This window comes from Chionomys nivalis, chromosome 18 (genome assembly GCF_950005125.1).
Source record: "Chionomys nivalis chromosome 18, mChiNiv1.1, whole genome shotgun sequence".
Lineage (NCBI taxonomy): Eukaryota > Metazoa > Chordata > Mammalia > Rodentia > Cricetidae > Chionomys > Chionomys nivalis.
Genome location: NC_080103.1, coordinates 8846596 through 8990774, shown reverse-complemented (window position 1 = coordinate 8990774; position 144179 = coordinate 8846596). Strand labels below are relative to the sequence as shown.

The 144179-nt window shown below is 45.0% G+C and overlaps 2 protein-coding genes and 1 pseudogene across 3 annotated transcripts; 1 reads left to right on the top strand and 2 right to left on the bottom strand.

Moving 5' to 3' along the window:
• The first annotated feature begins 33097 nt into the window (after positions 1-33097).
• Positions 33098-35847, top strand: Psmb4 (proteasome 20S subunit beta 4). The gene is made up of 7 exons (XM_057793618.1): positions 33098-33284; positions 33406-33612; positions 33797-33943; positions 34442-34523; positions 35098-35214; positions 35509-35597; positions 35737-35847. The coding sequence occupies exons 1-7, from the start codon at positions 33145-33147 to the stop codon at positions 35747-35749; spliced, it is 795 nt and encodes a 264-aa protein (XP_057649601.1). The 5' UTR covers positions 33098-33144; the 3' UTR covers positions 35750-35847.
• A 1693-nt stretch (positions 35848-37540) lies between these two features.
• Pogz (pogo transposable element derived with ZNF domain) lies at positions 37541-94478 on the bottom strand. 2 transcript variants are annotated; one of them, XM_057793252.1, is made up of 22 exons: positions 94408-94478; positions 82332-82470; positions 82108-82234; positions 81106-81567; positions 66893-67017; positions 64632-64790; positions 60125-60300; positions 58518-58626; positions 56319-56609; positions 56032-56241; positions 51008-51114; positions 50038-50375; positions 48882-49036; positions 46610-46710; positions 46044-46190; positions 43033-43167; positions 42748-42917; positions 42485-42625; positions 41728-41784; positions 41443-41555; positions 41192-41216; positions 37541-41068 (listed from the first exon to the last, which is right to left on the bottom strand). In XM_057793252.1, the coding sequence occupies exons 5-22, from the start codon at positions 67014-67016 to the stop codon at positions 39397-39399; spliced, it is 4230 nt and encodes a 1409-aa protein (XP_057649235.1). In that variant the 5' UTR covers position 67017; positions 81106-81567; positions 82108-82234; positions 82332-82470; positions 94408-94478; the 3' UTR covers positions 37541-39396. The 2 variants fall into 2 exon arrangements, with proteins under 2 accessions (XP_057649235.1, XP_057649236.1); XM_057793253.1 differs by lacking the exons at positions 81106-81567; positions 82108-82234; positions 82332-82470; positions 94408-94478 and adding an exon at positions 80436-80636.
• Positions 94479-139836: 45358 nt separating this feature from the next.
• On the bottom strand, positions 139837-140713 carry LOC130889923 (40S ribosomal protein S2-like; annotated as a pseudogene).
• Between the last annotated feature and the right edge of the window lie 3466 nt (positions 140714-144179).

The following is a 144179-nucleotide window of genomic DNA, read 5'->3' as shown; positions in this document are numbered from 1 at the left end:
AAACATACAATTTTAAACAGATTTAATTTTTTTAAATTTACATTTCTAACTTATTTTTGTGTGCATTTGGGGGCCATGTGTGTCTTGTGGTGTGCATGAGGAAGTCACAGGACAACTTTTGGGAGGAGTTCTCTCCTTCTACTATGTGGGTTCTGGGGACTGAGCTTGGTGTTGCCTTTACTTGCAAAATCATTCTGCCAGCCACGTACAAAAAATTTATAATTCAGATATTCACTTTCAAGAATTAGTACCCTTGGCCTACACACATACACATACATGTGCACGCGTGATTTGCACAAGGTCTCACATATACACATACAGGAACACAATAAACAGAATGTAATTTAAGGTAATTTAAAAGGTATTTTCACACCTAGAAAATCAGTGGTCTTTTCATTAAATTGCAAATAATGAGTAAGTGCCCCTTTACTAAAAAAATAAATAAATAGGGGACGAGAGGGATGGCTCCGGGTTAGGAGTACTTGCTGTTCTTTCTCGTAGAGGACCTGGGTTCAGCTCCCAGAATCCTTACTGAATGGTTTATAGCTCACCTGTGATCGCGCTCTAGAGAATCTGATGTCCTCCTCTGGCGCATGCACACACACAGAGACACATAGACAAAAATAAAATAGATACATTCTCTGAGGGATGGTCTGGGAAGTTAGTGGAGAAGGAAAACCCTCAGGGGGCAAACAGAAGTCTGAGCGTCTTCACCGGGGCTGTGGGCCCTGTGGGTGCCACAGGCAGAGCAAAGGCTTCGGCCAGGTCCAAAGACTGGGTAGGCAAGATCAGAGGGGCGGGGAAGAGGGTCTGGGAAGGGCCTCTAAACGGACTCCCGGGAAATCACAGGCTAGGGAGCCTATTCCCATCAGCCCTTCTCCCAGAAGTGACTGCTGATGAGCAGGCCAGACACAGCCTCTCAAGGATGCCTTTCGTTTCCTTCCCAGACTTCCACGCCGCAGATACCCCCTTTACGGCATGGACCACCCTGTACCAAGTCAGACCCGGCCGGGGCTGAAGGTCCGCTTGGCACACAGAAACCACCAAACCAGCTTGCCACCTCTGAAGGGCTGCTTACACTGGCCCTCTTCCAGCAGGGAGGGTGCAGAAATGTGTTCTCTCTACAAGGAATTCAAGGGTTTGGTTTCTTTGCTTGCTCCATGCACCTGCCACCGCTACCACCTGCGGGCACCTGGGGTGTTTCACACGCAACTATGGTGCCCACACTCGAGAGGGGTTCTCGTTCAGATGCTGGCTTAGTTTGATTTCTATTGCTGTGGTAAAACCGTATTACCGAAAGCAGCCTGGGGAGGAAAGGGTTTATTTGGCTTGCAGGTTCCAGTCCATCTTCAGGGCAAGTGAAGACAGGAAGTGAAGCAGAGGCCATGGAGGAGTGCTGACTGCTGGCTGCTCAGTCTGCTTTCTTACACCACCCAGGACCACTGGGGGCTGAAGGCGGTGACACCGCCCACAGTGGGTCCCCCACATCAATCATCCATCAAGAAAGTGCTGCTCTGATCGCCTGTAGAAGCTTTTTCTCACTTGGGGTTCCTCTTCCCAGACAGCTCTAGCTGGTCTCAAGTTGACAAGCAAACCAGTCAGGACAGACGTCCAGCGCACAGAGCACTCTGCAAGTGTGGCTCTTCTGTGCTCACAGCGACAGTCAGAGCTATACGCTGCATTTCAGAGACAGACTTGAGTCACAGACAGGCTTTCCTAAGTTGTCCAAAGGCAATGGCAGGTAAGTGAATAGTGATAACCATTTTTCAAACCCAGCCGTTTAGGCTCTGGGATACATTGTAACTAGTCTATGAAGATCCATAGGGTGGATTCAAGACTCAGAAGAGGCTGGCCTTGTAGAAACCGGCTACAGCAAACCTTCCGAGGCTGGAGTGCCTGCCACAGAACACAGGGCCTGAACCATGATCCTTCTATCTCTCTGATGAGGCCAGGCCCTCAGATGGAGGAGGGGAGCCTGGAGTGGAGCCTCCTGTTATTACATTGATGACAGCCTGGTTTGTGCGCCATGACTCAGGAGCCTACTGGTTGGTAACTGCCATGGGGAGTTTTCTTGGTCAAGTCATCTGGGAAGAGGGAGCCTCAGCTGAGAAAATGCCTTCATCATATGGGCCTGTGGGCATTTTCTTGATAATGATTGACGTGGAAAGGCCCAGATCACTGTGGGCAGCTCCACCCTTGGGCAAGCGATCCTGGGAGGAATAAGTTAGTCGAATGTGAGTCTGGAGAGCAGGTCAGGGAGCAGCATCCCCCATGGTCTCTGCTTGAGTTCCTCTCTCCATGCTCCGGCCCTGCTTGAGCTCCGGCCTTGGCTTCCCTCAGTGCTGGACTGTGATTTGACTGGATCCTTCCCAAGTTGTTTCTGGCCATGGTGTTGATCACAGCAATAGAAAGCAGACGAGAATAGCCCTCCAAAAAGACTGGCTTCGTATCAGTGTCTCAGTGGGACAGCTGCCTGGCTTTGTGAGCTCTTTAAGCCATTTGATTGCCAGGTAGAAAGGGAACAGATGCTAAATGAAGGGACTTAAGACTCTGAGGAAATGGTGTTGCCATTACGTAATGGGTCAGGGAGGAGAGCGGATACTGTGCAGGGCAACGCTCAGGGCACCTTGGACCACTGTGTCCAGTAGTTAAAGTTAACAGAAGCCACAGCAGCAGAGACAAACATCTACAAGTGTAGATCCTCCAGGATCCTCCATAGCAAAGAGCCTGGGCCGACTGTAGTCTGGCTGTGGAACAGACGGTGAGGTGGTAACCCCGGCTCAAAGCCGACCACTCATGTGCGCTGACTGTGTGCCTCTCTCATCGTGATTCCCACATCTGCGCTGTGGGGAAGACAGTAACGCATACCTGACATAGTAATTGTGAGAATTAAATGAGGCCTGTAAAGTCCTTAGAACAGGGCCCGGCATGTAACAGACACCATAAATGTGGGCGCCTAACAAAGTAAAGGAGTAAGACACAAAAAGGCAGCCATAAATACCATTTTAGCCTCGGGACCACGTGTAAAACTGAGACCAGCGCACATAAAATTCTGTGCAGAGATGCTTATGAGTTTTATCTGGAATAGGAAAAAACTGGAAAGGAAACAAACATAGATGCCCTTGAAGCTAATGGATGGTTATACAAGCTGTAGCAATCCACAGCACCGCGTGTTTACTACTCAGCTGTAAACAGAACTCTTGATGCGCACGACAACCTCAGGGAATCTTCAGAAAACCACGCCCAGTGACAAAAGACAGTTGTAAAAGGTTACACAGGGCCTGACCACGTACAGAACATTCCTGAACTGACAGCCTCATAGGGATAAGCTAACTGGTTGATGCCAAGAGTTAAGAGGATGTGGTGGAGGGGAGAACGTGAGCCTGGCACCTGGGGACCTTGGTGGTGACGGAAATGTTCGGTATGTTTACATGGTGGCACATGACTGTCATCCAGCACTTGGGAGGATGATGGTGAGTTTGAAGCCAGCATAGGGCGGGGGATGACGAAAAGAAAAATCTTCTTCTTCATATTGGCGGTATCGATGTCTCCTCCCTGGCTGCAGTATTGTGCTAGAACTCTGCGGGTGTTGCTATTGAGGACGTGTGAGAAGGGGACCTGCTGCTGTCTTGTTTCTCACAACTATGGTTACAACAATGAACAAAGTTTAATTAAAATATGGTACCCAGGTGTGGTGGCACACGCCTGCAATCCTGGCGCCTGGCAGGCAGAGGCAAGCAGATCTCTGGGAGTTTGAGGCTGGCCTGCTCTACATAGTGAGTTCCAGGCCAGCCAGGGCTGCATAGTGAGACCCCGTATCAGGGTGCGGGGGATGGCAGGAGTTTAGCTGGGTGGTAAAGTCAATTATGTATGAGTACTTGATTCAATACTCAGTACTCTGACCCCTTCAGAATGGTGGGGTACAAGGTGAGGGTGTTGCTCGGGTGACAGACTCCTTGGCTGGCAGGTCCAGAGTCCTGGCTTTGACCCTCAGCACTACTCAAACAGTGTGGCGGTGCATGCTTGTGACCTCAGAGCTCTGGAGGCAGAGGCAGGGGGATCTGTAGTGTGTCACGCTTTGGTTGTATGACATAGAGAAACCAAGTTGGAACTGGCCTGGAAATTTCTTTCCTAGTGGTTAACTTTTGTAGCCAAAAGGTACCGCGCAGTCCCCCCGGGGGAGAAGACTCAAGGGTGGACTCGTCCAGTGGTGAATGTCATAGCCGCAGTACCAAGCTGCCTGGCCAGATGCGCCCACAGGCATAATAGTGGTGCGGCTGGTCTGGGTTAACCAGCCGCTCTTTGATTGGATGTGAGGCCTGCGCCACAGGAGTGAATTCATGCCTGCATGGCTCACAACCACCTGTAATGAGATCTGGGGCCCTCATGAGGAAGAGACCTGGTCAGTCATCCTCATCAACTTAGACCATGAAACCCAGCATGGAAGAGTTCAACACAACCAGCATTATACGGGCTGCCCATGTATGCTTCAGCATTGCAGAGACCTGGTCAGTCATCCTCATCAACTTAGACCATGAAACCCAGCATGGAAGAGTTCAACACAACCGCCATTATACGGGCTGTCCATATATGCTTCAGCATTGCAGGGCACACATTTCATTTCATTCACTTTAAACCTGGTTAAAAACCCATGCCTGGAGAGGTCATGGGGTGGTCATGGAGCTGGAGAGTGTGTGTGTGGGGGGACTGTTGTTTTGCTAAATGGACATGCTAAATGTCTTCTAAATATTGCTGTTTATGTTCATAGATTAATGCTGTTTTCAGCATTGGTCAGAAAAAAAAATGTTTTGCAGTGGGCAGCAGTCAATACAGAGACTTATAACTTCCAAAGATCTCAGAGTAAGTGGCTGCTGCATGCTCAGCTCAAAACAGAGCTTCTGTGTCAGCCTGTAAGGAAGTAGGGAAGATCACGGAGGAGGTGGATGGATGAGCCAGAAGACTGGAGCGTGCTGGGAAATGCCGCAGACCTGTTCTGGCTGTCGCGCCCACTCTTCAGAGTGCTAAAGTGGCTCTGTGAGTGGCAGCAAAGCCCTGTGGAGAATGGAATGTTTTAACCATGCCTGTTTCCTGAAGGCCATTGCTCCTATTGAGAGAGCTTGGGGCAGGACTGGAGAGATGGCTCAGTGTTTAAGAGCTCTGGCTGCTCTTCCAGAAGACGAGGGTTTGCTTCTTAGCACACATGTGACAACTAACCACTGTCTGTATCTACAACCCAGGGAATGCAACACTCTCTTCTGTGCATGGGCACACACATGGTGACAGACATGCTGTAGGCAACAGACACATAGAATTTAAAAAGAAAGAAAGCTTGGGGTCGGGGAGTGGGCTGCAGAGATGGCCCAGAGGTTAAGAGCACTCCCTGCTCTTCCAGAGAACCAGAGTTTGGTTGTCTGCACCCCCATCAGGCAGCTCACAGTTGCCTGTAACTGCAGCTCTAGGGGATCACACACCCTCTTCTGGCCTCTCTGGGCATCCACACACATGGCATATGCACACACACACACACACACACGGCATATGCACACACAGATACACATTGTCTTAGTTGGGGTTTCTATTTCTGTGAAGAGACTCCATGACTATGGCAACTCTTATAAAGGAAAATATTTGATTGGGGTGGCTTACAGTTCAGAGTTTCAGTCCATGACCATCATGGTGGAACACGACTGTTTGCAGTCAGACATGTAATGAAGAAGGAGCCAAGTGTCCTACATTTTGACACACAGGCAACAGGAAGTGAACTGAAGTACTTGGTGTGGCTCGGGCATATATGCGACCTCAAAGCCCACCTGGGGTGACAGACTTCCTTCAACAAGGCCACACCTACTCCAGCAAAGCCACACCTCATAATAGTAGCATACCCTATGAGCCATCCATAAGAACATTCACTAAATGCCCAAGTGTCTGCGGGCAGAGCTGAGCAGGATATGACCGTGGGGAGGGTCTAGGTTGTTAGTCTCACAGTATCCGGAACTTACTGACCCAAGCTGAGACGTCCAGGCTCATGAACTGAATAACTGCTGGGTTCTTGGACCTCCTATTGGTAGACAGCCATTGTCTGATTAGATGTACCACAGCCTGAAAAATAATCTAATAAATCCCATATATACATACATACATATATATATGTGTGCATATTCATATACATATATGTATGTGTATCTCTTTGTGTGTACTCATTTTATAAGTTCTGTTTCTCTACAGAACCCTGACTCACTAATACAAATTTTGGCACCAGAAGTGATTCTAGACAACAGAAATATAAGAATGAATCTTTTAAATATCTGGAATAGGATGCCCAATTTGTACCTATAGTTTCTGAAGCCCTCCAGTTACTGAAGCTTCTCCTAGAAGCTCAGAGAGTCCTGAGGCCTATGGTGTGAACTGAATGCCTGTGGTGTAGACACTGAGTGCCTATGGTATAAACACTGAATGCCTGTGGTGTGGACACTGAATGCCTATGGTGTGAACACTGAATGCCTATGGTGTGGACACTGAATGCCTATGGTGTGAACATCCAATGCCTATGGTGTGGACACTGAACACCTGTGGTGTGAACATCCAATGCCTGTGGTATGAACTCCAAATGCCTGTGGTGTGAACACCGAATGCCTGTGGTGTGAACATCCAATGCCTGTGGTGTGAACATCCAATGCCTGTGGTGTGAACACCAAATGCCTTTGGTGGGAACATCCAATGCCTGTGGTGTGAACTATTTTACAAAGCAAAGAAGACAAATGCTTTTGATTATCCTGATTCACCAACTGTGAGAGGTAGTGAATTTGATAGAAATAAGGAAAGTGATGCTGCTGGTTGGTTGTTCCTAGCCTCTGAATAAATTGTAAAAGGAAGAGCCAGGCAGTGGTGGTGTGTGCTTTTAATCCTGGCAGTTGGGAGGCAGAGACTGGAGAATCTCTGAGTTCGAGACCAGCCTGTTCTACAGAGTAAGTTCCAGGACAGCCAGGGCTATTGCTCCCCTCCCGCAAAAGTCCAAAGTTTCTTCCAAGGCTCATGACAATCTCTTAATTGTAACCCCTATAAATTCGAAAGAAAATGATTACATATTTCCAATATTCAAGACATGGTATATACATTACTGTTCCAAAAGGGAGGATAGTAAGGAAATACTGGACCAAAACAAGACTGAAAACCAGCTGGGCAAACTCCAGTCTCTGTATCTCCATGATATCAAAGGCCTCTTCAGATCTCCAACTCCTTTCAGATTTGTTGACTGTCAGGGTCCAGCCTCGACAGGGTTAGCATGTCCCAGGGTAGGACATGTAGATTAGAAATCCTAGGCAGATAGAACAGACATACAAAAGAAAATGACAGATACAGAATTAGAACCAGGAGGGAAATCCAGTAGTACTGAATTCACCCACATTTATTTTCCATGCTTATATACCCCAATCCAAAAAGGGGGGAGGAGAAGGCAAAAAACTGCTTTAACATGATATAAAGAATAACATGATAAAGATAAAGAGCAATTACCTCTTTAATATCTAAAGTATACCCTGAGTTAAGTATTCTGTTTGTTTAGGCAGGACATATATCCTGTAGGCAAGCATCCTGTAGGCAGCCACTCCCTAGGTCAAACCTCCTGTCTTATCCTTGTAGGAGCAGGAATAGCCTGAACTCTCTGACCTTTGATCAAGGTGGAACAGACCCACATCTGTGGGCTCCCACAGTTGACTGCAACACACTTCTCTTTCTCTGGGGCTGGTTCCACTCCCTGTTAGCTTTTCTTGGCAGGTATCCCATGACTCTGGCATCTCCAACATCTTAGGACCTCTGAGGTAATCTAGGCTACGTCTTCACAGCTTCACACAATGGCCTCTTGACTGCACGTAGGAATCTCCTTGGCACATGCGTGGCTTCAGCAGCTTTCCTTAGTCATGGAGCAAAATTCTGTAGCCCCTTTCTTGTATTCTAAAGCCAGAACCACATGGCCAAAGCTTCCAGGTTCTGTGGTTTGCTGGGGCTGAACATGGCCCCTCCTTCAATCACGTCTTCACCAGCTTTCTCTTTTCAGTGGTTTCCTTCACTGTCTAAGCTTGGCTGTCCTGGAACACTCTTTGTAGACCAGGCTGCCTTGAACTCAGAGACCCATCAAATTCTGCTTTCTGAGTGCTGGGAGTAAAGGTGTGCACCACTACACCTGGCTCCAAGCTTTTCTTTAATTCTTTTTCGGAAGTTGGAAGCGTAGCTGGGAGGGGTCTTGATCTGAGGCCACCACTCCTTTCATTCCATGAGGCATCAGGCTTGGTTTTGATCTCTTTATACTTCCTGGTTCCACTTTCTTCCTCAAACAGTTCATTTTGTAATTCTTTTGCTCAGTTTGCTCCATTTCGTTATAAATCTGCATAAGTATCACCACTGATAGCCAAGCAACACAGTCAATACTAGGCTGTCTTGAAATCTCCTCTGCTAAAGCTGTTAATTTAAAACACCTCAATTTAGCCTCAGGCAGATTTTTTGGAAAAGAGCAGAAAAGAGCTACATTCTTCATCAAGATATCACAAAAGAGTCTCTAGGCTGCATATTAATATTCTTCTACTAGGAAAGCTCTTGAGCCAGGCCCCACAGTTCTTTAAATTATACTCAGCACTGCTGTCTTCCATGCTCCTACTGGTATGGCCCATTAAATTGTACTTAAAACATTTCACTGCCTTCCTAATCCAAAGTCCCAAAGTCCACATTCCTCCAAACAAAAACATTGCAGCAATACCCCAATACCCCAATCCCTGGTACCAACTCTGTCTGTTTGTATTGCTATGAAGCAACACCAAGACCATGGAAACTCTTATAAAGGAAAGCATTTAATTGGGGCTGGCTTATAGTACAGAGGTTTATTCCATTATTATCATGGTGGGAAACATGGCAGTATGCAGGCAGACATGGTGCTGGAGAAGTACCTGGGAGTTCTACATCTGGATCAACAAAGAGATAGATCAGGAGGCAGAGGCAGGCGGATCTCTGTGAGTTTGAGACCAGCCTGATCTACAACAGCTAGTTCCAGGACAGGCTCCAAAACCACAGAGAAACCCTGCCTCGAAAAACAAAAACAAAAACAAAACAAAACAAAAAAAACCACAAAGAGATAGAGTTACTAGGCCTGTCTCAAGCATCTGAAACCTCAGACACCCCCCCACCACCACCCCATGACACACTTCCAACAGGGCTACACCTCCAATAGTGCCACTCCCTATGAGTCAATGGGGGCCATTTTTATTCAAACCACCACAGAAGGTCTCTAAGTGTACCCTGGAAGAGCATCTCCTCTCCAGGAGCCACAGAGCTCAAACTGCAGAAAATCAAACTCAAGTCTTCATTATAAGGTTGGCTGAATCACAGCAAAAATTCAAGTCCCTGCCTTGGAGGTTGTTGGTAGTTGAAGCACAGGCATTCATTGGTAAAGAATGTCATCGTGTAAGTTGGGGTGGAGATGTACGGGAGGACCCCACTGGAGCTGAGAACTTTGAGCCCTCAGATTCTTAAGGGTTTATCTCACCTGGTGAGGAAGTCTCTCCATCCTCAGCAGAAGATGTACTCACACTCCCACCCCATGAAATATTGCCCCATTCCCCTTTTACTGATGAAATCAGTGCTTCATGGCCTGCTCACCAAGCAGTGATTTCTGTGAAGGAAATGCCAGACAGGACAGCACAGATGCCCCTCGGGAGCCACCAAGAGTTGGCTCTAGACAAATAGTTAGACTTAAGGCTAAGCAAGCTCCTGGAGGGAGAGAGAAAGAGCAGTTCATGAGGAGATGAGCTACACTAATAAGGAGCTTAAGGAGTTTGCTGATTCATTCAAGCAGAAGTCTGGGGACTCTGTGAGGAAATGGATTTTAAGAGTGGGGGGGATAATGGCGGAAGGAACATTAAACTGAAAAGACCGAATTTATTGATATGGGCCCCCTGAATGGAGATTTGGGGTTTAACATGGAAGCTTGCACAGTTAAAATGTATCAAAAGTTTTTATAAAGCATTTGTCAAAAGACGGTCTACTGAAAAGGGGCTGGAGATGCTGATGTCCCTTCATTTGGTGCTGATGAAGGAGTCTTAAGGTCCAGGGAAATTGCAAGGCTGGACTGGGTACGTTGTGTCATACCGAATCCTCCACAGTGGGAAGGCCCAGATTTATCCTTTATTAATCCTGTAAGACGCAAAATTGTGAGGGGGCACATTTGTATTTCTCCTAGAACCCATGACTGAGAGAGCTCTTGGCTCCTTTAACAGTGCTGGGTATGGGTTCAACCATATGAATCTGGGCTTAAAGACCATGATTGGTTATTCCCATAAGATTTATTCCGCTATTGCACCAGTGGGCATATCTTGTCAGGCCAGTTACAATGTGCAAGGTTCACATCTGGGTGAGATTAAGGATTACTGTTCTCTGGCAACATGTGTAGCACCTTCCAATGACATAAAAGCTTCCCCAGTGAAGCTTCCAGGTCAGTTACAGCTTGATTTCTCCATGTTCTGTGAGCCAAGTACGTACTGTGTTTATTAAACACAGAGATTCCCCCACACACACCCACACACACATAAATTGGTCAGTGGCAGAGATTAAAAGACTGTAGTGACCGGCCCTAAATGAGACAAACATATCACACCCAACCCCACAAGGCTCAGGGATCCTAGAGGAAGAGGAGGATAAAAGATTGTAAGAGCCAGAGGTGATCAATAGCGTCATAGAATCAGCATTTTTCAGATACCACGTTGTACGTATGAACTCACAGAGAGTGTGACAGCATTCATAAGACCCACAGACGCTCCAGACAGACAAAATCCAGCATAGAGGGGAAAGGTGGTCATGAAATCTCCCCTCAGCTGAGGAGCTATTGGCTTTTGATGCCACTGTCAGAGGGAGCGTCAGTCTTCTTAGTGCTGTGGACCCCTGGTTAGTTGACTTTGTACCAGAGCTGGCACCCTTGCAAGGACTGGGTGAACGACACAAACTGGATTTGATGGGGAAAGAAGAAGAAAAGAAGAACTCTGAAACTTGGGTAGGAAGGGGTAGGAAGGGGCAGGAGGGTTATTGAGAGAGTTTGAGGTGTGGTGAATAGGTTCAGGGTACACTGTATGAAGTTCTCAGGGAATCAGTAAAATATCATTTTTCAAAGCATTATAAATAAATTTAAGTAGTTTTTCTAGTGTAAAAGAGAGAGGGAGAGAGAGAGAGAGAGAGAGAGAGAGCTGGGTATGATGGCAAACATCATTAACCCCAGCACTCAGGAGGCAGAGGCAGGCAGGTCTCTGAGAATTTGAGGAGAGCCTGGTCTACAAAGAGAGTTACAGAATAGCTAGGGCAACACAGAGAAGCTCTGTCTCAAAAAAAACCAAAAAGGGAAAAAAGAAAAAAAAAAGAGAAAGAAAAGAAATTACATGTGGGGACTGGTAAGATGTCCCATGGTTAAAAGCACTTCAACGTCCCCACAGCCCATCCACTGAGTGCAGTCCCCAAAACTCCTGAGTCCTGTCGCGTTTCCATTGCTATGAAGAAACACCATGACCAAAAGCAAGCTGGAGAGGAAAGGGTTTGTTTGCCTTTCACTTCTCCATCATAATCACTGAAGGGAGTCGGGACAGGAACTCAAACAGGGTAGGAAACTGGAGGCAGGAGCTGATGCAGAGGCCATGGAGGAGTGCTGCCTACCGCCTTGCTCCTCTTGGTTTGCTCAGCCTGCTTTCTTTTTTTTTCTTTTTTCTTTTTTTTTTTTTTTTTTTTTTTTTTTTTTTTTTTTTTTTTGGTTTTTCGAGACAGGGTTTCTCTGTAGTTTTGGAGCCTGTCCTGGAACTAGCTCTGTAGACCAGGCTGGTCTCGAACTCACAGAGATCCACCTGCCTCTGCCTCCCGAGTGCTGGGATTAAAGGCGTGCACCACCATTGCCCGGCTCAGCCTGCTTTCTTATAGACTGCAGGACCATCAGCCCAGGGATGGCACCATCCACAGTGGGCTCAGCCTTCCCTCATCATTCACTAATTAAGAAAATGCCCCAAGGCTTCCCTACAGCCCAATTCTATTTAGGCAAGAGGTATCTCTGATGTCTCTAGCTTGTGTCAAGTTGACATAAAACCAGCTGGCTAGCACACCACATAAAGATGGGAGGAGAGAACCAACTCTACAAAGTTGATCTCTGACCTCCATGGCATGTGTGCATTCATACATGCACACACACACACACACACACTAATTAAACTTTTTAAAAATAAGTTATGTATGTGGGCCGGGGTATTTAGTTCAGTAATAGGGTGCTTGCCTAGCATACCTTGGGCCTGCATCAATCCTCAGCACTGTAACAAATAAATAATCAAATAAACAAAAATGAGCTGGGCATGGTCACATACATCTTTAACCCCAGCCCTTGAGAGGCAGAAGCAGGCTGATCTACGTGAGTTCAAGACAAACCTGGTCTACACTGTGAGTTCCATGACAGCCAGAGCTACATAGTGAGACCCTGTCTCAAAACCAAAATTGATTGAATGAATCAATAAATCAAACAAGCAACAAAATAAAACAAAACAGAAGTAACTTATATTCCTGGATAGAAAATGTTTAAAGATTTACTCAATTTTATGCATATGGGCATTTTGTGTACCACCCCTGTGCTAGTGCCCTTGAAGGCCAGAAAAGGGTGTTGGAGCCCATGGAACTGGAGTTACAGACAGTTGCAAGATGCCATGTAGAAGCTAAGACTCAAACCCAGGTCCTCTGGAAGAGCAATCAGTGCTTTTAACCACCGAGCATCTCTGCAGCCCCGTGCACAGAAAATTGTAATACAAAAATGTCCCTTTCCCCTCAGCCTCCTCTCATCCCTGCTCCCCTGCCCTGACTCCCCTGCACCAGCTTCCCTGCCCTGGCAGGTGACCTTCCCTGAGTGGTTCCTTCCCAAGCATCTGACAAGCAGTTTCTTTGCCCATGGACCTCTCCTCGGATCTTACATGCAGCTCCCTGTATCTGCTTCCACATCAAGTCCTACTCCACCCCACACATCCCTGGCAGTGAGACCCTGTCTTTGTGGCCCTGCCTCCCAACAGTGGCCAGCAGCAGTCTGTCCCCTTTGGACCTTCTGCAAATGATGCTACCATCTTCCCTGATGGTAAGGGGCACACATTCTCTGTCTCCTTCAAAGCCTTTGTCCCTTCTCTGCAGATGGCAAATGGTGCCAAACTTAAGACTCAGCTTCAGATCAAAGACTATTTGCAGGATGGGGCTTGAAATTCTGAGGCAGTGCACCGGAAAAATCTCTCGGGCAAAATCAAAGGCTTCTAAAACTCTTAAACCTGCACCTATTAAAACTCTGTTCTGACATGGCTTTGGGGCTGTTAAACAAGCTTGTGGCTTTCCCAGAGTCCAGAATCCAAACCCCAGAACTCATGTTGGTCAGCTCACAGACACCTGTATGTAATCTTGGCTCTCTATTACCCTCTTCCATCCTGTGGTTATCTAAATGCACACGTGCAAACATGCAAACATGCATATACACAAATAAAAATAACACACGATTTTGAAGCTAGGTGTAGGTGTTTTACTTTTGTTAGCCCAGCACTGAGGCAGGAGGATCACTATGACTTCAAGGCCAGCTTGGGCTACACAATGAGACCTAAGGAGAATCTGCCTCAAAATCAGATCCCTCCCCAAACACCAGGGGCTTTGTAGGAGCCTGATGACATTCATGTTGAGGATGGACAGTATAAAAGCTGTTAAGGTTAAAATGGTAAACTCATAAACATTGGGGTGAAAACCAGGACTGCAGCTGCGTTTGCAATATCCAAGCTGGTCGTGTACGGCCGGCTAAGGGTTTCTGTGCGTCCTCGCCTTGAAGAACTTACAGCATGGTTGCCCTTCCCATGGACTTGCTTCTTGGGCTCTTATTTGGAGCAGTCTGGACCAAGGGTAAGGACAGCCTCTAACAGGCTCCTACCTGTCCCAGGCTAGGGTCCTCTCCAGACAGCTAGCCTTAGTTTTATTTCTGTTGCTGTTTGATAAAACACCTGGACCCAAAGCAACTTAGATGTGGAAGGGTTCATTTTAGTTCGTAGTTCCAGGATCCAGTCCATCATAGTAAGGACGTCAAGGCAGCCGAACCCTGAAACAGCTAGCCACATCACCCCATCCAAAGCAGAGGGAAAGGAATGGCGCATGCGTTTGGCTCATCCTCTCTACTCTTACACAGGCCAAGAACCAGGTTAAAGAAACCAGTGCCTGCCTTGACGTGAATGTTTTGGGGATTGACTTGGCTGGGGCAAAGGGAATCAAGAAATGGCAGGCGTGAGTGCAGAAAAGCTGGGGTTGGGTGGGCCCTGAGCACTGACGGAGACATGGCAGCCGCCAAGACCCTCAGTGCGCTTATTCTACACAGCTCTTGTCCGCGTGAGGGTTTTCTATTGCTGTGATGGAACACATGACCAAAAGCAAGCTGGGGAGGAGAGGGTTTATTTGGCTGACACTTCCACCCTGTAGTCCATCGTGAAGGAGTCAGGACAGAAAGTCAAGGAGGGCAGAGACCTGAGGTGGGAGCTGATGTAGAGGACTTGGGGTACTACCTTGATCCTCATGGCTTGCTCAACTTGCTTTCATATTGAATCCAGGACCACCAGCCCAGGGATGGCACCACCCACAATGGGCTGGGCCCTTCGACATCAATCACTAATTAAGAAAATGCCCTACAGCTGAATCTTATGGAAACATTTTCTCAACTGAGGTTCCCTCCTTGCAATTAATGATAGCTTGGGCCAAGTTGACAGAAAACTCGCCAGCACAGCTTTGTGGGGATCCCTGAGTAAATGAAGTCCTGAGCGAACATGTCTTGCTGACACAGGTGTGACCATGCCAAAGACTCCGATGCTTCGGCCCATGGGAGTGGCAAAGCCTTTCCCTGGTGAGACTCAGGTCGATGGCAATGCTTTCTGCGGTGGGGGGGGTGGTGTGTGTGTGTCCAAATTCCAGGTCTGAGCAGTGCGTGCAAACACTAAAACTGCAATGTGCTTTCTGGAAGGCCCAGCCTGGGACTGCCTAGCTGCAGAGCCTCCTACGGGAACTCACCACTGTCCCCTACTGTCGTTAACTGGGTGAAGTTCCAGATTGTTGCGGCTGAGAGTGTGCCTGCCCCACCCGACCTTAGCTTTTATATATGTGTGTCTGCCCTTCCTTATTTCTTCTCCACAGGTCCCAGGAGCCAAACTTGGGGCTTGATACAGTTGAATGAAGTGGGTCTGTCATATACAGCTTACTGAGATGTTATCAGGAGGAGGACCCTATGCTTGGTACTTCCTGCACTCAGTGATAACATTCACACTCAGAGCAAAGAAAGGCCTTGCCATTTCCCCGAGTTTGTCCTGTGTAAATGCAGCCTGGCCATTCCTGTGTGTTTGCAGGACTGGGCTCGTTGACACACGCTCATGTTTGTATCAACACCACACATCCAGCTCTCCATAGTGCCACCCACATTCTGAGTGGGGTCTTCCCACACACTCCAGAGAGACCCTCACTGAGACGCTTCCCAAGTATGGCAAGTTGACAGTATGGGGCTGGTAGACGGGAAGCTAGATACGGGGACTCGAGGAAAACTGCAGCTGCCTCCTAGTGGCTGAGACGGAGTTAGCTCTCGCCACGGTGAAACTGTAAGCTGGGCGTGTAAATGCGCAAAGGAAGAGAACACAGTCAATTAATAGCCCAGACCCTACCAAGGTCAAAGACTAGTGTGTCAGTCAGAGTTTCTATTGCTGTGATAAAACACCATGACCAAAAGCAGATTAGGGATGAAAGGGCTGACTTCACCTTACACTCCACATCACACTCCATTGCTAAGCCAAGTCCAAGCAGGAACTTAAACAGGGCAGGAACCTGGAGGCAGGAACTGATGCAGAGGCCATGGAGGAGTGCGGCTTACTGGCTTGCTCCCCAAACTTGATCAGCCTGTTTTCTTATAGCACCCAGGATCCCCAGCTCAGGGGCAGTACCACCCACAGTGAGCTGGGCCCACCCCCATCAATCCAGTCCAGAAAATACATCCGTAGCCTTGCCCACAGGCCATTCTGGGGTGGGGGACATTTTCTCAGTTGTGATTTCCTTGTCTCATTGACTCCACGTGTCTCAAGCTGATATAAAAAGTAGCTAGCCCAGGCAGCAGTTATCGCAGTCAGCTAACGGCCAGGAGGCTCTCAAGAGCTAACAAAGCACAAGTCAGAGATGGACAAGGTGAGGGCCTGCCACCACCACCCAGTCCTGTAGCTGAACAAGGAGTGTGGGAACAGCGCATTGATTGATCCCCTGGTGGGTCAGGGGACAGGTACAGAGCATGTGGTCTGATGCTTGAGAATTAACCCATCTCAATAGAAATGACCCCAGAAAAGCCAGGAAATTATCCAGTTCCTGCCGTAAGTCCCCCAGTATCCCCTACACGGAAGCTGCACGGTGCCCGCCTCTTGCGGCCTCCAGGGCATTGCTTTCTATGGTCCTGCTTCCCACCATCGACCCTTAAGCTTTCTCAATAATAACGACTCTTTACTAAACTCATTCTTCTTATCTATGAAATTTATTCTCGGGGTGGTGCAACGAGGTCCCAGGGCTGTGGGAGTTTAGTGTGGCCATGTGAGTCTGGGCAGCAACCTAGCTCCTAACTCCTGAGTTTCACACTTCTGAGGGGAAGAGTCCCTCTCGTTCGCTTTCTCTGTCTTTTTTTTTCCCACAGGGTCTCAAGAACTGGGTATCTCTGGGTGACTGGAACACTCTACACTGACCAGACATCTGCCTTCCTCTCTCTCTCCAAATGCTGGATTGAAGGTGAGTGTCTCTACACCTGTCCCTGTGTTTTGTGGTCTCCTCCTCCTCTCCCTTCTCCTTTTCCTCCTCCTCCCCTCCTCCTTCTTTTCTGTTTGTTTGGTTTTGAAGACAGGGTGACCTCAAGTTCACTAGTAACTGAAGCTGGCTTTGAATTTCTGATAGTCCTGCTTCTACCTCCTGGGTGCTGGAATCACTGGTGTGCGCCACCTGGTGGAGGAAGTAAGCATAGGAATAACTTGTCCACCTGGAGCTCCACATGGCTTGGGCCAAAATGCGGGAAACCTAGGAACCTTATCTGTATGTACTGGGCACACAACACCCTCTCCAAGCAATGCAGCAAACAGCCTGTCAGCAACCTGGGGCCCTCACCTACACTGAGCTGCATACATACTCGCCCCATCTCAACAAGGGAACAAGTTTTCCTCCCTAGAGTCTATTTAACCATACTGTGGTTGTGTGTGAGTATAAGGGTGGGAATTAGGCCCAGACTGGTTTAGGACACGTTTGTTACTTTTTGTTGCTGATAAAACACCATGCCCTAAAGCAACTTATGGGGAAAAATTTATTTTTTGCTTGTGGTTCTAGAGAGAGTCCATATGGCAGATGCGGCATAGCGACAGGCCCTGTGTCAAGAAGCTGAACGCTCACTTCTTTGGCAACCTGCGGAAAGCAGAGGAGAAGGAAGCTGCAGTGGAATGGGGCTAATGCTCTCAGTGCCTTCCCCGAATCATGCACTTCTCCCAGCAAGACTGCACCTCCCCAAACAGTGCCTGTGGGTGACATTTCTCATTGGGCCCACCACAGAGTACACATACAGGAAGGACACTGTCCTCGGGATGGACTTGCAGGGAAAACCTTCATTTACTCCCTTACCTCTCTGCATAATCGGGTGTGCGTGCTATTAAAACTCAGATGCATCACGCACAGTGAGCACGCCTGCCAATAAGCATCTGTGCCTACAGCTTGGAAGAGGACCCAGGTTCAGTTCCCAGCACCTACGTGGTGACTCGTGACTGCTGTTCCTTTGGAGACAAGGCCACACATGCGCAGAAAATACAGTCTCCAAGTGGACTACAAACCCCAAAATGCCCAGAGCCCTTTAAAAATGGGCGTTCCAACCCGCCCTCTCTCTCTTCTCTCGCGCTCCCCCCTCCTCTTCTCCTTTCGTCTCTTCACTCCCGTTCCTTGTATGTTACCCTCCCCCATTAAAGTTTACCCACGTGGGACCCCGCGTGTCTTGTCTCTCCTTCCCCAACCCCGCGCGTCTCGTGTCTCCCCCTCCCGAACAACACCCCCCACATTTAAAAAATAGTAACATTGGTGCCGTCTGCTCGGGGACCTTCGCGCCCCGGGGCCCTCACCTGAGGCCTCGGCTCTGGGTTTTGGCGCCTCCTGGAGCTCGGGGCCTCCCCCGGGACAAGGTCAGAACCGGACGACCTGCGACCACTCCACGTGTTCCAGCCATCTCGACACGGCCCTCCCTCTCCAACCATCAGCGGCTAATTCGTGAGTTTACCTGGGCTGGCTAACCATCCCCTCTCACCTGGAGGAGGCCGGCCGAGCTCCCGGCTTCCTCTGGCGTGTCCTGGGTGTGGTTGCTAACCCCCCCTCTTCCCCCGACCTTCCGCCCTAGGCTAGACCTGTTTTTATCCGCGCCCAAAAGCCCGGGGCTTTTGGTTCTCTGTCCTCTGTTTCATTCCTTTTCTTTCTTCTTCTTCATCGTGCCCGCCGCTACGGTGCGGCCCGACCTTGGCTGAATTCGACTCAGCCAAGGTCCTACCACCCCCCCTGTGAAATCGGACGCCTTTTCACAGGGCCTGGGTGTTCGTTTCGGCTGCAACGGGCAGCCTTCGGGCTTAACTGTCCCCTCCTAGCCGAGACCCCCGTCTCCCGTCGAAAACTAGGACTGGGTCAGCTAGCCCATAGCACGGTCCCCTGGGTACTCTGACGCCTGTGTCCAGAGCAACTGTGTTCGGAGCATCTTCGGGTGCCTTCTGCGGATATTTTCACGGTTCTAGCCATGGGCGCTAAGTCTTCAAAACCAATTCCCCCTTCCTCTCCTCTGGGACAGCTGTTGGAAGCCTTATTTTCCTCACCAAACTCCACCTCTCAATTGTATATTTAAAAATATCTTTCTCACCCACTCATTCCTAGTTTTACCAACCTGCCCGGTCCCACTCTTGGGAAGGGATCTCCTAACCAAGTTGGGGGCCTTCATTTCTTTCGCACCCCCCACCCGCTTTGTTCCAGATTCGTCGGTGACGCAGCTGCTTCTTCTCCTGGCCCCACGATCTCCTGATACTAACACGCCCTTTCCTCTTCCAGCTTCCCAGGTGGACCCCCTCGTGTGGGACACCCAGAATCCTGCCGTCGCTAAACACCACTCCCCCATCGTTATTCAGTTAAAAAATCCCACCAAGTATATTACTCAAGCTCAATACCCCCTTTCTTCCCAGAGCCTCAGAGGACTAAAACCCATAATTTCTGACCTTCTAAGGAAAAAGCTGCTCCGCCCCACCTCTTCTCCCTTTAATACTCCTATACTGGCTGTTAAGAAATCTAATGGAACTTATCGTTTGGTTCAGGACCTCCGACGTATTAATTCTGCTGTTGTCCCGCTACACCCAGTTGTCCCTAACCCCCTCACCCTTCTGTCTAACATTCCTTCAGGAACCTCCCACTTCTCAGTTTTAGACCTAAAAGATGCCTTTTTCTCTATCCCTCTCAGCCCTCAATCTCAAAATATCTTCGCCTTCACCTGGACAGATCCTGATACTAACTTCTCCACACAACTAACTTGGACCGTCCTCCCTCAGGGATTCCGGGACAGCCCACATCTCTTTGGCCAGGCCCTGGCCTCTGATCTGCTCTCACTGTCCCTCCTTAAATCAAAACTGCTACTCTATGTCGATGACATTCTGCTGTGTAGCCCATCTCTGGAGACTAGTAGGACTGATACCGCCGCCTTATTAAATTTCTTATCCAAAAAGGGCTACAGAGTTTCCCCCTCTAAGGCTCAATTGTCCACCACTCAGGTAACGTATTTGGGATTAACCATAACCCCAACCCAAAAGGCCATCACTCTGGACAGAAAAAAACTAATTCAATCTCTTACAGTTCCTTCCACCAAAGAAGAGGTTTTATCATTCCTAGGAGTGGCTGGTTTCCTGCGTTCCTGGATTCCCTCCTTCTCCCTCCTTGCCCGCCCTCTATACGAAGCAGCTCTGGGCTCTCTGCATGAGCCCCTTCTCCACCCCATCACCAAGCCCTTCCGGAGACTCCAGCAGGCCCTTATCCAGGCCCCAGCACTCCATCTTCCAGATTTAACCCGCCCCTTTTCTCTCTACGTAGCAGAAAAGGAAGGTTACGCTCTGGGAGTCCTAGGTCATCAACTGGGACCCTCCTTCGCACCTGTAGCCTACCTGTCAAAGAAAATGGACCTCACCACTCAGGGCTGGGCATCCTGCATACGTGCCTTGGCGGCCGCTGAACTTCTTATTCGTGAGTCAAAAAAACTAACCTTCGGAGCACCCACTACAGTCTTCTCTCATCATAACTTGTCCAACCTCTTAACTTATAAAGGTCTACAGACCCTACCCCCTTCTCGAGTTCTTTCCCTTCAGGTGGCACTGGTGGAAGATGCCAGTCTCACATTTCAATGCTGCCCACCCCTTAATATTTCAAATCTTCTACCTCAACCTAATGTAAATGATTCCCCATCTCACTCCTGCGTCGAGGTCCTGGAAGACCTACTGCCTCACCCCTCACATGTTCAGGAGGGCAGTCTGTCCCAGGCTACTCATACCTGGTACACGGATGGCAGCTCCTTTCTATGTGATGGGACTCGCAGAGCAGGTTATGCCATAGTATCAGACACGGAGATAGTTGAGGCAAAGGCACTCCCTGCTCATACTACTAACCAGCAGGCTGAGCTGATAGCTCTCACCCGTGCCTTTCAGTTGGCCGAGGGGCAATCTTTAAATGTTTACACAGATTCTAAATATGCGTTTCATATCCTGCTGTCTCATGCGGCCATCTGGAAGGAGCGCGGGCTTCTCACAACAAAGGGAGGCTCTATTACCAACTCAGAGTATATCATGAACTTACTAAAAGCTTCCCATCTCCCTAAAGCTATAGGAATTATTCACTGCCGGTCTCATCAGTCTGACAGCTCTATTGTCTCCAAGGGAAACAATCGAGCTGACAGAGCCGCTAAGACAGCAGCACTCCAGAGCCCAGGTCTGCCTCAGCTACCTCAGGGAGTACTAACAGCACAGCCCATGGCCTCGCAGACACCTCCTGACACCAAACAGATCCTGTCCTACCTGCACCAGCTATTTCATCCCAATGAAAGAGCTTTACTTAATTTCATAAAAATATATATTAAACCAACACCTGAGGACATCAGGTTCCTAAAGGCTACCACTGCCTCCTGTGAGATCTGCCAAAAGTCAGATCCCAGGACCAAATATCGTAGCTTTCCTTTCCCTACTCACCAAGCCAGGGGCTCCCTTCCGGGAACTGACTGGCAGCTGGATTTTACTCATATGCCCACAGTTAAAAAAATTAAATATCTCCTGGTGTTGGTGGATACAATGTCTGGGTGGGTTGAAGCCTTCCCCACCTCTAACAAGAGAGCCCAGACAGTTTCTGATATCCTCCTCCGAGAAATTGTTCCGCGGTTCGGGCTCCCAACTTCTCTTCAGTCAGATAACGGCCCAGAGTTTACTTCCCAGATTTCTCAAAATCTGTCTAGGGCACTTGGAATCCCCTGGAATTTTCATATACCATACCACCCCCAGTCTTCAGGTAAGGTAGAACGGACTAACCGCTCTTTAAAGGATGCCCTCGTTAAGATGTCACAAGAACTACACCTCGACTGGGTAAGACTTTTGCCTCTGGCCCTTCTCAGGCTCCGGGCTCTCCCAAAGGGCCCTCTTTTCATTTCACCCTTTGAACTCATGTATGGGCGGCCAGTTTTAACCCCTGGCCTCCCATCGGGAACCTCTCCCCTTCCTGATCACCTGCTCACTCCCCTCCTTTTCCACCTACGTTCACTGCTGTGGGACTTCACGGATCACTCACTACCTCAACCATGTGCCAACGCATGCCCACCGCCGGTTAAAATAGGAGATAAGGTTTTATTCTCACCTCCAGGTCAACGTCCCTTACCCCTTTCCCCTAAATGGCAGGGTCCTCTCAGGGTAATTCTTCTAACTCCCACAGCTGCCAAGCTCGAGGGAATTCCTCACTGGATTCACCTGTCACATCTGAAACCGTTCATCCCTACAGCTCAGAACAATCCTCCTTACACGGTAACTCAGACGGGACCATGTTCCCTCAAGTTCCAAAGGACAACAGGTCCAACCCCCTCTACTCCAGCCTAAGGAAAACAACGGTCTCATTTTTCATTTTTTCCTCCTGTGCTAATACACCCTCCCTTTTCTAAATTCCTAAATAACCATCCAGTCGTCTCTACAGGAATCATCATCAAACACAGAGCCAAGAGGTTCAGGTGATAAGCAAATGCTTAACCAAGTTCCTGACATAACAGGTTTGTCACTGACTGCAGCAGTGACCCCTAAAATGTTAAGGAATATATGATTAAAATCTATTTCTTTTAAGACATTTTCTTTAAGCTCCAAGACACCAGCCGGACCCACCTGGACAAAGCAGACACAAGCAGAACGGAATAAGTATCATTCAATCAACGGAATAAGTATCATTTACCTTTTTTATTCTTATTCTTAACCCCTGGCCTCCTGAAGCCCACCCCCTCCACCCCACACCCCCTCCACCCCAAATCTCCCCTCTAACTTTTTTTCTTTCTACTAATGCAACTTTTGCTTTCCAGCATCCTAACGGTGACCCAGCTACTCAAGAGCCAGACAGATACAATCTCCAGACAGATGCGATTTCTTCAATCAGCCACTTGATGCCAGAGGACAAAACATCGATATGACATCATCAGGACAATAGGACGCTCCCCGGACCCCTCGACGCCCAAAGTCAGCAGGAAGCAGTCATGAGAGACCGGGCTACGCCCCTATTCCCTACCCGTTAAGACCCTAAACCCCCCCCCTCAATTTTTTTTTAATAAAACCAAAAGGGTGGAATGCTGTTCCTTTGGAGACAAGGCCACACATGCGCAGAAAATACAGTCTCCAAGTGGACTACAAACCCCAAAATGCCCAGAGCCCTTTAAAAATGGGCGTTCCAACCCGCCCTCTCTCTCTTCTCTCGCGCTCCCCCCTCCTCTTCTCCTTTCGTCTCTTCACTCCCGTTCCTTGTATGTTACCCTCCCCCATTAAAGTTTACCCACGTGGGACCCCGCGTGTCTTGTCTCTCCTTCCCCAACCCCGCGCGTCTCGTGTCTCCCCCTCCCGAACAACACCCCCGCATTTAAAAAATAGTAACAGTGACCACCTATGTAACCCCAGTCCCAGGGGATCTGACCTCCAAGGGCACCAGGCACACGTGGGCGCACAGACATACATGCAGGTAAAATACCCACAAATGAATCTAAGAAGGTGAATAACAAATTCCCTGCCTGTGCTGTGCCCCGAGCAACTTAAGTCGTCCTTCTCTTTGTCTGTGACATCGGCTTGTTGGCTTCCAGACAGGACTGAGAACATGGGGTGTTTGTCTTTGTGCGTTCACTTAACATAGTTCTCTCTCTCTCTAGGCTCATCCATGCTGCAGCATGGACTTTATTTTAAAGTGATTAAGTAATGGTTCACAATATAATAATAACAACCTGATATTTGTCATTTGTTAATTTTTGCATCAATAGGCAGCTAGATGAATTTCATATCTTCTTATTTAGCTATTTAAAAACACCTTTATTTTCTGACACTTTCTCATTAAGCCCAGGTTGGCCTAAAGCTATGTGGCTAAGGTTAGCCTCAAACAGCTGGTACTCCTGCCTCTGGGAGTACAAATGCTGGGATTACAGGGGGGCACTGTCACGCTTGGCCATAGATAACAATGTCCACTTTGGCTGCCCTTGCTTCTTCTCCTTGCCTAACTGCTCTGTCTAGGTGAAATAACATTTAAGCTATTCACTTAAAATTACTCGACACATATTAAATCTATGGAATATGATATAATTAATAAAAACAAATGATATGGAGAAATTACTTAAAATGAGTCTACTGAGAAACATGTATGAAGTGCTATCTTTGTGGAAAGAGTGACTTTCCCATGGATAGCTCTGCGTGGGAGGGTAGACGGTCGCACACCAAGTTGCTGCCAGCGATACTAGCTACTATCATCCTACAGCACGCAGTAGTCCCGGCCAGTGGGTCTGGTGGTGCGCGGCACACCCGTAGTCCCGGCCAGTGGGTCTGGTGGTGTGCGGCACACCCGTAGTCCCGGCCAGTGGGTCTGGTGGTGTGCAGCACATCACATCGTAGTCCCGGCCAGTGGGTCTGGTGGTGTGCGGCACACCCGTAGTTCCGGCCAGTGGGTCTGGTGGTGTATGACACATCACATCGTAGTCCCGGCCAGTGAAGGAGGCTATGCAAGGTTAACGTCAGTTCAGGCTTCATGTGCATTCCACACTTAGTCAGGGATTCAAAGTGAGGACGTGTCAAAAACAAACAGAAAACAATAGCAAACAAACAAAAACACAAAACAAGTTGTCGCTGGATATTGGGCTAGAGGTTGTGTTTTGCTTTTAAACATTTTAATTAATTTGGTGGCCAGAGAGATGGCTCATCAGGTAAAGGTGTCTGCTACTGAGCCTGGCCCCCGAGTTTGGCTCCTGGGACCCACATGGTAAAAGGAAAGAATGGACTCTTGAAGTTTGTCTGCTGCCTCCACAGGGGGTCATGTGTGCAACCCTTGCGCCAGAACACCTTGCAAAATAAACCAAATAATAAAAAGTTTAAAAATTAAATTAATTTTGTTCACGTGAAATTTACCCACAGTAATGTTCACAAATGGGTGCATTTATTTTCTTTGGTATATGTAATTATGTATTTGTAAATTGTAAAGATAAATCACAGGTTTCCGGGACAGTGATGGCTGCCTGAGTTATTTTTTATATTGTGTGTGTGTGTGTGTGTGTGTGTGTGTATGCGTGCACACCGGTGGCCACATCAGAGGAGGCACAGGTAGCAATCAAAGTCCAGGTGTGAGCCCAGCAGGAGGAAAGTCCCTGATGAATGAATCTCGGATAGGCAAGGCCCCGAGACCACGACTCCAGAGTGTCTTTTGCTTCTCCTGGGACTTTACATGGTTGTGGCTGCCATCTTTCTCTGGTATCTGGCATGGTGTGAATGGGTGTGGGGAGAGTCCCACTGCCTGTAGTGGAGTGTGTTTATCTCATGGAAATATCCTGATCTACTGTGGATTATGATGAAGATGATTTCCTCCTAAGCTGTACTGTCTAATTGATAGTAATAATAATGTTAGTTTACATAGAATTTTTATGATAAAAATGAAACAAGGAAGAGTCACAGCTAGAACACGTGAGCCTCTATTGAGGAGCCGTATAGACTGTGGCTTAGGTTAATGATTAAGAAAAGCAACTGAGTCCCAGGAGCCCCGCTAGCATAAATTCTTTTACCCTTAATATGTGTGTTCACAGGGTTGGAGTGCATCATAACTGAACTAAAGCTTGGAAAATAACTTAGGGTTAAACTAAGATGTTTTGTCAAATAGCTTTGAGGTGAAAATCCCAACAAGACATCTGAAGTTTTAGAAAGGCACAAGGTTGAGTGAGGAACTCTCTAAGGTCAGGGAACAAGAACAGAGCAGCCCAGTTACCATTGGCTGACGTGCCTTTCTTGATAGAACTGGTTGGGGACCAAAGCTATAGGGGAAAGAATAAAGATGAGTTAATATGAGTTAGAAGGAAAGCATCAAGAATGCGAGGAAATCACCAGAAAAATAGAGGATACAAAAGAAGAATAAAAGAAAGGCCTGAAGGAAACCATTGAGAGCGTGTGTGAGTGTCTTTCCTAAGCCCTCAGATAAAAAAGTCATAGACTTGCTGAGTCAGTGGATTCCCTTTGGGCCCTGCGCTGCTGGAGGCTGGTCCCCCAGACAGCACTCTGTGTGTGTGTGTGTGTGTGAAAACCTGAGGACAGCTCTTAGGAGTCTTTTGCCACCTTGTGGGGCCCTGGAAGCAAGCTCAGGTCATCAGTACTTTAATCTGCCGAGGCTCCCTGCCTGCCTGACAGAGAGTCTGAGGGATTTACTTTATTTTCCTCTATGTGTCTCTGTGTGTGTGTGTGTGTGTGTGTGTGTGTGCTCCTGTGTGTATGTACATGAGTGCAGGTGCCTTTGGGGCCAGAGAAGACTGTGAACTTCTCTGGAGGGGGAGTTACAGGCAGCAGCGAGCTGCCATATGGGAGCTGGGAACTGAATTTGGGTCCTCTGCAAGGGCAGAGCACACTCTTACTCATTAAGCCGTCTCTCCAGCTCCCGACACATGTGTTTAAACACCGAATCAAACTTCATCATAAAATCAGAGCTAGAGTAGCAGAATCAAATCTCATAACAGTATTTTTCTTTAAAAAAAAAAAAAAGATTGATTTAGAGGACCAAAGTTTTTATCCCAGCAGCTCATAGACCACCTCTGTGGAGACACATACACACATATACACACATTAAAAATAAACTACAAAACTAAAGAGACAAGGTATCATCATGTCTAGGTCCTATGGACTCTTTTTTTTATTAACCCCAGGCTAGCCTAGAATTTACTATGTACCCACTGCGGCCCCAACTCACAGCAATCCTGCTGCCTCAGCCTCCCAAGATCTGAGCTTATAGGCATGAGCCATCATAGCTGGTTAATCCCAAGAACTGTCGTTCGTTGTCTTCTTTGATCCTCCTGTCGTCCCCTCTCATCCCATCGTAGGCACACTGGAATCACGGACACACCACTGCCTCTGGCTTTTTACCAGATTGGGGTAATCCATCCCAGATTGGCCCCTTTACTCACTGAGCCATCTCTCCAGCCCTCTGATCCCAAGAACTCAGGCTGACTCATGTTCCTGTCTAAGGCAGAGCCCCAGAGCAGTAAGAAAACTAAAACCCAGAACACCACCATCAGAGACAAGCGAAGAGGTCTGGGTAAGAGGGAACCGGACAGGGATGAACTGGGAAGGGCTGGGGAACTGTTACGTAAGACAGCAGCAGGAGTCGCTGAGACCCTAGGAACTGATCTTGAGCCATCGCCTTCTGAAAGCTTGAGAAAGCAGCTTCCTTTCAAAAGAAAGAAGCAACGGAAAGCTGTCTAGTTCTTTCCCATGGGGCCCCCAGCCAGCACATATTGACACAGAGATTTATTATTAATTATGAAAGCTTGGCCTCCAGCTTAGGCTTGTTTTCAACAAGCTCTTATAACTTCTAATTAAACTTATAACTTATAATTCTAATTAACCCATAGTTTTTCATCTATGCCTGGCCACAGGGCTTGTTACCTCATCTCCCTACTGCACACCCTGCTCTCCCTTCCTCTTGCCGGCATGTCCTGTCTGCCTAGATTCTACTTCCTCTTCCTCTCTGTCCCCAGAAATCCGGCCTCTCCTTCCCAGCCCGGCTATTGTCCAGTCAGAGCCATCCATCTCCGCACAGTGTACAAGTATCCCACAATGGAAGACTATGAAGAGAAACTCCTACACAAGGCTATCGAGGGCTGGAGAAGTAACTCAGTGGACAGTGTGCTGGCCTGGAGTTTGCGAAGTCTGGGCTGTAAACCCAGCGCCGCACACCCTCCTCAGATGTGGAGGTACCCAGCAGCAAGCACAGCGCTTGGGAGGTGAAGCAGCCGGCCTGCTAGGACTGTGTCAGAGAAAGCAAATGACTGGACTGTGGCTCCATGGTTAAGAGCACTGGCCTTCCAGAATAACCAGAATGGAACACCAGCACACACATGGTGGCTCATAACCATCTGTAGCACCAGTTTCCTGGAGCTCCGACACTCTCTTCTGGCCTCCTTGGGCAGTACACAGATGTGTACAGACATGCATTCAGACAAACACCAAAATATGTAACATGAAAATAAATGAAGTATATATATATATATATATAATATTAAGACAAAAAAGCTGATATGGTCATGCACACCTTAAATTCCAGCAGTTGGGAGGCAGAGGCAGGCAGATCTCTGTGAGGTTGAGGCCAGACTTGTCTACCTAGTGAGTTCCAGGACAGCCAGGGCTACACAGTGAAATCCTATCTCAAAAAAAGAAAAATTCCTGACGAATCACGTTGAAGACTGTTAGCTTCTGTTCACACATACACACACACACACACACATACACGATCAATTGCCTTAAAATGATCCATTCATTCAGCCAATGATTTGTTTGGTGCAATTTTTTGCATGTTTCTATTTCAAAACTTGTTTTTTGGTTTTGGTTTTGGAATTTTTAATCCAAAGTCCTGAATGTCTGACTCCAGATGTGGCAGCTGCTAGCAGCTTTTCAAGCCTGAACCTAAGAATTTCCTTTTTTTTTTTTTTTTTTTTTTTTGATAAGATCTTACTTTATAACCTAAGCTGGCCCTCAAACTCTCGGCAACCCACCAGCCTCCCCAGTGCTGTGATAACAGGAACGAACTGCTATGCCCAGCCGGGAGAGAGCTTGTGGATGTGGCTGAATATATTTTACATGAGGATATTGTTCTGATTATTTGGGTGGCTTTAGCTGCAATCAGAAGTTTCCTTATGAGGAGAAAGGCATGGGGGGGCCTGGTCACGGGGAAGACGGAGGAGAAAGTGGGGCGTGGTAGTCACAAGCTGAGCGAGATAGCACCAGCAGCCACGAGCTGTAGCAAGGCTTTCTCTACCCTGCCAGCTCCCAAATAACCACACAGAGACTTATTAATTATGAAAGCTCGGCTCACAGCTTAGCCTTGTTCTTAACTAGCTCTTATAACTTAAATCCACCCGTATTTTTGTTAATCTACATTCTACCACGTGACTTTTACCTCTGGCCCATTTTGTGCAACTGACTCATTCAGTCTGTCTGGCATCTCTACCCTTCTTCCCAGCATTGTCTCTGCCGAGAAAATCCTACCTAGCTATTGGACTTTAACTTTATTTAAATCAATCACAGTGAGATATCTTCACACAGTGTAAAGGAATATTCCACAACAATTAGAAGCTTCAATAAGCAAGGTATAGCCTGTGTCCCGTGCATATAATCTGTAGAGGCTTGAGGATCAGAAGTTCAAGGTCATTCTTGGACTAGTCCAAGGCCAGGCTGATCTCCTGGAGACCTTGTCTAAAATATTCTTTTTAAAGGAATGAATTCTCCAGATCTGTAAAAGGGAACTGGCCTTGTCAGTGTAACTCCGAGAATAAATTGCACACCAGTCAGTCAGTCAGTCAGTCCTCATGTTCTTTTTAAAAAGCAGATGGATAAAGCACAAAAGTTACATTTTAAAGGACAGAGAGGGGCTCAGTAGGTAAAAGCACTTGTTGGACAAATCTGAGAATCAGTTTGGATTCCCAGAACACATGTAATTGCCAAGTGGTGTTTTTAAACTAAATCTCAATCCTGTGATGTTACCAATAAAGACTCAGGACGGGTACTGGGGTGGAAAACTGCTAGCTCAGAGAGGGAGAGGAACGACCGGGTGACATTCCTCCTTAGCCGACGTTGTCCTAGATGGGAGAGCTTCTCTTCTGCAGTCCCAAGCAAGAGAGGCCTGCCAGGCTCCAGTCCCTACCTGCTCCTTCCTGTGCATCTCTCTAGTTCTCTTCCCAATCCCCTCTTACTCTATATGGCTACTTCCTGTCAAGTAGTTGCTGGCTGCGCCTCTTGACCCAAAGTTGATTTTATTTAATTTATGAAATCTCAGGGTTCACAGTGTGATCAGATAACATGAAACAATGGGGGTGTGGCAACCTGTCTGTAATCCTAGCACACAGGAAGCTGAGACAGAGATCCCCAGAGCAAGGTGGCTAGCTAGATTAGTTGAGTTAGCCAATTCTGGGTTCAAGCGAGAGAGTCTGTCTCAATATGTAAGGTGGGGTTTGGTAAGATAGCCAACATCAGCCTATGGCCTCCACACTCATGCGCACACACATGCATATGTGAACATGCATACACACACACACACACACACACACACACACACCTCAAAACTAAAGGAACCAAAGGCTGTGGAAGAAATGAGGACTAAAATTCCAGAAGAGTTCATCTGTTCTGGAATGTGCTAAGAATAGGCTGCAGATCAGGCTTAACTGAGGCAGAATGTCTCTGTGGAGAAAGGAAGTCACTGGAGGTTTGCACGGTTATGTGAGGAGTAGACTAACAGGGTTACCTTTGCCCAGAGAACTTTGGTGAACCCTGGGGATGTTCAGGAGACCTCAGAGTGGCACTGAAAGCTCCAATGGGCATATAGAAGCTCCTCCAGGCTGGAGTTATTGACGAGGAAATGAAGACTCACTGGGGCAGGGTATCAGCTCATTGGATGGTTTGCCCTTAGTGTGTTTGCCAGATCTCGAGTTTGTGTGGAGGAGTTGGGATCTGAAGAACTAGCCCCATTTGCTTCAGTACAGTGCGGGGGGGTAGGGGGGGCTGTTCACTTTTCAATCAAAAGTTGTGAGAAGCTGGATGGTAATGGCGCACGCCTTTATCCCAGCACTCGGGAGGCAGAGGTAGGTGGATCTCTGTGAGGTCGAGGTCAGCCTGGTCTATGAGAGTTAGTTCCAGAACAGGCTCCAAAGCTACAGAGAAACCGTGTCTCTAAAAACAAAAAAACAAGCAAACAAACAAACAAAAAAGAAAAAAATAAACAAAAGTTGTGAGAAATATGCCCGAAGACTAGGAACGAACAAGACTGAAACAGTCGCTCAGTGCGGTCCTCACAGCTCTAATTCCTGCCTCTGGTAAAGAACATAACCTGCCCTTCCACACCATTCACACTATATGGCAAACAATAGCAAGCCACAAGCCTTGCACAGCGAAAGAGAAACATGATCAAAATGAAAAATTAAAACAAGCAAGAGAAGCCGAGCCATGGCTGATACAGACCCGGATGCTTCTTGGTTTATAATGGGCACATCTCAAAACACCCAGCATTTAATACACACAACCTACTGAGCACCACAGTTCGGGGGTTTGATTTGTTGTTGTTTTAACTGCAGGCTATAGGTGAAGATATTGACTAGGCGTGTGACCACCCCACTGTGCAGCATCACAAGAGTATCTTATCCTGGGATAATATTTAAAGTTCAAAGTTAAGTTTTGCACCATTCTGAAGCTGAAATATTGCAGGACAGATTATTTTAGCTGTGTCCCATTTGTACTGGAGGTGACACTTAAGAACACAGAGCCAGGGAGACAGCTCAGGACTTGCCGCCCAAGCTTGACAAGCCGAGTTCAGTTCCAGAGCACTTATGGTAGAGAGAACGGGTATGACATCACTGTCCTCTGACTTCACGTTTGCCATCCCACAAGTACCCTCACACCCTGATGATGCACACACGGCGCAAGTGCACATTAAACAAACACCAAAATCTTAGAATGTATAAAATTGGTAAGGAGAAGCAGAACAAAGGTGGAAGGGGAAATTCTGGGATGGAAAATTTTAAGGGGTGCAGGGAGATGGGGAGATTAGGGGAGGGTCAGTCTAAACTAAAGATTATGAAAAGTCATAAGGAGAGCCAAGGCACTGAAAATCAAATACAAAGGAGCTCGAGGGGCTGGGACTTAGCTCCGTCGGTAGAGTGCTTGCCTAGCATTCACGAAGCCCCGGGATGGATCCCCAGCACCCACGTGGTGGCTCACGACCATCTGTAACTCCAGCTAGTGCCCGTCTACTTTTGTGCCTTTGTATGTAGCATAATGAATTTAATTAGGGTTCTTACAGGAGCCTGGAGGCTCCTTGGAGGTTCATGGGTACATTACTATGGTCACTGTACTGGGGGGAAAATCTTTTCCTCCCCTAGTGTCTGAGTTACTTTTTTTTTCTTGTTTTTTGTTTCTTTTCTTTTCTTTTTATTTATTTATTTTTCTGTTTCTTTGTTTTTCTTCTTTTTTTGTTTTTTTTCAAAACAGTGTTTCTCTGTGTAACAGCCCAGGCTGTCCTGGAACTCGCTTTGCAGACCAGGTTGGCCTTGAACTCACAGAGATCCACTTGCTGAGTTAATATTCTATCCCTGTGAAGAGACACATGGTCAAGGCAACTTATAACAGAATTTTTTTTTTTTTTTTTTTTTTTTTTTTTTTTTTTTTTGGTGCTCACGGTTCCAGATTTTTGTTGTTGCTGTTTCTTTGTTTTTTGAGACAGGGTTTCTCTGTGTAACCACTCTGGCTGTCCTGTAACTTGGTCTGTAGACCTGACTGGCTTTGAACTCACAGATATCCACCTGCCTCTGCCTCCTGAGTGCTGGGATTAAACGCATGTGACACAATCGCCTGGCAGAGTCTATGATCATCGGGTTGGGGAACATGGCAGCAGGCACTGGGGCAGTAGCTGAGAGTTTACATTTATTTGATCCTAACACCTCCCGACTAAAAATCTTTAAAGAAAAAAAATGAGGTGAGGTAATGTAGTTTTACACTCCCTGACCCTTTTAATATAGGGTCTCTCAGTTGCTCAAGTTAGCCTGCATTCAGAATGTGGTCCAGAAAGGTCTCGTACTGGAGGCAATCCTTCTGGCCCACCCCTCTGAGTGCTAGGATCATGTGATGAGCTGGTTTGCTCACGCAATCTCTTTCTCACTCTGTCCCTCCCCACTTCACCCACCTCCCCCGCTTAATTATGCCCCACAAAAGTGCCTGGTGCCCTGGAGGCCGGGAGCAAGTATCAGATCAGTAGGAACTGGAGACGGTTTTGCGCCCACGTGGTGGCTGAGATTGGAATCCAAGAGCCGTATTTCCAGTTTAGTTTGTATCCTTTCTACCTTTACCAACTGTAACGGCATAAATCACTGTATCTCAAGCATCTGTATCTTATCTATAAAAGGAGTTGAATAATGCCTGTTACACGGGCCTGCTCTGAGAAGTAAAACTGTAAGAGCTTGGGTTCAGTGATTCTTCAAGTCAGGTTCTGGATACTGATTCAAACAGGACACGACAACCCGTCCTGGTGCTTCTCCCACACAGCCTGCTCCTCCTAAATTGTCAGAAAGCTCAGTTCTAGGCACCCCTTCTGCAGACACACGGATGCGACGTCGTGCATTCCTGTCAGTCTCAGCAGTCACTCTGACTCAGGACTCCTCCAACAACCTCATCAACACGGAACCTGGCAGTCACGTTACCCGGACGTGGCTGGCAGGAAAAAAAGAGGTGTAACAACAAAGGGGCCACTTCCGCTTCCGGTGAGGCGAGCGCTTTCACTTCTTTAGCTGCGGTGACTAAGATGGAAGCGTTCTGCGAGTCACGGGCTGGCCACTGGGCCGGGGGTCCGGCCCCGGGGCAGTTTTACCGCGTGCCGTCCACTCCCTGCGCCCTCATGGACCCGGCGTCCGCGCTGTGCGAGGGCCCAATCACCCGGACCCAGTGAGTTGCGCTATAACCGCGCCAGGAATGGACGGCGGGCTGGGACTTGGACCTGCGGCGCCTGGGTGGCGGCTCCCGGGGACCCCGGACGCCGCGCTCAGGGACCCTTTCCATTCTTCAGGAACCCCATGGTGACTGGGACGTCGGTACTCGGGGTGAAGTTCGACGGCGGAGTGGTTATTGCTGCAGACATGCTGGGCTCCTACGGCTCCCTGGCTCGTTTCCGCAATATCTCCCGTATTATGCGAGTCAACGACAGCACTATGCTGGGTGCTTCGGGAGACTACGCTGATTTCCAGTATTTAAAGCAGGTTATCGGCCAGATGGTGTAAGTCGCCTCCGAGTAGAGCGAAGCTCTCGTTTTTTATTCCCTTAGATGGGATGGGGGACTTGAGGCTTTGGGGAATTGTTGGGTCGAGCATGTGAATGTTTTGAATACTTTTTGGCATTGGATGTGTGGGTGGGGAACCTGACTTCCGTTATCATTACCTTATCAACCATTTATTTTTAAGGATTGATGAAGAGCTGTTGGGAGATGGACATAGCTATAGCCCTAGAGCTATTCATTCCTGGTTGACAAGGGCTATGTACAGCCGCCGCTCCAAGATGAATCCTCTGTGGAACACCATGGTCATTGGAGGCTATGCTGATGGAGAAAGGTATTTGATGACTTCCCCGACCACCCAGCCTAGCACCTACTGAGTGTCTTTAGTTTTTTTTTTTTTGTTTTTCAAGACAGGTGTCTCCATGTAACAGCTCTGGCTGTCCTGGAACTCACTCTGTAGATCAGGCTGGCCTTGAACTCAAAGAGATTTGCCAGCCTCTACCCTCTGAGTACTGGAGTTAAAGGCGTGTGCCACCACTGTCCAGCCTTCTTCAGTCTTTGAAAAGAATGGTTTTTTACACTTGTATTGGTGCTTGTGTACTACTCTGTGTGTGTGTGTGTGTATGTGTGTGTACCATGTGGGTTCTAGGGCTCAAATTTGGGTCATCAGGTGTGGTGGCAGGTGCTTTTACCCACTGATCCATCCTGAGTCTCCCACCCCAGACTATTTAACCCCAGAGAATTCCCATCTTTTAATTCAGACCTCATGGTCCCATTCTTTGGCCAAGAAATATAAGATTAAATGAGTTCTTTGATCTGTTTGTCCCTGCAGCTTCCTTGGTTATGTGGACATGCTTGGTGTGGCTTATGAAGCCCCTTCTCTAGCCACAGGTTATGGTGCATACTTGGCTCAGGTAAGTCGTGGGACTAGCAATGGGGAAAAGAGGAGGAGAGATGTTCCCTGTGGAGTTCTGATAGGAGACAGGCTGGGATCCAAATGTTGGGATCCAGAGACAAGATGTGGTGAACAGGGACAATGACCTTTCTGCAGGCTGGAAGCTCTAGGACTTCCCTTTTAAGAGGATCTTAACTAGGTGGTGGTGCACATCTGTACTCCTAGTGCACAGGAGCTGAGGCCAGGAGGGCTGTGCATTCCAGACCAGCTTGGGCTACACAGAAAGACTCCATCTCAGAAACAAAACAAAAATGAAATGACTCATGGGTAAAGGCACTGCTGCCAAGGCTGACAGCCAGCCCAGGACCCCCAGGGTGGGCAGAAACAAGTCCTGCAAAGCAATTTTCTGACTTCCACATGCGTATGCAGACATATATATAAGATAAGTAAATGTCAAATGAAACAAAAAAGCCAGCACTTTCCTGATGAGACAATGGGTAGAAGTATGTCGTTCACTTTGGCGATTGTTTACATGGGTTGGAATAGGTGCTAAGTTAGTGTCTAATTTCTCCCATGTTTTGCCCACCTTTTAGCCTCTGCTTCGAGAAGTTCTAGAGAAACAACCTGTGCTGAGTCAGACTGAGGCCCGAGAGCTTGTAGAGCGCTGCATGCGAGTGTTGTACTACCGAGACGCCCGTTCGTACAACCGGGTGAGACACGGCAGAAAAGTACAGACTCTGGGGCCAGCACACTAGCGCAGGCCTTGAGTCCCAGCACTCGGGAGGCAGAGGCAGGTGGATCTCTGTGAGTCTGAGGCCAGCCTGGTCTACAGAGCTAGTTCCAGGACAGCCAGGGCTGTTACATGGAGAAATTCTGTCTCGAAAAATCTTTTAAAAACCACTAAACTACAAATTGTTACTTCTATTTTGGAATGAGAGAGCGACCCTCTGGATTAACCTTTGTCCAGACTGGGTATTTACATTACATGTTTTGTTTTCTTTTAGTTTCAAATCGCCACCGTAACTGAAAAAGGTGTTGAGATAGAAGGACCGCTATCAGCAGAGACTAACTGGGAAATCGCCCACATGATCAGGTGATTTAAAATGTGGGAGACTTGGAAGCCTTTGGCTTGCACAACAGCCTCTGGAGGGCTGGCTTCCCAAACAGTGGTTCTGGGTGCAAGGGGCCTTGGCACTTCATCACTTTCTTCCTAAAACATTCTTTCTTTTTAGTGGCTTTGAATGAACTACAGATGAACGTCGAGTTGAAGCTGTACCCTTCTGTATTTGGATTAGCTGGCTCAAGGTAGACTTTTGTAAAATAAACCAGTCCTTTGAAGTGTTTGCTGAGTTGTTTTGTTTTGAAACGAGATCTCACCATGTAACCCAGGCTAGCCTAAAACTCAGAATCTTCCTGCCTCTGCCTCCCAAATACTGGAGTTAAAAACTTGTGCCACCATATCTGGTCACGCCAAGAGCTCAGCTGCTGCTGTCTGAACCATTGATGTGCTGTTTCCTTTCCTGGACAGAGAGCCAATTTAGCTCCTGCGAGCATGCCCAGAGGTTGATGTCAGAAGTCTTCTTAGTCATCCTCCTCCTTAACTTGGCGTAATTCTTAGGAACCTGAGCTTCTCTATTCAGCTAGGCTGCCAGCCAACAGGCCCCAGGGGTCCTGTTTCCACCCCCTCCTATAGCTGGGATGCCCAGGGCTGAACTTGGGTCCTCATGCCTGTGCGGCAGGCACTTGACTGAGCCACTCTCTAGCCCTTCACTGTATTTGAAGTTGACCTCAACTCAGGGCAGTCCCTGCTGCCTCAGCCTCCCAACTGAGGGACTGGGTCCTTAGGCTCTTTCAGCAAGTGTAGGATCCTCTGAACAAAAGACCCCACATGGTATTCATTTGCGGTTTGTTCTAGAGCTAGCTTCTTGTAGGGTCACATTGATCTTTGGTAACACAGTTGGTTTACATATATACGATATTCTCATTCTAAAAGAATCTTTTTGTTGGGAGAAGGTGGTTAATGACGGCTCCAAACCTGATGACAGGTGTGTGCTGGAGCTGCTGGGTAAGCTAGTCCCCAGCCCTAAGCCCCACATGTAGCCACACTCCGGAGAGCTAAGCACATTTAACTAATGTGTATTGTCTGTAAATCTAGCACCTGGTACTTTGTGTTCATTAAAAAATCCTAAATGGAGGGCTGGAGAGGTGACTCAGCCTAAGAGTGGAAGACGGGACCTGAGTTTGGTTTCCAGCACCCATGGATGTGGCTCACAACTGCCTCTAACTCCAGCTCCAAGCGATATCTGATAACTGCCCCCCATACCCACATAACTAAAATGATTAAACATAATTAAAATCATTTAAGAAATTTCCTAAGTGGGACTGGGTAGGTGGCTCACGGTTGCTTAAAGCACTGGCTGTGCTAGTGTGAAGATCTCAATTCAAGTCCCCAGAACCCATGAAGAGCTAGATAAAGTAGATCTCTGTAATCCCAGGTCCTACAGGAGATGGGGGTGGAGGAGGCAGAGCAAGAGGAACCTGTAGGCTTGAGAGCTAGGCAGTCTGGCACAGGAAGCAGAAAAACATCTCAAGCAGGGTGGAGTGAGGACGCCTCACGTCACACAAGTGCACACAGTCCTAGGACACAGACCCCAAGGTCTGAGTTTACTCCCAGTCCCACAAGATGGCAGGAGACTCACGAGTTGTCCTGACCTCTGTGCATGTTGTAATAGCACGTGTAGCATGTGGTGTCCACATTCAACACACGAAGAACAAGTATAGCTGTTAAGGTTGGGAATTAGCTATGTTCTACCCCTGGGGTGGTTTCAAACCTTTATTTTTAAAAATGAAAATAGGTCTTCTGCATGATGCACTCCAGACAGACCCTTTGAGAGTGGTATAGACAGCAGCAGGCAGGCTCACACAAAGAAAATCCTGAGCTTCAATCGGGAACTTTCACATACTTGATCTCAACACAGAAAGTTGTCAATAAATACATGTTTATTGATTGAACTGAATTATAAAAAAAAAAACTTCCTCCTACTACTAAGCCATGCAGGCAGAGTCCACAAAGACAACTTGCTTGCCAAAACCCAGCAGATCCACTGTTACCATGACCTTAAAAAAAAAAAAACTACCCATCCAAAGTCAATGTGCAGAAGGCCAGGAACCCAGCTCCACTAAGGCTGTGGCTGCTGCAGACAACAGAAGAGGACTAGGGTGTGGGCTGAATGACCACTTACAGTTCAGCTCTCTCAAAGGCAGCTGGCGTTGTAGTACAGTCCATCAATAAAATGGCATTGAGCAAAAAGCTGGGGAAGAGAAGCAAAGGTGAATCCTCCGTTCAGATCTCCAACGCCAAGGGTTCAGAGCTGGCCAAACTTCTGGGATCAGTCCTGTTCACTATGTTATAAAAACTGCGGGGAGAAGGTGGTAAGGAATACCACACTTGTACCACCAGGCGCCACATCCTGACTATCTCCCAGTCTATGAAATTCTATTAAACAGGGGCACATAAAAAAAAGTTTATAAATCCATTTCCTCTCATTTTATTAAATGCTCCACTTATGTACACTGTAAAGGTGAACCACTTACAAGCTTGTGCAGGTTGCCTCCTTGGCTCACAGGAGGTTGGCTCACAGGAGGAAACATTGCCGGAAGCCTCAGGGTGGACAAGAATGGTGTGGCTGTGGGAAAGGTAGACTTGGTTTTTGTTCTTTTTTTTTCCTCTATGGTACAGTACATTTTGGTTTATCACCATAAGTACATCTCTTTTAAAAAAAAAAAATCCATCATGCAAACTGTAGAAAAATTTTTCTTGAAGTTGGCAGTGAAAAATAAAGATTCGTGTCTTTCTCTGTGCACACCTCTATGCTTTTTTCTCACACCAGTTTCTTCTCTAAGCACTGAGAGAAACGGGAAAGCCAGGGGTCAGCAGGAGTTCACGCAGTCTGTCCTTTTCAACACTTAACACATGCCAGTCGGTACCGGTGATGTCTTCGGCAGGTGTGCAGTCAGGACAAAGGTAAAGCAGCAGGGGCTTGTTGATGGAAGACAGACTAGGGATGGCTTCCACCTCAATACTGTTTGGTCACCTCACCCAGTACCTCTTGCTTGCTAGGGACACAAATGTTCTCCTTTGCCCAGAGTAAAGGACAGCGTGAAAATCAGGAAAGGGGTCAAAGGTCACAAATGCAAAAAATATTGTTTCTGTTGTGTTTTGGTGGAGGAGTCAAGGTGGCCTCACGCACTGCAAAGCCACAATCTTATACCCAGAGTTGCTGTAGGAACCAACAGCTCTGCAGAGGAGGGGAAGCGAGAAGGAAAGAGGTCAATGGGATTCTTTTTTCATTTTCATTTTTATATAAAAGTGTTAAAGACCACAATGAAAAAAGTTTATCCACATATGTAATAAACCAGTTTGTGAGCTACATATTTTTTCTTTCCCATTTGCAGAAAAGTTCTCACATTAACAATGATTAGATAAGTATCATGCCCAAAGACATTGGCCACACAGTAAAACAAACAAAACCCAGAAATACTATGATACAATTGAGGTAAAAGGGGAAACAAAACAATTTAATATCTGTCCACAAAGGATTGTTTTCCTAGATTTTTGTCAGAAAAATAGCAAACACAGTGATTTAAATTAAAGAAGAGGAAGGAAAAAAAAAGTCACAAAAACCTGTTTTTAGAAGTAACCAATGGGCCAGCTCCTCGGCTCAGAAGTGATCACTACTGGCTTTCTAATAACCCACAAATTCACAGGAAGTATCAATGTCAGGGGAGTGGTGGCATAAAATTAGAAATATAAACCAAGTACTCCACTGGTACCCCCCTTTCTCTAAGTCCCTCTACCCTCCCTCAGCCTTCCTACCCAACTCCATATGCTCCTAAATCTCCATCAGATCTAGGTCAGCTTCCTCAAAGCCATAGAAGGACTCCGTCTCACTTTCCCCCTCAAAGAGCTGGTGAAGGCTTTCAGGATCAACTGTCTCTTCAGGAGACGATCTGGGTCGGGGGGTGGAAGCCGACGGCTCCTCAGACCGTTCTCCACTCAGCTTCAGCTGCTCCTCTAGGGAGACAATGAGCTCCTCCTGCATGTCAGCGTTGCGTGTAGGTGAGTTAACATTGCCATCAGGACCTGGCACAACACTAGCCACAAGGAAGGACCGCTGGACTAGCTCTGGGGAGTCCCCAATGACACCCAGCACCTCACTCAGCCAGTTCAGCACCAGCTGAAGCAGGACATCAGAATCACAGGCAGTATCTGCCATTTCCCGAGCCTGCTCCTTCCACTTTTTGTGCAGGAAGTTCTTAACAGTTCGTTTGATGCATACGTCCAATGGCTGGATCTTAGAGCTACAGCCTGCAGGAACCACAGCAGGCAGCGTGTTAGAGGCACTGAGCAGGGCCAGTACCTCTTCTGACAAGTGAGTGCGGTGACAGTCCATCACCAGCATGCCTTTGCCGTGCTGACAAGCTGTGTGCTTCTTCCACACACGGGATGACCAAAGCTCCATGATCTCATCATCACTGTAGCCGCTCTCTTTGGCCTCTAGCAATATAGAGTCTGGCACATTAGCAGGCCGATTCACTTGTCCTCGGAAGAAAACCAGGGTGGGGAGGACAGTGCCATCTGCCAGGATAGCCAGCACTACATCACACCAAGGCTCCCCTGTGCCCACTGTCTGCAGAGCATTCTCCTTTCGGTCATCACTGTTCAGTACTTCTGTGTCCAGAAACAAGGAGACCTCATCAATAGCCACAATCATAGACAAAGGTAGGTCCTGATTGTGAATCTGCCGCTGTACAAACTCAATAAAGAGTTCTGCATTTTCTGCTACATCCTTCGGTAATGTGTGGGCTACAGCTCGCCGGGCGTGGGGGGTGAGGTGGTGCCGTAGCATGAAACGCACAGCCCACTCGTAGGATATCTTAAACCCCCCCTCCAAAGAGCGTCCTATTTTGGTGGCCTTCTGAAACAAGGTTTCCTCATTTACAGGCAGCTGTTGCTCTCTCTGGATCAGCACCCACTCGGCCAGTTTCTCTTCTGCCTCAAAGCTGAGATATTTGCCCTCTAAATTCTCTCCCTGAGAGGCCTGGAAGCGTCGAAGCCAACGACGGATCCGACGCTGGGGGTTTCGGAAGTGCTCAGCTGCCAGTTCTGTGTTGCAGCACAGGGCGAACAGCACCACCCGCAGCTTCTTCACAGACAGCTGCTCTTTCTTGCTAACCCCACTGCCGCCTCCACCACCAGATGCCAGTTCAGGTTCCTGGGTTACGGGGTTTCCTTCATCCTGCTCCTCGACATTCAGACATTCAGCTCCCTCTGTGGCCAAGGGCGGTAGGGACAAGGGCTGTGGGTGAGTAGGGGTTGCTGGTGGGGTTGCAGTTGAGGCTGGTGATGGAAGTGCCTGGGCCAGAGGAGCTGTGAGCTCTTGCGGTTCTGCTGGGGTGGCCCCTACAGGTTTCACAGTGGCTGCTTTGTTAGGGGGGAAGGGAGGTGGAAGATACATGTTCTTCAGATTCCGATCATACGCTCGTTCAGGAGTCTGGCCAGGCCTAAATGAGTGAAGATGGGGAGCAGAGAGCGCAAACATCAGTTAAACTTAGGAACTTAAATAATAGTATTACTAAGAGCAAACATCATGCAAAGAACACATTAAATCATGAAATTAATGTTACCTTGAGTGAGGCATCCAAGTGAGCCCTGGGAAAATGAGATTTAAAAAAAAGTTAGATCACTGGGGAAAAAAAAAAAAAACAACATTCCATAGATTTCAACATGCTACCCAGTAGTAGACTCTTCTCAGTCTTATCTAACTGCAGGTTAGAAGGTTCACAGTCTAAGGTAGTGTGTGTCTAAACAGTGAATGGGTGAGACCAGAGAAAGATGCTCCTGGCTCATACAAAATGACATCCTTTCTCCCACTTACCCCGTGGTAAGATGCTGCTGGATCTGTGAGAGGGATTGAACACTAAATGCTTGGCCATGGCATCTCCCACAGAGGTAGCAAAGGTGCACGAAGTGCAAGCCAGCTTGATTCCACTGAGAGGGAGAAAAGAGAGAGAGGACCAAGAGTATATCAGATACATATGGCACTGACATTAAAACAGCTAAACTTTGAGGCTTAAATAAGGGAGCGATGCACATAATCACTCCACAAAATAAAGATATGATATTAACAACTTTAAAAATTACAGAGAAAGTATTTTATTACCTTACAGAATTTTTAAACAAAGCCAAATACTTGGGGCTCTTCCGTGGAACATGATTGCTGAAAAAGACAAACAGAGTTACAACCAATGACAATGTCCAACCAAAGAGATGCCTTCTCAAACTTCAATATAAACACAAAATAACCTGAGGATCAATTACAATTCAGGTCTAGGATAGGGCTAAGAATCAACATTTCTAACAAGCCCCATCCAATGCCTGAACTGTACTTTCAGTAGCGAGACCCTAGGAGATTATTTGGAGTACAGATTAACAAAGTCAAATGAATACGGGCTTGCTCTTTTATCTTCCAAGAAGAGATGGGCCAACAGCTTTAAGAGTTGAAAACAGCCGGGCGGTGGTGGCGCACACCTTTAATCCCAGCACTCGGGAGGCAGAGGCAGGCGGATCTCAGTGAGTTCAAGGCCAGCCTGGTCTAGAAGAGCTAGTTCCAGGACAGGAACCAAAAAGCTACAGAGAAACCCTGTCTCGAAAATCCAAAAAAAAAAAAAGAGTTGAAAAAAAGAGCTGGGCAGTGGTGGTGCACGCCTTTAATCCCAGCACTTGGAAGCCAGAGGCAAGTGGATCTCTGTGAGTTCGAAGCCAGCCTGGTCTACAGAAGTAGTTCCAAGACAGCTAGGGCTGTGACACAGAGAAACTCTGTCTCAAAAACCGAGTTGAAAAGCAACAAAATAGAAATGGGAGAGGCTGTGCTGAGTTTTGGACCCTAAACTACAAGTGCTGGTTTCTTCCCAACTCACTTGATCATGTGGTTGGCATAAGCTCGAGAGCAGCAGGTGCTGTAGCGGCAGAGAGAGCAGTGCACGTAGGTTGGGAAATGATTAGGGAAATCCGGGATCTCAAAGCTGCACTCCAGACATGTCTGCCGGCCCATGACGCTCCTGTCAAAAAAAAAAAAAAAAAGATCATTAGTTCTGACCACTGATCCTGATTTCCTTGGCTATCAGGAAATGCCCTGCACACACAGTTCCCACCCGCTTAGCATTTAGAAGAAGGCACTGACATTTTCCTCACAGCTCTCTTCTGGATGTTGCGCTGGACAGGGGGATAAAGGAAGACTGGCAAGGGGTCAGTGGAGGAGGTCAGTGGTGCGGCCTCCTGTAAGGTGCTAGAAGACGTATCATTTGACACAGGAACAGTTCGTGGCTGCCCCCGAGAAGCCCGGATTGTTACCTGAAAATCAAGGGAAGAACCATTAGATGGCTCCCACAGTAAACCTCAGAGTACTGTCTAACTCCACTCTTACCCTCTCCGGATCTGTGAAAGTAACTTCTGTCAAACCCTTTACCTTGGTGCCTGGTTTCAAGCCTTCCAGTTGCTTAGGTTTACGGAAGGTTTTATGGTGCTGAAGCTTGTGTTCAATTTTGTCCTTGGCAAAGAGAAACTGTAGCCGGCATTTGTTGCAGTGATAAACATTTCTCTTCTGAAGAGAAAAAACAAAACACAAGAATTCCTTAAAGGTTCACAGTGGATCAATGTCAGCACTATTCTTTCCTTCCTTCTGTGGGGAATTCACTGAGCAAGGAAACAACTATTCAAGACCAGGAAGCCTTTCACTAACAACACCATCTCATGCCCCAAAAAATGGGAGGCCAGGATTTCTTCTTGACTTGGAGCACACAGGCCAGCAACACACACTATCATCTTGAACGTTCTTTTAGAATTTTTAAAAACACAAAAATATACACGGTAAAACTGTCAAGCAAACAACAAAACCACCCGGACTTCTCACTCCGCTCCTTCACATTCCAGGGTTGCCTTTAACCAGACTCTTGATTCTCTGCCACAGACTGGTTCACGCACACTTTCTTACCAACAGCATATAAGCAACCACAGAGCAAAGTCTCCTTGTTTCTTTTCTGGTGGTGTAGGGATACAAGCAAGAAGTCGAAGCCTTCCTTATGCCAAGCAAGCACCCTACCACCAAGACACTCTCCAGCCACAAACAAAAGATAGGACTCCCCCCTACATATGGGGGGAATCTTAATACATCTATACAGAGATGTTTCAGAGACTGTTTTAGGACTTGGTCTGCCAAAACAGGACTCATATCTGTAACTTTCTTTACTTGGATAGCAAATAAATGTAACATCAGGCCTGTACTCTTTCTGAGTGACTGTGTATGTACATGTCAACACGGAGCACACAGCACCCACCTTGTTCTCCATTCTTATTTCTCTTACAAACCTTCATTCTCCTCTAGTAGGTTTTCTTGTAGCATTGTTTACTTTTTTTTTTTTTTTAAAAGACAGAGACTCACTGTGTATCCGAGGCTAGCCTGTAACTTACTCAGCAGTCTAGGCAGGCCTCAAATTAACGGCAATTCTACTACCTCAGCCTCCTGAGTGCTGGGATTACAGTGTGAGCCACCATACTAGCCTTTCTATAGCATTTTAAAACAAGGTTATGTCTATTCCATATTGTAAATAAAATATAGCAACACAACCTCCATCTTCCCCGCAGCCATGCCTCTGTCCTCCTGTGTAAACGCACGTCTTTGGGCTGTCTCCGTTTACTTTCTCAAGTCCTTTGTTTCTCCTGCTAGAACCCAACCAATCAAACAGTCTCTTAATGCTGCTTAATAAAGGGTCTGCCTCTGGTTTCTTTTTAGCTTAACATTCCTGTGGCCTGGGCATTTTGATCACACCCTTTTCTTCAGAACACTTTAGTTTCCTTGGCAACAAAACTCCTACTAGGAATTTGGTAGCGGTTTTATGGATAGAGACTTGAAGGACTCTCATCCCTATCCTTCACGCATTTGGAGTACTTAGGACACTTTACAAGGGTCAGGTCAGCTGGGGGCTAGCAGTGGGTCAAACTACGACCAGCTGCTCTCAAGAGGAAGCTTGTTCAATTCCAGCATTCACACAGTGCCTTACATCTGTAACTCTTGGCACTGGCATGCATATGGGGCATAGACACACACATAGGCAAAACAATACACATTAAAACAAAAATAAAATTAAAAATAAAATCAGCTAGGTGTGGTACCTTTAAGCAGCCAGGAGGCAGAGGCACGTGAATCTCTGTAAATTTGAGGTTTGAGGCCAGCTAAGGCTACATAGTAAGACCAAGTCTCAAAAAAGAAAAAGTTTAAAACCTCATGAATTTACATAACAATTCTCAAATTATTCTTGTAACAACCCAGACTTCAGATCTATTATCTACCAGATATATTGTAATGTCAACAGACAGTGCTAAGCCAAAATACCCAAATCTCAATATTCTCTCAAAAATTTGCTTTCTCCAGTATGTCTCAGTAAAGAGTCCTGCTTGTTCACCCAAATGTCAAATTTAAGACTTTTTGACACAAGATCTTGCTATGTAGCCTAGGCTACAGGGTCTCAAACTCTTGAGCCCTCTAGAACTCAGCCTGACAGCAGTATGGCTAAAACTGCGAAGACAAAGGCAGTACTCGGTTCAGGAGCTATTCTTATTCTCCCGCCATCTCCACTCAACCCACCTCTAGATCCCAAGTACCATGCTGTCTTAGAAGTCCCTCTTGACTGTCCCTTTTCCTCACTGCACAAACCAACATACTGTCATCTCTATCTAGTGATTAAAGTTAGTCTTGCCTCTGCTCTCAACTTCCACTCAGGTCACTTAGTGCTGCCAGGTTAAATCTTGAATAAAACAAGTAGGAGCTTATCCCCCAGGGGAGGAAAGCACCCATGGCCGTCCCCGCCTAGCTTCCAATGCTGCCTTGTATCCTACGATCCACACTGAACGCCTCTTGCTTCCTTACACCTCCACAGGCTTGCCTTGCGCTTCAGAGGAACTACTTCTGTTCCACCTCACTCTTCATCCTTACTCATCCTTCTGACCCTAAATACCAACCACTTCTTCCTGGATATCCGCTCAGCTCCCACAATAGGGAGATGCTTCTCTTGCTCTGTTAACACAGTCCTAAAAATGGCTCACGTATTGTTTCTTTTCTTTTTTTTTTTTCAGATTTATTTATTATGTGTACAGCATTCCTTACATGTGTGCCTGCAGGCCAGAAGGGGGCACCGGGTCTCATTAAAGATGGCTGTTAGCCACCATGTGGTTGCTGGGAATTGAACTCAGGACCTCTGGAAGAGCAGTCAGTGCTCTTAACCACTGAGCCATTTCTCCAGCCCCAAATATTGTTTCTTTTAGCACTAAATCTCTACCATCTAACCCGGTGTAGCACGTAACAGGACCTGAACCATGTTTGCTCACAATATATGTTCTCTACCCGTATCATTTATCTATCTCAACCCTGACCCTAGAACCCAAAACTTCAAATGAGAATACAGGATTGCTTGGTGCTGATACCTGGTGCCTCATGTAGTGCTGCTGGAACGCATTGCCATTTTTGAAGACTTTCAGGCAATACGGGCAGAGCAAATGCCGAGTATCTTCATGAATCATCCGAAAATGGCCATCTACCTCAGAGTAGAGGGAGGAGCGATACTGACACACCTGAGGTCACGCAAGAAGGAAAATAAGTTAAGAGTGAGTAACTGGAGCCATAAAAAGAAGTAACAAGGATATGCAGAGAAAGGATTCTTAAATGCATGGGTATTATTGTTCTGGTCCTGTAATGAAGATCTATGTGGGTGATACATTTAGCTGTGATAAAAACAGTAAAGGACAGACCAGTCTGAGAACAGCCTATATTTTCTACGGAATAAAATCATCCTATCCTGAGAGGGGAAGCCCGGAGACAGACTCTCCTCTACAAAGTCCTCACTGCATGGACTGTGTCAGTCTCTGCCCATGTCTTCAGAGCACTACACAGTATGTGGACAGCGGGGAGTTAGGGTATTCATTAGCAAATTTCTTTACAATCAGTTTTAAAACAAAATGCCTAAAAACCGCTCTGGAGAAAAAGGCAATACCTGACAAACATAAGGCATCTCTCCAGGCTTATGAGTGTCCTTCATATGCTGGAGAAACAGTGGCTCGCTCTCAAATGCCCACTCACAGATCTTGCACTTGGCTGTAAAAAGAAACACAATCTAGACATGTGCCTGGATGTAAGACCACAGCCCTAAGACCTCCGGCCTCATCTCGCAGTCACCAACACACGGACAAGCAGTTCTGCTCACATCTGTGCTGCCTACGGAAACTCACGTCCCTACGTCTCTAACTCGGTCTTTTAAAAACAAAGCTCTATTCTAGACTGTCAACTATTTTCATCTTAAATTGGATATTCTCCCTTTATTCTCTGTTTATCATTTCCCATCTCTTCTCTTCCTAACTCAATATCCACCCACTGTTGTCATCATTCAGTGACCTAGGAACTGACACCTTCACTGAAGCTAGGCAAGACCTCGGTGGAAACCCTCATGCCTCACTACTGTTCATGACGTTCATCCATACGGTGTGCATCCTTCACTGCTGAGTGAGTTTTTAAATACTACATGACTTTATGTCTGTGCCTAAGGACAAAGATACTCATTTATAAATGATTCGTCAACGCCTACTGATGTACATGAAGTACCAGAAAGAATTTGTTCGGAAAAGGCTGACAAACATTAAGAGATGTTTGTTTCTGTGACAGGGTCAATTACACAGTCCTATATGGCCTGTAGCTCACAGATCATTCTGCCTCTGCTTCCCAAGTCAGAGATTAACAGTGTGTGTCACCACACTTGGATAGACAGATGCTCTTAGCTTGTCATTAATGTCATTTCTCTTTACATATTAACAGATTCAAGATAATTATACTCTGAAATTAGTCAATTTGTCAAGCTTGATTATAAGAATATAATTATAAATGTTTTATAAAATTTTTAATTGTTTCATATTTACATTACAAATTATGGCTGGAAAGGGGGCATATTTGTATTTTTTTCTTTGTTCACTGGCCTTTCAAGTTTCTGCAAATATGGAAATTAGAGACTTTTAAGAGTTTTAAGTATTTTTATAAAGTTTTAAGTACTTATCAATGGTCTACCCCACTTGAATCTTCTAAGTCCTTCTAAAAGTTTAACAACTACTTTTTATGAAACCTGATCACAAGATTTTCTCCCTCACAGAATTATCTTACCCATCACTGCTATTGTATAGGGCATGTTTGTAGTATTATTTTTTTGTTTAGAGATAAGGGCTTATGTAATCCAGGCTTGCCTTGAACTCAGTAGTCTTCCTACCACTGCTTTCTAAGTACTGGTATTACAGTCATGAGCCTCTAAATCCAACCTATAATACTGTCTTAGTCTCACACACTATAATTATATAAGTTCCTATATTTAACATAATTTTTACATTTTCAACAAACTGGCAGTCCTCTAAAGGACATCAGAAATAGCCTGAACAGGGCGGGAGAGGTGGCTCAGTGCTTAAAGTGTACACTACTTTAGCAGAGAACTGGAGCTCGGGTACCAGCACCTACACTCCAGCTCACAATCATCTTTAACTCCAGCTCCAGGAAATCTGATGCCTTTGGCTTCTGTGGGTCCCTGCCTAGGATTTCACATGTGTATACACACAGACACACACGCACTCTTAAAATTAAAATCCCAAAGCAGGCACACACCTTAAATTTCAGCACTTGGGAGGCAGAGGCAGGTAGGTAGATCTCTGAGTTCAAAGCCAACCTGGTTTCCAGAGTGAATTCCAGGATAGCCAGGGCTATACAGAGAAACCCTGTCTTGAAAAATCAAAACCAAACAAAGAAATATAAAAACCTGAATGATAGGCTCACATCTCAAAATATCAACTCAATAGAGATATATGTGTGTTTGAGACAGGGCTTCTCTGTGTAGCCCTGGCTACCCTGGAACTCATTCTGTAAACCAGGTTAGTTTCCAACTCACAGAGATCCCCCTGATTCTGTCTCCCAAATACTGGGATTAAAGGTGTGTGTCACCACCTCTGGCAAGAAATGTATGTTTTAAGCAAATCACTTTATTACTGCAAGTTAGTGCTCGCTTGGTCCTCCTGTTTTGTAAGACATGTAACTGTAACAGTCTCGCTCACCGCCTGTTTCACTGAAAGCATTCATTTACTAGTGAAGCACTTCATAATCAGGCTTGAAAGAAAATGGGGAAAGTACTTCGTCTAGCACTATTACCTGCATATAAGGACCTCTTTGCTAGTGCCATCCAATAAGGGAAGAAAAGGTAACTCCCACCCCTCTGCTGGAGCTGGAGTTTCCAAACTTACTAGTAGACTCGTAGGGGCTATGGACATTTTCCAAGTGGCACTGGAGCTGGAAGGGGGTGGAGAACTGGCGGTAACAGTGTTGGCAGATAGTGTGACCATCCACCTCGCCGTTCTGCTGGTCGAGTTCCACGTGGTGCTTCATATGGTTCATGAATCTGTATGTGACAGAGCACAAAGAGAAAGTATAGAAATAAAGTCAGTAATAAAAGAGAAATAATGATAGAATTATATATAAGCAAACATTATTTGCTTCCCCTCCTCCAACTTCCTCTGCTTGGGATAGTCTTTTTCTGAGCCTGGAAAGACAGTTCTTTTTCAATTCTGTGGGTGCATGTGCGTCTATGCATGTGGACAAGTACTCACAGGTACAAGTGATTAAGGAGGCCAGAGGCATTGGATCCCATGGAACTGGATTAGAGACAATTGTGAGCCACCTGATGTGGGTGCTGGGACTTGAACTCAGGTCCTCTGCGAGAGCAGAACAAACTTTAAACTTCTAAGTCCTCTCTTTAGCTCCATATAACGTGTTTTCTGTTTTGTTCTAATAATTTATTTTTATTTTATGTGCACTGATGTTTTGCCTGCATATGTCTGTGTGAGGGTGTCAGATCTCAAGAGTTTCAGACAGTTGTGAGCTGCCATGTGGGTGATGTGAATTGAACCCAAGTCCTCTGGAAGAGCAGTCAGTGCTCCTAACAGCTGAGCCATCTCTCCAGCCCTCAGATAACAGATTCTTAAAACTAAAAATAAGTTCCGTGCAAAGAGACTGGGGTCTTTCTTACTCAAACTCAAAGGTATCCTTTATTAATTTTTTTTAAAGATTTTTATTTATTATGTATATAGGTTTCTTCCTTCATGTATCCTGCAGTACAGAAGAGAACACCAGATCTTATTACAGATGGTTGTGAGCCACCATGTGGTTGCTGGGAATTGAACTCAGGACCTCTGGAAGAGCAGCCAGTGCTCTATTCCTCTGAGCCATCTCTCCAGCCACCTATCCTTTATTATCATAATAAAATAATTCAACAGTATTACACACTGTAAATTCTAACAAGACAGCAGCATAGTTAAATGTTTCCAAAAAAGAAAACTTAGCAATGTAAGAAAACTTGTCCACTTTTATGTAGGGAAACCTCCAAGGCTGTTTCATGCTTACCGAATGTTGTTTTTTAGCCTTTTAGTACAATGAGGGCATCGGAAAGACGTAGCAACCTTAGGAAAGTTTGTTAGCTGGGCTACCTTGCCCCCATCCCGTCCATAATAAAAGTCATCCACCAGCATAATAAGCTTGGTCTGGACGCCATCTCCAGCATTCTCATTTGGCTCTGGTACTTTGGTGGATGGTGAGAGAGCAGGAATAGGTGTAGAGGAGGGTGTGGAAGTAACAGGTGCTGTCTTCTCAGGGGATGAGGACTTTGCTGCCAATGGAACATTGGGCTCTGCATCGAGGGACTTGCCTTTCTTCTGGTACTCAACCATTTCAGGGCAGCAGTACTGTAAAAGAGATGACATCATTCTGCTTACCTGAGACTAGAATGAGTTAAATCCATGTCACCATAGTCCCTGGGGATGGCTTGTTAATGTAGGCAATAAGGGACATGCTGTGGACACTGGGCTCTCTGCTCAGGATAGCCCACCGGGTCGCTGGGACTGTAGGCATTCCTTAGCACAGTTAGGCTGCATTAAGGCAGCTTTCCTCCTGCTGTCAGCTTGCTTTCTTCAATAGTCCCAGAGTTCACATTTCTCTCATGTATGTCCACACAGCCTCAAGCACAACACCTTACACTGCTCCCTCACCTGTCTGTTTAGAGCCTTGTCCTGGCATCATTTGACTCTGAACTCTCCAGAGAAAGGTCCAACCTCTTCATTTGAACTTAGAGCAGAAAGTTACAAGACTATAAATAAAGCAGGAACCAGGTAACAGGCTTTCATTCTCCAGTGACAGAGTTAAAACTGAGCTGAGGTTATGACCACTATCCTGTGAGATCAAATCTACCATTCTAAGACAGTGCGTGTTCCATCACCTATCGGCAGTCTTTAAATGCATTCTATCGTATTTTCAGTTTGCGCAGCCCTTTTCATGCCCCCGCTCTCAGAGGACCCCTATCACGGGTGGTGTCACTTACACACATGTGACCTCTCAAAGCTTCAGTGACACGGAACTGAGCATTGCATCGTGGACATATTTTCCGTCCACCGTCCTGGAGGTCAAACACTGGGATGGAAGAGGTCACTGCAAGAACGGAGAAGAATTGATAAGATTAATACAGGATACTAGGGCAAGACTACACATTCCTTGAGAAGCCCAGAGTAAAGAGCAAGCATGAGAGGCACATGTTTTAACTGCTCAAACTCTAGGTCAGTGCTGGCAAACTGAAGCCCAGGGACTATTCTGGCCAGCAGTTTCTGTTTTGACTCAAAAGCTAGGAATGCCTTTTTACCACCACCTCTAATTAGGCAAAGTTCTTTTTTTCTCTCCCATTTACGTTTTTGGTTTGTTTCCAGACAGTATTCTTGTGTAATTCAGGTTAACCTTGAACTCAGGATTAGCCTGCCTCTACCCCAAGTGCTGGAATAATAGGGTGTGCCAGATGCTGACAGACAATTCCCTTTTTAAAACTGTGATGGAGCTGAGCACGGTGATGCACACCTAGAATCCCAGTACTGGGGAGGTGGAGGCAAGAGGATCACAAGTCTCAGGCCAGCTTGGTCTATAGATCTAGTTCCCTTTGGCCTAGATAGGGAGATTATTTTAAAACAAAACAAAACTAATAAATTTTGATACTGTGATACACAGAAAGCAACACTCAGCATTGTTAAGCACATTCATGTTGCATAATTTCCAGAACTTTCTAAAAAAACAACTTATTTAATTTTATGTGCATTCGTATTTTGTCTGCACTCATGTCTGTGTGAGGGCATTGGGTCCCCTGCAACTGGAGTTACAGACAGTTGAGCTGCCACATTGCTGCTGAGAATTGAACGCAGGTCCTCTGGAAAAGCAGCCAGTGCTCTTAAATCATTGAGCCATCTCTCCAGTCCTTCAGAACCTTTCTTAACTTACAGAAACTATTTTGTGGAGAGTTTTGCCTGAAACAGTGCCTCGTGTAGCCCATACCAGTCTTAAAGGCGCTATATAGTGGAGGCCGCCTCTGAGCTCCTGATCCCCCCCCCACCCCAGGGTCTACAGCACATGTACACTACCACCATGTGCGCATGCTGGCACAGATGACAGCAGTCCACACAGCCTGACAACGCATGAAACATGTTGTTCATGTCAAAATGACTTCCTATACATACAAGTAGTGTTCTAGGAACTCAAAGGGTATATTTAGGAATATGTATGTATATGCAAATACATATAATGTATGCAATAAAAACTGATGAAAAAAAGGCCATAAATTTGCTGGAAAGTGGGCAAGGCAATATGGGAGGGTTTGGAAGGAGGAAAGGAAAAAATATAATTAAAATACCATCTTAAAAATAAACAAAAAGAACTTTTGGAAAGAAAAAAATGACTTCATTTTTAAACCTAAATATCATACCATTGTGTAAACAGGACACATTTTGTTCATACATTCACGATTTGATGGCGATTTAGGCTGTTCTCACCTTCCGCCTAATATAAATGCTGCTGCTACAAGCAGAGGCACACAACTTCCTGTGCTAGTCCCCGACTTCAATGCTTTTCAATACATGCTCAGCAGCGGAGCTCCTGAAGCTTATGTAATCTTGGGGAAACACAGTACTATTTTCACAGTATCTGTAGTGTCATATCCCCGCCAAAACTACATCTTTCTCTATATCCTCACCTAAATGTTCAATCTATTTTGTGTGTGAATGTGTGTATGGTCAGAGAACAAAAGAAGTCAGTTCTGCTCTTCAGTGTGGGTCCCAGAGATCGAATTCAGGATGCCAGGCTTGGCGGGAAGAATCTTTGCACGCTGAGCCACCATCTTATCTTGCCTGCACCATTTTGTTGCTTTCAAAAACAATTGACAGGGGCTCGAGAGATGGCTCAGCTATTAAGAGCACTGGCTGTTCTTCTGGGAAATCATGGTTTCTCCAGCACTCACACTGTGGTTCACACCCATCTGACGGCCTCTTCTGGTTTCTCTGGGCACCAGGCATACATGTGGTATACACACATACAAGAAGGCAACACACCCCCCATACTCCCAAAAGAGTAAAAGAGAAACAAAACAGCAACAGCAACAAGAAATAATTACGACTTCCTTTTATTATATTCTGACACTGACTTAGTCAACTTCAGTCCACATGCAGGAAGAAAAGTAAAATAACTTGGCTAGATCAAGGTGATAGTTTCTCATAATCTTAAACCCTCTCTGAAGAGATCTTTTGCAATTAGCATACAGAGTGAGTTCCTCATGGCATTTTCAGCCTTGGCTGAATCTCTGCCCCTATGTGCTCCTCTCATTACCTACCTGTCCCTGCTTGGACCCTTCCAACCCTAGTATTTCCTCTTCTACTTCCTAGCACATGTGCTCTATTAACTCTATTTACCTCCTTGGTCCCTACTCACCTCTCCCCGACCATTTGCCCCTTTTCTAGTTTTCTATCTCTATGTACTTACCCCTACATAAGCACACACACAGTAACATAAATGAGAGAACACAGTACTTGTCTTTCTGAGTTGGTTTAGTTGGGTCATTTATTGCTTTCTGAGTCACTATCCTAACCGGTACAGATGGCATTTCACCATGATTTTTATGTTTCCCTCAATTGGTACTGCCAGCTATCTTAAGACTGTTTGCGGAGATGTCTTTCCCCAACCGCTGCAGGGGGATGGAATCCAGGGCCTCTTTGCCTCATTTAAAAAATATATTATTATTATTATTATTATTATTATTATCATCATCATCATCATCATCATCATCATCATCATCATCATCAGTGTTTTGCTTTTCTGAGACAAGGCTTCTCTATGTAGCCCTGGCTGTTCTAGAACTTACTGTGTATGTAGACCAAGCTGGCTTCCAATTCAGAGAACTGCCTGCCTCTGTCTCTCAAGTACTGGGATGAAAAGCATGGGCCACACAATAGGCACCACAACAGAAACATAACATTTTTTGTTACATTTATTTTATATATCTGCACACATGCCACAGCAGGTGTGTAGAGGCCAAAGGACTACCTGATGGCTCACTCCTTCCTTTGGGTAGATTCCAGGGATAGAGCTCAGGTCATTGGGCTTAGTAGCAGGCACCCTTACCCTCTGAGCCATCAGACCGTCTGCTTTGCCCCCTCTTCAACTGCTTAGGTTTGTTACTGTGCAGATTGCAGGAATTATTTACGTATTAGTGATCTCTCAGCACAATGTATTTCCTTCCCCTCTACAGATTACTTTTTCACTGTGCTATCAATGTTCTCTGATGCATATAAGTTTAAAATTTCAAATTTAGCAATTTTTATTCTTGCCTGTGCTTTTGGCTTCCAAGAAACAGTTGTTAAATCTAATATTGCCAAGGTTTTCCTTCTATCCTTTTTTCCTACAGTTTTTAGTTTTGGTAGATGTTTTAGGGCAGAACCTCCCATGTGCTGTAACAACCTTCACGCATCAACCTCCTGCGTGCTAGATCACAGGCATGAGTCACAGACAGGATCTATGGGTACAAGGCAGTCCTCTTTGTGGTTTCTAAGTACCCGGATCTATTTATAGCCATGTAGAACTGTCCACTTTTTTTTTCATGGTTTATACACGTATGCATTATGCACATCCACATGTGCTCACTTGTAGAGGTCAGAGGTTGGCTTCCGGCCTCTCCTGCTATCACTCTCCAAATTTTTAAAGACAGGGTCTTCAACTAAACCAGGCAGTCGCGACACCATTTCAGCTACACCAACTGGTCATGGAGCACCATGATCCATCTGCGTCCACACCCCCCCCCACCCCCCCCCCCCCCCCGCTTCCCCGTTGCTGGAGTCATACGCATGTGCCACCATGCTGGATTTTACTTGGGTGCTGGAGATCCACAGGTCCTCAAACTTAGACAGCGAGCACTTTACTGAAATTCCAAATTCAGATCCCATAATAACTTGAGTTATTAATTTTAGTTCTTAATTAGTGACTGATGGGGAAGAGCCCAGTACATTGTGGGTGGGGCCATCCCTGGGCTGGTGGTCCTGGGTTCTAAAAGAAAGCAGGCTGAGGAAACCATGAGGAGCAAGTCAGTAAGCAGCACCCTCCATGGGCTCTGCATCAGCTCCTGCCTCCAGGCTCCTGCACTGTTGGACGAGTCCCAGTCCTAACTTGCTTTGATGTGAAGTTGTAAACTAAATAAACCCTTTTCTCACCAATTCTCTTTTCAGTATGGTGTTTTGGATGAGTATGGACTCATCCAGCTCTCTCATCCATTCATCTAGTACTGGCAGCTGCTTTGCACAACGGCACCAGCGTAAGTTAACACGGGACAGAGCACATGCTGTGCACAGAGCCTAGGAGATTCACAGAAAGGTACCAGTCTCTGCTCTGGACCACTGAGCATCCTCAGTCACAGTTTCTCTTTCTGAAAACCTCTCTACACCATCTCAACTTTAAAAATTCACCCCAGGGGTTGATAGATGGCTCAGTGGTTAAGAGGACCAGCTGTTCCTCCACAGACTCTCGGTTCAACTCCCAGCATACACACAGAAACTCCCAACTGTCTATAGCTGTAGTCCTGTGAGATCCAATGTCCTCTTCTAGAGTGCAGACGTACATGAAGACAAAATACCCACACATGTAAAATAAATAAATGAGGCTGGAGACATGCCTGCTCTTCCAAAAGACCTGAGTTCAATTCCCAGCAACCACACGGTGGCTCACAACCATCTGTAATGAGATCTGGTGCCCTCTTCTAGCCTGCAAACATACATGCAGGCAGAACACTGTATACATAATAAATAAATTTTAAAAATCTTTAAAATAAGTAAATAAATAAACCTTAAAAAAAAAAAATCACCCCAGAAAGTTCCCCTCTTCCACAAAGACATCGCTGATGAACCATCAAGAAGCTGCAGTGCGATCTCACATCTGGCACCTTCTTACTACATGAGCATCTCAGAAGCCTAGATCAGAGCACTACATCCCATTTCACACTCTATCACTGTTTTCTCAACGACTGACTGGAGGTCCAGTCTCTCACATTACCTTTCACTGAAGATTCGGGTCCACTGGTTCTTTGAGCAGAACTGTTGTTGGACACCAGCACTGGCCCAGGACTCTGGCCCAGGGAAGGGACAGTGTTTAGAGTATTCACCAATTTGGCCACTTCGTTGCTATTTTCACCTGTAACCCCAGGTCGTTTCACAGTGACAAAGCTGGCAATGCTCACTGCAGGTGGAGAGGGGAAGGAGGGAGCTACATTGACCAAGTGAAACCATCTGCTTCCCACCCACTCCCCATGCTGTTCTGCATCTCCTCAGCCCAAGTCTCACCTAGTTTGGGATTCGAGGTCTGGTTGGACTGGCCCAGAGGCTGCACAGCTAGCTGCCCCAGGGAGGTCGGCTGTGTGGCAGTGGGCGTAGTGGACGTGCTGGGAGTGGACTTGGTCTGCTGGGACTGGGACTGTGGGACAGTGCTTCGGATGGTGAGAGTAGCTGGGATGACGGTGGTGAAGGTGTTGGTGGTGGGCCTCACAGGCACTGTGGAGCCTGGCCTCACGGGGGTCATCTGAGAGAACACCTGTGGGACGCCAACTGTCGGCTTAACAAACTGTGTACCTGGGGCTTTTAAAAGAGAGACAAGAAAAGTCCCAAACCTTCATCAGCGAGCTCACCTATAACATATTTTCTTGCCTTTCCTAGAAATACAAGAACAGGAAAAAGTTATTTCCCTAAACTTTCTGAGTGGTCACCAGAGGTTACCAAGAACATCTAAGAAAGCAGTGGCTGTCCTAAGCAGCTAAGGCAGTAATTAGGAGACAGTGCCCATCACCTCCTCTGCAGACAGCTTCCGTACTACACTTTTCACCTCAAGAACACAAAGAGTGCTTGACCTCTGTATTAGGAGGAAGAGAAAGAATGGGTAGATATAGAACAAAGGTCAAATTTGGTCCTTACAATCTTTTTTCAGATTCTAAAAGTATTTTCCATTTTCTTCTATCCACTCAAATAGGACAGGCAACTTCTCTACCAGAATGTCCCAAAGGATAATGTTTTTCTAGAACAATTGTAGGAAATTCCACTGAGAAATACTTATGGAACACCAGAATGTCTATAGAGAAATCTAATCAGACTTATGGCCTAAAAATGTCCAGTGGGCTCTGAGATCAAAAAACAAAAAATTCTTTAGAACACCAGAATGTCTATAGAGAAATCTAATCAGACTTATGGCCTAAAAATGTCCGGTGGGCTCTGAGATCAAAAAACAAAAAATTCTTTAGAAAGTTAACTGCAGAGGCCTCCTTAGTATTTTTATCCTTACTTGTGAATGTACATCCACATGTACCACAGTGTACCAGTGTGTATATATAGGTCAGAGCACACCTTGTGGAAATGCTCTCTCCTTCCAGCTTGTGGCTACTAGGGAGTGAACAGGCTGTCAGGCTGGGAGGTCCTTTTAGCCCTGGGCCGCCTACTGGCCCTGTGGTTCCTATATATACGACTGAATAAAGTGATTCTCCATTTGACCTGAACTGTAGAAAACCTGATACATATGAAATATGACTTAGGGGAAAATTACAAGACTCTTTTTGGTACTAGAAATTGAACCAAAGCCTCAAGCAATGCTAAGAATACACTCTACCCCTGGCTACAACCCCAGCTCCAGGGTTCTTTAATATTCCATTATATGATTATTAGGAACCTTATCCTCAAAGGATATATCATTTACTTAATTTACATCTAAGGTCCTCCCACCCCCTGCCTTGGTTTGTTTGTTTCTTGAGATAAGACTGGCCTTAAATTCACAGTAATCCTCCTGCTTCAACCTCCTGAAAGCTGGATTCCAGGAGTGTGCCATCATGGCTGGCTGCATATCCAAACCTATGCTTTAAAATTAAAGTAAAATTCAATTTATAATCCTACCACAAAGATGAGTACATATATATGGAATACGAGTTGTGACTTGGCATTAACAATATTTTCAGGATATCAAACAATAGCTGATTTAATCAGCATATACTGACAATGACTACATAAGCCTTACTATAACTCACAAAGAGTAGTGAAAAGCTAAATATAAAAATAAAATTACCACCCTGGCCAAAGCTTAGAAACCTTTTTTCCCCTTTGGTTTTTTTAAAGACAGGGTTTCTGTGTTAACAGCCTTGGCTGTCCTAGAACTCACACTGCAGACCAAGAATGTTGTTTGTTGTTTAAAAAAAAAAAACAACTGGGCTTAAATTGCATTGTTTTGGTTTGATTTTTCGAAACAGGGTTTCTCTGTGTTAATAGTCCTGACTGTCCTGGAACTCATTTTGTAGACCAGGCTGGCCTCTAATTCACTAAGATCCACCTGCCTCTGCCTTCGGAGTGTTGCAGTTAAAGGTGTGCACCACCACCACCCGGCAGGCTTAAATTGTTAAAATCGTATTTAAAATTCTTCTTTAAATACATGCCTTCAAATGCTCTAAACTATTTTGAAACAGTTAAAATAAATACCTGGATGCTAGGTTACTCCAAGGATCTCCTTACCTGGGACCAGTGTAATTGGTCTGACTGTTTGTCCTTGCTGTACATTCAGTACAATCCCAACCTGATTCATTGCATTTTGTACGGGTCGAACATTCCTTACAGGAAATCCCTGTATTAAAAAGCAAAATGACCTTTAGCACAGAGAGAAACTAGCCCTGATACTGACTGCAGTACGAATGACAGCCCCATATTCTGACCTAAGGGTTCTTTCTCTAGAGGTACAGCTTTCAAATAACTGAAATGGAAAATTTTAGGAAATTCTCCCATGTTAGATTTTTGTAAAATGTTGTTTTGTTCTGTTTTTGCTTTTGGACTTGGTTCTTGCTATGTATCCTAGGTTGCCAACAAACTCCTAATTGTGTTTGCAAACAACTTTGTTTTATTTTGAGACAGGGTTTAAGTAGCCAAGGTTGGCCTCAAAATCAGGAATGTAGCTCAGACTAGCCTTGAATTAATGACAGTTCTGCTTCTGTCTTCTAGGAGCTGGTTTTAGAGGTATGCACCACCATACCCAGCCTGTTTTTAATAAACTATTATGTAACGAAAACAACAAAACTATGTATTCACAGACTGGTGCTTTGACAGGAAAGACCAAAATCATTACCAGTACTTAATCTAGTGTTCCAAAATATAAAAACAATCCTTGTTTTATATGCTGTTCCCAAAGTCCACTTTAAAGGTGACAAACCTCAGATAAATTAGTAAGAGAGTATAGAAATTAGGAAGCCTCAGGCAAAGGGAAGCACATGGCTTTACATTCCACTCAGATTTGGGCTTTCAACTCCTAATTACTACACTGTATGGTGAGCCTTCCTTCTTCAAAGGCCACTCATCTTACACATAGATCTTCAAAGTCAATAAACTTATCCTAGGAGATAAGGAGCCCAAGCAAAAAGGAACGCTTGCAAGGCAAATGTTGAGGATTGCAAGGCAAATGTGAGGACTTAAAAAAAATTAAGATTTATTTTACATCTATGAGTGTTTTATTTTGCCTGCATGTACGTATGTGTACCACAGGAGTGCCTGGTGTCTACAGATGTCAGAAGAAGGTATCAGCAAAATTCTGTAACAGTTATGAGTTGACATGTGGGTGTTTGGAATTAAACCTGGACCCTCTGCAAGAGCAACAAATGCTCTTGACCAGTAAGCCATCTCTCCAGTCCTGTGTGAAGGCTTTCTTTTGCCTTTTTTTGTTGTTGTTGTTGTAATAGGGTTTCTCTGTGTAACAGCTCTGGCTGTCCTAGAACTCACTTTTGTAGACCAGGCTGGCCTTGAGCTCACAATCTGCCTACCTCTGCCTCCAGGGTGATGGGATTAAAAGTATGCCACCACTGCCCAGAGGTGCCAAGGCTTTCTAATTCTAACTTTCCCCATGATTTCTGCCCAGATTTTAGTCAACTCAACAGACCTCTAAGGTGTATGGCAGAAAATATGCAGGCATGATGCTATACTGGGCATTTCACAAGGAAGAGAAGTAAAGAGAACCTCAATTCAACAGGCAAGACTCAGAAGCATTTCTAATAGTGAAGACACTGCCTAAGGTAGAGCTTTGGGAGGCCCACAGTCCTTGTTCCTCTACAAGTCCCAGAATTCAAAGTCCTACTCACCTGGGTAGTGATGAATATAGGCTGTGAGGCCACAGAGGAGTTAGTCACATGATTGGCATTCTGCATGACCTGGACAGGTCTCAATACTGGTTGAGTAACCATTGTTCCCAGTCCTGGTGCTGGATTCTGGGTCAGAATGAGTGGCTGACCACCTTGTTGAACCAAAGTATTACCAGCTAAAGGGTAACAGACAGGGAAAACAACAAGAAAGGGATGTTAGAGCATTGCTAAATGTGTATTCTGTAAGAAACACTATAGGTTAAGAAACGGTGTCTCAGATGCCAAAATTACTTAGCTCCCACTACTCACCTCAGGCTTAATGTCACCAAACTCACCAAAACTTAAGCTTCCACTCAGAAGGCAGAGGCAGGCAGATCTCTGTGAGTTCAAGGCCAACCTGATCTAAAAAGTGAGCTCCCTTAGAGGCTCCAAAAGCTATACAGAGAAACCCTGTCTCAAAAACAACAACAACAAAAACAAAAGCAAAAAAAGTAAACCCTAGCCCTAAGCTCCATGCAGCACCATCGCTAACAGAAAACAAAGGGTCAGGGCAGTGCACTGACCTCACCCACATCCTGATGAAGGCTGGAAGACACTAGCTCCTCTCTCCACACTAATGGTTTCTCCCCAGTCAGCATAGCAAAAACAAGAATTTCTTATTTTAAAAAAAAGAATCTATTTGTAAGAAGGTAATTTGTTATTAACTAATCCCCTTACATTTTTTACAATTGTTTATTGTAAATGTGTGCTTGAGTATGTGTTCTGTGTTCCCCATGTGGGAGGTCAGAGACAATGCGTGTGAGGTAGTTCTCAGGTCCTCAGGCTGAGTGGCAAGTGTCCTTTACTCATCAAGCCATCTTGCTGGCCCTAAATTTATTTTTGCTTGAGAAAGGGTTCAGGTAGTATGAATCAAATAACATCCGACATTCTTCCATAGGAAATACCCTGTGGCGGTCTGGGTAAAAATGGCCCCTATAAGCTCACATAATTGAATGCTTGGGTCATAGTTATGAAACAGTTGGAGAAGGATTGGGAGGTGTAGCCTTGTTGAAGGAGGTGTGTTCTGAGATAGCCTTCTTATAGCCCAGACTGGCCTCAAACCAGCCAATATTCCTGACTCAGCCCCCTAAGTGCTGGGATTACAGGTAATAAATGCATAAATCTTATCCAGCACTCATTGTAGCTCTCTGTAAGTGAAATATCAATGTACCTTTTATAATCTACTGTTAACACATTAATCAAATAATGGGAAGTATAATAACCAAAACTGCTGGATAGGAGCTGGGTAAGAAGGGAGGTGGTGGCACATGCCTTTAGTCCCAGTACTTGGGAAGCAGAGAGAGACAGATCTCTGAGTTCAAGACTAGCCTCCTGGTTTACATAGTGAGTTCCAGGACATCCAGGGCTACACAAAGAAACCCTATCTCAAAATAATAAAAACAAAAAACCAAACCAAAACAGAATGTTAGAAAGGGCTGGAGATGTAGCTCAGTTGGCAGAGTGCCTTCCAGCATAGATGAGGCCTTTGGTTCAAAGGCCAGCACTACACAAGCCAGGCTTGTGTTACATGCCTGTGATCCTGGCATCAGCAGGACGGAGCTCACAGTAATCTGTTGCCATAGCAAGTTTGAAGCCAACCTGGTAAACAAGTCTAGGCTCAAAAAAAAAAAAAAAAAAAAAAAAAAGTGTGTGTATACACCTGTAAATCTAGCACTTGAGAACGGAAGCACAAACATCAGGAATGCAAGGCCAGCCTCAGCTAAATAGAAATTTTAAGGCTAGCCTGGGCTATATGAAATCCTGCCTCAAAATCAAAATAGAGGGCTAGAAGAAAGCTGGCTCAACAGTTAAGAGCATTTGTTGCTCTTGGAGAGGATGTGGGTTTAATTCCCACTGCAACCATCTCCTGTTGGAGGGGATTCAATGCCTTCTTCTGACCTACAATGGCTCCAGGCAATACACATGGTGCACAGGCATAATACACATAAACTAAATAAACTAATTAATTTAAAAGACAAACAGTCAGGCATGAGGCACACATTTTTAAATCCCAGTACCTGGGAGGCAAAGGCAGAGTCAGAAGGATCTATGAATCCCAGATCAGTCGAGTCTACAAAGTGAGTTTTAGCCAGAGTTGTATGGTAAGACCCACCCCCCATAAGAAACAACAAAACAATTAAAGCTATTAGCATTAAGATAACAAGATAGTCACTACTGCGTACAAGAAAAAGTAGGGGAAATGTATGAGTCTATTTTTGTAAAAAGCCATCACTACACAGTATACAAAAGTGTATAAAAGTAACATCCGCATAAATGAAGAACTACAAATAATCACTTCCACATGACAGGACAGCTAATTCCCCCCCCCCCCCCCGACTTTGTTTCCTAGATTTTCCCTATTGTCTTCTCTCTCTTACTCCATTTTTCTTTGGAACAAGGTCTTGCTGTGTAGCAGGCAGACCTTGAACTCACAACCCCGAGTATCATGATCACAGACAGGTATGCACCAATGTTCCTTCACACCTTGCCTGCCTCTAAGATTTTGTTGTTGTTTTGTTTTCTGAGAGGGTTTCTCTGTAGCTTTGGAGGCTGACCAGGCTGGCCTCCCTGACAATCACTTATTTTTATTTTGTGTGTGCATGTGGAGGACAGTGACTAGTCTCAGGTGCTGTCTGTCTTGTTTTGGTTTTGAGACAAGTCTTTCACCGGCCTGAAACTGGATGAGAAGGCTAGGCTGGACAGTGAGCCCCAAGGATCCACCAAAACTTTGCATGGGTCATGGGATTCTAACTCAGGTCCTTGTGCTTGTGTGGCAAGACTTTAATGACTGAGCCATTTCCCAAGCCCCTGCTCTTCTTTACTGTTAGAGGGTCCTAACTCAGGGCTTTGTCATCCTATGCATGTATTCTAACTGAGCTTCATCTCCAGACTCACAGCCACAGATTATTCTTACAGCAATAAAATGGATCTCTAAAGGAAATAAAATGCCTACTTAGGGGGACAAAGCAGAAGAAACCAAGTTTAGGGCTAGCCTGGGTAGTTTAGGTAAACTCTACTCCAAAACAAATACTTAAAAGGGGGCTGGCTGGAAAATGGGAATATACCTTAGTATGAGTGAGGTCTTATATTCAATTCCCTGTATGTGGTAGGGGAACATGTTCCGTTCCTAATAACACACACACACAGGAAAGAAAAAAAAAATCAAAGAACATATGTAGCACATGTCTTTATTCCCAGCACTCAGGAGGCAAAAGCAAGTGGATCTCTATAGCTGAGACCAATCTGGTCTACATACCGAGTTCTAGGCTACCCAGAGCTACATGGACCCTGCCTTTAGAAATAAACAAGTACAGTTCTTTTAGCAGTACAATGAGCCCATGAAAGCATATATTGCCGTGAATCCTATATAGAGAGACTCTGCCAAAAAAACAAAACAAAAAACCACACACGCACACACACAGAGACAGACAGACAGACAGACCGGTTAAGTTTTTAGCAGTACAACACACACACACACACACACATACACACAGAGAGACAGACAGACGGACCGGTTAAGTTTTTAGCAGTACAAGGAGCTCATGAAAGCATACACCATTATGAATCCTCAAACGGAAACTGTCAGGAATCATCTCTGGTGTGTAAAAAGCTACCAATAATGAAATACAGCTTGGGTATTGGTGGTACAGGGCAGAGGCAGGAGAATCAGGAGTTCAAAGGTTAGGGCTGGAGAGATGGCTCAGGAGTTAAGAGCAAGCTTTGTTCTTATAGAGAGCTCAGGTTCAATTCCTAGAACCCACATGGCAGCTGACCACCATCTATAATTCTATCTCCAAGGGTCCCAACACACTAAGAAGGCATCAGACATGCAAGTGACACACAGACACACATGCAAGCAAAACACCCATATACATAATATATATATATTGAGTTATTGGCTAGCCTGGGCTAAATGAGACCCTGTTTCAAAAGAACCAAACCAAACTAACTAAACTTAGTTTCCCTAATCAATAAAAGACCCCGAAAATGGTGTTCCTTCACCATTTCATCCTAGCAGAAATCACCTCTTCTCTTTAATACAAGGTGAAAAGAATCACAGAAACCTCTCAGAGAAGACAGAACATGAAGATGCCCTGGGAATACTCTTAACCAAATGAACAGGATTCTTCTGATTTAAAGTGTGTGTGTGTGTGTGTGTGTGTGTGTGTAAACAAAACCAACTAACAGTCCCAGATCTCTAGAATAGTCAGCCAGCAATGCTCAATTCATCTTTTCTATTATAGAATTATCAAGCAAGAATCCGCTGACCTGACTCAAGACGCAGCATCAAGCCAGCACTGATGGAAGGAATACAGCAGCCAGTGTTTCTTCCATACCAAAGAACAGTTCCTAAAGACATCTCCAGCTAACACAGCCACCACAGGACTACCAGGACAGGCAGCTGCGAGGCCATTTTTATTCTCTCAGGCCTCTATCCCCAGAAGACTTCCCCAATAATCCCACTTACCATTGTTGTTGGCAATTAGTGTGACAAGAGTCTTCTTTGCACTGTCGCTGTTCTGCACCCCACTGCTACTAACAGTAGTGGATGTAGAGAGGTGCCCAGCAACAGAAGCATGGGCAGCAATGGGCACTGGAGCTGAGATTGGCTGCTGGCTCACAGAAACTGTGGGGAAGGGAAGGCATAGTCACTTGGAGACAGGGACAGGTGACACTAAAGGATTCCGCTTCTACTCTTCCCTCTTTACCTTGTTTCACTAGTCAAAAAGTTTCCAACTTCACTCCAAATTCCAACTACTGATGTGATTTTCCTGTCTCTCAGCCTATCATTTATACACAATCTCTTTGGTCTTCTAGTAGTCTAGGACTACTGCTACCGTAAAATACCCTGACAAAAGCAACGTAAGGGAGAATGGGCTTTTGTGGCTCACAATTTCAGATTACAATTCATCACTGTAGGGAACTTAAAGTGGCAAGAGCTGGAAGCTGCTCATCACATCACACTGAGTCTAGAGCAGACTAGAGAGTCTAGAGAGTGCGTGTGTGCTAGTGCTCAGCTCGCTCACTCCACTCAACAATTCAGAGTCCTCTTCCTAGGGAATGATGCCACCTCAATTAATGTAACAAAGATAATCATCAACAGATAGTCCACAGACCAACCCAGTCTGTCGATTCTAGACTGTGTCAATTTGACAAGTAAAACTTAATAATACAAGTAACCATAATACGTTCTTTGTCTTATATTTCCTGGCTATTTAAGTTAGAACACTGTAGGGCTGGAGAGATGGCTCAGCAATTAAGAGCACTGACTGCTCTCCCAGAGGACCCAAGTTCAATTCCCAGAATCCACATGGCAGCTACAACTATCTGTTAACTTCATTCTAGGAGATTCAACACCATGGGATTCTTCTGGCCTCTATGTACACCACACATACACATGGTACAGACATACATGCAGGCAAAACACTCATACATATTAAAAAAAAACAAATCTCAGCATAAGTTAGGTCACTGACCTCTGAAGCAGGACCTTCTATTAGCACTACTGTATCTTTAGGTCTCCTAGATGCACCATCACCGCTACTAGAATTTATAATCCTTCATGACAAGCCACCTGTAAAACCTGTACTGTGTTCTTTTTCAGCCTAAATCAATGCTATCTTCAAGTCTCAAGGAAAGGGAAGACAAAAAACAAAACAGAACTCCAAACTGGTATAATTTAGGAGAAAATGGCTACTTTGTGAATATAGGGTAATCTAGAATTTTATCCCTATATCAATGGTAAAATACAGACACAAAGGATCTTTTCTCGACTCACAAAGGAAACCAAATTCAAGCAAACAACAAGTGCACCATGACTGGGGACACATATCAGCTCTGATGTATACCACTTTACATCCCTGTTCATGAACGCTTGGTAAGAGGATATTGGATAAATATTAGTTAATCCATTCTCTCACTATTTGGAGTGAATTCAATAGATTTTCACAAATTTTATGAAGAAGCAGGCACTCATATGCTACAGCATGGAAAAGAAGGTAAAGCCAATGCCATAAAAAGGTAGCCTTAGATAATCCATATTCGTGCTTTGCTCTCTCTCATTCACGCTTGCGTGCGTGCGTGCGTGCACACACGCTCTCTCAGCAGGGTCTCACTCTACAGTTCCTGTTTGGCCTGGAACTTATTATGTACCTCCAGCTTGAGGTCTCAAGCCTCCTAAGAGCTAGAATTATAGGTGTGAGCTACCATGGCTTTCTTGGTTTCTCCCCCCACCCCCTCTTTTTTTAAAAAATAAAAAACAAGCCGGGCGGTGGTGGCGCATGCCTTTAATCCCAGCACTCGGGAGGCAGAGGCAGGCGGATCTCTGTGAGTTCGAGGCCAGCCTGGTCTACAAAGGGAGTTCCAGGACAGGCTCCAAAGCTACAGAGAAACCCTGTCTCGAAAAACCAAAAAAAATAAAAAAAATAAAAAAAAAAAAAATAAAAAACAAAAATAAAAAACAAGGTCCCATGTATCTCAGGCTGGTTTCAAACCTTTTGTATAGCTGAAAATGACCTTGTGTTTGTAATCCTCCTGCCTCCACCTCCACTGCTAAGATTATAGGTATGTACCACCACCCCTGGCTTATGTGTTGGTGGAAACAGAGTCTAGACAAACACTACATAACTAAGTGATATCCCTAGCCCTCTCTCTAGATTCTTAAATTCATCCTCTAAAATTCAATATAATTAATGCAAACAACAACATAAGAACATGAGTTTTAGTTACCTGGAGTAGTTTTATCCACTGAATTGTAGTCTTCTACTACAGAGTCCTCAATGACATCGCTGATTTTCTGCCATGGCTCCAGTTCCTCCTCCTCACATTCCATAAACAGGTCGGTGTCCGCCATGCTACCAGAAAGAAAAAAGTAAGACAATGATCTAGAATTGTAGAAACAGTTTTACACCAAGTGAAACATCTGTTTGAAAAAGGGCATACTGTAAATAGGCTAGCCTGGAGCTTACTATGTTGTCCACACTGGTCCTCAACTCAGGACAATCATCCTGTCCCAGCATGCCAATTGTTGGAATAGCGTGCGCCACTATCTATAGCTGCAATCATGCTCATGACTTCGTCAGGAACCTACCCTCTCTACACTACCAATGGATCAGACTGACAATTTTAATCCTTGACTATTAAAATCCTTTCTGCAGCAAAGTCTGCAATAATTTGACTTATAAAAGTTAAAGGGATGGCACATGCCTTAAACCCAGCACTCGGGAGGCAGAGGCAGGCGGATCTCTGTGAGTTTGAGGCCAGCCTGGTCTACAAGAGCTAGTTCCAGGACAGGCTCCAAAGCTACAGAGAAACAGTGTTGGGGGGGAGGGGAGAAAGATAAGAAAGATAAAGAAAGAAAGAGGAAGGAAGGAAGGAAGGAAGGAAGGAAGAAGGAAGGAAGGAAGGAAGGAAGGAAGGAAGGAAGGAAGGAAGGAAGGAAGGAAGGAAGGAGGGAATCGGGGTAAGAGAAGTACATACAATGGCATTACAAATACAGGTAATGCAGTGGCACTGCAAGGACAGGGGTGGAACTATTTAGTCCATTATAAACTATTTTCCATCAATACCGACTTTTTCTTATCACACTGTTTACTCAGTGTATACATGTACACATGTCACAGCATACATGTGGAGGTGAGACGACTTTTAGGAATTGATTCTCCCCCACCACATGGGCTCCAGGAATCAAACTCAGGTTATCAGGCATGGCAGCAGGTACCTGAGCCATCTGGCAAACCCAACTTTTTTTTTTAAAGATTTATCTATTAATTATGCATACAAGATCTGCCTGCATATATCCCTGCAAGCCAGAAGAGGGCACCAGATCTCATTACAGATGGTTTGTGAGCCACCATGTGGTTGCTGGGAAATGAACTCAGGACCTCTGGAAGAACAGTCAATGCTCTTAACCTCTGAGCCATCTCTCAGCCAGCCAACTCAACTTTTTTGAGACAGGATCTCACTATGTAGTACTAATTTGCCTGAAACTTGCTATGGTCTCGAACTCACAGAAAGCTACCTGCCTCAGCCTCCCAAGAGAGGACTTAGAGGCATATGCCCAAAATGGCATGCTATAAATGACAGAAAACTAAAAGGAGGCTATGGGGGGGGGGGGGTAGAAGGGGACAAGCAGGGAGGAGCTAGGAAGATGGGGAAGGACTTGAGTTCAGTCCCCAGAACCCACATGCAAAATAAAACAAAACACCAAGTGTGGTGGTGAGGTACTCTTAATCAAATCAATGGGGAAGAAAGGAGATGGCAGATCCTGAGGCCTCACTGGCCAGCCAGCCTAGACTAGCCAAAACAGAAGCTCCAGGTCAGAGAGGACCTTGTCTCAAAAATAAGGTGGTAATCAACTGAGGGAAATACCTATCTACACACACACACACACACACACACACACACATCTATCAATCATCTGCTGGCTCCTGCCCATGAATAAACACACCCGCGCGCACAAACACAAATTTTGTTAGAAAATGTCACAATGAAGCCCAAGCCTAATACTCTGATTTAAAAATATGTTTAATGATGTGTTATGTACAGTGCTTATAGCGTGTGCAAGGCTCTCCAACATACACACACAAATTAAAATTGTGTTAAGATACTATTTAGTGGGGCTGGAGAGATGGCTCAGTGGTTAAGAGCACTGACTGCTCTTCCATAGGTCCTGAGTTCAATTCCCAGCAACCACATGGTGGCTCACAACCATCTCTAATGAGACCTGGTGCCCCCTTCTGGCATGCGGGCACACATGGAAGGAATGCTGTACACATAATAAATAAATAAAACCTAAAAAAAAAAAAAAAAAAAAAAAAAGATACTATTTAGTGAATGTAATGTTTAGGGTCTTTGTTTTGTTTTGAAGATAGTGTCCCCCTATGTAGCCCTGGAAATCACTATGTAGACCAGGCTCCCCTTGAACTCAGAGAACTACAACTATTTCTGCCTCTTAAGTTCATGTCTGACTCAAGTTAGTTTTTTTTTTCCCCTTTGCTTTGGTTTTGCTAGACAGGGTCGTCTCTCTATTTAGCCCTGGATGTCCTAAAACTCACTATGTAGATCAGGCTGGCTTAAACTCAAGAAATTCACCTGCCTCTGCCTCCTGAGTACAAGGATTAAAGGCACTCCTCGCCATGCCCAACTTTGACTTGACAGTTTTGTTGTTAATACCATCTAGAATCATATGAGAACAAAGTCTCAGTGAGGGACTGCCTATATTGGGTTGGCCTGTGCGCATGTCCTGGAATACTTTTTTTATTTCAATTTACATATAAAATGGTTTTGCCTGCATATATGTCTGTGCACTGTTTGTGTGCCTTGTGCCCTTGGAGGCCAGAAGAAGGTGTCAGATCCCCTAGAACTAGAGTTACAGATGGTTGTGAGCCTCCATGTGGGTGCTGGTAACTGAACCCCAGAGCTCTGGAAGAATAGCCAATGCTCGCAACTAGTGAGCCGTCTCTCTATATCCCCTTTAAATTAACTGATGTGCCAAGACCCAGGTCACTGTGGATACCACCATTTCCTAGACAGGGAGTGCTGACCTGTATAACTAGAAAAAGTGAGCTAACAGTGGTTACGAGCACTGGCTGTTCTTCCAGAGGATCCAGATTCAATTCCCAGCACCCATATGGCAGCTCACAACTGTCTGTAACTCTAGTTCCAAGGGATGTGGCACCTTCAAATAGGCATATATGCAGGAAAAACACAAATGCACATAAAATAAATACATACTAAAAAAAAACAAAGAAAAACGGAGGAGAGTACACGCAAGCAGGTAAGGTGAGCATGTGTTTATCCACTTCTGTTCTTGACTGTGGACATGATGTGACTAGCTGTGTAAGTTCCTGCCCTGACTCCCCTACAATAATGATATGTTAGAACCTGGAATAAAAAAATAGTAGGCTGAAATAGACCCAAATTGCTTTATTTATTTGTTTGTTTACTGCTTTTTCGAGACAGGGTTTCTCTGTAGCTTTGGAGCCTGTCCTGGAACTAGCTCTTGTAGATCCGCCTGCCTCTGCCTCCTGAGTGCTGGGATTAAAGTCATGTGCCACCACTGCCCGGCCCAAATTGCTTTTTAAAAGATTTACTTTGGCCGATCAGTGGTGGCGCACGCCTTTAATCCTAGCACTCAGGAGGCCGAGGCAGGTGGATCTCTGTGAATCTGGGGCCAGCTTGGTCTACATAGCTAGGTCCAGGATAGCCAGGTAGGGCTACAGAGAAATCCTGAGTCAAAAAACAAACAAACAAAAAGATTTACTTTGTATGAGTGTTGTCTACATGAGCACCCATGTTTGTCTGGTGCCCACAGAGGTTAGAAGAGAAACACAGATTCCCTGGACCTGGAGTTATGGATAACTTGAACCACCACCTGAGTGCTGGGAACCAAACCCAAGTCTGCCGCAAGAGCAGCAAGTGCTGTAGCCACTGAACTCCTCTCGAGTCCCTGAAGGGCTTTCTGTCCAGGTATTCTCATCACAACAGCAGAAAGGAAGTTATGACTACGATTACTGATTCTTCATCTAACTTTTGCACTGCCGTACTCTAGTCTAGTACGAAGTACCAGGAATTCTGCAAACTGTTTACAGGACCCCAGAGCCTACTTTTAATCTGCAAACATTGCCTACATTATATGTCGCTTTCAGAACAAAGCTTTTCAACTCTGCACTACAAAGAGCTGCTGCTGTTGTGCCTCCAGTACGAGCTGAGGAGGAGTGAGTTTCTTTGTCTTGAGATGAAACTAACACTATCCTCAACACTCACACAAAGCCTTCATTGGAAAGGGTATCAGTGTCCTTAGCATCTTCGCACTTTTGTGCCAAATCCAGAAGCCTAAACCAGCAAAACAGAACACCCAAGGAAACTATTCTGTATCAGTGTGTAAATCTGACAGCTGTACTTTGGGCAATGCCCAATAGATGGCAGTGTCTCTTTGAAAATGTACCCACAATGTCTCAGTGAGTCAGGGTGAGCCAGGAGCCCAGTCTGGAAACCTGTTTTAACTACTAATGTTCTTAACTTGATCCTTGGAGGCATCTAATCATCTATTAAATTCTGCATGCATTCTCAAACCAAAACTACAAAGGTAAACAAAAGAGCAAAATATCTAAAGGATTACTTAAATTCTCTCATCCTGTTTAAGATATAGTAGACAATGCTAGCCAGAAACTGAATTTCAAAAATCAAAAAAGAAAACCACAGACCTGGCGAGACAGCTGGATGGGTAAAGACACACAACCTGGCCTGACTCCCCTTCATTCTCTGCACCCACACGGAGGGAAGAACAGACCCACAGGTTGTCCTCTCACTTTCACAAGTATGCTGCCACATGGGCACAGCTCCCCAGTACACTCTCTGAGTAAATAAAGGTAAAAAACAAGAAATATACACATGGGAGGAGGCGGAATTTTTTTTCAATAAAAAAAAAATAAAAAAGAAATATATACATTTGAGCCAAATATTACAAAACACATGACTTTTTATTTGCAAATATAGTCCCAGTTTTTTACGATGTAACTTTATATGGTACAACCTTCTTTCAGTCAAGAACCCAGAAAAGTGGCAAGTACAACCTGGACAGAAGCCTCTGCAGATGTTAAAAGGACACTATTTTCAAGCTGGGCAGTGGTGGTGCATGTCTTTAATCCCAGAACTCCAGTGGCAGAGGCAGGAGGATCTCACTCTGTGAGTTTGAGGCCAGACTGGGCTACAGAGCAACTTCTTTCACTTCAGCATGCATAACATTTAGGGGGAGAGAGAGAAACTGTAGGAGGTACCAACCTAAAGCAAATACTTGTTAAACTTTAAAATTAGCATCTTTCCTGGAGCATTCCAGTTTATCACCAGGACTGGGGTGGTAATTAAATTGAGGTCAGCAGTGGGGTGAGGAAACAAGAGGATTCCCTGGCGCTCTGTGGCCAGTGAACCTAGCCTTTGAGGTGTAATCCTAAAACAGTGAGAGGCTTTGTCTAAAAAACCAAGGAGGATGGAACTGATGGGGTGGTCAGGTTAAGACCACAAACGCTCCCACAGAGCACTCCAGTTCAGTTTTCAGTACCACGTCAGACAGCCCAACCAACTGTAACTGCAGGAGACCCCGTGTTTCTGCCTGCTGGGGGCACCTGTACTCATGGGCATACACCTGCACACAGACACGCACATACACGTAGTTACATCTGTGTGTGTATATGTGTGTGTGTGTGTGTGTATATATATATATATACCTTTGGAAAGCTAAGATTGTCCTTCACACACATGTATATATATAACCAAGCACATATATCCACACCAAAAAACTTCAGCAATATGATAAAATGTTCTATTTAAGCTAGGCAATGGTGGTGCATGCCTTTAGTCCCAGCACTTGAGAGGCAGAGGCAGGCAAATCTCTGCGAGTTCGAGGCCGTCTGATCTACAAAGCCAGTTCCAGAACAGCTAGGAGTATTACACAGAGAAAACCTGTCTTGAAATATTAAGAACAAATATATTTAATACAAAAAAAAACCTAAGCATTCCTTTCAACGATCCATGATATATACTTCCGCATTTTTTTTAAAGAGAGGGTCTCAATATGCAGTCCTGGCTGCTGTCCTTCAACTCACTATATTAGACAACCAAGCTAGCCTTCCTTAAACTCACAGAGCTCCACTCGACTCTACATCAGGAATGCTAGGATTAAAGGCATGTACCACTACACCTGGCACTATCTTTTACTTAAAAAGAAAGTGGGATCAAATATGCAGTATTAAAAATGTATAAATTCTGTCAGGCAGTGTTGGTGTACACCTTTAATCCCAGCACTCGGAAGACAGAAGCAGACAGATCTCTGTGAGTTAAAGGTCACCCTGGGTTACACAAGATTGATCAGTCTAGGGCTGGAGAGATGGCTCAGAGGTTAAGAGCCCTGACTGCTCTTCCAGAGGTCCTGAGTTCAATTCCCAGCAACCACATGGTGGCTCACAACCATCTGTAATGAGATCTGGTGCCCTCTTCCGGCGTGCAGGCAAACATGTGGACAGAATACTGTATACGTAATAAGCAAACAAAATCTTTAAAAAAAAAAATTGATCAGTCTAAAAAAAGAAACAGAGCCAGGTGGGGATGGCTCACTCCTCTAATCCCAGTTCTTGGAGTCATAAACCTTTAATCCCAGCATTAGGGAGGTGGAGGCAGGAAGGGATATAGCTGGGCAGAGAGGAATATAAGGCCGGAGGAAACAGAAGTTTAAGGCATTTGGTCTGAGGACGTGTTAGAGACAAGTCCCATTCGGTCTGAAGACTTCGTAAAGGTAAGAATAATGGTTAGTTGCTCTGCTTCTCTGACCTCTCAGCAATATCTGACTCCAGGTTTTTATTATTAAGACCAATTAGAATTCGTGCTACATCTGGTTTCCCACTTTTGGGGCACAAATTCATGAAAAAGTTACCCGCCTGTGACTTTGGAGCCAAAGGCGTAGGCCAGAGCTACACACAGCAGGAGTCACCACCCTGGGGCCAGGTTTTCCTTTCTTTTCTCCCAGTGGGTTGTGGGCTTTCCCTGGAACCCCTTCTAGGGCCACTGCCTTGAAACCCACTCAGGCTTCTACTGAGTGTGAGCAGCACTCAGCCTCACATCTTCCTCACCATCGTCAGCAGATTTGGTCAGACAATTGAGAATTCTTTTTTTCAATTTTTTTTAATTTTATTTATTTATTATGGATACAATATTCTGTCTATATGTATGCCTGCAGGCCAGAAGAGGGCACCAGACCTCATTTCAGATGGTTGTGAGCCACCATGTGGTTGCTGGGAATTGAACTCAGGACCTCTGGAAGAGCAGGCAATGCTCTTAACTGCTGAGCCATCTCTCCAGCCCCCACAATTGAGAATTCTTAAAGAAGGGAATTAGTTTAAAAAAAAAAAAAAAAAAAAAAAGGGAGAACGCTATTACAATTACAATGGAGAGTTAGGTCTCTGATTATGTAATACATGATTTAAAATTGAAACAATCAAATCAATTAAATGAAGGGATAATCAATTTAACCAGCATTGACATAATGTTATCATTTTGATAATCTTGATTGTTGGTTTCATAATTCTTGGTTTATCTTTAAAAAGCTCGTTAATATGAGTGCCAAGTTACAGGCCTTAGAAAAACTTATTAAAACAGATCATAAAGTTATTCAGATCCAGACAGAAGAATTTAAAGAACCAATTTCAGTGTTGCATTATAAGGTTAGAGAGGAACAGCCTAAAGTTTTCAAGAAACCAACCTTAATATATCCAGTCACCTCCTTATAGGAATTTCCAAATGACAGATATCCTCAAGGCTATTTAAGCCCTCACTGGAATCCTGTGGAAATGTTAGATTTAAGGAGATTCAAGGAAGTGATGGTCTCATATGGCATGCATTAATCTTTTGTGAAACAGATGTTAAACTGATGGTCAAAGCTGGGTGGCACATGCCTTTAATCCCAGCATGTAAGAAGCAGAGGCAGGAGGATCGCTTTGAGTTTGAGGCCAGCCTGGTAACAGAGCAAATTCCAGGACAGGCTCTAAAGCTGCACAGAGAAATCCTGTCTTGAGAAACAGACAAAAAACAAAACAAAAACTTGTCAATTTGTAATAGAATTATTCTTCAAGACTGGAGAGACTTGGTTACAGCCGTCTTGGAGCCTGGTCCTCAATTACAATGGAGGTCCTGGTAGAAGATGAGGCTAAGGCCATTAAACAGCAAAGACCAACTTCCTGGACAGGGAGGTGATGCAAATGTACAAAGGCAATCTTATGGTGACTACAAAGTGCCTTTATGCTGAGCAGCAGCTTTGAATGCTTGGAACAGAGTTGAAGTAGGAAAGAAAATTGAGTCATTTACTAAAGCTATGCAGAGTCCAAAGGAAGCGTTCATGGATTTCTTACAAAGACTGACTTCAGCAGTAAATAGAATGACACCAAATTCAGAAGCTAGACTAGTTTAATCTGTGGTCTTTGAAAATGCTAATTCACAATGCAAAAGGGTAATTAGGCCATTAAAGGCAAGATCAGCACCCTTGGAGGAATGGATCCGAGACACAATCGATACTGAATCTCATGACCATGATGGCAGCAGAGGTGATTTCCAGAGGTTTGAAAAAAAACTGTCATCAAGTGTTTCAATTGCAATAACCAAGTTCACCTAAAAAGGGATTGTGAACAGTGTTTGTAGAAACAATGTTTTTTCTAGGCATAATTCAAAGAGAGCACCCCCCCTTTCTGGATTATGCAGAAGGTGTGGCAAGGGCAGGCACTGGACTAATGAATGTAGGCCAACAAGGGGCAGTCAAGGTAATCTGCCATTGGGAAATGCCTTAAGGAGCATCTTGCAGGCCCCATGTCAAATTTGGATCAGTCATTTCCTATCATTATGGAGGAAACACCTTCCCAGTTTACGATCTTTGTGGCAAAATTTAATCACTGGGCAAGAAAGTGCCCTTACCCTGACTGCTGATAGTATGCTCTCCAAATTGGACAAGCAAGACCCAAAAGAGTGACTGCCAAACCTTGCCTGGACAAAGCAGGACAGTCCTTCAAAAACCCTGCTTCATAGAAAGGTATAACAAATATGCTAGGCCTGTAGGCTGAAGATGGATGCCCCAACACTGCAAAGGAACTTGGGTGACTGTCCAGGCAACTATTTCTGCCATAGCTCACATTTTTTTGAAAGCTGCTTGCTTGCACTTCCTCCTTACACAATTAATCTTATTTCCTTCTCAGGTCTCTGAGGGAGTTGAAGACTAGAGAGTTATTAGTTTTGCTTGTTTATCAGACACAGAAAAGAAACTCACTAAAGAGGTATAAAGTGTATAAGGTTGAGAAACATCAAAAGATTGGTTGGTAATGCAAGTTAGGATAGAAAGTGAATTAGGTACAACACTTTGGACTCACCAAGATAGAACAGATAATGGAATATTAAGGTCAGCTTGGTCTACAGAGCTAGTTCAGAACAGCTAGGGCTGTTACACTGAGAAATCCTGCCTTGAAATATAAATTAATAAAATAAAACAAAGGGGCTGGAGAGATGGCTCAGCGGTTAAGAGCATTGCCTGCTCTTCCAAAGGTCCTGAGTTCAATTCCCGGCAACCACATGGTGGCTCACAACCATCTGTAATGAGGTCTGGCGCCCTCTTCTGGCCTGCAGACATACACACAGACAGAACATTGTATACATAATAAATAAATAAATATTTAAAAAAATAAAATAAAACAAAAAAGACATTGATGGCTAGCTCTAAAAATGTAATTTAATCGTTTTTAGCAAGGCAGAGGAAACGAGGAAGAAGCACAAGGCTTGCCAGAGCCACGTGCTTTAACTACCATTATCTTTTTGACTAGTTAACAATTTAGGCTGAATTTCTTAAGTTTCCCTAATGTTACAAGCAATTATCATATGTATGTATATATACACACACACACACACACACACACACACATTTTTCAGACACTAAAAAATAATCAGAAAAAAAGAAATGGAGGGGTTGTTTAAGAAATGAATCCTAGGGGACTGGAGAGATGGCTCAGAGGTTAAGAGCACTGCCTGCTCTTCCAAAGATCCCAAGTTCAATTCCCAGCAACCACATGGTGGCTCACAACCATCTGTAATGGGGCCTGATGCCCTCTTCTGGCCTGCAGGCATACATGCACACAGGATATTGTATACATAATAAATAAATAAATACTTAAAAAAAGAAATGAATCCTAGGTAGATTCTATAGGTAGCCAGATACACTGTGAGACAAAGTTTTTAATTAATCCATTATTAACATCTTGGCAAACTAGCTGGTTTCTGTATTTTGCAGTAATTATACTGGTAACATGATCTTTATGCACTCAATAGGCTTTAACAACATAGCTCACACATTCCTATCAGTAACACCAGTCTTATCTTTGGCATTCATCCTACCATCCACAACAGAGCATTTGCCTAGCATGTGCTGGGTCCTCATTTCAATGTTCCACATGCTGTAACTTGTATTTTGATAGGTTCTTTTTATTTCTACATTAAAAAAATTTTTGATTGTACATCCGTGAGAGCAGATAGATACATGTGTTCTGTATGTGTGCAAAACCAGAACCAAGTGCCGGAGGTCCTCTCCGATCACTCTCCCCAGACTTGGAGCTTGCATCTTCTTGGCTAGGCTGGAAAGCCACCCAGCCCCACAGATCCTCTGTCTCCGTTGCCAGCGAAGCTGGAGCTACAAGTGCGTAGAGGTCGCCCAGCTTGTCACAATGAGCGCTGCGATTTCAACTGCTAAGCCATCTCTCCAACCCCCACCCTGTACTATTTCACACTGTACATTGATTATGTGGAAAGCACTAATTTACTGAGTTATGCCTACCTACCAAATGGCATTTTCATCATGCCATTTTAAAGATTTCACACACCATGTAATCTCCCAATCTCTTCCACACACACACCTCTTCTCTAGTTTTGAGGCTTTCTCCAGGACACCTTGAACTCAAGTTAATCTTTCTGTCTCAGCCTTTCATTGGGATTACCAGCATGGTGCCATCACACCCAACTACCTATTTTTATAAATTATTTTTATTTTCTGTGCATTGGTGTTTTGCCTGCATTTTTGTCTGTGTGAATGTGTCAGATCTTGGAGTTACAAACATTTGTGAGCTGCCATGTGGGTACTGGAGATTGAACCCAGGACTTCTGGAAGAGCAGTCAGTGCTCTTAACCACTGAGCCATTTTCCAATCCCTCAAACTACATTTTTAAACTCACAGTTATTAACTATGGTTATTATTTTTTTAAAGTTTGCCAAGTCCTGGGACAATGTTAAAAGTCAAACTGTTTAGTTTTTCAGAATTCTAATTTTCCTTTAATTTTATCAATGGAAACAAATGCCAATTGTTTTCCTAATACTGACAAAACTCACTCCGTTCATCCAGAATGAACACTGATGTGTCTAGTCTGTCAGTCATCCTTCCAGGGGAAAATGCAACTCGACGAAACAAGCGGCTTACAGCAACTCAATCCCACAGGAGCGTTTCCTCACGACAACAGTCCCTCCAAAGAGGTGGGCGAGACCTTCATCCAATAGTGCTGTGACTGCTGCCATATTCTGATTGAATCTGAGCCCCCTTATATGTAGTGCTTTAAGCCTCATCAAAAGCTTGTAGCTGAGAAGGTAGTAAGTCCTAGTGGGGAAGCTACAGTTGTCATTTTGCTACATGGCCATTACATACCCACCAAACGACCTTCTAAACATTTATGTTTATGCGCACAGTGCTGCTGTCGGCTCTGGCCAGAGAAGCATCTTTCTACAATGTTTCCTCATGGATTTCATTATGCAAAGACTCATCACTGGCCAAAGTGCTAATAAGAGGATGCTGAAGGCAGCTCAATTCTACACGGTCCATCTCTACAGCCCACTCCGAGATCAGGGAGCATCACAGAGAGGAAGCGGAAACAATGTTCAGAGGGCTGTGGCTCACTGACATGCACTCTTGAACTCACCGCAATTGTGATGACCTGCACAAACCTGCACAGGGCTATGACAACACGCCATCGTGAAAGGGAAAGGGGATCAGCACCCCACCCTCGTCTCTAGTCAGTTAATGCACTGGCGTAAAAAGAGGTTTTCATCATGGTAATTTGCTCATTTCCTGTAATCAAGACTAATTAAACTCACCAGGTCACCCACCCCCATGGCCAAAAAGATATGAAGGTAGGAGGGGGCTTGAGGGAGGGGATCAGGAGGAGTGGAAGGGGGAAGAGAGGGTAATGGGGTGTGAATACAATCAAAATACATTACACACATGCACGAAAATGTCATAATGAAATATACACTCATGTATAATTAATACATGCTAATGAAATACTTTAAAAATACTTCCACAGACAATATAAATGCTTCATACATGCTTTTCATTTTTATTAGATTCTTAAAAATTAAAGATATACTCCAAAGCTGAAACTGAATTAATATCAACGGTCTCATGATAAGCTGCCCAATCTCCATCAAGGGCATTCTCAAGTCAGCATGCCAGCCTACGGTGCCACTGCCTTGCTTTTACCTAAATTACTTTTGAATCACCAGTGCAAAAGTCATGGGAGAAAAACAAAAAAGCCTTAGTTATAATTCAGAAAAGTTATGGCCTCAAAACTCCCCTGACAAGGGCTATCTCCTGGGCTCAGTTAACCACAAAGTGAAAATTCCTAGATTATATCCCCCATTCAAGATGGAGTGGCAACTCTTATGCCCCTGTCTGCTCTCAAAGTCCATTCTGTTTTATTTCGGTTTGACATATCCCACAATATAGTAAGGGGACAGAATCTAATTATTTTAACATATTTTGATCATCTTTCTACAGAACCAATAATTGTTAACGTTTAGATTATCTCAGTTATGAGTGCCAATTGTAAAAACAGCATTGGCCCTCCACCCTGCCCAAAACCAAAAGTTATGGGGCGCCCATTGTAAAGATGGCGTTGGCCCTCCACCTTACTCAAAAGCAAAAAACAAAGAAAACTTTGAGGCACAAAGCCCTTAAACTGCACGTTTTTTTTTTTTTTGGTTTTTTTTTTTTTTTTTTTTTTGGTTTTTCGAGGCAGGGTTTCTCTGTGGTTTTGGAGCCTGTTCTGGAACTAGCTCTGTAGACCAAGTTGGTCTCGAACTCACAGAGATCCGCCTGCCTCTGCCTCCCAAGTGCTGGGATTAAAGGCGTGCGCCAACACCGCCCAGCAAACTGCACGTTTTACAATCTTCAAAACATTTCTATGCACTCTAAAGTTAAGAACGACTAGGATCAATAAGTCATCGTCCAAGTTCCTAGCTCCAGAACAAGGTCTGGGAAGCCACTGTTCAAGCTGCAGCACCCTCGTCTTCCCCTTCACCTGGGGAAATCCCTTTTAAACCATTTTTTTTTTTGGAGGCGTTTTGTGCCACAAAGGGAGGTGAACAGAAGTGTGGGGAAAAGGGGCTACCCTCTGCACTGTTCTGTAATATACTGCACTTCGATCTCCATTTCCTCCTCGAGAACGAAAAGGCCAAAGACTCTCAGCTTTTTCTGAACGCTTAAAATAAGTGAGAGGAGAAACGTGCAGTGTTAGTGACAGTTTGAAAGAATTCCGCAACCCGGGAGAGGAAACCAGGACCACGGGCAGAAACCAGAGAAAAGCAGGTGGCTCGATGACATTCTTTTTCAGTAGGTGTTGGGAATCTAAAGAAAATAGTCCTTGGGCTAAACATGGCGCCTACAGCGGCAGGACATAATCACCAGAAAACAGATTCTGCCCCATACCATTCTGTAAATCACGGCGCCATCCTTGCATAAATTTGGGGGCCGAGGGAGGAGACTTCGTCAACTAGCTGCAGAGGCTTGGGATGTCCTCGCAATCGGAGCGGGATTACATAACACAGGGGACCGGCAGCAGTCGCTCGCTTCCCTCCTCCCGCTCAAAACCAGCGCTCACGCCTCCACGCGTGGGGGCGGCAGGAACCCCGGGCTCCGCCGCTCCCTCCGCAGCTGCGGCCCCGCGTACCAGCCCCCCCCATCCCCAGCGACCGCCGCCCGCGCCCGCGCCGCCCACTCCTCCGAGACGCTCGCGCCCGGCGCGCTTGCGGACGTCGGCGGTGCGCGGCCCGTGGGGCGCGAGCGCGCGCGGCCCCGCCAGGGGGAAGGGGGCGGCGGGGCATCCTCGGGCCTCGGCCACCGTCGGCCGGGGCGCGCGGCTCCATGGCCGGGGCGCGCGCGCACACACACACACCCCCCCGCGCCGCGCCCCGCGCCCGCCGCTGCCGTGGGCCGCGCCGCCACTCGGGGGCCGCGGACGCGCGCCCGGCCCCTCCCCCCCGCGCGCGCCCCATCCCCCCTCTCATTGTCTCGCTTCGGAACGCCTCGCCCAGCGAAAAGATAACGGAACCCCCGGGAGAAGGGGGTGGGGAGCGCCGGGGCTCGCTCGCTCACTCACCTCCCGTGGTCGTCGCCGCCGGTAGTCTGACCCGAGGAAGGCGCCGTCGCCTTAAAGGGACCTTGCACCCGGCGCCGGGAGTAGGGGGGTGGGAGCAGGGGAGGGGACGGGGGCTCGGGGGGGAGACGCTGAAGAGGGAACCGTTGAAAGCTCCTCTCCCCGAGGGTGAAAGGAAGCCTCCCTCGGGTTCGAGTGATTGGGGTGGATTTTTTTCCCGAGGGGGGCGGGGGGCCCCGAGGGAGGGGGTGGGGGGGGCCAAGGAATGCGGCTCCGTGTACGGGAGCTGGCGCGGGGGAGAGAGACGCCGACTCCCCCCACCGACCCTCTCGCCCTGCGGAGGGATATCTCTCGTCACTTCCGCCCTCCGCTTCTCGTGCTCTTTCAATTGGCTGGAGAGTGTGCTACGTCATCGCTCATCCTAACCCCGGTCCGGGCTTCTTTTCTAGTCAAGTTTGTCTGGTCCTGCAAATAAATAAAGAAAAAGACTTCATGGAGAAAAGAATAATTAGCTTCGCAAGCAGTGTACAAATTTTGCTGAGAAAAATGGGACTCCCAAAGAAATTATTTCCCAATTTACTTTCTTAGACTTTCCAGAGGAATTTGGACTCTCTCTTACTTTCCACTCAAGGTTTATTCCCAATCCAAGGGAACGTCATGCCGTAGCAAGATGGTGAGGTCCAATGGCACCAACCACTGTTGTTGCAACAAAGAACAAGATAACACTCTTCTTTAAGACACACTTGTCCCATAGCCTTCTGTGACAGAGGCCTTGTCTAAATGTGGTACTTTTTTTTTTTTTGGTTTTGTGTGTGTGTGTGTGTGTGTGTGTGCGCGTTTTGAGACAGGGCCTTTCTTCAGAGCCTTAACTGTCCTGAAACACACTATATAGAACAGGCCGGTCTCGAACTCACATAAATATGCCAGCCTCTGCTTCCCTAGCGTTAGGACTACTGGTATGCACCATCATACCTAGCTAAATGAATACGTTGAAAACCCACTTACCAGGGCTGAAGAGATGGCTCAGAGGTTAAGAGCACTGGCTGCTTTTCCAGAAGTCCTGAGTTCAATTCCCAGCAACCACATGGTGGCTCACAACCATCTGTAATGAGATCTGGTGCCCTCTTCTGGCCTGCAGGCATACATGGAGGCTGAACACTGTATACATAATAAATAAATGAATCTTTTTAAAAAAAAAGAAAAAAGAAAAGAAAAGAAAACCAATTTACCGTCAAGCTTTTCTGGATTTTGGAGAGAAAACCTTGGGATTGATTATCATGGCTATTCTTCCGGTGGGAACTGCTTCGAAATCATTTTGAGCAGGCTCGACAGAGGTTCCCCAGTCTCGGGAACCATAGATTGCATGGCCTGTTGAATTGGTTCAAACAAATTGATTAGTCCGTTCAAGATTATCACTTTTTCACATGAACATAAACTAACTTCTGGTAGCTAAAAATGTTTGTCTTTTGTGTCCTGAGATGATAAAATTTTAGGATTTTCCTTGGAAATTTGAGAATGATCTTTAAGCCATATATTGACACTTGCTCCAAATCAACTTCTAAACAAAAGTTCTTGGTGCAGGGATGGGTAGATCCAGAGTCATAGCTCCTCCTTTGTATATATTCTCCAAACTACCAGGCAGTCACTTGCAGCCAGTGAAAGATAGCTCAGAAAATTGTACCATGTTTTATTGACCACAAAAAGCCAATGATCCATCATTCTGAAGATGTGTCCTGTACCACTGCTGTACCATTAATTCAATATTTATTCCCTGTGTTTCCTGTGCCAGGCACTGTTCTCTGTGCTAGGAATACAGTAATCAACAAAGTTCCTGGGGCTGGAGAGATGCCTCACTGGATGAGTTGCTGCTGCCCTTCAAGAAGATCAGAATTCAGTTCCCAGCACTCCATTCTGTTCACAACTGCCTATTCCCCCAGCTCCCAGGATCCAGTGCCCTCTTCTGGTCTGATTGGCATCTACTCTCATGTATATACCCTCCACCCCACCCTCATATATAATTAAAAACAAAACCATAAAAATAATCATGAATTTATTTGTTTAATTAAAGCAATACTAATACAGAAAACACAGGATGGTGGTAGTATACCCCTTTAATCCCAGTCCTGGGGAGGTAGAAGCAGGCAGATCTCTGTGAGTTTTAGGTCAACCTGGTCTAGAAAGTGAGTTCAAGGACAGCCAGAGCTACATAGGGAGAGAGAGAAATCCACAAATCCTTGTATATGTGACACAGATATAAGAGATAGTAAGCTTGTACATACGCACATAATAATCTCCACCAGTTATTATTAAATATCAAATAGCACCAAAATTTACTGGTTAAAAAAATATTTTCTTGCCGGGCGGTGGTGGCGCACGCCTTTAATCCCAGCACTTGGGAGGCAGAGGCAGGCGGATCTCTGTGAGTTCGAGACCAGCCTGGTCTACAGAGCTAGTTCCAGGACAGGCTCCAAAACCACAAAAACCAAAAAAAAAAAAAAAAAAAAAAAAAAAAAAAAAAAATTTTCTTATCTCACATGATTCAGGAAGGTGATTGGCTAAGCAGATGACTCTCATTTGTCTCTTATATGGTGGTAGGTGCTGCGGTCATCTTAAAAGCTTCCGTACATGTCTGGAAGTTGGCACTATTGCGCTGGACCGCAGCTGTGACTGTTGACCAGAATACTTAGAAATGGCCTCTCCATATGACCTTGACTTCCCATATCAGAATGACTAAATTCTCAGAGTGCAGGCCTCAAGATGACCAGGTAGAGACTGACGGCTTTTGTGACCAGGATGCTTATCTGCTTCCTAGGAAGGCAACCTGCCAAGTGCCACATGAGTAAATAGTATGTGATTTGGTATATGCTATGGCAATGGGTGGATTTCGGGTTGGACGTCTAGTGCAGGGGATGGTAGAGAAGTTGACTGGCCTGTTGTTGTTGTTTTTTGCTTGTTAGCTTTGTTTTTTAATTAATTTATTTGTTGTTGTTTTTGCTTCCCCTCCCCTCTGCCCAGTCCCTCCCTCCTCCACGCCCCCACCCCACTGCCCCCCCATGCACTGTTTCTGAGAAGTGACTGTTTAGGCGGAGCTGTTGGAGAAAGCCTTGTTAAAGCAGCATGTGGGCAAAAATCTGAAAAGAATGAAGCAGAGTTCAGGATTTAGTCCTGATGAAAGCAAAACCACCGTAAGTGAAGTGATCTGCTGCTTTTAAAGATCTCTGACTGTTTGTGGGAGGGGCTGACAGGGAAACCAAAGAGGATATTACTGTATTCATCCTGGCGGGCCAGGACGGCAGTGGTGGAGCCACCTCTTTAGCTGAGTGAGTTCTGTAGTTTTTTCTTGTTTTGTTTTGTTTTTTACTTTCCCATACCTATTTTTTTCTGTCATTTGGTCTGTGCTCCGGGAGACACCTTTGACCCACAACAGCTAACAGAACTGTGTGAATACAGCGCTATGACTTCCATCAGGGAAAAAAGGAAGAAAACATGCCGATCATGAAAACGGAAACCTTTGGAGGGCTGGATGAGCAAACAGAGGGTAAACATCAGCAAGCAGTTACGGAACAGATAGGACAGCACAGTGCTCAGGATTAATGAACAGTGCAGTAATGGATAGCTGAGAGACAAAGGCATTTTGTAGCCAGAGAAACTGCAAAGTAGGTACCAATTCAGGGCACTAGAGCGCCATTTCAGAAGGGGCTGGACAAGCTGGGCTTGGCAGCACGGACTTGCAATCCTGGGACTTAGAAGTGAAGGCAGGGGGTCAAGAGTTCATCCTCAGCATACAGTGACTATGGGCTGGGCAAAAAGAAAACTCTCCAGCCCATGTCGTCGCTGTAATAAGAGGGACTGTCTGTGTTCATTTGGACAGCGCTGGGGCATTTGGGTGTCATCACGAAACACATGGTTTCTGGGATGAAAAGACGGATGGCTGTGGCCTTTCTGTCTTCTGAACCAGCTTGACTATGATGAGAAATGAGAGCAAGAGAACAAATGAAGCAAACCCTTAGAAATCAAGTCACACACGCCTCTGAAGCACTGGAAAGGGAGCTGGACAACACTGTAGTTCGAGTTACTGAAGAAATGAGACCCTCATAATAACACTGCTTTAAACACACACACACACACACACACACACACACACACACACACACCAATCTTCAGTAGCCAGGTTAGAGACAGTGAATCCTTTCCGGCTGGGTTTCTAGGAAAGGAAATTGGAGGTCAATGGCAGCCCCCAGTGGAGCATTTCACAATTAGATAGCAAGGGAGAGGTTCTTGTCCACTTATTTGCTTCCTTGAATTACGGTTTCACCACAGGTTGAAAATTAAGGCCACCTGTCGCTTGGAAAGTGTCAAATGCCCCCAGCAAAGGCACAAAGGCAGAGGCAGAGGCAAGCTCTGTGGTGTCCTGCTAATACACAGACCCAGTCACTGGGGTTCAGTGTGAGGTGGACCAGGAGGAGTTGCTGTGGGCAATGTGGTTGGGAGTGGAAAGGAAACCAATACCCTCAGGGTGGGAGAAGCTGAAAAATAAAGCGACTTCATTTTGGGAAATGTAGTAGGAAGAACAAAAATGACAAAAATTTTCATCATCTGAGCAGCTCCTAAACTGGATTAACATCTACTGCACTGAGCCTGGGAGGAAGTCAGCACCTCAGAGCCGCAAGGAGGATGGGGGATGCCAAACCCCACAGGGAAATCACCAGGAAGTAAGCGGCTACTGGAGCTCCTTTGAGCAGCCCCAGAATAATGAGCTTAGAAGCTGTGGCCGGCTTTCATTTGCAGATACCACCTTAAATGCAAGGGGCTCTGGGGCTGAGGAAAAGAAACTTAAAGATTGGGTTTTGAGAGAAAGGGAGATTACTCATTCGATTTTAGCAAGGAGCAATTAAAGGTCTCTAGCTTCAAAATGTATTTTGCAAAAATTCACGAGAGCAACTTCATTAGCCAGCAAGATTTCACTGTGAATTCCTGCCTGATTTCATAGGTGATAATGACTTAGTGTAGCTTCATCTTAATATTATTTAAGAGACACCCACAAGCAAAACTATGCTGTTGCTATGGAGTTGGCCAGGTGTGATTACCTAGTAATTTAATTAATGTTATAAAGGTTCATGGGAATATAAATTGTATTATTTGATAGATACTTGATGTCTGACTGGCTCCTGTTATAATGGACTGCTGAGAAAAATTAATAATGATTTTCCTCTTTTTCAAGTTAACAATATTTGCATTTTAATATAGCCATGAATAATTTCCAGAAAGCAACCAAGAAAAGTAAATAATTTACCAGCTCATTCTTTCAAAGGATTTGAAGATTAATCATTGTAGATGAGATGCAATTCTTGAAAATCAAGGTTCAGAGGTTTGTGTGTGCACAGAGGTCAACCTTCTTTAGGAGGGGTTTGTCTCCTCTGTGTGTGTGTCTGCGTGTGTCTCTGTCTCTCTTTCAGTTAAAGTCACACTATGTAGTCCTGGCTCTCTTCAGACTAGCTATGAAGACCAAACTGGTCTAGAATTTGGAGTGATCCTTCTGCCTCAGCCTCAGGAGTTACAGGACAGCATGCCCTAAATATTTTTTTAAAAAAGAAAAAGAAAGAGGGACTGGAGAGATGGCTCAGAGGTTAAGAGCACTGACTGCTCTTCCAGAGGTCCTGAATTCAATTCCCAGCAACCAGATGGTGGCTCACAGACATCTATAAAGAGATCTAGTGCCCTCTTCTAGCATGCAAGCATACATGAAAGGAATGTTGTATACATAATAAATAAATAAATAAATCTTTGAAAGAAAGAGAGAGAGAGAGAGAGAGACAGACAGACAGACAGACAGTATCTCAATACTCATGGTGATCCTCCTGCCTCGGTGTCTCAAGTGCTTGGAATGCACCAGCACACATGGCTTGAAATAATTTTATAGAAGAAAAACAACTTCACTTTCTTCTGTCCAGAAAGTAATTCTTGTTGCTGAGTCTGGGTTAGTGCAGTTGTGCTATAACAAATTCCACCAACCTCTTTCCTCCCAGCTCCTGGCAGGCATCTCCCTCCTCTTCCAGTATGCCAAGGACCTATTTCTAGCCGAGAAGAATGGCTTCCATATCCTCTTCCAGTATGCCAAGATTCTAGCCGAGAAGAATGATTTTTCTAAACCTTTTCTGCATTATGAACCCCTCAATCATCTTTTTTTTCTAAAGATTTATTTATTATATATACAGTGTTTTGCCTGCATGGTCACCTTCACGCCAGATGAGGGCGCCAGATCTCATTACAGGTGGTTGTGAGCCACCATGTGGGTGCTGGGAATTGAACTCAGGACCTCTAGAAGAGCAACCAGTGCTCTTAACCTCTGAGCCATCTTTCCAGCCCCCCTCAATCATCTTAATGAAGAGGATAGACTATCTCAGAAAAAAATGTACACTTGAACAGACATTTGCAGAACCTTCAGACCCGAGGTCCATTTGTGGGTATGCTGACCCTGAGGAAAGATCACGCCCACCCAGGTTCTTTAGATAAGAACCTCCCAGAGAAATGCTGCTTTTCCTGATTATCTACGGCTTGTGTAGTCAAAGAACTGAAGACCGTTCTGCTAACCGGTGGTTTCTCACTGTTACTACTATCGCTCACATAGGATGTTATTTCATATCTGGAATGTCAAGGAGCCTCTAGAGAACACAGATGACCAGGTGGCCCGGCTGCTTCAGTGAGTGGAATTGATTGTCTTTGGCATTGAGGAAGGTCGCTCAGATTCTACATCCCTGCAAATATGGTGGCTCTTTTGGAAAGCCTGGCCCCATTCCCATGACTAATGCCTTGACTCTGGGTCAAGAAATATTCGTGCAGACCACTCTGCATTTTCAAGAACCTGCTCTAGCTGGGCAGTGGTGGTGCAGGTCTTTAATCTCAGCTCTAGCCAGGCAGTGGTGGTGCAGGCCTTTAATCTCAGTTCTAGGAGGCAGAGGCAGGTGGATCTCTGTGAGTCTGAGGTCAGCCTGGGCTACAAAGTAAGCTCCAGGGCAGGCTCCAAAGCTACACAGAAAAATCCTGTCTGGAAAAACAAAACAAATAAACAATCAAAAACAAACCTGCTCTGACTCATTTCTATGGTCAACCTGATACAACCAAGCATTTCCTAGAAGAGGGAGTCTCAACCTAGGGAGTGCCCAGATCAGACTGGCCTGTGGCCATGTCTGTGGGAAATTGTCCTGACTGTTGATTGATATGGGAGGGCTCAGCCTACTGCCAGCAATGCTATCCCTGAGCAGATGGTCCTAGGATGTATAAGAAGCTGAGAACAGAGGACCAAGGGAGCAAGCCAGTAGGCAATGTTCCTCCCAGGTCTCTGCTTCAGTTCCTGCCTCTAGATTCCTGCCACGAGTTCCTGTCCTGACTTCCCTCAATGGTTGATTGTTATCCTGAAGTGTAATATGAAACAAACCTCTTCCCCTCAAGTTACTTTTGGTCATGACATTTATCACAGCAAAGCAAATGTGGACCCCTTTCTTGCAGCTGAAGTTAGACTTCAAGAATGAATTTGGCTCAGAGCATTTAAAAATTAATCCAAGCCAGGCAATGGTGGCGCACACCTTTAATCCCAGCAATCAAGAGGCAGATGAAGTCGATCTTTGTTAGTTCGAAAACTGGTCTGGTCTACAGAATGAGTTTCAGGACAGCCAGGGCTAACAGAGAAACCCTGTCTCAAAAAACAAAACAAAAGTTAATTAATTAATTAAAAGGTTAATTAAAAAACTACTGTCCTGGGGCTGGAGAGATGGCTCGGTGGTTAAGAGCACTGACTGCTCTTCCAGAGGACCGGGGTTCAATTCCCAGCACCCACATGTCAGCTCACAACTGTCTGAAGATCCAGTTGCAGGGGATCTGACACTTTCACACCAATGCAAATAAAATAAAGTAAAATAAACCATAAAAATATTTAAAAAAAAAAAAAAACAAACAAAACTACTGTCCTGGTGGTACACACCCGTAACCCCAATATTCAGGAAGGCTGAGGCAGTAAGATCACAGTGTCACAGTCAGCCTGAGCTACATAGAGAGTTCTAGGCCAATCTGGGATAGAGCAAGATCCTAAATCAGCTGAGTCTGATCTCCAAAGAGAGAGTTGGGACTCCCACTTAAACTCAGAGCTTGCTAAGTCTGCCTAGCCCGCTTGCTCTGAGGATCCCATGTCTCCACATGTAACTATGGAAAACAAACTACATCACCTCTGGCCTCCATAGTGTGCACACACTCCGTCACCCACATGCACGCACGTGCACACACACCACACACACACACACACACACACGCACGCACTCACATATGTACTCCCCCTAGTAAGACGTTTTAAAGGTAGCTCTCTTCTGTTCCTCCTTTTCGTTTACTTTTTCCTGATTATGATCCCCAGGCAAGAAAACACCGTTTCCTCCTTCCTCCTCCCCTTTATGCTCTTTCAGTAGTAGGCAGTGGATTTTATGGCCTGGCAAACATTCAAAGAATCCCTAACTTCTCCACTCTGCAGGACAATTCTCTGAGTTAAGTCCTCAGAGTTTAAAGTCCCCACAACTGGAGAGAGGTTTTACTTTAAAACTAAAAAAGAAAAAGAAAAAAATGTGGGCAGTCTTTCAAGCAACTAAGCTCACTAACCAAGGTCTTGCCTTGCTCTGCACCCTTACTCTGAGCGCCACAAACATCGTTACCATAGTTACACATTGTCATGTCCCCAGGCAGATGGAAGCCATGAGCCAACTAAGGTGAGAGTCATTCGTTCAGAAGGAAACGGTGAAGCTGAAGTTTTTAAATTACATTTCTAATTGTTCTCGAATTCTCCTCCTCCCGTTTTCTCCTTTATACACCAGTCACTGTCCCGTGACCCCCATATTTCAACTCCAAGATCTACTGTTCAGGTCGATTCCCAGGTAACTTAATAGCAGCCTTGGCCTATGGCAAAGCAGAATGGTAGCCAAGTGGAAGACATCAGTTACATCAGGTCACCAGTTTGCTTTCTCTCTCTCCCAAGGCACTTTTTTATTTTTTATTCATTTATTTATCTATTTATTTATTTTTGAGATAGGATCTTGCTATACAACAGAGACTGACATTGAACTTGGGACCCTCCAGTTTGGGCCTCCTAACGTGTTGGCACCGCCGGTGAGTACCCCTACACCTGGCTAAGGCACCTATCTGCACAGCACTCTGAACCCTTCCCCACAGTATTCTGAGAGCACTTTCCCTCCCTGTCTAGGTCTGCATGCAATTATCCCCTTCCACCTGGTGGGCAAGGAGCTCTGGGAGGTCCGCTTGGTAGACATCAAATGCCAGTTAACAAGGTAAGACTTTGAGGTCCCTGAATGCTCTCACAGATGCCAGACTGTATTTTAGGGAGGATATTTGGGTGCAGAACTCAGGCTTAATATTCAGTGAGTGAGTGAGAGGAAAGTGAACCGGGAACCAGGTATCTGATGGAAGGCTCCTCCCCTCATCTGTCTGTCTAACCCGAGGCAGGAAAGTCAGACTTCTGAAGTTGTACCCTACCTGAACTACTGTTTAACACTTCCACCTATCCAGGCCGATTTCCCCCGGAGACAGTTATTAGGCAAATCCGTCTACTTAAAGCATGTACAATCTGAGGATTAAGTATTGAGTAAATTTTAGCTTTCAAAATAACTAAGTTTTCTGTTACTGTCATTACCACTTAATATTATCAGCAGGTCACTGACCAACTATTGGCAACTGTGGTAGGTGACTGCCTACCAACCCACGTGTAAACACAGCCTTCTGAACCAAATGGCAAACTAGTGAGAGTGGCAGGAGCCAAGGGAGTGTGTCTAAGTGTGGGAGGGACGGTTGCAAAGAGAGAGTTCCATCCCAAACCACAGGCTGGCTCAGCACAACCCCAAGTCCCCTGGCTAATGGGGACAGAGTCAAGCACGGCAGACCTCCAAATTCCTCATTCAGGAGGAGGAAGCTCTAGAAGGTGCCAGCAACAGTGCAGTAAGAAGGAGAGGTGTATCTCCACAATACTTCCTGCAGAAAACTGAGAAGTTCGTTTCCAGGACCTCTCTACTCGGGTGAAGCCAGGACTACATGACAGAAAAGAACTTGACGGTAAGCCAGCACAAAACGAGTTTAAGAGGTTTACTTTTGTTTTTTTGAATTCTTATTCTGAGTGTGTGTGAACATGCCATTGTGCACACGTGGAGATCAGAGGACAACACCATGGAATGGGCTCCATGGATCCAATTCAGGTCACTGGGTCTGCATGGAGAGTACACTGGCCGCCACCTCAGAGATGGGATTTATTAAGAGATCTTATCAGAGATTTGAGTAGGGGGGCTAATAGATAGGAAGGTGTCAGAGAAAGGCTAATGCACACTCAGCCTTGGGGGACACTGGAAGGAATGATGTTTAGGGGTCTCAGCGAAGCCGTCCATACGATTCTGGTGGCTTCTCAACAGGTTGCTAAGAAACTTTTACTATTTATTATTTTTATAATGAGGTCTATAGTGTGGTCCTGAAGTGAGTTGCATAGGATTGCAGTCTGATAAGTTAAAACCATAGGTCATGGGCTGGAAAGACGGTTCAGCAGTTAAGAGCACATATTGCTCTTGCAGAAGGCCAGGGTTCAGTACCCAGAACCCATGTAGGGTACCTCACAACCACCTGTGACTCCAGTTCCAGGGGACCCAATGTTTCTGGCCTCTCAGGTCAAGGGTGCTCATGTACACACCCACCCACATATATATAGAGAGAGAGTTAAAAATAATTTTTAAACAAATCAGTTAAAAACTCTCAAAGGTCACAAAGACTGCACAAGGAGGTCAAGATTTTAATTTCACTGCACCTGGAGTTGCTCGTGAGCCTCCTAGAAAACCGCAGGTTTGCAGGCTGCAGCTGGGGGAGGAGAAAACCCACATTTGTTGCAGATGTTTGGCCATAGTTTGTTACTATTTAAACACTCCTTTTTAAGGTGTATTTTTATCTGGGTAGTGGTGGCGCATGCCTTTAATCCCAGCACTTGGGAGGTAGAGGCAGCTGTATCTCTGTGAGTTCGAGGCCAGCCTGGTCTACAGAGTGTGTTCCAGGACAGCCAGGACTGTTATATAGAGAAACCTTGTCTTGGCAAACAAACAAGATTTTGTTTTTATTATTTTTTACTTGTGTGTATCTGTTTGTGTGAGGCCCTGTGTGAGTGTGTGCCCCGCATGTGCCGATGTCTGCTGAGACCAGGAGACAACAGTTCCCTTGGAGCTAGACTTACAGGAGGCAGCGAACTGTCTGATATGGTGCTGGGAACTGAACTCAGGTCCTCTGGAAAAGCGTAAGTGCTCTTAATGATTGAGCCATCTCTCCAATCCCTATTTTATTTAAGCTTATTTGAAATATCTCCCCATAAAAGGAGAATCATCTCTATGTAGGTCACTCTCATAGTAAATAGTGTTCATTGTGCTGGGGTTCTTGATTCTCAGTTGGCCAGAGACTTCAACTAGGCCCAGGGTGAGGGGCTCTTTTCCCTTTCATCCTCTTCTCCTTTCTATCCTGCCTCAAAGGGGGACTGATATGCAGCAATGTCAACATGGAAAATAGGAGTAGGTGTTGGAGGGATGGCTTAGTGGTTAAAAGCACTGATTGTTCTTCCAGAGGACTGAGGGTCAGTTCCACATGATAGCTAACAACTGTCTGTAACCTGAGTTCCAGTAGATTCAATCCCTTCTTCTGACCTTCCTGGGCAGCAGGGGTGCGTGTGTGTGTGTGTGTGTGTGTGCATGTGTGTGTGTGCATGCATGTGTGCGTGTGTGTATGCATGCAGGCAAAAGATATGTATAAAAATACATCTAAAAAAGGGATAGAGTAATAGCTTAGTTAATAGAGTACTTACTTAGTGTACAGAAAACTCTGGATTCAATTCCCAGCATCCCTAAACAAAGCATATTGGTGCCCATCTATAGTCCCAGTACTCAGGAGGAAGAAGCACAAGACTCAGGAGTTCAAGGGCATCCTTGGTTACATAGCAAGTCTGAGACTAACCTGAGCTACTTGAGACCTTATCTCAAAAAAAAAAAAAAAAGAAAGAAATTAAATATGATGATGATAGATTCACAGGATATTTGGTCCCATGGTAGCACAGCAGCCAGACTTCTCTGGGACTACTTGAGTGGAGGCACATGATTTGGGATGTGTCCATTGTCCAACTGACAGAGAAGACCTATAGAAAAGTGAGGAGCGTGAAAGAAACGCCTTTCTATTTCAATTTATAACCTCCCTAACTGAAATAATAGCTTTAGAGAAGGAAATTATTCACAAAATAGAGCAAATGTTGAAATGGGAAGATAAGAAAGATAATTAAGTCTGTACTATTCTTAAAATGAAACACTGTCTAAGCAGAGAAATAAACTAGATGCCTTTTTAAACCTTTCATATCTAAGCGTCCAAAAATATTAAGTGCACTGTGTAGCATGGTGTTTTTCAGGCTTCTCCTCCGACACCCCCCCCCAAGCAATGCATTGTCAGACATACATCCTAGGGCTAGAGATAGAGTTCAGTCATGGGACACTTGCCTAGAACGTGCAAGGACCTTGGTTCAAGGTCAGCACTGCAAAGAAAATTATTATTGTTATTATTGTATTCTCCATCTTGATTCCAAACACACAGCACTCACTCCACAGTTTCATGATTTCGCAATTCAGGCTTCATGAAAAAGCAGTGATCTAAATATGTAATCTTTCTTTCCTCTCTCTCTTCCTAACACCCCTTAAATTGATCTTTCATCCATTTTGACTAACGCCAGTCCAATGGAGTTTCTTAATCATTAAATATTTCTGCAGGTGTACCCACCCACAATATGGAGACAATTTAGCAATGCCTGAAAGGGCAGCGTGCAGATATGACATTTGTCTTAACAATTCAAGAATCCATTCTTTGGAGACCTGGCTTACCCTATCGGTGAAAACTAAGGACTTGGAAGCAGGACTTGACAACCTAAGACCTGCAAGTCTGCAGACAACCATTTATCTAACGGAATCTACCCTCCTTTAACATATCTTAAGTATTCAGCATCAGCGTGAACATTTAACAATTAACACAATAATCATAACTGGCCCTTCGAGAGAGAGAGAGAGAGAGAGAGAGAGAGAGAGAGAGAGAGAGAGAGAGAGAGAGAGAGAGAGAGAGAGAGGTTTTTCAAACCCTGGTTCTCGCGGGTCCCCGTCCCCCTCAATCCCCCCGCCCCCCGGACCCCAGACCCGCTCCAGCCTCGGGTAACTTTTCCCTCCAGTTTGGTGGAAGGTTACATTGGAAGAAAATAGTCCCTACCGTCTAGAAAGTTTTCAGGGAAAAAGAGGGCGTCTGACGTGCCGGCGGTGCGGGGCGCTGCCCGAGGCGGGTGGTGCGGGGCGGTAACCTGGCGTCCGCCCAGCGCTGCTCCACGGCTCCAGCACCCGAGAGGCCCCCGCCCGGGGGCAGGGAGGGAGGCGGGCGGGAATCTCCACCAGCCTGGAGTCCTCTGGGCTTTGCCAGGACAATCTTTTTTACTGATTATTTCTACTTAATGCTCTCTAGGCCTTACTTAGACTATGTGGACGGAACCACCGTAAGTGCAGAAAATAAGGTGACTTGGAGAAAAACAGTATTTGGAATATAGATTTTCCTCTTTCTCGCTCAAACTAATTTGCATGCAAATTACGTCGTGATAGGCCCTCAGACCCAGCAAGCAGGCCCTGTGGTCTGCACGCCTCTGACACCAGAATAAGATTTGGGGTGGTGGTAATTTTCCCAAAAGGTGCCGCACTCCCTAAAACAACCTGGGAGGAGATTAGCATGGGCGATGGCTTCGGGATTTGCTTCGCTTCTTTCTAACACAGGCCGTTGTTTCGAGCTGTAGGATTCTATACCTAGCTCAGCCCAGTGTAGCACAGATCAGTTTTTAAAATTTTACTCATAAATAATTTACATACTTCCTATTCAGACTTAGGATCGTTTGCTTTCTTGCAAGAAAAACCAAATAGTGTGGTTCTTGCTGTCTTAGTGGGGCACACAACAGCCTCGTTCTGCTGGTTGACATGATTTGTGTGCTTAGTTCAGGATGCTGTTGGGTACTCTGGATTAAACAATCTGACATACTTGTTCACTGCATTAGAAACAGCGTTAAGATTTCATCTTCTTCTAGTCTGTGCCGTGCTATAGGCCGGACCTTTGAAAATTAGAAAGCTCTTCTTTTATTCTTTAGTGAAACGGAGATCATCTCGTCGCAACGCTATGCATTTTTTAAAAGCCTAGGGAACGGTACATATTAATTTAATGACAGCAGCTAGTATTATTTATGTTATGTCTTCCAGAATGCTTTTCGTATGTCAGATAATAAGCCCTGGTTTGGATGAGTGTTGCTGCCACACTGGGGACTCCACACATAGAGGAGCGTTAGGATGGGCAGAGGCTAGCACAGTACCCATTTCATTGACCACCGCCCTGCAGTCCTTTACCAAATGTGGGCCCTCTTGACCTGGGAATGTGACTTAAATGTCTTGTGGGGCGGAGAATGTGTTTAATCTGCCAGTGGGACCCCCTTCCTTCTTGTCAGTGAGCAACCTGAGAAGTTTGTCTAAATACAGAAAGGCTAAGCTCACTTGATGAAGATCAAGGGGAAAAGAATTTCTACAAGTTATTCAAGCTATTGATGTCAAAAGCGATTAGGGACTCAGCTTCCATTCCATCAAGTAATGGAAAGTATGTGCCAGGAGGCTTGCGGGTCATGTGATTTGCTGGAGGCTCTAAGTCTGGCTTTCCTTCTGTCTCTGCCATGAGTTGTATGGAGTTTCTAGGGTGTGCGGGAAAGACTGAAGCACTTCTTGGAGCTGTTTATTGTCTGCTGTCAACTAACGCGTGGATACCTGTTGAAGAGATTTACTGAGCTGTTTACTTAGATTAAGACTTTAGTGAATTAATTAAAAAAAGGTTCTGAGAGATAGAATATGCCAGACCCCTCCTGGCTCATAAAATTGTTATGTTCTTACTGATATGATGTGACAGCCAAGCTCAGCGCCTGTGAGCTGCAGGGGAGGGATTCAAGAGCAGTGCTGATGTGTTCAAAGACGTGCAGGTGTTCAGAATCAAACTGGTCCTGACAGCCAAGTCCAGGGGCACGGGACTCCTTTCCTCCTGCTCCAGTGCCCTGCACTCAGCAGGCGCTCAGACTGACCAGATCCTGCGCCATCTGCCAACAGTGAAATCACAACTTCCGAAGCGCTTCGGTGCCCTTTTTAATTGAGCGTGGAAAGGAGGGCCTTGGGTCTAGGAAGTGCTCTGTCATCCAGCTGTGTCCCTAATCCCTTGTTTTGTTTTTCTCAAGACAGGGTCTAGCTATGAAGCCCATGCTCTCCTTGAACTCCCAATTCTCCTGCCTCGGCCTCCTGAGTGCTAGGATTACAGATGTGTGCATAAGTGTATGTGTCTGTGTGTGGGTATGAGCACATGAAAACGGGTGGCCACAAAAGATGACGGAGCCCCTGGAGTTGGAGTTGCAGGTGGTTGTGAGCCATTGGTCATGAGTGCCGAGAAATGAAATCGCATCCTCTCAAAGAGAGTGAGGAGCTCTTAATCACCTAGTCATCTTGCCGGTCCAGTTTCGCAGACTTTGGTGTGTTCGCGCTAATGTGTCTAAATAGTTGGGTTTAGAATATACCTGAGACAATGCTCAGTTACCGAGCTGCTCAGTTTCCAGAGCAGCTAATTGAGCTGAAAGTAAACTAAACTCCTAGCCCAGTAACTCTAGAAAATAAGCAGAATTGGAGACGTGCTGTTAACCTTCTCATCAAATGACGGGCAGTGTGCAGGTCTGGCTAGTTTTGAAACCACATTCCTTTTCATGAAAACGCCCACCACTGAAACTGAAGGCTGCCATCACTGATAAATGTGTGGTTTGGTTTGGGTTTGAGACAGGGTCTCACTATATATCACATTGCCTGTCCTGGAGCTTGTTACGTAGACCAGGCTGGCCTTGAATACATAGAGATCCACTTGCCCCTGCCTCCCAAGTGCTGCACTGCCAAGCCCAGCCTATCACTGACCTACTGATCAGCGAGTATATGTTGATGTGTTGAATGCTGGCCCTTGGAGATGCTTCAAGATATGTCAGTTCTAACAAAAGCCTGGATCCAGAGTCTTGCACATGCTAGATAATATCCCTGAGTTATAGCCCTGTTTGTTTCGCATTTTATTTTTTGAAGGCTTATCTATTTTAATTTTATGTATATGGGTTGGTTTTTGTTTTGTTTGGAGGGGTTGTTGTTGTTTGCTTGTTTGTTTCAAGACAGGGTTTCTCTTTGTAACAGTCCTGACTGTCTTGGAACGAGCTCTGTAAACCAGGCTGGCCTCGAACTCACAAGTGCTGGGATTAAAGGCATGCACCACCACCACTGGCTCCATGGCAACTCTTACTAAAGAAAGCATATATTTGGGGCTTGGTCACAGGCTTGGAGGTTTGATCCAGTATCATCATGACAACAGGAAGCATGGTGGCACGCAGGCACACATGGTGCTGGAGAGATAGTCAGAGTGGGAGACACTGGGCTTGGTCCATGCCCAGTTGCTGTAGAATAATCCTGTACACTGTGTGAATATATGTCGCTGCGATTGGTTTAATAAAACAAGCTGTGTGGCCAATAGCTGAATGAAGTTAGGTGGGAAAGCCAAACTGGGAATGATGGGATGAAGAAGGGTGGAGTCAGGAGAGACACCGGTCAGCTGCTGAGGAAGTAGGATGTGCTGAAAATGAGGTCACAAGCCACGAGTCACATGGAAAAGCATAGGCAATTTAAATCTGAGTTAGGTAGGAGTAAGTTTGAGCTATCGGCCAAACATTTATAATTTATATTAAATCTCGAAGTCAGTTTTTTGGAAAGTAACTGCTGGTTATTTGAGAGCAAGTGGTTGGGACAAGGAAACTTCTGCCTATACCCAGTGACACATCATTTCCTCCAACAAGGCCACACTTATTTTTTTTTTTTAAAAAAATATGTATTTATTTATTTATTTATTTATTTATTTATTATGTATACAATATTCTGTGTGTCTGCCTGCAGGCCAGAAGAGGGCACCAGATCTCAGTTCAGATGGTTGTGAGCAACCATGTGGTTGCTGGGAATTGAATTCAGGACCTTTGGAAGAGCAGGCAATGCTCTTAACCACTGAGCCATCTCTCCAGCCCAAGGCCACACTTCTTATTCCTTTCATATAATGTCACTTCTTGGTGACTAAGCATTCATATTTGAACATATTTATGAGTCTAGAGGGGAGGGAGGACATTCTTATCCAAACCGCTACCAGTACCTAGCTCTTTGAGACAAGGTCTTTCACTGACCTGCATCTCATTGGTTAGCTAGTCTGGCTTGCCAAGAAAACCAGGGATCTACCTATCCCTGTGTCCTCAACCATGGGATTGCAATCATAACCTCCATGTCCAGCTTTTTTTTTTTTATTGTGGTTTGTGGTGGTTTGAATAAAAATGGCCCCTATAGGCAGGCTCATGGGAAATGCCACTATTGGGAGGAGCGGTCTTGTTGGAATGGGTATGAACTTGGAGGAAGTATGTCATTGTGGGGTAGGTTTTAAATTTCAGAAGCTCAAGCCAGGGCAGTGTCTCACTGTCTCTTCCTGCTGCCTGCAGATCTGGCTGTAGAACTGTCAGCTCTTTCTCCAGCACCACGTCTGCCTGCATGCTGCCCTGCTTCCCACCATGACAATAATGGGCTAAATCTCTGAACCTGTAAATCAGCCCCAATTAAATGTTTTCCTTTATAAGAGTTGCCATGGGGGCTGGAGAAATGGCTTAGCAGTTAAGAGCACTGGTTGCTCTTCCAGAGGACCCAGGTTCAATTCCCAAGAACCATATGGCAGCTCACAACTGTCTAATTCCAGTTCCAGAGGCTCTGACACTCTTACACAGACACACATGCAAGCAAAACATCAATAAAATAAATAATAATAATAATGAAAAAAACGCCTTAGTAATGGTGTCTCTTCACGGCAATAAAATCCCAAAGCATGGTTTAGGATTGAAACTCATCCTGTCTTCTACAGTAAACACCAATCAAGCTTCTCCTCAGCCCCTCCCCCAACTCTTCCCTCCTCTCCTCTCTGTTTCTCATGCTCTCTGTTTCTCTGTCTCTCTCTTTCTTTCAGCTGAGTCTCACAAGCTGGACTGGAACTTACTATGTGCCTACACTAACCCAGAGCTCATCTTCCTGTCTCCGCCTTCACGTGCTGGGATTATAGATACGAGCCACCACTCCTAGTTCTCAGCTGGATTGTCTAGGAGAATGAGTCTCTCTGGGAAGGCACATACAGTGTTCTTCTTCTGGGAGGAAAAGAGCTTTGTGGACTGTGGAGAGGAAATGGTGCGGTCACTTCCAGAGGATGGATTAGTGATGAAGTCCTTCAAAAGAACCAGGCTTGCCCACAGCTGGCCTCCCTCTCCTAGTTCCATCTGGGGGTATCGCTGCTGCTGCTGCTGCTGCTGCTGCTTGGCAGTACTACACATGATGGCAAGACATGGCAGAAGTATCCAGCGTCTGTGCAGGTCAGGAACAAAACACCCAATTAAATAAACGTTCCTGGTGCGGAGAGGAGAAGAGGCAGATTCCCCTTGGAGAATCAGTTCTCTTTGAAAGAGTGACCAAGCTAGGCGCATGGACTCTGATTCTGGGAAAGGAGACTTGTGGCCCCTGTATATTTATCATTCTGTGTGTGACTCTGACATAGGACAATACTGCCAGTGGTGTAAATGCTTTCTGCCTCCAACAAGGGTTAGAAGAGATCTTAAGACTACAGGAAGGGGCTGGAGACATGGCCCAGTGGTTAAGAGCATTGCCTGTTCTTCCAAAGGTCCTGAGTTCAATTCCCGGCACTCACATGGTGGCTCACAACCATCTGTAATAATAAATAAATATATTTAAAAAAAAAAAGACTACAGAAAGAAGAATGGAAGTTCTAACTAAGATGGACTTCCTGGCCTAGCATAGGAGTACACTTACCATCTTAGCACTTAGAAAATGGACACAGGGGGATCAGAATTTTTTTTAATTGTTTGTTTTATTTATTTATTCATTTATTTATTATGTATACAATATTCTTTCTGCGTGTATGCCTGAAGGACAGAAGAGGGCACCAGACCTCATTACAGATGGTTGTGAGCCACCATGTGGTTGCTGGGAATTGAACTCAGGACCTTTGGAAGAGCAGGCAATACTCTTAACCACTGAGCCATCTCTTCAGCCCGGGGGGATCAGAAATTTAAGGCCAGCCTCAGGTACATATCAAACTGGAGGCTTTTCTAAGTTCCATGAGATTTTGTCTCAAAAAAAAAAAAAAAAAGCTGGTTGGTGGGAGCACATGCCTTTAATCCCAGCACTTGGTAGGCAGAGGCAGGAGGATCTCTTTGAGTTCTAGGCCAGTCTGGTCTACAGAGCCAGTTCCAGGACAGGCACCAAAGCTACAGAAAAATTCTGTCTTGAATTTCAAACAAAAAAACCCAACAACAATAACAAAGAAAATAGCAAAGAAGGGACTTTTTTGTCAAGGCACAATTAACATTCAGTTTGTAGAACTTTGAAGCCATTTCTGACAACTCTGAGCCCTCTCGGCAGTAATGCTCCCCCACTCCCCTGGGAACCAAGGACCTAACAATTGCCCACACACATACTGAAATGTTGGGAACGTTCCATCATCTCCCCGAATCCTTGTGAATGTTCTCCAAATAGAACTCAGTTATTGAATAGAGGCAAGATAACCCTTAGGTATTGACTCAGTGACTGAGGTTTTGACTCAGTCCCTGGGAAAGGGGCAAAGTGACCCTCAGATGTTTTCCCTTACCTCATCTGATCTGGCAACCGCTCTCCAGCCAATTATTGGTAATAGCCCTTTGAATAAGCCAATCATAATAGTTAAAGAACAACTCCCAGACACCCCCCTTCCTTCTGTGGTTTTTTCCTTTAAAAATAGCCTGTACCAGCCATTCGGGGTCTTTCTGCCTTTTCAAATGTTGAAAGACCCTGTCATGACAGAATTAATAAAATGCTTATGCTTTTACATCAGCTGTGGTGTGAGAAATGGTCTCTTGGGGCAACTCCTCCTCAGTGATTGGACTTTAGGGTCTAACAAGTTAAAAGGGGAAGAAGGATCAGGCATGATGATGCATGCCTACAATCCTAGCACTCCAAAGAACTGAGGCTGAAGGACTGTCAGCCTTGGACTACTATGTGAGTTCCAGGCCAGTCTGAGCTACGGTGCAATGGTATGGGAGGTCCTTCTGTATATGGCCTATGATAGGGCAGTGTAGAGCTGGGTGGGGTCTAGGGGGGCATGACTAAACTGAATGCTGGAAGGAAGAAGGTGGCTACATCTAATCACCGTCTCCATGGCTCAAGGAAAGTCATGGAAGAGAGGGGCAGAAAGATCGTAAGATCCAGAACGCCAGGAAGTCCGCTGTGAAGCAGTCTCCTAGAGATGGCTGCATAAGCAAGGCTGGAATAGTGGCCACCCTTGGACATGTTAACATGGAAGGGGGACGTTTTCATGCTGTCCCTCCCCTAGACAAAGAACTACAGCCAGCTATGACTGCTGGGAGAATGAGAATTCGCCTCTCCCAGGGATGAGCCCCCTTATTGACTGTTCAATGCAGAGTGGTCAGCCTTGAAACTGTATACACGCCAAAAACAAAAATAGATTCAGCAGGTTGTAGCTATATATATTTGTGGACAAACAGACATATATGTGTATATGTGTGTGTGCGCATGTAATCATAAAAGAAAAAGAGGCTATCAACTTGAAAGTGATGGAGACATGGGAGGGGCTTAAGGGAGAGTAGCTTGGAGGTACTGGAGGGAGGAAAGGGAGGGAGAATGTTACATAATTCTGTTTCAATTAAGCACATACTCAAAAAATAGCAAAAAGCTGTAGCATACTTAAAAGTGGCATATATTGCTTCTAAAATAATATCTTGATATTTGAAATCTACTCTCCTATAGGGATTCTAGCAACTGATTATTTCGACTATTTAGAATAGATAATATATATATTTCAATAATATACATTATTATTAAACTGGTTATACCTTAACCGAAAGATTCCGTCTAGAATGAAAAATTTGTAGATGGCATTTTTATTTATTATTTTATTAATTTATTTATTTATTTATTTTTTGGTTTTTCAAGACAGGGTTTCTCTGTAGCTTTGGATCCTGTCCTGGAACTAGCTCTTGGAGACCAGACTGGTCTTGAACTCACAAAGATCCGCCTGCCTCTGCCTCCTGAGTGCTGGGATTAAAGGCGTGCGCCACCACCACCCAGTGTGTAGATGGCATTTATGATAAAAATTATTTTCAAAATAATTTGTTAGAGACAACTCATTCTTTATTTATCAAAATATATCAAAAATCATTAGTAAGTATATCTATCAAATATCATTACTTAGTGTATTTATCAAAAATCATTAGTAAAGGGCTGGTGAGATAGCTCAGAGGATAAGAGCACTGGTTGCTCTTCCAGAGGTCCTGAGTTCAATTCCCAGCAACCACATGGTGGCTCACAACCATCTGTAATGAGGTATGGTGCCCTCTTCTGGCCTGCAGGCATACACGCAGACAGAATATTGTATACATAATAAATAAATAAATATTTTTAAAAAATCATTAGTAAATATATCTCAAGTGGTATATTAAAGATCATCGTATTAGTTGTCAATTTGAGAGACTCTAGGATCACCTGGGAAAGAGACCTCTGGGCAAACCTGTGGGATTTTCTTGATTACCTTAACTTACATGGGAAGTCACATCGTAATGTGTGGGCCATGCCCTGGACGGCTCGTGGGCTGCATAGAATGGAGAAAGCGAGCTAAGCTTTGCATGTGCTCATGGTTGCTCCTGACGATGTGAGAGGTGGCGGCTCCCTCATGCTCTTGCCTCTGTGACTTCCTTGCTGTGACGGACTGTGACCTGGGACTGTGAGCCCAAATAAACCCTCTTCATCTGGGTGGTTTGTCTCAGCAGCAGGAAATGGAGCTGAGACAATCATCTAAACTAATATGATATTCCATAGAAAGAAGCTGATTCTTTTTTTTAAAATTAATTAATTAATTAATTAATTTTTTTTTTTGTTTTTTTTTGTTTTTGTTTTTCGAGACAGGGTTTCTCTGTGGCTTTGGAGCCTGTCCTGGAACTAGCTCTGTAGACCAGGCTGGTCTCGAACTCACAGAGATCCGCCTACCTCTGCCTCCCAAGTGCTGGGATTAAAGGCGTGCACCACCATCGCCCGGCTAATTAATTTATTTTTTTATTGAAAATTTCCACCTCCTTCCCTCCTCCCACTTCCCTCCACTCCCCTTACCCCTCCCTCTGCAATCCAAGGAGCAGTCAGGGTTCCCTACCTTATAGGAAGTCCAAGTTCCTTCCTGTTTCCCCCAGGTCTAGGAAGGTAAGCATCCAAACAGAGTAGGCTCCCACAAAGCCCGTCCATGCAGTAGAAACAAAACCCAGCGGCATTGTCCTTGGCTTCTCCATCAGCCTCCACCGTCAGCCACATTCAGAGAGTCCGGTTTGATCACGTGCTCCATCAGTTCCAGTCCAACTGGCCTTGGTGATCTCCCCTTAGATCAGCCCAACCGCCTCAGTGGATGGACGCCCCCCTCACGGTCCTGACTTCCTTGCTCATGTTCTCCCTCCTTCTGCTCTTCATATGGACCTTGGGAGCTCAGTCCAGTGCTCCAATGTGGGTCTCTGTCTCTATCTCCATCCATCGCCAGATGAAGGGTCTATGGTGATATTCAAGATATTCATCAGTGTGACTATAGGATAAGGCCAGTTCAGGCACCCTCTCCTCTGCTGCCCAAGGAACAAGCTGGGGACATCTCCTTGGACACCTGGGAACCCCTCTAGAGTCAAGTCTCTTGCCAATATTAAAATGACTCCCTTAATTAAGATATCTACTTCGCCGCTCCCTCATCCACCCCTCCTCCACCCCAACCATCCCGTTCCCTCAAGCTCTCCCCATCCTCCCCTTCTCCCTTCCCATCTCCCCTTATCCCCACCCCACCCCCACCCCTGTACTCCCAACCCCTGTCCGGCAATCTTGTCCAATTCCAGTATCCAGGAGGATAACTATATGTTATTCTTTGGGTTCACCTTCTTATTTAGCTTCTCTAGAATCACGAATTATAGGCTCAATGTCCTTTAATTATGACTAGAATCCACTTATGAGTAAGTACATACCATATTCATCTTTTTGGGTCTGGGTTACCTCACTCAGGATAGTGTTTTCTATTTCCATCCGTTTGCATGCAAAATTCAAGATGTCATTGTTTTTTACTGCTGAGTAGAACTCTAAAGTGTATATGTGCCACCCCTTCTTTATCCATTCTTCTATTGAGGGGCACCTAGGTTGTTTCCAGGCTCTGGCTATTACAAATAGTGCTGCCATGAACATAGTTGAACAAATAAGAAGCTGATTCTTTATATCACAAAATTGCATTTTAATTTTTTTAATGAAAGCAAACCCTATAAGTGCATATATGAAATATATTGAAATTTGTCTGAGAGAGAGGGTGGGGAAAAGTGAAGGAAATCAGAAGTCCCTTGACTCAAGGTTGACCTAGGGAAGTGTCGGCTCTAGTAAAGCTGGGGAGTTCAGTTTCAGAATCCACAAGCATGCTGGGAGTGGAGAGTGGCTACACATGGGCTTACGACCACAACCCTTAGGAGACAGAAGCAAGAAGATCTGGAGTTTAAGGCTACAAAGGAGACCCTGTCCTAAAAAACTAGCTAACGGGCCAACAAAAAAAATCAACTCTATTTGTTAGATACCCGCTACATACAAAGCAGCTCCTACACACCTACTATATTATTTTAATAACTTTGAAGCTAAGCCGGGTTTGATGGTGCACACCTTTGATCCCAGGAGGCAGATGCAGGTAGATCTCTGTGAGTTGAGTTTGAAGTCAGCCTGGTCTACAGAGTGAGTTCCAGGCTAGACAAGGCTACATAGTGAGACCCTGTCTCGAAAAAAATAAATTAAATTAAAAAGTCTCAGGGAACTCTGTGGAAGAGGACAGATCCCCAGAGTCATTGGGGATGGAAGATTTGTAATTTAAATAGCAGTGTGTGTGAGAGAGATGCCATAGGACAGAACTCACATGGAGGGGTTTTTATTAGGGGAAAGGAAATGTAAAAAAGGGGAAGGGGAGAGGGGAGACCAGCCTCTGGGGACAGGAGCAGCAGAAGAGAAGAGAGAGGCAGAGAGAGAGAGAAGAAGAGGAGGAGGAAGAGGAGGAGGAGGAAGAAAAGGAGGAGGATGAGGTGAGGTGAGGGAGGAAGAGAGAGAGAGATGGGATGTGGGCGGGGCCAACCATTTAAAAGGGAGCATAGTGAATGTGCACAGGAGGTGTTCTAAGTGACTGCAGCTGAGGATGTATTGATAAATACAAAGAAGCTGCTTTGGGCCTACTGCAGTGCAGAATATGGCAAGGCGGGAATTCCAGGCAGATAGAAGAGGAAAGAAAAGAAGGCAGAGTCAGAGAGACACCATGTAGCCACCAAAGGAGACAGAAACCTTACCAGTAAACCACGAACCGCGTGATAAAATATAAATAATAGGAATAAGTTATTTAAGATGTAAGAGTTAGTTAATAAGAAGCCTGAGCTAATAGGCCAAGCAGTGTTTTAATTAATATAGTTTCTATGTGATTATTTCCGGTCTGGGCAGCCGGGAAACAAACAAGCTCCGTCTACAGTGTATCCTGTCAGAACCCCAAGGGCAGGCCGGTACAGATGCCTGGACACTAACAGAGGACAAGGCTTTCTGACACAACAGCACCGACACCCGTGAACACAGACTGCGGCAGATGCCGGCAGACTGCACAGGTCTAAGCTAGATGGGGTCCTCATGCTGGGAGGAAGCATGGACACAAGCCCCCGTCCCTAACCCAGAAACCACTGCCAATTGATAACTGCTTGCAAAGAAAAAAGCTAGTTTTCTGCAGTGCACTCTCACTGGGTGCATAGAGGAAACTTAATGGCAGGTCCCACGCCTAGCAGCAGTTGGCCGACATAAAACGAACTCAATGGTATTTCTGGAGGAGTTTTTTTTGTTTTTTTGGTTTTTTTTTGGTTTTTCGAGACAGGGTTTCTCTGTGGTTTTGGAGCCTGTCCTGGGACTAGCTCTGTAGACCAGGCTGGTCTCGAACTCACAGAGATCCGCCTGCCACTGCCTCCCAAGTGCTGGGATTAAAGGCGTGTGCCACCACCGCCCGGCGCCTGAACAATTTTTTAAACAAAATCTTTTCCTTATACATTATTGTTTCTGATTTTATTTTTATAGGTTTCCTGTGTGTGCGAATATGCGTGTCTCAGTGTCTATATGTGTTTCTTATGGGTTTTTTTTCTTGGCACTTTCTTTTCTGTTGTTTGTTTTGCCCTATTCCGGATTGTTTGTTTTTATTTCCTATTATTATTATAGTTGGTTTTTGTTTTCTAATGAGAAATAGGGAGAAAGAAAGGGTGTAGATTTTCAGGGAGTGGGGAGGGATCTAAGAGGAGTTGGGGGAGGGGAAAAGGTAATCAGAATATATAACGTGAAAGAAAATCGATTTTCTTTTTGTTTTTGTTTTTCAAGATAGGGTTTGTCTGTGTAGGCCTGGCTGTCCTAGAACTCACTTTGTAGAGCAGGCTGACCTTGAACTCATAGAGATTGGCCTGCCTCTGCTTCCCCAGTGCTGCCTGGCCAGAAAAATCTGCTTTCAATAAATAAATAAATAGACAATAGAAGAGATTTTAACCTAACAAAGACCTTCCAACATTTTTCTGAATGAAATCTTATGGAGAAAAGAGACTCTGTAGAGTGCAGAGCCACTACAGGAATGTCTTCATGTTAAGGCACCAACACACACTGAAACATTCCCCTTCCTTTGACCCATAGACAGTGAACATCCTGTTTGCCACATACTATTCCAATATCTTGCTCTACCCTTAAGCTCGCCTCAAAGATTTGCTGAGAAATTTTTTTATTTTTTATTTTTTTTAAATATTTATTTATTATGTATACAATATTCTGTCTGTGTGTATGCCTGAAGGCCAGAAGAGGGCACCAGACCTCATTACAGATGGTAGTGAGCCACTATGTAGTTGCTGGGAATTGAACTCAGGACCTTTGGAAGAGCAGGCAATGCTCTTAACCTCTGAGCCATCTCTCCAGCGCCCGAGAAAAAATTTAAAGATGTGTTTATTTTCTGTGTATGAGTGTTTTGCCTGCATGCGTGCGGTACCTGTGAAGTCAGGAGAGGACATCATAGAAGTACAGTTCTCCAAGGTGTGAGTCACCATGTGGGTGCTGGGGATGGAATTCAGCTCCTCTGCGGGAGCCGCAGCTGCCCTAAATCTCCCACTGGGAAGTTTGTTTCTGAGCGGGTTTACTCCAGGTGGTAGAACAGCAGTGGTATGCTGTATGGGTTAGCGCAGATGAACTGTAACAAGCAGACCCGAATGAGAAAGGCTCAAATACAATAGGCTTTACTTTTGCTCCTCAGATGGTGAGAAAGCTCAGATTAATAAGGGCTGTAAGGCAAAAGGCAGGAAAGAGCACATGCTGGGGTCACAGGCCCGCAAGAAGTAAGCATAGCCCCAGAATGGGCTCTGCAAGCCAGTGCTAGTTTGTAGTTTGTTACTCATGATTGACAAGGCAAGAGCAGGGATGGAGGCAAGCCTTCGGGAAGCCGCATAGCACTCACCGGAGAGAGCTGGCCAAGATTAAGATCAACTGCTGTTCCTGCAGAGGACTGAACAGTTTCTAACACCCAGGTAGGGCAGCTCACAACCACTGTAATTCCAGCTCTGAGATGACCCAACACCATGGGCACCAGCATTTACATGCATGTGCGTGCGTGCGCATGCGGACACACACACACACATAAAAAAATAACATTTTTATAAAAATTAAAATTTGTAGGGGGCTGGAGAGATGGCTCAGTGGTTAAGAGCATTGCCTGCTCTTCCAAAGGTCCTGAGTTCAATTCCCGGCAACCACATGGTGGCTCACAACCATCTGGAATGAGGTCTGGTGCCCTCTTCTGGCTTGCAGACATACACACAGACAGAATATTGTATACATAATAAATAAATATTTAAAAAAAAAAAATTAAAATTTGTAGCAATGTTAGTAGAGTATCTCCTTAATGTCTAATGAATCCAAACTTTTAAATTTTAGCATTTTAGCCGGGCGTTGGTGGCGCACGCCTTTAATCCCAGCACTCGGGAGGCAGAGGCAGGCGAATCTCTGTGAGTTCAAGTCCAGCCTGGTCTACAAGAGCTAGTTCCAGGACAGGCTCCAAAACCACAGAGAAACCCTGTCTCGAAAAACCAAAAAAAAAAAAAAAAAAAAAAAAAAAAAAAAAAAATTAGCATTTTAAAACAATTAAACTAATTTGAAATTCTGAAATAATTAAGCTGAAATTTAAATTAATTTGAAAAATTAGGGCTGGAGAGATGGCTCAGTGGTTAAGAGCATTGCCTGCTCTCCCAAAGGTCCTGAGTTCAATTCCCGGGCAACCACATGGTGGCTCACAACCATCTAATGAGGTCTGGTGCCCTCTTCTGACCTGCAGGTATACACATAGACAGAATATTGCATACATAATAAATAAATAAATAAATAAATAAATATTAAAAAAAGAAAAATTAATTTGGTAAAGGGTCACCAAGTGTTTCAGGGATGGCCAAGAACTTTTGATTCCCTTGCCTCCACTGCCCAACTTTGAAGATTACAGGCCTCATACCTCCACATTCAGCTAAATGTTTCACTTGACCGTTTTCTGCAGGAGGCTATTAAGACAGAAGATGAGGGGGCTGGAGAGATGGCTCAGAGGTTAAGAGCACTGGCTGCTCTTCCAAAGGTCCTGAGTTCAATTCCCAGCAACCACATGGTGGCTCACAACCATCTGTACTGGGATCTGGAGCCCTCCTTTGGCGTGCAGACATACATCGAGGCAGAATGTTGTATACATAATAAATAAATAAATCTTAAAAAAAAAAAAAAAAAGACAGAAGATGAGAAATGAACCTAAGATACAAGCTGGTGAAGCTATCCTAATATCTAACAAAATCGACTTCAAACTAAAAGGAATCCAAGAGTCAAAGAAGGACATTTCATATTAGTCACAGGAATAATCCATCAATAGGAAATCTCAATCATCTATGCCCCAAATACAAGGTCACCCACATTTGTAAAAGAAACATTACTAAAGCTTAAATGACACATTAAACCCTCACACTAAGACTGGGAGACTGTAATACCCCACTCTCACCACCGAACTGGGCTGCCAGGACAGGACAGAAACTTGACAGAGAAATAAGGGAACAGATGTTATGACTCAAATGGACTTAAAAGACATCTGTAGAACATTCCACCCAAACACAAAAGAATATACCTTTTTCTCAGAACCTCATGGGGCCTTCTCAAAAATTGACCACATATTGGGTAAAAAAAGCAAACCTCAACAGACACAAAAAGCTGAAACAACCCATGCATCTTATTAGATCATCATGGCTTAAAGTTAGAATTCAGTAACAACATTAGTTTCAGAAATCCCACAAACACGTGGAAATTGAACAATACTCAACTGAATCACCACTGGGTCAAGGAAGAAATAAAGAAATTAAAGACTTCCTGAAATTCAATGAAAATGACCACACAACATACCCAAACTTATGGAACACGATGAAAGCAGTGTTAAGAGGAAAGTTCTTAGTACTAAATGCCTACATAAAGAGGAAAAATCCCACACTAGTGAATTAACAGAAAACCTGAAAACTCTAGAACAAAAAGAAGCAAACTCATCCAGAAGGAATAGACAGCAGGAAATCATCAAATTGAGGGCTAAAATCAATAAAAAAGAAACAAAGAAAATAATTCAAAGAATCAATGAGGCAAAGGGTTGGTTATTTGAGAAAATTAACAAAATAGACAAACCTTTATCCAAAGTAACCAAAAGGCAGAGAGAGAATATCCAAATTAACAAAAGCAGAAATGAAAAAGGGGACATAACCACAGACATGGAGGAAATCCAGAGAATTATCAGGTCATACTTCAAAAACTTGTACTCCACAAAATTGGAAATTTTAAAGGAAATAGACAATTTTCTGGGTAAGTACCACACACCAAAATTAAATCAAGGCCAGATAAACAAATTAAATAGACCTATAACTCATAAGGAAATAAAAACAGTCATCAAAAGCCTCCCAACCAAAAAAAAAGTTCAGGGCCAGATGGTTTCAGTGCAAAATTCTACCAGAATTTCAAAGAACTAAAACCAATACTCCTCAAATTGTTCCACACAATAGAAACAGAAGGAACATTGCCGAACTCTTTTTACGAGGCTACAATTATCCTGATACCCAAACCATATAAAGACACAACTAAGAAAGAGAATTACAGATCAATAATGCATCATGAAAACTGATGCAAAAATACTCAATTAAAAAATGGCAAACAGGGCTGGAGAGATGGCTCAGAGGTTAAGAGCACTGACTGCTCTTCCAGAGGTCCTGAGTTCAATTCCCAGCAACCACATGGTGGCTCACAACCATCTGTAATGAGATTTGGTGCCCTCTTCTGGCCTGCAGGCATACATGGAGGCTGAACACTGTGTACATAGTAAGTAAATAAGTCTTAAAAAAAAAAAATGGCAAACAGAATCCAAGAACACATCAGAAACATCATCTACCATGACCAAGTAGGCTTCATCCCAAAATGCAGGATGCTTCAACATATGAAAATTCATCAACATAATCCATCATATAAACAAACGGAAAGGAAAAAAACCACATAATCATCTCATTAGATGATGAAAAAGTCTTCGACAAAATCCAACACCCCTTCATGATAAAGATCTCAGAGATATTTAGGATTCAAGGAACATTCCTAAACATAATAAAGGCAATATGTAGCAAGCCAACAACCAATATCAAACTAAATAGAAACTCAAAGCAATTCCACTAAAACCAGGAACAAGACAAGGCTGTCCACTCTCTCCACATTTATTCAATATAGTGCTCAAAGTTCTAGCTAGAGCAATAAGACAACAAAAGGAGATCAAGGGGATACAAATTGGAAAGGAAGAAGTCAAACTTTTGCTATTTACTGATGATAGCATAGTATGCATAAGTCACCCCAAAAATTCTAACAGGGAACTCCTATAGCTGATAAACACCTTCAGTAATGTAGCAGGATACAAGATTAACTCAAAAGTCCGTAGCCCTCCTATAATCAGATGCTAAACGGAGTGAGAAAGAAATAAAAAGAAAAACAACAACAACAAAAACAACCCCACCTTTCACAATAGCAAACTCCACAGGAGCAGAACAAACCCAGGGAGCACCAAGCAACCTCCAGGAGTGAACAATGGCGTGATTGGCTCCGTGACCCTGACTGCACCACGAGGAGCAACCATCTGAGCCTTGGATCTACTGGCACCTGGAAGATTGACAACCAAAGTCACAGACAGCCCCAACTATACCGATCAGAGGAAAAGATGGGTAGACACGGTAAGAACACACGCAAAACCACAAAGCGTAACACGACACCAGTAAAAACTAGCGACCCTACAACAGCAAAACTTAAAAACCAAATACAGATGAAGCAGAAGAAAGTGACCTAAAATTAACTTTAGGAGAATGTTTGAAGCCTTTAAAGAGGAAATGAAATTTCCCTTAAAGAAATGGAGGGAAAGACAAACAAAAAATTGGAAGAGATCAACAAATCCTTTAAAGAAAACCAAGAAAATGCAATCAAACATATGAAAGAAACTATTCAAGACTTGAAAACTAAAATAGATACAATAAAGAAAACACAAGCCAAAGGAAGTACAAAAATAGAAATCATGAGAAAACGATCAGGAACCACAAATGTAAGCATAAACAGCAGAGTACAAGAGATGGAACATAGAATCTCAAGTGCTGAAGATACAACAGAGGAAACAGAATCATCAGTCAAAGAAAACCTTAAATCTAACAAAAGCTTACCCCAAAATTTTCAGAAAATGTGGGACATCATGAAAAGACCAAACCTAAGAATAGTAGTGGTAGAAGAAGAAGTACAACTCAAAAGCACAAAAAATATATTTTTTAAAAAATCTTAGAAGAAAACTTTCTCAACCTAAGGAAAGAGTTGCCTATGAAGATAAAAGAAGCTTACAGAACACCAAATAGATGGGATCAAAAAAAAAAGTCCCCTCACCACATAATAATCAAAACACTAAACATATAGAATAAAGAAAGAATATTAAGAGCTGCAAAGGAAAAAGGCCAAGTAACATATAGAGGCAGACCTATAAGAATTACACCTAACTTCTCAATGGAAACAATGAAAGCCAGAAGGTCCAGGTCAAGCGTTATGCAGACATTAAGAGATCATGGATACCAGCCCAGACTACTATACCCAGCAAACTTTCAATCACCATAGATGGAAAAACAAGATATTCCATGACAGACCAGATTTAAACAATACCTAGCCACAGACCTAGCCCTACACAAAGTACTAGATGTAAAATTCTAACCCAAGGAAGATGGCTACATCAACAAAAACACAGACAATTGATGATCTCACAGCAGCAAATCCCAAAGAAGGGAAAACACACAAAATAACATCACCAACAATGAAAACTAAATTAACAGGAGAGAGCAATCACTGGTCATTAATATCCCTTAATATAAATGGACTCAACTCACCTATAAAAAGACACAGGCTAACAGATTGGATAAAAAAACAGAATCCATCCTTTTACTGCATACAAGAAACACACCTCAACCTCAAAGACAAACATCACTTCAAAGTAAAGGATTGGGAAAAAATATTCCAATCAAATGGACCTAAGAAACAAGTGGGTGTAGCTATCCTAATATCTAACCAAAGAGACTTCAAACTAAAATTAATCAAAAAAGACAAAGAAGAACATTTCATATTAGTCACAGGAAAAAATCCATCTAGAGGAAATCTCAATACTGAACCTCTATGCCCCAAACACAAGGGCACCCTCATATGTAAAATAAACACTACTAAAGCTTCTTTCTTTTTCTTTTTTTTTTTTTTTTTTTTTTTTTTTGGTTTTTCGAGACAAGGTTTCTCTGTGGTTTTGGAGCCTGTCCTGGAACTAGCTCTGTAGACCAGGTTGGTCTCGAACTCACAGAGATCCACCTGCCTCTGCCTCCCAAGTGCTGAGATTAAAGGCGTGCGCCACCACCGCCCAGCAAACACTACTAAAGCTTAAATCATACATTAAACCCCACAGACTAATATTGGGAGACTTCAACACTCCATTCTCACCACTGAACAGGGCTATCAGATAAAAAATTAACGGAGAAATAAGGGAACTAACAGATATTATAACTCAAATGGACTTAACAGACATCCATAGAACATTCCATTCAAACATAAAAGAATATACCTTCTTCTCAGCACCTCATGGAACCTTCTCAAAAACTGACCACATATGGGGCTGGAGAGATGGCTCAGTGGCTAAGAGCATCGCCTGCTCTTCCAAAGGTCAATTCCCAGCAACCACATGGTGGCTCTCAACCATCTGTAATGAGGTCTGGCGCCCTCTTCTGGCCTGCAGGCATACACACAGACAGAATATTGTATACATTAAAAAAAAAAAAAAAACCAACAAAACTGACCACATAGTAGGTAACAAAACAAACCTCAACAGATACAAAAAAATTGGAATAACACCATGTATATATTGGATCACCATGGCTTAAAATTAGAATGCAACAAAAATCTAATTCCAGAAAGCTCACAAATACATAGAAATTAAACAATGCTCACCTGAATCATCAATGGGTCAAGGAAGAAATATAGGAAGAAATTAAAGACTTACTAAAATTCAATGAAAATGACCACACAACATACCCAATTTATGGGACACAATGAAAGCAGTGTTAAGAGGCAAGTTCATAGCACTAAATGCCTACATAAAGAAGCACGCCTTTAATCCCAGCACTTGGGAGGCAGAGGCAGGCAGATCTCTGTGAGTTCGAGACCAGCCTGGTCTACAGAGCTAGTTCTAGGACAGGCTCCAAAGCCACAGAGAAACCCTGTCTCGAAAAACAAACAAAACAAAACAAAACAAAAAAGAAGCTGAAAAAATCCCACACTAGTGAATTAACAGAACATTTGAGAAAGAAGCAAACTCAGCCAGGAGAAGAAGATGGCAGAAAATAATCAAATTGAGAGCTGAAATCAACAAAATAGAAACAAAGAAAACAGTTCAAAGAATCAATAAGACAAAGAGTTGGTTCTTTGAGAAAATCAACAACATAGGCAAACTTTTATCCAAACTAACCAAAAGGCAGAGAGAGAATATCCAAATTAACAAAATCAGAAATGTGTAGTGGGAGCTGCGGGCTGTGTTCCTGCCGCCCCAGCTCTTGGTTGCCAGGCTAGCTTATGCCCCGAAATAATTACACGGAAACTGTATTCTTTTAAACACTGCTTGACCCATTTCTGTTCATGTGTGTAGCACCCCAAGGTGCGCTTACCGGGAAGATTCTAGCCTACATCCATCCTGGATCAGAGCCTCATTGCATCTGCTCTGGAGAGGAGAGCATGGCGTCTGTCTCTCAGAGAGCAGAGCTGTCGAGTCTGAGCTCACTTCCTCTTCCTCCCAGCATTCTGTTCTGTTTACTCCACCCACCTATGTTTTAACCTATGAGGGCCAAGCAGTTTCTTTATTTTTAACCAATGACCTTCCTCCATCAGAAATGAAAAGGACATAACAATAGACATGGAGGAAATACAGAGAATCATCAGGTCATATTTTGAAAACCTGTACTTCACAAAATTGGAAAATTTAAAGGAAATGGACAACTTTCTGGGTAAATATCACTTAGAAAAATTAAATCAAGCCAGGCGGTGGTGGCGCACGCCTTTAATCCCAGCACTCAGGAGGCAGAACCAGGCGGATCTCTGGGAGTTCGAGGCCAGCCTGGTCTAGAAGAGCTAGTTCCGGGACAGGCACCAAAGCTACAGAGAAACCCTGTCTCGAAAAACAAACAAACAAACAAACAAAAAATTAAATCAAGACCAGAAAAGCAAACCCAGGACCAGATGGTTTCAGCTCAGAATTTTACAAGATTTTCAAAGAAGAACTAATACCAGTACTCCTCAAATTGTTCCACACAATAGAAACAGAAGTAACATTTGCCAAACTCTTTTTATGAGGCTACAATTACCTTGATACCCAAATCACAAAAAGACATTCATTACCAAGAAATAGAATTACAAACCAGTCTCACTCATGAACATTGATGCAAAAATACTCAATAAAACACTGGCAAATCGAATCCAAGAACACATCAGAAACACCATCCACCATTATCAAGTAGGCTTCATCCCAGAGATGCAGGGATGGTTCAACACATTAAAATCTATCAATGTAATCCACCATATAAACAAACCGAAAGGAAAAAACCACATGATCATCTCATTAGATGCTGAAAAAGCTTTCGACAAAATACAACATCCCTTCATGATAAAGGTCTTGGAGAAAGCAGGGATACAAGGAACATACTTAAACATAAGAAAGGCAATATACAGCAAGCCAACAGCCAACATCAAACTAAATGGAGAGAAACTCACAGTGATTCCACTGGAATGAGGAACAAGACAAGGTTGTCCACTCTCTCCGTATCTATTCAATACAGTTCTTGAGGTCCTAGCTAAAGCAATAAGACAACAAAAGGAGATCAAGGGGATACAAATTGGAAAAGAAAAAGTCAAACTCTCACTATTTGCTGATGATATGATGGTTTATATAAGTGACTCCAAAAATTCTACCAAGGAACTTCTACAACTCATAAACACTTTCAGAATTTAGCAGGATACAAGATTAACTAAAAAAAAAAAAAATCAGGTAGAGGCAGGCGGATCTCTGTGAGTTCGAGGTCAGCCTGGTCTACAAGAGCTAGTTCCAGGACAGGAACCAAAAAAAAAAAAAAAGCTACGGAGAAACCCTGTCTCGAAAATCCAAAAAAAAAAAAAAAAATCAGTAGCCCTCCTTTACACAGATGATAAATGGGCTGAGGAAGAAATCAGAGAAATATCACCCTTCACAATAGCCATAAATAGCAGAAAATATTTCAGAGTAACTTTAACCAAACAGGTGAAAGACCTGTATGACAAGAGCTTTAAATCTTTGAAGAACAAAATTGAAGAAGACACCAGAAAGTGGAAAGATCTCCCATGCTCTTGGGTAGGTAGAATTAACATAGTAAAAATGGCAATCTTACCAAAAGCAACTTACAGATTCAATGCAATGCCCATCTAATCCCAGAAAAATTCTTCACAGACCTCAAAAGAACAGTACTCAACTTCATATGGAAAAGCAAAAAGCCCAGGATGGCCAAAACAATCCTGTACAATAAAGGAACTTCTGGAGGCATCACAATCCCTGACTTCAAACTCTACTACAGAGCTACAGTACTGAAAACAGCCTGGTATTGGCATAAAAACAGACAGGAGGACCAATGGAACTGAATCGAAGACCCAGATATTAATCCACACACCTTTGAACATCTGATATTTGATAAAGAAGCAAAAAATATCAAATGGAAAGAAAAGCATATTTAACAAATGGTGCTGGCATAACTGGATATTAACATGTAGAAGAATGAAAATAGACCCATATCTATCACCATGCACAAAACTCAAGTCCAAATGGATCAAAGACCTCAACATAAAGCCAGCCACACTGAATCTCATAGAAGAGAAAGTGGGAAGCACACTTGAACACATTGGCACAGAAGACCACTCCCTAAGTATAACCCCAGTAGCACAGACCCTGAAAGAAACAATTACTGAATGGGACCTCATGAAACTGAGAAGCTTCTATAAAGCAAAGGACATGGTCAACAAGACAAAATGGCAGCCAACAAAATGGGAAAAGATCTTCACTAACCCCACATCAGACAGAGGACTGATCTCCAAAATATACAAAGAACTCAAGAAATTGATCATCAAAAGAGCAAATAATCCAATAAAAAATGGGATATAGATCTAAACAGAGAACTCTCAACAGAGGAATCTAAAATGGATGAAAGACACTTAAGAAAATGCTCAACATCCTTAGTCATCAAAGAAATGCAAATCAAAACAACTTAGAGATTCCATCTTACACCTGTAAGAATGCCCAAGATCAAAAACACTGATGACAACTTATGCGGAGAGGATGTGGGGTAAAGGAAACGTTCCTGCATTGCTGGTGGGAGTGCAAGCTGATGAAACCCCTTTGGATGCCAGTGTGGTGATTTCTCAGAAAATTAGGAAACAACCTTCCTCAAGACTCAGCAATACCACTTTTGGGTATATATCCAAAGGATGCTCAATTGTGCCACAAGGACATGTGCTCAACTATGTTCATAGCAGCTTTGTTTGTCATAGTCAGAAACTGGAAACAACCTAAATGTTCCTTGACCAAAGAATGGATAAGGAAAATGTGGTACATTTACACAATGGAGTACTTACTACATAGCAGAAAAAAAAAATAACATCTTGAAATTTGCAGACAAATGGATAGAACTAGAAAATATATTGAGTGAAGTGACCAGACCCAGAAGAACAATTATCACATGTACTCACTCATAGGTGGTTTTTAAACATAAAGGAAAGAAAAACAGCCTATAATTCACAATCCCAGAGAACCTAGACAACAATGAGGACCCTAAGAGAGACATATGCAGATCTAATCTTCATGGGAAGTGGAAAAAGACAAGGTCTCATGAGTAAATTGGGAGCATGGGGACCATAGGAGAGGGTTTAAGGTGAGGGGAGAGGAAGGAAGAGGAGCAGAGAAAAATGTATAGCTCAATAAAATCAATTTAAAAATTCTGTCAGTGGTAATGTTCATTTTTATTTTTAGGGATGTGATGTTTTGCCTGCATACAAGTCTGTGCACCATGTGTGCCTGGTGCTCAAGGAGAAGAGGGGTCAGATCCCCTGGAACTGGAGTTACAGGCAGTTGTGAGCTGCCGTATGGGTACTGGGATTTGAACCTGGTCCTCTAGGAGAGCAGACAGTGCTCTTTTTTTTTTTAAGATTTATTTATTATTTATTAATAATGTGTACAGTGTTCTGCCTGTTTGTATGCCTGCAGGCCAGGACAGGGCACCAGATCTCATTATAGATGGTTGTGAGCCACCATGTGGTTGCTGGGAATTGAACTCAGAACCTCTGGAAGAGCAACCAGTGCTCTTAACCTCTAAGCCATCTCTCTGCCCCTAACCTATTCTTGATTAGATTTGCTGTTTAATTTGTCCAAACCTAATCTTAGTAGGGTTTACAAAGATCCTTCTTATGCACGGGGTGTTTGCAGAATACCTTCCTGTCAGGCATGGTACACATATTTCTTCTTTTTATCTCTGTGACAGTGCTCAAAAGTGGGACAGATTGTTCCTTACAAGCTAGGTGTCAATGTAGCTAAGTTAATTCACCTTCGTATTCCTTGGTTCCTTTATCTGTAAAATGAAGACAGTAGTAGCTCCTGCTCATACAGGTGAAAATTGCACATGTCCACATTCACAGTTTGCTAGAACTGCGTGGTATACACTAAATGCTCAGTGTTCGCCACTGCTGTATTAGCAATAACACAGTCGTGGTCAGAGGCCTGGTTGTGGCTCAGAAAGCTTCAACAATTTGTTTAAAGTCTCATAGTAGGAGGCCAGCAAGATGGCTCAGTGGGTAAAAACACTGGTCTCCAAGTCTAAGCCCGGCTTCAATCCCCAGGACCCAGAGAGAAGTGACTTGTCCCCTGACCTCCGCATGCCAAGTAGGGCAAGATTCAAACACTGCGTGATGTTTGAAAGTGAGCATATCCGCACAGCATCCCAGAAGAACCTGATGCCTGGTAGCGAGATGATGCAAGACGAACGAGCAAATGAACCCGCCCAGCACCTCTCATTCTCGTGCGTTAGCGAGTACATAGAACAGAGGAGCTTCGTCCCTCTCGCCCTCTTGTGGCCATAGGGCTCGCTGTAGACTCTAGGTTACAGAAGAGAAGGGACATTCAAGGGACTATGCGCGAGGCCTGCTTCTTTTTCTATCTCTCCCTCTTCCTTCCTTCCTTCCTTCCTTCCTTCCTTCCTTCCTTCCTTCCTTCCTTCCTTCCTCCCTCCCTCCCTCCCTCCCTCCCTCCCTCCCTCCCTCCCTCCCTCCCTCCTTCCTTCTTTCTTTCTTTCTCATACTGGCGACCCAGCCCAGGGTATCACGCATGCTAGATATACACTCTACCACTGCTTGTCCTCAGGGCCCAACTTCTGAGTCCCAAGTCCATTTACAGGGCTAGGAGTATCAAGACAGCCTGTCATAAAAGTGAGGCCCGGAAAATTCTAGGCAGTTGATAAGATTTTTTAAAGGATAATTTATATGGGGTTCTCATGAGAAGAAATTCGCCCCTCCCTCACTTGAGCAATCAAGGGACAGAATGACATGTTACTAAAAGCAGATTAGTCTAGAGTCAGACTCTAAACCCTGTTCTCTGTGTGACCTCAGGCAAGGCACTTGTTTTTTCACCTAGGGGCTTGTAGTTCAATGGCTGTTGAGGGCTGAGCTGATCCAGGCTTTCCCTGAGGCCTTGATGATGTCTGGAACAAAAACACAGTTCCTTCTCTAAATACAGGAATCTTCAGCAAGAAGGGTAATGACCTGGGGCCAGGGCCCTGGGGGAGCTGTGCCTTCAGATCCTGAGAGCTCAGGGCTTCCCACTGTCTGGAGCTTTGGTTATCAGTCCCAAGGCTGCTACTTGCTCAATCTGTAACATTCTTGAGATACTCCGTGTTCCCTCTGTGCAACATTGTTTGATTAACTTCCCTCTGACTTGGTTCCACTATGTGATATTTCCTGCCGAGTCTGTCCCATTTCCCCACTGGAAATAGTGTATAAGCTGCTGGACTTCTTAATAAGCTTTCTTGACATAAGACATAGCTTGTGCAAGACCTCCCGTTCCAAACTTAGTTATTCCCTTGTCTTCTGAGTTCCTGGTCCTCTCTCTCAGGATCTGTCACTGAAGAATGTCCTACTCAGTGAGGTCAAAAGGCAGAGCACCTGCCCACCATGTACAAGGCTCCGGGTTCAATCCTAGGATCATACATATATACCTACATGTTTCTTCACTTAAAATGGGGCTAATACAGCGGGCCACCGTGGTGCATACCTTTAATCTTGGGAGGCAGAGGCAGGTGGAGCTCTGAATTTGAAGACAGCTTAGTCTACACAATGAGTTCCAGGACAACCAGGACTACATAATGAGACATTGTCTTTAAAAAAAAAAAAAAAAAAAAAAAGGGCGGGGGGGGGGTAGCATACGCCTTCAATTCCAGCATTTTGGAGGCAGAGACAAGTGGATCTCTGAGTCGGAAGCCAGGCTGGTCTATAGAGAGAGTTCTAGGACAGTCAGGGCTACACAGAGAAACTTAAAAAAAAAACCCTAAAATAATAATATTTTTAAATTATTATTTTTATTAAATATTTATGATGAAAAACAAATTTTTCTTTCTTACTCCCAGTCCAGTTCTGAAAATACATATACTCTCAAGCACATACAGACTGTGTGCAGAGACCAGAGGTTGACAGTGTGTGTGTGAGTGTGTGTGTGTGAGTGTGTGTGTGTGTGAGTGTGTGTGTGTGAGTGTGTGTGTTGTGTGTGTTTGCCGCTCCCTCTGAACCTGTAGTTTGCCTATCATGTATGTGTGTGTGTGAATGTGTGTGTGTGAATGTGTGAGTGTGTGTGTGTTGTGTGTGTTTGCCGCTCCCTCTGAACCTGTAGTTTGCCTATCATGTATGTGTGTGTGTGTGAATGTGTGTGTGTGTGAATGTGTGAGTGTGTGTGTGTTGTGTGTGTTTGCGGCTCCCTCTGAACCTGTAGTTTGCCTATCATGTATGTGTGTGTGTGTGAATGTGTGTGTGTGTGTGAATGTGTGAGTGTGTGTGTGTTGTGTGTGTTTGCAGCTCCCTCTGAACCTGTAGTTTGCCTATCATGTATGTGTGTGTGTGTGTGTGTGTGAGAGAGAGAGAGAGAGAGAGAGAGAGAGAGAGAGAGAGAGAGAGAGAGAGAGAGAGAGAGAGGGTATGTGTGAGCGTGTGTATTTGGTCGGGGGTAGCCTAGCTGCTCAGCAAGCCCCAGAGTTCCTCTTGTCTCAGTGTCCCCGCACTGAGCCACAAGCTTTGGTGGTCGTGTCACCTTTCAAAGTAGGTGCTGGGAATCTAAAGCTAAGCCCTCAAGCTTTGCAGGAAGCCCCCCTTCCTCAGGGAGCATCTCCAGTCCTTACATTTTTTTTTTTGAACAAGGTCTCTCATTGACCTTGGAGCTCACCAGTTTGGCTAGACTGTCTGACCAGCAAACTCCGAGGGCCTGCCCACCTGTCCGCACACATGACCCCAGAGCTAGCATTATGGAAGCGGACCACCAGATGTGAGTTTAATGTAGGTGACTGGAGATCCCAACTCAGGCTCTCACACTTGCTCAGCAAGAACTTTGCTGACTGAGCCTTCAGCCAGGAGCCTTGGTGTCAACACTACAAGCAGCATTTCTGCTCAGCAAATATGCTTCCAAGACTAAATTAGCAACTTTTTCTCTTAGAGAAAATTTGGGATTGGGTTCTTTTTTTCTTTTGTTTTATTTTTTGTTTGTTTGTTTTTGTTTTGTTTTGTTTGGGGGCTTTTGATATTTTTGTTTGTTTTTGTGACAGTACATTTTGTAGCCTTGACTGGCCTAGAACTCACTCGGTAGACCAGGCTGTTCTTGAACTTAGATCCGCCTACCTTTGCCTTTTGGGAGCTCACCACACCTACTTAGGATTAGATCCTTAAAAACCTCTGGTCATAAAATTAATTATGGCTGGTGAGACGGCTCAGCAGGTAAAGGTGTTGGCCTCCCAGCTTGGTAACCTGCATTTGATCCCTGAAACCCATGGGATGAAAGAGAGGACAGACTCCATCTGATGGCCACACACGTACTGCAGCACACATGTACCTACACACACACACACACACACAAATATTGTGATACAATTTTTTGTTTGTTTGTTTGTTTTTCGAGACAGGGTTTCTCTGTGGTTTTGGAGCCTGTCCTGGAACTAGCTCTTGTAGACCAGGCTGGTCTCGAACTCACAGAGATCCGCCTGCCTCTGCCTCCCAAGTGCTGGGATTAAAGGCATGCGCCACCACTGTACCGGCTTGTAATACAATTTTAATTAACTTTGAGACAAGGTTTCATTCTGTAGCTCAGGCTGGCCTTACCGCCTGAGTGCTGGGATCACAAGGTGCAAGCACTTCCAATTGACCAAAATGGAAGCTGTCCTATGCCTGTGTCCACTTAGACTCCCTCTGCCATGCATTTTGTTGGTTCTCTAACACTGACCTCACAGTGGGTTCAGGAACTCTAGACAGCGCTTCCACAGGATGGTGAGGATCATTTTAAATAACAACCCTGCCAAGCATGTGTCACACTAAATATAATACCTCAGAGAAAGAGATGCTTATTTATGGAGTAAGCCAGGGGCCGAAATGAGAAGCAAAGTTGCCTCATCTGACCTCAGCTGGTAATGTAATAGCCGGTGACATTTCTCTTCTGCTCTGAGCATGTCTATTAACTACCAATCAAGCACTCTGAGTCTTGTTTGGGGCGTTTAAAAATTAATTTTAGCAAGTTAGATGAATTAGCAAATATGGAATCAAATAATAAGAACCAATTGTGTATGGAGAGGGCTGGGCTTCATGGGTACGTGACCTGTGTCATTGCACAGAAGCCCCACGTGAAAGGGTCCGAGGCTTGTCCCAATGTTATGGGATAGGAACTCTCGTGAACAAAGGCTCCTGTCAGTTAATTTTGCACTGAGCTATAAACTATGAAATTATTCTGGTCTAGCTTTAATTTCATGAATGAGATCATACAAATATTACTGAATTTTGCTTCTTTTGTCTGTTCTGTCTTTTCTTCTTTAAAGGACTCTGAAAGTCTTCTCTTACTGACACATGAAAATCTTCTTCCTTCTCACAGCTCAGAACCCACGGTAGAGGGGTTCAGAATGTGCTCTTCTATTATGACCCTTACTTCACACATAGATTTTTTTGTTATGTTTTGTTTTAGAAATTATTGAGCTGGGCGTGGCAGCACACACCTTGCGAGCCCAGCACTTTAGAGCAGACGGCAGGATCAGTACAGGCTCAAGAAGTCTAGTCTGTGTAGTCAGCACCATATAAAGACGCACCATCTAAAATAAAATGAAGAATAAAAGGAAGGGGGACTGCAAGACGGCTCAGCAATTAAGAGCACTTGTTACTCTTGCAGAGGACCTAGGTTTGGTTCCCAGCACCCACGTGACTACTCACTACTGTCTGTAACTCCAGTTCCAAGGCATCTGACACCATTTTCTGACTTTCACAGGCACGCACATGGTACACAGACGTACATGCAAAAAAACACCCAGACACATAAAGCAAAAATAAATCTTGTCTTTAAAAAAGGGGAAAATTAAGCTGGGTGGTGGTGGTGCACACCTTTAATCCCAGCACTTGGGAGGCAGAGGCAGGTGGATCTCTGTGAGTTTGAAGCCAGCCTGGTCTACAAGAGCTAGTTCCAGGACTGGCTCCAAAACTACAGAGAAACCCTGTCTTGAAAAACCAAAAGGGGAGGGGGCCTTAGGCTAAAAGCACCATGTCTCTTCACGCGTAGTGTGCATTTTGTCATGTGCACCATATATCTTCATGTGTAGTGTGCATTTTGTCATGCCTCAAAATTATTTTCATCCACTATTCTAGAAATGGAATTTGTCACTGAGTCAAAAGATAATTGTACCTCAAATGATAGTTATTGGATTGTTGCTAACCAAAAAGACTGTGATTTTTCACTCCTACCAAGAATATTTGAGGGGCTGGAGAGATGGCTCAGTGGTTAAGAGCATTGCCTGCTCTTCCAAAGGTCCTGAGTTCAATTCCCGGCAACCACATAGTGGCTCACAACCATCTGTAATGATGTCTGGCGCCCTCTTCTGGCCTGCAGACATACACACAGACAGAATATTGTATACATAATAAATAAATAAATTAGTTAAAAAAAAAAAAGAATATTTGAGAGTGCCTATTATGTCACACTGTGCTAACTCCAGAAATTTCCAAACCTTGCCAACCTAATAGACAAAAAAAAAAAAATGATATCTTGTAGTCATTCTGATTTGCATCTGTTTGATTATGCTTGAATGGAATGTTTTGCCCTGTTCTGTATGGCCTGTGTTCTTTTCATGAGGCCACGGGTAGGAATAAATTCATCTTGTTTCTTTCCTCTGTTCACTTTCCTGTTAGATTGCTTGGCTTTAGGTGCTAGCGGTGTTAGTGGTGCCAGGAATTATACCCAAGGCCTTGTGCATGATAGACAGGTATTCTACCACTGAGCTACAGTGAATTTGGCAACAACAGTGCCTAGAACAGGCTCCGTGACAGGTCCTTCCCTCCCTCCCCTTGAGTTCAGGGTAACAAAGCCTTACAATCAACAGTGCATTAGGAGCCATGTGGTGGTAGTGCACACCTTTAATCCCAGCACTCAGAAGGCAGAGGCAGGTGGTTCTCTGTGAGTTTGAAGCCAGCCTGGTCTAGAGTGTGAGTTCCTAGACAGTCAAAGCTGTGCCCTTGTATACATAGTAAATAAATAATATTTTTAAAACAAATATCTATCTTAGTGTCTGGAAAGATGGCTCAGCGGTTAAGAGCATTGCCTGCTCTTCCAAAGGTCCTGAGTTCAATTCCCAGCAACGACATGGTGGCTCACAAACATCTGTAATGAGATCTGGTGCCCTCTTTTGGCCTGCAGGGATACACGCAGACAGAATATTGTATACATAATAAATAGATAAATAAATTTTAAAAAAGAAATCATTGGTTTTTAAAAAAGAACTCATAGGACTTTGTCATCTTAATTATTGTTTTTTTTATATTTATTTATTTATTATGTATACAATATTCTGTGTGTCTGCAGCCAGAAGAGGGCATCAGATCTCATTTCAGATGGTTGTGAGCCACCATGTGGTTGCTGGGAATTGAACTCAGGACCTTTGGAAGAGCAGGCAGTGCTCTTAACCTCTGAGCCATCTCTCCAGCCCATCTTAATTATTGTTATAGTTGATTTTGTTGTTATTGGATTTTATTTATTTTATGTATGTGCATGTTTTGCCTGTATGTATATATGTATGTATGTGTGTGTGCTGATGGAGGAGGGTCATCTTTCTATCTATTGCTTTCATTGGTTAATTAATAAAGAAACTGCTTGGCCTCTGATAGGGTAGAATTTAGATAGGCAGAGTAAACAGAACAGAATGCTGGGAGAAAGAAGCCGAGTCGGTGAGTCGCCATGATTCTCTCACTCCAGACAGACACAGGTTAAGATCTTTCCTGGGAGCCGGGCGGTGGTGGCGCACGCCTTTAATCCCAGCACTTGGGAGGCAGAGGCAGGCGGATCTCTGGGAGTTCGAGACCAGCCTGGTCTACAAGAGCTAGTTCCAGGACAGGCTCCAAAACCACAGAGAAACCCTGTCTCGAAAAAAACCAAAAAAAAAAAAAAAAAAAAAAAAGATCTTTCCTGGTAAGCCAGCTCGTGGTGCTACACAGAATATTAGAAATGGGTTAGATCAAAATGTAAGAGCTAGCCAATAAGAGGCTAAAACTAATGGGTCAGGCAATGTTTAAAAGAATACAGTTTCTGTGTAATTATTTCGGGTAAAGCTAGCCGGATAGCGGGATGCAGCCCCACCGCCGCCGCTCCTATTACAACAGTGTGCCACATGCATGCCTGGTACCCAAGGAAGTCAGAAGAGGGTATCAGATTCCCTAGAACCGGAATCCCAGATTCTTGTGAGCCACCATGTGGGTGCTGAAAAGTGAACCTGAGAAATTCTCTCAAACAGCAAGTGTGCTTAGCCATTGAGCCATCTCTCCTGCCCCTCTGTTTTGATATTTTAAGACAGGGTCTACTCTGTAGCCCAGGCCACTGAGCCATCTCTTCAATCCCTCTGGTTTGATATTTTAAGACTGAGCTCCACACCGTAGTTCAGGCCGTTATACCTCATAGCAGGCCTCTGATGTTACAGGTGTGAGCCACAATGCGCATCTGGTTTTCCTAATTGATAGTCTCTAGTACAATTCTAAGAGTCCCATATTTGGGTGCCTGAGGGTTAAGAGGAGGAGACAACAGGAACTTTAGGACAGAGAGCGGACATAGTGGGGAAGTTGCTCTAATGAGAGAGGAGACACACAGGTGTGGCAGTCTGGAGACAGTGGGAAACAGGTTTGGGTTATGGGTGAGAAGTCGGGGTAGAGGGAGTTGAGAGTTATCTTGATTTGGAAGCAAAAGCATGAAAGTGAACGAGTCCCTGAGGGAAAGGAACCAGGGACAGACAAAGGAAAGACGTCCATGGTTAGGGAACAGGGAGAAGCACCCACAGATGGTTCCGGTAGAGCAGAGAACTGGAGAGGATCGTAGACACAGCAGCTGTCGCAAGGCAGAAGAGGAACAAGGACAGACACCTGCGAATAACCCACAAGTTGCCATTGGCAGGTGCAATCATGAGTCAAGCTTTTAGTTTCCCCACAAAGGGAAGCCCAAAAGCTCAGTTCAGGTGGGCAAGCAGCACTGTTTGCTTTGACTTCTGGTTTTGTTGTTTTTCTTTTGCTTTCGAGACAGGGTTTCTCAGTAGCTTTGGAGCCAGTCCTGGAACTAGGTCAGTAGACCAGGCTGTTCTTGAATTCACAAAGATCCACCTGCCTCTGCCTCCCGAGTGCTGGGATTATGGGCGTGTGCTACCCTGGCCTGTTTTGACTTCTGTTCTATACCTTCAGCCTGAAACAGTGTGACATCCGGTAGGAATTCAGTAAATACTGCTGAATCACGAAGAAGCACTCAACTTAAATCTAGATGCTAGAAGGGTGTGCTGGCAGCATGATAGAGGTCCTCTTCTCCTAGACCAGGGGAGTATTGAGCTGGAGACAGGAAGACCTCATGCCTAACAGCCTCCAGCAAGAGCCAGAGCTATTGAGGAGCCAAGGGCAGAAATCTCTCCTGCTTCCACAGGAGCAGCCTGGAGCTGGCAGAGCAGCCTGGAGTGGCCCGGGATTCCCATTGAGCGCTCTCTCAGCTCTCTGCCTTCCAGCCGAGCCCTGTGTACGGAGAGCAGAGAGAAATGACAGTGTGGTGACAAGATTGCAGTTAATGAGCTGCTGAGCCCCTGCCAAGTGGGTGGGTGGGAAGCTGCTTTTCTTAACCGACTACGCTGGCAAGAAAATGTTTTGTAAGTGACTCATCTTGTTTCATTACTGAGAATACAAATTTGTGAGCTGACAAGAGGTCAAAACCCGGGAAAGAACAGATCCACCCTGCACCTCCAAAGTCTCTGCTGTTATCTGGCGTGTAGGAGGGACTCCATAGATGGATACACATAGGAACTTTCCCACAGTATGCTTTACACTTGAAGTTTTCCATATGTCAATCATACCTAAATAAGCTATTGTCCAAAGGGGGGGAACAAAACTGTAAAAATTTTAAATCACCAGAGGCAGGTGGATCTCTGTGAGTTCGAGACCAGCCTGGTCTACAGCGCTAGTTCCAGGACAGGCTCCAAAGCCACAGAGAAACCCTGTCTCGAAAAACCAAAAAAAAAAAAAAAAAAAATTTTAAATCACACAGCTAGGCTATTTAATTTATATACGCTTATTTGCATAAAAGAATGCACCTAACTCATGTTTTGCTCAAATAGAAATTTGTTTTGAAATAAGATTTCTTTTTCTTCTGGTGCGAAGGAAGAAAGTGAGGGCGTCTCCCATGGTAGACAGTGCTCTGCCACTGAACTACACCACAGCCCTAAAATTAAGTAATTATTTGGGGGGAACGAAGTCCGCCCAGAGAGACAAGACACAAAGCATGTCATTGTGGAATTTCTACCACATCCCAGGATAAAGGACCTCTCCCTCCCCTCAGATGAGAACCCGAGACGAAATGTATTTTGTTATCAGGGCGAGAATGTTGTGTTCCTTTTGTAAACTTTTTGCAATTTTTCATTTACCTGGTTAGTCTCCTCCTTGATCCCAATCTTTTCTTTTTCTTTCTTTTTTTTTTTTTTTTTTGGTTTTTCGAGACAGGGTTTCTCTGTGGCTTTGGAGCCTGTCCTGGAACTAGCTCTGTAGACCAGGCTGGTCTCGAACTCACAGAGATCCGCCTGTCTCTGTCTCCCGAGTGCTGGGATTAAAGGCGTGCGCCACCATCGCCCGGCCAATCTTTTCTTTAATCTACAGGAAGCCCTCCCTTCCACAGCCCTTTTGAAGGACGACTTTTGCCTGGGGAAGCCAGATGCGCTGCCGTTTGGCACCCCTGGTTCCGTTGCTCAGCTTTGATGTGACTATAGAATATTTAAAGACCAGCAGTGCCCACCCACTTCCTAGAAGGTCCAGGGCCCAGTTCCCAGTTCCCCTGTGCCCAGGATGTAGCAAGCAATCAAAGCTTGGCTGAAGAAAGCTTAATTTAGACGTTCTAAAGAGTTTTTGTAAATTATTCCTCCCAAACTCCAGTGGCCAAGGATTTAAAAGACTCCTGGTTGGGTCTCCATTATTGTGGTCTTTAGGATTTTATGCCAGACTACAAACACAAACACTTCTGGGTTCTGTTTTTATTTCTTTAGTATACATTTATTAATTTTGATTTTTCAAGACAGGGTTTCTCCATGTAACAGTCCTGGATGTCCTGGAACTCACGACCAGGCTGTCCTCGAACCCACAGATCCTCCTGCAATCACAGTTGCCTGGCTTGGGTTCTGTTTTTAATCCTGAGACAGGTTAGCTCTCTCTCTCTCTCTCTCTCTCTCTCTCTCTTTAAATTTATTTATTTTTCTGTGTGTGGGTGTTTTGTCTGTGTGTACGTCCCTGCACCACACGTATGGAGTACCCAATGAGGCCAGAATGGGGTGTGGGATCCTTTGGAACTGGAATTACAGATGGTGGTGCGTTGCAATGTGGGCGCTGAGACCTGAACTCGCGTCCTCCGCACGAGCAGCTAGTATTCTTTACCACCGAGCATCTCTCCAGCCTGGCTGTTCTTTCACACTCCAAAACAAAAAGTTCTCATTTTAAAACAGTTTCGTTTTTGTTGTGGTTGTTGTTTTTCAAGACAGGATTTCTCTGTGTAGCCTTGCCTGTTCTGGAGCTCACTCTGTAGACCAGGCTGGCTTTGAACTCACAAAGCTCTGTCTGCCTCTGCCTTCCCAGGGTTGGGTTTTTAAAGGTATGCACTACCACTGCTCAGCTAAAAAAAGGGTTTTAAATCATTACATTTACATATTTATTTGTGGGACAAGGTGTGCCGTGATGTACATGATTGTCCCAGGACAACCTGCAGGAGCTGGTTCTCTCCTTCCACCATGTGAGCCTGGGGGACAAACACAGGTTGTCATACTAGGCAGCTGAACACCCATCTTTTTCATTGTTTGCTTTGGTTTTTGAGGCAAGGTCTCAATATGTAGACCAGCCTCACTTCAAACTTGTAGCAATCCTTCTGCCTCAGTCTCCTAAGTGCCCTGCTGTTTCTTGGTTTTGACTTGAAATTCAAAAAGGCTCAAGGAACTCAGCTTCCAGAGGAGATGGGGTAATAAGTCATTGTTCACTTTGTACGTTGGAACTTGTCTGTTTCCCGTAGCTCTTTCACGACTGTGGAGGGTAAAGCTGAACCCTGGGTAAAACTAACATCTTGAATCAACAGGCCTAAACTTAGTCAAATGTACAAACAATTACAGGGGGTATAGGACCAAAGGGGCCTGTTGTCATCTTCAAATCTTTCAGGCTGAGGCCCAAAAGTCATCTCCACAAAGTGACAGCGCCCCCAGCCCCACCCCCCTATATCTAGTCCTCCTGATTTAAGAGCGTTCATTTCATTGCACTCTTATCAGTCTCTGAAAGTTCTGAAAGTATTATATAACCTTTTTTTTTTTTTCTTTTTTTTTTTTTTGGTTTTTCGAGACAGGGTTTCTCTGTGGTTTTTTGGAGCCTGTCCTGGAACTAGCTCTTGTAGACCAGGCTGGTCTCGAACTCACAGAGATCTTCCTGCCTCTGCCTCCCGAGTGCTGTGATTAAAGGCGTGCGCCACCACCGCCCGGCCTATATAACTTTTATAATGTAATCTCCATGTGACCTCTGTGAGTTCCAGACCAGCCAGGGATGCAGAGTGAGACCTGATTCAAATAAACAAAAAACAAACAAACAAACAAACAAATAAAACAAAGAAGAAGAGGAAGAAGAAAAAGAAGTTCTTAAGAAAGAAGCTAACATTGAACTTCCCACAACTGTCCTGCCTCAGTCTCCCAAATGTTGTGATTTCAGAGTTCACCCACACACTGAGCCAGGAGCTGAAATTACAGCACTAACTGTATCACAGCACTAACACAAAATATTGTCCTCAAAGATGTCACTACCTAAACTCAGGATCTTCGTCTGTTACCTTAAGGACAAAGGTATTGTCCAGGGTGATGAAGTTAAGGACTTTGAAGATAGGTGCTGTAGCCTGTGCCTATAATCCCAGCGTTTGAGAGGCCGATGCTGGGGAGTATTATTTTAAGGTGTGTTACTTTCACTTATGCTGCATTTGTTAACTCTGTGAAGCTGTGATTCTTTACCTGTCTAGAACACCTTATGGTCCTAGTGAAGAGCTTAACAGCCAATAGCGAGAGAGGAGCAAGGATAGGTGGGGCTGGCAGGCAGAGTATAAACAGAAGGAGAAACGAGGAAGAGGAGGAATAACGAGAGAACAAGGGGAGGAGGACACCAGGGGCTTGCCACGCAGTCACTGAGCAAGCCACAGAGGAAGAAGTAAAGTAAGGCATACAGAAAAACAGGGAAAGCTAAAAGCCTGGAGGCAAAGGGTAGTAGTGATAACAAAAGAAAAATTGGCAAGAAATAAGCCAAGCTAAGGCCGGCATTCATAACTAACAGTAAGCCTCCGTGTGTGATTTATTTAGAAGCTGAATGGTGTCCCCCCTCCCCCAAAATGCCAAAAGAGTAAAACATCACACAACAGGCTGAGGCAGGAGGATTGCCACAATTCACTGCCAGTCTGGGAAACATGGTATATTCAAGGCAACTCTTCTGAAGCCCCATCTAGAAAGATGAAAGGATCTTGAGATGGGGAGGTTTTCCCGGAAGGAGCAAAGAGCTCCACCCTCAGAGAAGATTTCTAGATGCTCCTTAAACTCTCAGACAAATTAAATTTAGCAGAGTTTATCTGAGCAAAGACCAATTTAGGAATAAGGAAGCACTCAGGAGTAGGAGACATTCAAGCTTTTATAGGCTACTCGCGGAAGCAAACACGAAAAATCAGCTGATTGACCAGAAGCAGGTGTCTGCCTTGTTTGGATATGATGTGACATGTTGGTAGCCTGTGGTTAGCTGAGACTGGACTGTGTACTTCACATTCAGGATTCAGTCTGCTTATACACTAAACTAGGTTACAGCTCCTCACAGTGTAGCTACTCGGAGGATGGAGACAGTCTGAGGCTAATGACCTCCTACTTCGTTTAACAATGCTACCTTGACAGCTTTAAAGACCTTTAAAAGGGCCAAGAGTCAAGGAATGCAGGAAACCTGTCCAGGAGAACCTCCAGACAACACCAAGCCCTGCTAAAGTGAAGTTTTAGGATTTTTGGCCAGAGATGTATGATAATAAATTTGTGGGTTTGATTTGTTGAAGCAACTAAAGAAAACTAAAGCAAATAAATGGTCCCCGAGAAGTGAACGGTGCTTCATAAACACGTTTGTGTTTCTTGTCTAACTTTATATCTAGGCTCTCAGTCAATATTTTAAAGATGATTTCTCATTTTATCTCCCCACCCCCAACACTCCCTACCCAAACGGGGGTTTATGTGTAGCTGTGGCTGGCTTGGCACTCTCTATGCAGACCAGGCAGGCCTCAGCTCACAGAGATCTACTTGCCTCTCCCTCTTGAGTGCTGAGATTAAGGATGTACGCCACTGTAATTTATTTATTTATTGTTTTCTTTTTTAAAGATTTATTTATTTACTATGTATACAGTATTCTGCCTGCGTATATCCCTATAGGTCAAAAAGGGCACCATGTCTCATTATAGATGGTTGTGAGCCACCATGTGGTTGCTGGGAATTGAACTCAGGACCTCTGAAAGAACAGCCAGTGAGTGCTCTTAACCTCTGAGCCATCTCTCCAGCCTTCATTTATTGTTTTCTTTAGAGACAGGGTCTCTCAATGTAATCCAGAATGTTCTGGGACTCACTATGTAAACCAATCTTCAACTTAGAGGTTCTCTTGCTTCTGACTCCCAAATTCTGGAATTAAAGGCATGCTCTACCATGACTGGCAGTTTTTATTATTTTTTTAAGTGTGCATGTGTGTACACACAGAGAGGGTTGGTCCAGGGATTTAAATGGGCATACATGCTGGGAGGCATTTATTTATTTGTTTTTGTTTATTTATTTATTTGATTGGTGAGGCACGACTAGGATCCCAGCACTTTGAGAGGCACTGCAGAGTGATGTGGGAGGTCCTTCTATACATGTGTTGCTTTTATTGGTTAATGATTAAAGAAGCTACTTTACGCTGTGATAGGGCGGAATAGAGCTAGGCAGGAAAACTAAACTGGATGCTGGGAGAAAGTAGCTGGAGTCAGTGAGATACCAAGTAGCCACCGCAGGAGACAGACGTGCCAAAACCTTGACAGTAAACCATGAACCTTGTGGTAAAATATAAAATAATAGAAATGGGTTAATTTAAGATGTAAGAGCTTGCTAGGAATATGCTAGAGTCATTGGCCAAAGCAGTTTTGTAATTAATATAGTTGCTGAGTGGTTATTTCAGGTCTGGGCAGCCAGGAAACAAATGAGTGGCCTTCCACCAAAACAGGAGAACCACAAATTCAGACCAGACAAAGACCAGACTTCCATTTTCTCAAAACAACAACAATAAAACAAATGAAAAACTGCAGGGCAGCGGAGGCTCACAACTTAGTCCCAGCACTTGGGAGGCAGGGACAGAATAATCTCTATGACCGGGCTATATAGGGGGAAAAAAACAAGCAAACAACCAAAAAGGACAGAAGATAGTACATCAAATAAGGTCCTTGTTTTTATCTTTAAATATGTTTTTTTTTAAGTTCTTAGCTACATGCCCCCCAAGTTTCTTTAATTTTATTACATGTGTATAGGTGTTTGTCTGTGCACTGCATGTGGTGTTTACAGACACCAGAAGAGGGCACAAAATCCCCTGAAAATGGAGTTATGGTCAGTTGTAGGTAATCATGTGGTGCTGGGAACTAAACACAGGTCCTCTGGAAGAACAGTCAATGCTCTAACCACTGAGCAATCTCTCCAGTCCTCCCTGTTTTTAATTTTATTTAATTCCAACAATAAAAAGTTTTTTTTTTTTTTTTTTTTTTTTGGTTTTTCGAGACAGGGTTTCTCTGTGGTTTTGGAGCCTGTCCTGGAACTAGCTCTTGTAGACCAGGCTGGTCTCAAACTCACAGAGATCCACCTGCCTCTGCCTCCTGAGTGAAAAAGTTTTATTTTTGAGACAGGTATCTTTGTAGCTTTGGGTCCTGTCCTGTCCTGGAACCCACTCTGTAGAGCAGGCTGGCCTCAAACTCCCTGAGATCCGCCTGCCTCTGCTTCCCGAGTGCTGGGATTAAGGGTGTGTGCCATCACTGCCCGGCATTAAAAGCTCATTTATAGTCTTTTTAGTCATTTATAGTCTCTACCAGGTTTCTTGTTATTGTGCCTCTTTTCTCTTAGACCTCATCTACATACACATCTTTTCTCCTGGTGCTAGGGCTTGGATTCGGGACCTTATACATGTAGACAAGATCCCTACCACTAGAATATCCCCAATCCCTAAAACTATGTGTACACATACATATTCATAATTGCATTGTATGTATACACATATACATAGTTTTAGCCTGGTGTGGTGACACACATGTTTAATCCCAGCACTTGGGAGGCAGACAGATTTCTGAGTTGGTCTACAGAGCAAGTTCCAGGACAGCCAGGATTACACCGAGAAACCCAGTCTCAAAAATGAACAAACAAATAAATAAATAAAATAAAAACAAAACCATATATGTGATTTTCTTTCCTTTCCTTTTTCCCCCTTTTCTATCTTTTGAGTCACATTACTCTCTCACTAGAACACAACAAGAGGATTACTAGGGGTCATGAAATGACAGCTAAAAGCAGAAGCGGCTGGACAAGGCAGAGACGAATCTTGTAGAACTAACAAGGTCTCAGATGAGGTCTCAGTCAACCCTGTGGGAAGTTCCCAGCATAGTCCCACAGTCTCCAGAAACGGCCAGGCCTGGGGGTGCGGGGCGCAGAAGGCAGACCAGGTCCACCCATTTCTTAGGTGTGAGTAGGAAGAATGCCGACTTGATTTGAAGGCGACAGAGTGGGCAGAGTTGCTCTGGAAAAAGTGAGATACAGACATTCTTCATAGCTGAACAAAGGGTACTGTGTGTGTGTGTGTGTGTGTGTGTAAGTGTGACTTCACAACCCTCCTGCCTCAAACAATGAAGTGCTAGAATTACAAGTTTCTACCCAAACCCAACCCCAAAACACACCTCTTTTTGTTGTTGTTTTTTGGAACACAGTTTCTCTGTGTAGCTCTGACTGTCCTGGAACTCACTCTGTAGACCAGGCTGGTCTCAAACTCACAGAGATTCTCCTACCAGGTGTGCACCACCACGCCTAGCACATCTCCCTCCTCCTCCTCCTCCTCCTCCTCCTCCTCCTCCTCTCCCTCTCTTCTTTTTCTTCACACTTATTGACTGTGTGTGTGAGTTCGAGTGTGTGCACACCACGGTACATGTGAGAAGGTCAGAGGACAGCTTGCAGGAGTCTGTTCTCTCCTACCATGTGGGATCTGAGGATCGAATCTAAATTGTCAAGGTTTACCTGTTAAGACATCTTGCTGGCCCAAAAGTTATGTTCTTGCAGGTAATCCAATCTGGACCTGGCTGTGGTTACTCTCATCTGCCTCTCGTGTCAAGAGAGTTCACTTCTCCATACGTATTTGATAATGGTTTCCTGGTTCTCTCTTCCTGAGGGAAAATCCAGGTGAGAGATGAAGGAAGACAGTGGATTGTGACTGACACTCATTTCTCCTTCCTTCCTTCCTTCCTTCCTTCCTTCCTTCCTTCCTTCCTTCCTTCCTTCCTTCCTTCCTTCCTTCCTATCTTTCTTTCTTTTTGTGTGGGGGGGTGGCAATGACTGGTATCACACCTTACTGAGGCTAGCCTGGAACTTACTATGTAGCCCAGGATGGCCTCAAACTTTTAGTAATCCTCCTGCCTCAGTCTCCTAAATGCTGGGAGTACAGGCATATGCCACCATGCCCAGCTTCCTCATTTAACTTCTCTAAATTCTCCTTATCCCAGCTATTACCTCAACAGTGTGTCAGATGCCAGGGCCTGAGCTCTAGCTTCTGAGGGCTCTAAGGTCACTTTTGCAGCCTGAACTTCCTGTTTATGTTGCCATTCATGATCATAGTTAGACAAAAGAGTGCCAAGAAGGTGCCTAAGTGTGTTCTACACACATTCCTTTCTCTAACTAATATAAGAGCAGTTCTGCCTTTTCCGCTTCGGATGAGAGGCCTTACCCTTGACAACATGGTACTTTTCCTTCTTGCCTGGCAATTCCTATGTATACAGAGTTCAAAATTTTTTTTGTTCTGTTTTCTTTTTTCTTTCTTTCTTTTCTTTTCTTTCTTTCTTTTTTTTTTTTTTCTTTTTTTTTCTTTTTTTTGAGACAGGGTTTCTCTGTGTAGCCCTGGCTGTCCTGGAAGTCACTCTGTGGAGCAGGCTGGCCTCAAACTCAGAGATCTGCCTGCCTCTGCCTCCCAAGTGCTGGGATTTTTTTTTTCGAGACAGGGTTTCTCTGTGGGTTTTTTTGTTTCGTTTTGTTTTGTTTTGTTTTGTTTTTGGTTTTTTGAGACAGGGTTTCTCTGTGGTTTTTTGGAGCCTGTCCTGGAACTAGCTTTTGTAGACCAGGCTGGTCTCGAACTCACAGAGATCCGCCTGCCTCTGCCTCCCGAGTGCTGGGATTAAAGGCGTGCGCCACCACCGCCCGGCTCTCTGTGGTTTTTGGAGCCTGTCCTGGAACTAGCTCTTGTAGACCAGGCTGGTCTTGAACTCACAGAGATCCGCCTGCCTCTGCCTCCCAAGTGCTGGGATTAAAGGCGTGTGCCACCACCGCCTGGAAGTCACTCTGTAGAGCAGGCTGGCCTCAAACTCAGAGATCTGCCTGCCTCTGCCTCCCAAGTGCTGGGATTTTTTTTAAAAAAAAAAGCATGTGCCATCACTGCCCAGGAGGATTAGAACTTCTAACCCCACAGAAGCAGGAAGAACCATGTGCTGAAGAGGTTGTCAGGAGTGATGAAAATGGGCTTCTTTTTCTGTACCAGGCCGCACTTAGAGTGATAGACTTTTTCTTTGACATCTGTTTCTTTAGCATTTATTGACTACTGTGTATCTACACATAATTGAAAGGCTTTTGTACCCCGGTATTAAGTCTCTCCACAGACACAGCCGATCAAACCACGCCGAATTAAGAATTAGAAGCCCAGCTTTAATGAGCAAAGCAACTCCTGGATGGTCTGGGTCACAGGGAAGGAGAAAACCACTGAGGAGAACCCTGTGGCCAGTCAGGGGACGACTTTAAATAGCCTGTAGGTGTGTCCTACGCACTTCCGGGAGAGGAACCGCTGTTTCGCGGGCTTTCTGAGACTGGGCAGGGTTTGGGGTGGGGGTGGGGGGATGGGGGGTGGGGGGTGGGGAGTGGGGGGGTGGGGGGTGGGGAGGCGGGGGGGTGGGGGGGTGGGGGAGGAGGACAGGGATGGAACTCCACCCTAACAGTAATGTTCTTGTGTGAGCATGCATGCATGCCATGGCACCCGTGTGGAAGTCAGCGAACAAATTTATGAAGGGTTCTCTCCATCCACCTTTATGCAGATTCTGGGAATTGAACTCAGTTTACCAAGCTTGAAAGGCAAAAGCCTTTCCCAGAGCCATTTTCCTGGTACCAGAGAGACAGTCTTTTGGGTGACCTAGGATATGGGTCAGAGCAGTGTTTCTGGTGAGAAAAAGAGTTGCCGTCAGGACCTCAGGGCCCTACCAGGTACTGTGAATTCTTTGTGGCAGGGGGCCAAAGGTTTGTCTTTGTTTGAGACAGGGTCTCTCCATGTAGCTGTAGATGACCTGGAAATGACAGAGATCCTCCTGCCTCTGCCCCCCAAGTGTTGGGATAACAGGTGTGCACCACAACCTGGTAGCAATTGTCTTTTGCTTTGGAACAGATGTCCCAGCATGTCCCATAAGCACTGGAACTTACCATGTATACAGTATTCTGCCTACATATATCCCTATAGGCCAGTAGAGGGCACCAGATCTCATTACAGATGGTTGTGAGCCACCATGTGGTTGCTGGGAATTGAACTCAGGACCTCTGGAAGAACAGTCAGTGCTCTTAACCTCTGAGCCATCTCTCCAGCCCAGCACTGGATTCATAAGAACTTGACTGACATCAAAGGTCCCAGTTACTTCCGTGCTAGGGGTCATATATTTTACAACATCAACTACTTTTGCTCAGCCTGACTCGTTAGTATGATGCCATACACAGGATGTCCCTAACAAGATTGTTCTAAGTAGGGTGGCTTCACCAGCAGCTGGCCTTTGGCTAGGGTGTTGTTACCTTGCCCAGTAGGGTTCTAGGTATCAGTGACAGTTTAGATTCTGTGTTCAACAACCCTCAAAGCACCTGTGTGCCCTCTGCTCTGTGTATAATCAAGGGAAACATCACAAGCCCCATTCTGGAAGGATGATGATTGAATCAGTAGTGTGTTGCTCATACAGTATTGGTGTTGCTGGTCTTCAGGAACAGCCCACCTACCAATGAGCTTGGGATCCAAAAAGTGACTCAGGTCAGGAAACTAATCAAAGGGGTATGATTTAAAAAATAAAAAAATGATAACCCATGATCTCTCCTTAGCTTTCTGCCCATCCATCCTTTCTTGCTTTTTTTTAAAATTTGCGTGTTGAGGGTACACACGTATGGAGGCCTGAGGTTGATGTCGGGTACCCCTCGACTGTTCTTTCACCTTCTATTTTGAGACACCATCTGTCACTGAAGCTTGTCTGACTGACCAGCAAGCCTCAGGGGCGCTCCCTGCCTCGCCCAGTGCCGGGATAAGAGGTGTGTGCCTGGGTTCTGGGAAAGCAGCTATGCCCATCACTATACCACCAGTCCACCACTGTACCTGCTTTTATTTTCCTTTTTTCTGGATGCTAAGGATCCAAACCAAGGTCCTCGGGTTTTGGTAGCAAGCTCTTTCAGGACTATCCAGCAGTATCTGTTTTGCTGTGAGGGATGCCATGTTCTATTAACCGTCTCTTCCCACTCCTAGTGTCAAACCTTTCGTCTGTCACTCTGGCCTTTCTAATCACTACGGTAATCGTCACCCCCATTTCCAGGCTTCTGGTCATTGAATGCTGTGACCAGCTTCCACTACACCATACCATCTCTGCTGGTACAAAAGCGCTGGGCTGTGATAGTGCCTCCCCCTCTTTGCTCCTGCTTGTAGACGGAGGCTACGGCGAGCTTCGACTCGGTGCTGTTGATGCTTCTCTTCCCAGCACATTCCTGGGGCACTAGTAATCAGGGTTCTACAGGCTGTCTATGGAACATTCTTTGATAAGGCTTCTGGCCTCTTAAGATCAACTCTGGTTTGTAGACTTCAGTGGTGCATTTAGTCTTTTCTTTCCCCTGTTATGAGGCAGTTCAGGTGTTTAACTTTCTCTCAGCGAGAGCTGTGGCTTCCTCTGTTTGCAGGAGTCGCTGAGGCATGTCCTTACCAGGATGTTAATTCTATCCCAAGAAAGTGATGTCCCCCCAACCAGGGTTGGTGGTGCGACAGTGCATGTCTGTCAATCCCAGCCCCTGAGAAGTAGAGGCAGGAGGATCAGAATTTCAAGGTCATGTTTAGCTACGCAGTGAACTTGAGGCCAGTCTGGGTTACTCAAAACCCTGCCTCAAAACCAAAAACAAACAAAAGCCCGACAACAAAAGAAAGTGACGTCTACATCAATATCAGTTCTCCCTTATGCACTCATATTTCATTCTTTAAATTAAGCCCATCAAAGTTCAGTCCCTGGGATGCTGGAGAGATGGCTTGGCAGTGAAGAGCCATCTCAACCTGGCACTTACATGGCCGCTCACAACCATCTGTGACCTCAGTTCTAGTGCATCTATGTCTGGTGCACAGACAGACATACAGCAGGTGTTCAGGCACACACACATACACATTAAAATAAAATAAATTATATAAAAGATATATATAAAATCCAACCTCAGGGCCTTCGTGAGCAAACAAAGGACAGGATGCTCCAGGTGTGTTGGAAGAGCTGAAAACTGAAACTGTAGATATGCAGGACTGAACGGCCAGAGGTGAGGGACACAACAGCCAGAGGTGAGGGACAGAACAGCCAGAGGTGAGGGACAGAACAGCCAGAGGTATCTGGACTGAACTAGGCCATGAGAGGGGGTTGGGGTGTGAACCAAGTGACTTCTACTTTTTTTTTTTTTAACAGACTTAATTCACTTTTATTTTCCTTGTATAAAAACCCTTATGTGGTGGCCACAGCTGGAGCCTGGGTCCTCTGAACAGAGACTCTGGTGTGGGTTTTTACAAGATGGTCAGTGAATTCCTGATAAGGAGACTTGGTGAACACAGTCTCTTTCCAGAGGTTGGGGGTCAGGTAGCTGTAGGTCTTAGAGATGGCATCAAAGGAAGCCTCGGCAAAGTTGCCCAGGGTGGCAGTGCAGCCCCTGGCTGATGTGTAGCAGTCATCAATGCCAGCCATCAGCAGCAGCTTCTTGGGCACAGGAGCGGAGACTATGCCAGTGCCTCTGGGGGCAGGGATGAGAGGCACCAGCACAGAACCGCAGCGGCCTGTCACTTTGCAAGGAACAGTGTGGGGCTTGCCGATCTTGTTCCCCCAGTAGCCTCTCCGCACAGGGACAATGGAAAGCTTGGCCAAGATGGCCCCTCGGATGGCAGTGGCTACCTCCTTGGAGTACTTGACACCGAGACCTACGTGACCATTGTAGTCCCCAATAGCGACAAAAGCCTTGAACCTGGTCCGCTGGCCTGCCCTAGTCTGCTTCTGCACGGGCATGATCTTCAAAAACCTCATCCTTTAGGGAAGCTCCCAGGAAAAAGTCAATAATCTCAGACTCCTTAATGGGAAGGGAGAACAGGTAGATCTCCTCTAGAGACTTGATTTTCATGTCCTTAACCAGACGGCCCAGCTTGGTGACGGGAATCCACTCCTTGTCTTCAGCTTTACCTCCGCGAGCCCCGCGGCCTCGTCCTCGGCCACGGCCTCGACCACGGCCGCGGCCCCTCAGACCGCTGCCGAATCCTCCGCGGAAGCCGCCACGGCCTAATCCTGGGCCCCCGGGTCCTCCGGGCCCTCCCGCTGCACCGGCGTCATCCGCCATTTGGTGTTTCCAGAAGAAGAAGCGACTTCTACTTCTTAATCCAAAGGGTTATCCAGGAATCAGAGAATCTGAGGGAAGGGAAGTGCGCTCTATCCCTGGGTTGAAGAGTTTACCATAGGGGGCGGGGTGTGCCAGCCAGGATGACTCTGTTACAGGTAGATACCAGGAGAACTTGGCAGCCAGCATCCACTTTGCTGTGTTAAATAGGCACCTCAACCATTTGTCCAGAGCTTGAGACTAACACTTAGTGGTGGAGAGCCCGTTTTCACAGCCTTCAGGGGACCTAGCACTGCTCAGTCGGATCCCCAGCGACTTCTCAGTTTTAATCACCGGGTATTTTGAGGTCTAGTCCCTTTCTTCCCTTACAGGGCCCATTATAGCCTCGCTGGACTATGCGGTATAAGGTAACCTTAATTAGGATTCTTGTGGGTTGGAGGAGACTGTGCAGAAGAGGTCTTGGAAAACGTCTCTATCGCCCATGGAGGGAGAGCTAGCTCTTAACAGACAGGAGTAGATACCCTCTTAAGACTACGAGGATTCAGAGGAGTTCAGGGAGCCAAAATCTTTTTGGTGTCCTCATAGATCTTCCTCCTCTGCATTGGCTTCCTGGTTTTCCCAGCCAGGGCCCTGAGCTTCCTTGCTGATGAGCTTCTGGGAACCCTGGAGCAAGGAATTTGGTCTTAGATGTTTTTCACTCTCTCACTGCTGAAGGGAGGGAGATAAGGGCCTCTTTGTAAGCCATCAAAGAGGCCTCTGGCCCTCACAGTTAATTTCCAATGTTTGTTAACTGCTCTCGGCTTTTCATTATCTCCTGGCAAAGCTCAAAGCAACTGAGTAATAGCCAGCCAGTTCCATGGTCTCAGTGTTCCCTGCTATCTCTCCGCCTAGCCTAGCCTTAATGCCTAAATTGTTGCAGCAAAGGCTCTCCCACTTCTCTTCAGGGACAGGGCTCACGTGTGGGCCAGCTTCCTCCCAGAGACTGTCTGTACTTCACTGTTCAGGAGACTTTTTGTTTTTTGTTTTCTGGGATCTTACTGTGTCACCTAGCCTGACCCTGAACTGTTTCTTGGTTTCAGGCATCCTCCTGCCTCAGTCTCCTGGAGTGGCTGAGACAGTAAGTGTGTACCAGGAGCTGTCCTGGAACTCACCAGGCAGACCACTCCCAAAACAACTGGATCCAGTCAGGTGGTCTTTGGAAGCAGGTGCTGAGATGAAGCTGTGACTGAGAAAGCTGTTTGGACAGTAATGTCTGTGTAGGTCAGGGCGGAAGCAGAAACAGAGTGGGCCTTCGGGCAGTGGTGCAGACCTGATACCCATCATGGAAATGGACATGGGAAGCAAACAAAATCAGGCGGATGCACCTCAAGCCAATGGAGATCCTACCAATGGAAAGCTCCAGAGCAAAGAGAACCCGTTAGGGGAGTCCAGCGGTGGGCAGAAACCACCAGGTCCCTGGCAGCCACGCTGTGCTCGTTGACTAGAGAGGTCTGGGACCGCGTCTGCCTTAGCTCTGACACTGTAGTAGATCCCAAAACCAGTGAAGTTGGAGCCGGAGGGCAGATTGTCTCTCTCCTTTTTTTTTAAATTATTTTTTTAAAAATTTATTTATTATGTATACAGTGATCTGCCTGTTTCTATGGCTGCAGGACAGAGGAGGGTGCCAGATCTCATTACAGATGGTTGTGAGTGACCATGTGGTTGCTGGGAATTGAACTCAGGACCTCTGGAAGGGCAATCAGTGCTCTTAACCTTTGAGCCATCTCTCCACCCCCAGGCAGATTCTCTCTTAACTGAGCGGCCGCTGCTCTGTCAGGTGTTTCCTCTCTAAATCTAGGTGGAAAACCCTGTGTGTGTGTGTGTGTGTGTGTGTATGTGTGTGTGTTATTTGTGTACGTGCACGTGTGTGCCCATGGATGTGGAGCTTAGACAACCTCTTTGAGTGTGGTTCTTGAGGAAGCCTCACCTTTTTCCTTTTGAGATGAAGTCTCTCACTGCCCAGGAACACCTGGAGCACCAAGTAGGCCAGGCTGGCTGGTCAGTGAGTGCCAGGCGTCTGCCTGTCTCTGACTCCCATATTGCCATCTCTGGTGTACCCAGCTGTTTATCTGGATATTGGGATTGAACTTAGGGACTTACACTTACAAAGTGAATGCTTTCTTGCCTGGGTTATCACCACCTCAGCCCAGTGCAGCGTTATTTCTGCATGCCGTCTTGTCTCTGTAACTATAAAACATAAACTTTGGAAAGGATTCGGATACAAGCAAATCAAGCAAGCAGCATGATTCCGCATGATTTGACCGGTGCACAGGGAAGGCTGGACGAATCCTGAAGCTTTGGGAATGTGTGTATGGGTTTAAGCTGCCAAGCTTGTCTCCTTCACTGACAGAAGGGAAGAGACGGAGGTGGAATCAGCTGTTGTTTGGGTGTGTGGGGAAAAGCTGGCTCTCTGCTCAGAATGTTGTTTTAACAACTCTGACAAAAATGATGTGGAAAGGAGCTGGTTCCTTCTCATTCCATCAGAACTGGAGATAGATGGTTTCTTCCTATACCTTTTCCTTCAGAGGACCCCTTGTTTTCAACCTGTACTGGAAACTTTGAAGATACTGGATCTGGTTGCCCAGAGTATTAGAGATGCCTGGGTAGGTGTTGGAGGACAAAGTCATTGGAGGGTGTGAGGCAATGCAAGGGGATTCCAGGTGGGTTTCTTCCTTGACAGGGCTTAGGATAGAAAAAGTGGCTTGGAGTTCTTTGTTCCAAAGAGTTATCCTGTTCTGGTTGTGTTTACTCATGCTGCTAGCTGAAGGAGGAGCTAGGAAAGAACATGACACACAGGCCCCGCAGAATTCATAAGAACAATATGACTATGAGCTTGGTGAGCTTGCACAAACTGTCCTGCTAGCACTCAGGAAACAGAGGCAGGGGGATGGCCATGACACCAAAAGTAAATAAACAAATGAATAAATAAAAATATGGATAGGAGTTCCAGGACAGTAAGGGCAACAAAGAGAAACCCTGTCTTGAAAAAACAAAAAGAATAAATATGAATTTTTTTTTTTTTGAGATAGAATCTCAGTGTGTAGCTCTGACTCAGCTGGAATTCACAAAGACCCACCTGCCTCTTCCTCCTGAGTGCTGGAACTGAGGGAATGTGCCACCACACCCAGTTTGGGCCATCATACTTCTCAGAGGAAGCTGGCTATGGCTCTCCTGGAGGAAAGTTAGAGTCAGTCAGAACACAGGTCTCTTGACTCCACACTCAGAGCTCTGCTTGGTGCTGTCACAAACGACCATGGCTCTGCTTCCCACGCTGTGCTGAGAACTGAGAAGTGGGTCAGAAGACAGAAATGCCTGTGGGGACATCCTAGACCCCAAAGGTGGGAGAGTATATGAAGTGTTACTGTGACCACTCCTTTCCCCCCTTCCCTCCCTCTCTTTTTTCCCCTTCCCCGCAATTCCCTCCCTCCTC

Coding starts and splice junctions, on each gene's coding strand:
- Psmb4 (XM_057793618.1), top strand. CDS start 33,145: ATGGAAGCGTTCTGCGAGTCACGGGCTGGCCACTGGGCCGGGGGTCCG. Junction 33,285..33,405: donor GGCCCAATCACCCGGACCCA/GTGAGTTGCGCT, acceptor TCCATTCTTCAG/GAACCCCATGGTGACTGGGA. Junction 34,524..35,097: donor ATGGTGCATACTTGGCTCAG/GTAAGTCGTGGG, acceptor CCCACCTTTTAG/CCTCTGCTTCGAGAAGTTCT.
- Pogz (XM_057793252.1), bottom strand. CDS start 67,016: ATGGCGGACACCGACCTGTTTATGGAATGTGAGGAGGAGGAACTGGAG. Junction 60,301..64,631: donor ACTAATTGCCAACAACAATG/GTAAGTGGGATT, acceptor GTTACCCTTTAG/CTGGTAATACTTTGGTTCAA. Junction 41,556..41,727: donor TTGTTTAAAAATTCTGTAAG/GTAATAAAATAC, acceptor TCTCCCTCTCAG/TGGAATCAAGCTGGCTTGCA.